The 132,250-nt window shown below is 37.5% G+C and overlaps 7 protein-coding genes and 1 non-coding gene across 27 annotated transcripts; 4 read left to right on the top strand and 4 right to left on the bottom strand.

Moving 5' to 3' along the window:
* The first annotated feature begins 38,454 nt into the window (after window positions 1-38,454).
* Trnas-aga lies at window positions 38,455-38,526 on the top strand. The gene has a single exon. It is a non-coding gene; the product is annotated as a tRNA-Ser (tRNA).
* Window positions 38,527-52,137: 13,611 nt separating this feature from the next.
* Window positions 52,138-56,268, bottom strand: LOC105564574 (putative GTP-binding protein 6). 7 transcript variants are annotated; one of them, XM_012017024.1, is made up of 4 exons: window positions 56,215-56,268; window positions 52,891-53,952; window positions 52,620-52,806; window positions 52,138-52,379 (listed from the first exon to the last, which is right to left on the bottom strand). In XM_012017024.1, the coding sequence occupies exons 1-4, from the start codon at window positions 56,251-56,253 to the stop codon at window positions 52,153-52,155; spliced, it is 1,515 nt and encodes a 504-aa protein (XP_011872414.1). In that variant the 5' UTR covers window positions 56,254-56,268; the 3' UTR covers window positions 52,138-52,152. The 7 variants fall into 7 exon arrangements, with proteins under 7 accessions (XP_011872414.1, XP_011872413.1, XP_011872420.1 ...); XM_012017023.1 differs by lacking the exon at window positions 56,215-56,268 and adding an exon at window positions 55,973-56,208; XM_012017030.1 differs by lacking the exon at window positions 56,215-56,268 and adding an exon at window positions 55,932-56,056.
* Window positions 56,269-58,037: 1,769 nt separating this feature from the next.
* LOC105564575 (dynamin-binding protein-like) lies at window positions 58,038-64,897 on the top strand. The gene is made up of 9 exons (XM_012017031.1): window positions 58,038-58,205; window positions 58,301-58,478; window positions 58,633-58,751; window positions 58,844-60,304; window positions 61,488-61,637; window positions 61,985-62,605; window positions 62,691-62,873; window positions 62,955-63,560; window positions 63,640-64,897. The coding sequence occupies exons 1-9, from the start codon at window positions 58,116-58,118 to the stop codon at window positions 63,832-63,834; spliced, it is 3,603 nt and encodes a 1,200-aa protein (XP_011872421.1). The 5' UTR covers window positions 58,038-58,115; the 3' UTR covers window positions 63,835-64,897.
* A 1,240-nt stretch (window positions 64,898-66,137) lies between these two features.
* LOC105564576 lies at window positions 66,138-78,888 on the bottom strand. Of its 10 annotated transcripts, XM_012017038.1 has the most exons (17): window positions 76,316-78,888; window positions 76,117-76,234; window positions 75,556-75,595; window positions 73,320-73,627; window positions 73,126-73,153; window positions 72,777-72,980; window positions 72,425-72,601; window positions 72,088-72,240; window positions 71,750-71,926; window positions 71,417-71,596; window positions 71,082-71,222; window positions 70,750-70,917; window positions 69,121-69,315; window positions 67,925-68,086; window positions 67,572-67,751; window positions 66,996-67,175; window positions 66,138-66,773 (listed from the first exon to the last, which is right to left on the bottom strand). In XM_012017038.1, exons 6-17 carry the CDS (start codon window positions 72,941-72,943, stop codon window positions 66,743-66,745), a joined length of 1,911 nt encoding a protein of 636 aa, XP_011872428.1. In that variant the 5' UTR covers window positions 72,944-72,980; window positions 73,126-73,153; window positions 73,320-73,627; window positions 75,556-75,595; window positions 76,117-76,234; window positions 76,316-78,888; the 3' UTR covers window positions 66,138-66,742. The 10 variants fall into 10 exon arrangements, with proteins under 10 accessions (XP_011872428.1, XP_011872429.1, XP_011872423.1 ...); XM_012017039.1 differs by lacking the exon at window positions 73,320-73,627; XM_012017033.1 differs by having other exon boundaries at window positions 73,126-73,627.
* Window positions 78,889-79,021: 133 nt separating this feature from the next.
* On the bottom strand, window positions 79,022-98,500 carry LOC105564578. 4 transcript variants are annotated; one of them, XM_012017047.1, is made up of 4 exons: window positions 98,029-98,500; window positions 82,547-83,090; window positions 82,179-82,360; window positions 79,022-81,870 (listed from the first exon to the last, which is right to left on the bottom strand). In XM_012017047.1, the coding sequence occupies exons 2-4, from the start codon at window positions 83,081-83,083 to the stop codon at window positions 81,429-81,431; spliced, it is 1,161 nt and encodes a 386-aa protein (XP_011872437.1). In that variant the 5' UTR covers window positions 83,084-83,090; window positions 98,029-98,500; the 3' UTR covers window positions 79,022-81,428. The 4 variants fall into 4 exon arrangements, with proteins under 4 accessions (XP_011872437.1, XP_011872436.1, XP_011872434.1 ...); XM_012017046.1 differs by lacking the exon at window positions 98,029-98,500 and adding an exon at window positions 94,657-94,765; XM_012017044.1 differs by lacking the exon at window positions 98,029-98,500 and adding an exon at window positions 85,028-85,305.
* Window positions 98,501-99,849: 1,349 nt separating this feature from the next.
* LOC105564579 lies at window positions 99,850-103,041 on the top strand. The gene is made up of 9 exons (XM_012017048.1): window positions 99,850-99,908; window positions 100,053-100,584; window positions 100,772-100,915; window positions 101,117-101,266; window positions 101,412-101,591; window positions 101,740-101,916; window positions 102,085-102,264; window positions 102,437-102,613; window positions 102,848-103,041. Exons 2-9 carry the CDS (start codon window positions 100,139-100,141, stop codon window positions 102,966-102,968), a joined length of 1,575 nt encoding a protein of 524 aa, XP_011872438.1. The 5' UTR covers window positions 99,850-99,908; window positions 100,053-100,138; the 3' UTR covers window positions 102,969-103,041.
* A 238-nt stretch (window positions 103,042-103,279) lies between these two features.
* Window positions 103,280-113,559, top strand: LOC105564581. Of its 2 annotated transcripts, none has more exons than XM_012017051.1 (24): window positions 103,280-103,870; window positions 104,028-104,207; window positions 105,822-106,318; window positions 106,533-106,682; window positions 106,816-106,995; window positions 107,155-107,331; window positions 107,504-107,677; window positions 107,847-108,017; window positions 108,188-108,370; window positions 108,553-108,732; window positions 108,893-109,063; window positions 109,190-109,366; window positions 109,563-109,742; window positions 109,924-110,103; window positions 110,261-110,440; window positions 110,626-110,808; window positions 110,967-111,146; window positions 111,308-111,487; window positions 111,705-111,887; window positions 112,065-112,244; window positions 112,419-112,598; window positions 112,774-112,944; window positions 113,121-113,300; window positions 113,478-113,559. In XM_012017051.1, the coding sequence occupies exons 3-24, from the start codon at window positions 105,870-105,872 to the stop codon at window positions 113,497-113,499; spliced, it is 4,011 nt and encodes a 1,336-aa protein (XP_011872441.1). In that variant the 5' UTR covers window positions 103,280-103,870; window positions 104,028-104,207; window positions 105,822-105,869; the 3' UTR covers window positions 113,500-113,559. The 2 variants fall into 2 exon arrangements, with proteins under 2 accessions (XP_011872441.1, XP_011872440.1); XM_012017050.1 differs by having other exon boundaries at window positions 103,281-103,955.
* A 189-nt stretch (window positions 113,560-113,748) lies between these two features.
* Window positions 113,749-117,685, bottom strand: LOC105564580. Its single transcript, XM_012017049.1, has 3 exons — window positions 117,091-117,685; window positions 116,599-116,951; window positions 113,749-116,442 (listed from the first exon to the last, which is right to left on the bottom strand). Exon 3 carries the CDS (start codon window positions 115,318-115,320, stop codon window positions 113,770-113,772), a length of 1,551 nt encoding a protein of 516 aa, XP_011872439.1. The 5' UTR covers window positions 115,321-116,442; window positions 116,599-116,951; window positions 117,091-117,685; the 3' UTR covers window positions 113,749-113,769.
* Between the last annotated feature and the right edge of the window lie 14,565 nt (window positions 117,686-132,250).

Raw genomic sequence — 132,250 nt, forward strand, 5'->3', positions numbered from 1 at the left:
CCTCCTCTCTTTTCTCCTGGCAAATAGAAATATGAGGATTAATTTTGTCTATCTTGACGTCTGGTTTCCTAAACAGAAATACGGGGATGACTATTTAAAAGCAAGACTGTTTACAATATCTATACCAGAGATTAAAAGAGTAGTAAAAAAACCAGAAAATTTGGGTAAAGCTAGATAAAAACAGAATTTTTTCTCCCCCAAAAATAGGTTCTTTCGCCTGTGTAATTTCCCAGAACGTCCAGTTTCAAAAAGCATATCTACTTTTGATTGAATCTAATCTTATTTATTAACCTTTGCATTTGGAAAGCCAACACTAAATTTACTACAATTAGATATCAGATTCTCCACGTTCTGTGTTCGGTCCACAAAATAACAACAGTCCAACTCTATGCTTGAGAGAGTTTTCTAACTTTATGAAACTTCAAAAATAAAGAGCATTAAAAAATACCACTTATTTAGAAAAATCAAAATAAACCCGTTTTAAAATATTCAGACTCAGCTGATTAAACAAATACAAGGTTTGTAAATTACTTCAGCTACTAAGAATACAACTCGGCCCTCTCACTTTCATCTGACTTAAAATTTTTAGAAGTACTCGCATTTTTGAAAAAGTGTCCTTTTCGCCACAAAATTAATTTAATTTCCATATCGTTGTTTGTTCGAAGAAAACTGTCTTTCAAAATTACAAAAAAAAGAATAGTGTTTTTATTCAAAATACCGGTTATATGCTTAGTCGTTTTAAAGTGTAAAACAATGATATGATATCAATAACACGAAAAATACTGTACAAAAAGACTACTTCGTCAGAGCACTTGGAAAACACGTTTTTCAACAAACATTCCGATTCGATAAACCAGAAACGCGTAAAAAGAGAGCACACGAGAGACCTCAAGTTATCACTTGGAACGGTTGAGTCGTCACTCCGGAAAATTTCTATATTTGTCCGCGGGTCAAAGCCATTATCGCGACGATCAACGAACGGTGACTAATTGCGGCGCGCGGGACGATACGAGTCGATCGTGCGCGAAAGAGAGCAAGAGTCACCGTCACAATGGGCCGAGAGCCGAGCGTTTGTTCGCTCGGTGAGATCGAATTGGAAATAATTATCCATCGCGCACCTCGCCGTCGGAATGCGAGGCGATAACACAATGCTCGATTACAATCTCCGCGCGTGCACGGATCTCGCGGGTACCGAGCGCCAAGTGCATCGGTCGTATCGCGAACTTCCATTATCGGGCTCTCGATCTGCCCTCGACGCACCGACGGGGACGATCCGATCTCTACACCCTGGGAGCACTCTTAGCCTCGCCGCGCGCGCGGCGCTCGATTTCGCCCTCGATAAATTCATTCCCCCCGACTGTAAGCCCGCGCGCTCGGCGAAGTGAAGCAACTCGGGTTCGAGGGGACCTCGAGAGGAGAACCGAGAAGAAACGGAGAGGGCAGCTCGATATCGGGTCCTTTCTCAGCTTCGAAATATTCGAGGTCACGCGCGTGCGTCTTCGTCTCGCGAACGCACGGTTAATTACAGCTTAATGCTCACGCGGGCATCAACGTAAATAGCCTTCGTTCGTGAATTAAGAATTGCGTACCGCGAAACCGCGCCCCGCTCGTTGTCAGAGAATAGATAATAGATTATTCATGCCTGATTCGAAATTCGAGCAGGTGCTTCCACTCTGCGTGAATCAACAATGAAGCGGCGGGAACGTCGTACTCAAAATCGCACGCCGTATATAGGATGCTCTATTAAATTATTACTTGTCAATCGTATCATTTTATGGTAAGCAACAACAATAACGATGATAATCCCTGCCTCCTACAGAAGGTATTCGATTTTGCTCGCATGCGGCAAATGATAACTCGCCATTTTTTAATTCTTTCCTTTCCTTTCCATACCTGTACGACGTCCCCTTAATAATAGTAATGAAGCCGCAGTCGCCGGTTTGTGTCGCCATTGGAGACCCATCCGCAATTTCCTCGGGCAAAAATCAAGAGACGGGCCCTTCCCCGTAACGAGACGAGAGGATTGTTCGCGGAGAGACATTTCTCAACTCTTTCACGTTGCGAGTCGCACATCGAATTTGAAACACGTGGCCCGGATTCGAGTTGAAAAATAATCGTCCGTAAATATCACGACAATGTATCACGTTTAATCCTACGATTTATATTGCCAACGAATATCCCGAGTCGAAATTTTGCTACTATTTTGACATTTTTAAGGATAATTTACATCGACTTAACTGATCTATACACCTACATAGACCTGGACAAAGCAATAACCTACTTTGACGACATTATATTTTTTTTACTCCTCCCTTGAATCTTTAATTCTAAAAATTTACTTTAGCTCCTACTTAAAAGTACCATGTATATGAAGTTTAATTGAACGTGTACACCGAATATTTTCCGTTTCTTGTGTTTCAAGTTAATTTTAATGAAGTTAGTCGTTATCAATATTGTGCATCTTGCTTTCGTTTTCTGAACTCCCGTTAGATTTGCTTAAGGTAGTTGTTTCGCAACAGTAATGCTCAAAAGTTTCCTCCAGACAGGAACCAGCACTCAATTATTACAATGATATATCTTGATGCAATATTGTTCTAAAGAATGCACTTACGATTAATACATAATATAAAATAGATTCGAAAGATTATATTATAGTTTGAGGCGCTGTCGCCACATCTCTTATGCACTGCACTCATGTCTACTACATAATCCTCCCCATTTTTCAGTTTTAACTATTTATATTGTTGAAACGGAACGGTCAATAATTTTTATTCTTTTTCCAGTTCTTCGTTCTATTTTACTTTATAACATATTTGTTTCTCATACGAATCCCACTCATTGTTAAGCTTAAAAATAATAAAATGTGCCATCATTTACGTTTGCAAACGCAAATATTAATATTTTAACACATAATAACATGGGTGAATAATATTTTACGTGTAATAATATTTTTAACATGTTTTACACGTAATATTTCGTATAACGTAGCAAACTTTAATGTTTTTTTAGAACTTTGAGACGGTCAATTTTAATTTAATTTGTCTTATTTTGCACGTATTAATGTAAAGAATAAACTGTAAAAATTTGAAACAACTTTCACATAAGTGATTTTACGAAATAACTACCTTAAAATGATTCATTCCGTTCAACCGAAAACGTATTGAGAATCTAAAGATATTATTACTTAAGTTCCAAGTATTCTTTCATCACAATTACTTCATTCGAAAGTATTTATTAAATAAAATATTTATATATGAAGAATAACATTCACTTGGTTTTAATTTTTAAAAAAAATGACGAATACCTAATACATAAAGATTTCACTCTGACGCGATTTGCTCCTGGAATAACGGAATCGATACCAGGTTATATTTAAATATCTCTCCGACGATTTTATTTCAAATCATTTTAAAAATTTGCAGAAGTCACGGCGAAATCTTTCTCTCTCTCTCTTTCTCTCTCTCTCCTTCCTCCTCTCCTCCCTCTCCGCCCCTCGACACACTTCCAAGAATGCAAAAACGCCGGTTGCGGCACGGATTCGGAAATAGAACTTCGCGTGTCCCTTAAAAACCCATATCGATCCCCCTTGGTGGCTTGGCGCGCGACGCGACCCGGCGATTTCGAGCCCGGCGGGCTCGCGCGTTCGAGACATTCGTCTCGTTCGCTAAATTATTCCACCCACTCGCGCGCGCCATGTGGAAATTCGTGCCCACCTACCTCTTCGCGAGAACACTACCCTCGATTGAAGGAACAATGGGATACGCAGGGGGTGTCCCGCGCAACTCCGCGCGCTCCGCGCCGCATATACCGAGAGAACAAACGGAGAAGCACAGGGCTCGATGAGATGTGAGGCATCGATAGTCTCTAAACGATGGAAAATTGAGGGGTTACGATGATGTATAAATCGCTGGAGAATTAACGGGTGTTACTTGAGCGGAGGTTAGCGGAGAAATGTTGGTTGACGATTTCTCCGTCTTAAAACAAAGTCTGAAGACTGCCTGCGCGAGCTACAACCAAATATCGCATAAATTACTTAATTTAATAATGTAACACTGTGTGTAATAACGCCCATTTATTATTATCGATAGTGCAATGTGGCTAGTCAGCGACAGAGTTGTTGGTATTCGAGGAAACATGAACAGATAGTGAAATTTGCATAATTACAGGTATATCTTATCTAGACTACAAGTATATTTTACAAGTATAGTTATATAAGTATACCCTATTTAGACTAAAGGCTCGTTTATTTTTGCGAAAAATGAGTAAGATCGAAATTATGCAGCCTTGAGATTTATCATTATCACTGATTCATAACGCCGTAAACACTCGTGATTCATAAAAATCACGATGTCCTCAACATTTTAAATCACGCGCGATTATTTTATAATAAAGTATATCATATTTTTCGTAATAATATAATTTTCTAAATAAAATCTACTTATATCTTATCTAGACTACAGGCTAACTTTTCCTATAAAAAAAATGTGTAAATCAAAATTTTAAATTATGCAGCTTTAAGATTCATATTATTTGTAACTTTGTAAACACCCATGATTTATAAAAATCACGATATCCCCAACATTTTAAATCGCGCGATTATTTTATAATAAAGTAGGTATATCATATTTTTCGTAATAATATAATTTTCTAAATAAAATCTACTTATATCTTATCTAGACTACAGGCTAACTTTTCCTATAAAAAAATGTGTAAATCAAAAATTTAAATTATGCAGCTTTAAGATTCATATTATTGATTTGTAACTTTGTAAACACTCGTGATTTATAAAAATCACGATGTCCTCAACAATTTTGAATGGAGCAATTATGTCAATAACGTATAATGCAATATATTCATCACAATAATATGATTTATTATCTAATTGCTGTGAGAGATATCGATTTGAGTCTAAATTGGGCAGCACTTTGTTGTATCTCGGCAATAAAACGGGAGATACGAGAATATATAACTCGATAAGTCAAAGTTCGCTGGCGTGGCATAGGTCGTCCATTGACGACACACGCGTGAATCGACCATCGAGCTTTGACTTTTCCGCTCACAAGTGTACCAGTCACAGCGTAGCGGGTACAACAATAGCATCCTCGCTTACGCTCGTTACTCGATGTCTTTAACCTTTAGTTCTCAGGCGGCGTGACGCGAGCGCGACTCCGCGCCGCATCGATGCCACAATCGTTTCCGCGAGAGTACCGGCGGTAAACGGCCAACTATATCCCCCTCGCAACGTAATTATGCAACACCGAATCGCGCGCGTTTATCGGCGCGGCGTACACTCAATGGACAGGAACGGGAGATAAGAACGGGCCGCGATAAAGCGACGAAGATATCGCGCGAAGGCGAATGCGTTTCCCGCAGATAATTGCATTGTGTCGCGAGACGATTGTATATCTCGTGCCTGCACTTATGCCGACAACCTGCGTTATCTCGCCACCTTAACCGTCGCGAGACACGCGTTTTCCTTTGGGTGAAAATAAAAACCGTGGGATGCGTCAAAACGCACGATATCAACTTTAATCGACAGATTCTCGAAGTCGATTTCCTTCAACGATCTCTCGCGAAATATCGAATAGCACAGATGTGGAATGGCGGAGGACGAAATCTTTGAAAAAGCGTACAGTTAAGTTTCGGTAAATAATAATAAGTCAACTCGACCATTTTCACATGCATATACAATACATAAATAAATTAATAGAAACGCCAGGCTGGATCTTTAGTGCCCAATAAGTTTCAGTAAGCTTTCAATCGAGGGGAAAACCGCTGACCAAAATCTTGTATGTCCACCAATGCCCACTAATGCCCAGAAAATGCCTAGTAATGCTCAGTAACGCCGCAAATCTGTACACGACAATGCCCTCAGCGGTTTCTCCCTCGCTTTCAATAAACAATAAAACTTTGCTGATTTAATTGCATCTCCGAAATCTTGGTCTGCACATAATAAAGCATCGCAACGACACCGTGAACAGCATGAAAAGGCGCGATGGAACGCGCCGCAATTTATCCGCGTTGCAAAACAAAAATTGTGACAAATTGGGCGAAAAACGAGTTATATACCGCGGATTATTCGAATCGCAAGGAGAGCGTAAAACGCGGACGCGCACGCGTTTTCCCTTAAAAGCGGGCCATAAATATCGGTCGGCTGCCATGCATACGAAGTTGCCGGAGCTCAGGGCGAGGGAATTCCTTCTCGCTCCTCGTGGCCGACGTAGCCGCGGCGCGGCAGCCGCGAGACGGTTTTGCATCGCAATAACGTCGGGTCGCGACGTTGCTATTCTTCTTCCGCGATTTTTTTGCATTATTATTTCAATTTCCGCGCACGTCAGTCGCACGCGCTGCGACGTAGTCGCGAGTGCCGGGGCGGCCGGCGATGAAAACGCTAATCAAAACTCGATAACTCGCGCGCGCCGTTTCCGCCAACGTGGTGTCCCCGGCGTGCACTTAATATCGATCGCGCGGAGCGGCACGGAGGCGCTATTGTTTGCCGGGCAAATTATTGCACGCGCGCCGATCGGCCGCACCGCACCGCGCCGCGGGATCCACGGCGGCGGCGCGCCGCGCCGATAGCTTCGACCCATTGTGAAGCCGGTTCTTGCCGGTATCGCGTATATCTTTCCCGCAAGAAAATTATCGCGCGCCCGAGTTCTTGACCTTACTTGAACGCCTGCCAATAGGTACTATCCGCTAAGTCGCACGCTTAAATACCGGTACCGACGTACAAAGGCGGACGAGGTGAAAGGTTCGCTCCGAAAATTAAGAGCGAACAAAGAGATTATAAACTCGGATTTCGTGTAAACTTTTAAATGGAGTTTTCTAAATGTGTTTCGTAGAGCGTTTACCGATGGAAAAATCCCGCAGCATAACGCGAGTCAAAGGGAAATTTCTTTAAATCACGTAACGAGATTATAAAATTGTTCGTCAAAGACAATAACTCTCCAACAAATTCTATACAGTTTAGCCGGGACGAAAGGTAACGCTCACGTGGGAAACTTTAGCTTCGAATTTTGTAAAAAGAGTAAAATCATTTACCGTATACACGCGGCGTATTAATCTTTCTCCGCTATCTCTCGTACGAGAGGGAACCTCTCATCCGACATGTTTCAGCATCCACCTTGGTAGAATATTGATTAACATTGTAGAACATGATAAACACGAATACTTCCGCCGATGCAACGACGAAAGAGAGCAAGCGTACAGCGATAAGAAAATTATCTCCCACAAGCGGGTATAACGCTCGGATCCCCGTGGTCGGTTGCCAACGCTATGCGCAACATAGTAGCCACTCGACCGAAATAACTCCGAATTACTTAGTTTAAAACATACATGCTAAGCGTTCAAAAGGCGGAATAATTCACGGTATCACGTGGTTGCAGCGAGGGACGATATATCGCGGGGAATATCCGCAACACGCCGCGAAATTCGGTTTTTATTCCACGAGTTAATTCTACGAATTCCGATATTATTATAATTTTATCGCTGCCAGTTTTCCACGTGGATTGCTGGGATTTACGAGGCGTATTTGTTGTTTAATTTCAGATTTATACGAATTAAAGGGATATAACGTTCATGTTTTCTAATATTAAATATTTACTTGGTGTACTTGCTAGAGAAAAATTTTTATAAAAACACACGCAGTCTCTCCCTCCCTCCCTCTCTATCTCTCTCTCTCTCTCTCTTCCAACGACAGTAAAAAAATTTATGTTTGTCTTCATAAAAAACATATTTACTTTTATGACGACTCGATGATTTACGAAACCTTACTGATATGAGAAAAGACGCTGGGATCTGATTGAAAATTCCAGTTACTTCTCCGTTCACCTTACGATTTTCATTTGCAAGCAAACGCAAAGAGCAAAATCATAAAGGCTACGTATACAAAGTGAAAGGCAGCAAAATCTCTTTGCGAAATACTTAGAGCGAAGAACTCACAGAAATGCAAACACGAAAAGAAGATGAGCACGAGATATTTTCGATTTTTCGCTATTTTCCGCTTAAGTTGTACATTGTGCGTCAAGTGTCAGAATAAATAACAAAAAAAAGAAATATAAATAATGGTCTCGGAAGACTATATCGAAATTGAACAAATCACAGAATACAATTTGTCACTGCCATATGCTTCTATAAAATTTCTATTTTCAGAACTTGTCTTATTAAATGTAAATTGACCAATTGAAACTAAAAGTTTTTGAACTGTATTTTCGCAAACGGTCCTAAAAATGTAATAGTTTCAGATTAGGTTGAATTAGAGGCATTTTACTTTATTTTTTATTTACTGTACGTTAACAAAAACGATGCATAATATTAATATTGAAATACTGTTATTTATGCCGATCTGATCTGTTAATTTTTCGCGACATGCCAGAAATCACATACAAAGTAAATAATAGTAATTGAAAATAAAATTGGAAACAAAACAGAAATTTCCGATATTTCTGACGAAATATGAAATATTCTGACGAAATGTCCCATTGATTACTCATTGTTTACATGACACGTTCAACATAGTTTACAATGCATACATGTCGATTATTATATTTTATTTTTGTAAACGCCCAACTCTGGTTTTTAATACGAAAAAGATATACTCGACGCAAGATAATAAAGTTGCCGTCGGTGTAGCTGCAACTAATCGAGCGTTTAAAACGGAAAGCAACCCTAGCGTGGCTAACGATATTGTTAATTCGGTAATGAGTCTGTTGTCAGCGTAGGAGAGATGGTGACAACTGATTGATAGCCAAACGCTGCCGCTACACACGTGTACGTGTTTAACAGTTCCTCGCTCGACTCCAATTTGGCTCGTAATTAGCGCAACTTTCTTTTTTTTTTTATTGCTCGCATCGATCGCAGCGATTGCAAGACCGGCAACTGCCGCGTAATTTTCACTTTCTCGAAAAATTTTCACCGCTCGTTTAAAAGTCACTTCTGCAAGACGACCGAAAACGGCTTTGTCGGATATAGTATTAAACGATAGAGGTAAGAGTGCAAAAATTAATTGTCATTACGTAATTTTATGCAAGCAATGTACGACGTACCGAAGATTCCGCTACTTTCACTGAAAATAGTATTTTCACATTCTTCCTACTGTTTATTTGTAATATTTAGACGCAAAATTTATTTTTACCTCGATTTTTACGTAACTGTTATCGCGTCAGCACAGATATTTCCTACATTATAACCGAAGCTGTAAAATTATAAATATATTTTTGTATTCTTTATTGCAATCGAGGGGTAAACTGCTGAGGGCATTGTGGTATACAGATTTGCGGCATTACTGGGCATTACTTGGCATTTTTTGGGCACTATAAAGATAAAATAAGATAAGATAAAGTAATACCCACTGGACATTAGAAGGCATTAGTGTACATGATTTAGACCAGCGGTTTATCCCTCGATTGCAATATTACCACACGGAGAGAATGCTTTCCTAATCCTGAAAATCACGTAATCGTGGAACAACACGGCATTTAAAAAATTTCAAAAAAACTCACAAAGTTCTTCAAAATGCCACGTTGTTCAGTAAATTTCAAGAGAAAATTCCGTACAGCTATCCCTTAAAAATTCTTTCCTTAACATTATATTATAAGCGAGGATTTAACTATTTTCATGAAAAATTCAAATCGCAAACATTCTGATGCAGTGTTCCATTAGAATCAAGGTTTAAGCTCAATAATTCGGTTATAATAAAAACGACGAATTAAATTAGACCACACGAAAAATCGAGCAGTCTACAAGCCGGCATCGATATAAAAGTGCCAGTAAACTCAAATTAATTTCCTGCAACGATACAGGCTTCCGGCATGAAATGCTGTTACGTGCTACATCAGGCCTAACATTGCTTTATTGCTAATCTAATGGATGATTACTCGCTTTCACAGATATCCTAATAAACACGCATCAACGCTGGAAATTTGAAGCATGAATCGCGATGTGCAACCGCAAATCTATCCATCAACTCACATCTGTCCGAGATCTCTCGATTAATTTGAAATCTTCGCCATAACAAGAACATTATTATAAGTGATAAGTTAACCATTAAATTTTCGTTTATTAATAATTGGCAAAATCATCTGTCAAATACTTAAGCAAGTCTTCGCCTTGGATCTTACGTGTTGCGATACTTGAATAGGAGGAGTAAACCGCTGAATAAAATAATGTACACCAATGCCTACTAATGCCCAGTCGGAATTACTTTATCTTATTTCATGTTTATAATACCCCAGCAAGGCCTAATGCCCAAACCGAGGGGGAAACCGCTGGGGGCATTGTGGTGTACACATTTGCGGCATTACTGGGCATTTTTTAGGCATTAGTTTGGGCATTAGGCCTTGCTGGGGCATTATAAAGATAAAATAAGATAAAGTATTGCCCACTGGGCAATAGTGGGCATTGGTGTACATACATACACCAATGTCTACTAATGCCCAGTCGGCATTACTTTGTCTTATTATCTTATTTTATGTTTACAATGCCCCAGCAAGTTTATAATGCCCAAACTAATGCCCCAAAAATGCCTAGTAATGCCCAGTAATGCCGCAAATCTGTACACTACAATGCTCTCAGCGGTTTACCCCTTGATTGAACATAATTAATGTAATGCAACTCGCCTAATCGCACAAAGAGACAGCTTGAATTTCGATTACAGAAAAATCGCCTCCCATTTGATAGATGTGCACGGAAAAGACACACAAAAAAAGCGCACGCTCTAGAACTGCCTGCGCGTCCTCGCGGCTAAGTATTATAAATACAGATATCGCGTGCGGCGGATAACGCGTGTCCGTCGTGCGCTTTATTTTCCTAGAGAGTGTACTAAAAATTCGCTTTCTGCACGCGTACCTGGCACGCAGAAGGAGAGGGGAGAAACGGGGGATGGGGAAGATTTATTGGAGCGGCTCGAAGCCGCGGAGTTGCTAATTGCGCTTGCTACTGTGTGCAGGAAAGTGTATTCTCGTTACGCCGCTCAGGTTTTCAATTACGGACTGACCGACCGGCGCGGCGCGGCGCGGCCGGGCCCGGCGTTTCAGGATGATTATCAGGCTACCATTATTTCCGGTGCACTTCCGCCGAGTCCCACGATATGTTTATGCCAATTACGGCCGCCGGTGGAATCGCGCAGCTAACGGAATAATCTTTCGGGTGACGTTCGGGCAAATGAGCCGCGAACACGCGGCGGCGCTGTTGCGATGGCGCGTCACAATTACTGGGCGATAAATAGATCGATATCACCGTTGGAGAACATTGAACATTTGCTGCGCGTTCGCGTCCTATTTCATAAGCCAGAAAAGCTGATAAGGCGTCGATTGAACGTCACACGCTAAATTAAATATGGAACGTGCACGTTCCGTCGGCTCCGAAAGTCGATCGCATAAAAGTCAATGGGCTCTCTCGCCCGTCATATTTTCTTGTCGAGTTTCATCCAATCGAATCTTGTCGCGTGACCGAACATCCGAAATAGACCGCGCGAACATGACGGATTTTTCGTGCGCGCAGCTGCGCGGCCGTAATGAAGTTTCGCGCCGGGCGCGAATTTGCACATGCATATTACTTGTTGCCGGCGAGTACGTATTCGGGTCCCGCGATCAAGTCGGTTAACTTTGCAACGCGGCGGACCCTTTCGCTCCCGCTGCGAATGATGGCGAGCATCGCGTTTATTGTCAACTGCACACGAGGCACGAGGCGCGAGCACGCCGTCTCTCTCGGTCTCTCCCTGAAAACGTGGCTTAACGCGCAACGGGGGATCGAGCCCTCCCTGCCCGACACACCCCGAAGGGCTTCCAACCCCTTTTCACGAGAGAGGAGATAGTGTGGCTCTCTTCCGTCCCTTTGCTCAGCTCTCTGTTCAACCCCGGGCGAGAGAGCCGCGTGCACCCCCGGCGAACTCCACCTGAATCATCCAATTCAGCAACAGCCCTTCAAGAAGAGATTAACGCGCCACGTCGTGGCACAAAGAAAAACCAGCTTGAGGAAGCTGGCAAATCCAGATATCTCACCGCGTAATTGCTCTATTGAGAATGCGAAATTTTCGAGAGGCGCGGCTCTGTCAGGATCAGAAGGAAAAGTTCAACGTATCCGAAAAGGGACGAGCGTATACTTTACATTAATTCGTGAATAGATGAATTTAACGCGGAAGAATTTATTTATGTGGCGACCAAAAGATCAGTGGAACAAGTGCAACAAAGAGAAACATAATATGTATATATAATATATTTTCCGTAATGTCTGTTTCGCAGGTAAAAGAAGTTGGTGCAGTATTCTAATGTTCTTAGAATTTTGAGGTTTAAAAAATTAATATCAATTAAGATAAATTAAAACTATCAAATTTTTAATATAACCGACAAAGATTTTCTAATTAAATGCCTGAACATTATTTAGAATAACAATTTGTATTCAGTCACGCAAAACGTTTTTCATTTATGATATTTTATTTAAAAAATCTGAAATATTAAAACGTTAAGTAAATAAAGAAATTAAACTCGCACAAATCGGGATTACTGTTGAAAAAACTTTTATGCATGCGACGCGACGGTTGTATTCAATGGCATCACCGGCTAAGCAGCATTAAACGTTAAATGCGAGATACGGTTCAAGACTATATGCAACGGGGACGATACAGAGAAATATAATAATCTTGAAAATAATATGAGCGAGCACTGCACGAGCAGATAGACTTATCTCGACGGAACTCTCGCCGACTTCTAAAACCTCTCTTGTCGGGACTTGATATTCCCTTTTTCCCTCTTTGTCCTCCTCTTTTTTTCACGCGAATGAGCATAATTCGACGCCGAGCTAAGCAGCCACCACATAAAAAGGCAGATGTTGGCACCTATTTAGCTAGATAACTTGATTTTACGGAAGTGATCGTTACATTATGCGGACGCATTATGAATAAAAAGCTTATCAAAAAAACCCCTATCACATGCTCTTAGGGAAAATTACAAGCATCGGCGTGTTTCAAATGAAGCATGTAGAGCAAAAAGTATTTTTGTGTCATACCTTCATATTTTTGCAAAACAAATGGCTTAAGTATTAAATATATATGATATTCGTATATATATATATGATTTTCCTTTAAATATCTCAATAGAGCATTTTAAGCTTTAAATGAATAAATCGAGATTAATTTCCTCATTCGACATTTCGCGCATTAAAAATAAATACGTTATAAAGCGATGACGGAAGCCGCTGATAATATTTATATCGGCAAAGAGATGAGAAAAAGCTGCGTTTGAGGCGTGTCCTACTCGTTTGTTGACCATTTCCAAGCTATTTGTGCTTGGAGCATTCGCGAGTACCGTTTACTGTGTGCGGCAGTAAACCTCGAGAAATCGTGGGATTACAGCCGGTGGCGGTGCCGATTATTTCGCCGCATTCTTGCGTCGTCTTCGTTAATAGCGAGCATCAACAAACAACATCGCTTAACCCTTTGCACTCGCGTGAGCTTCCCTGACTCTTCAACCCATAATACCGAGGACCGCGATCGCTAAATGTCACCATATGATCCTCGAACCCGTTAGGACACAGCACGCTGTCCCCGCATTAGACCAATAAAAATTGAAATCAGAGCTACGTGTACCGTTAAATGTGGGATACTAATGCACTCTTTACCGTTAGACGTAAACAGCGTAAGTATATAACGTATCGAATCTCGAATTCCATATGAAACAGAGTAGACGGGAACAGAGGATTGTCATTACGTGGCAAACATATGTACGTACAACGATCATACACAAGATAGAAGACACGCCAAGGTAGAAACTGTGTTTGAAGAAAAGTTACTTTGAACAATTTGTAGCGAGTGAAGGAGCACGTACGAAATTATTTGCACAAATCTACTTAGAGCCAGTTTCACAAACGTCGATTCACTGCTAACCTCAGCTTAACTGATTTTCTATCTCTTCTTAGATAATAGATAGAAAAAGATAGGGAGCTGACTGAACTCTGGTCAACAGTTAACTGACGTTTGTGAAACTGACCCTTAGAAAATGTGGATATATAATCGATTTCAAGGTACTAATGGAGTACATTGTTTCTATTAAATCACGTGTAAGGCTAACTTATTACATTTGTCGTACGATAAATTCATTAGCTGCAAGATAGCAAAATTCTCGAGTATCTAGAAATTTTCTAGTCAGCAGCCAATCAACACGCTTAAAAAAATTGGTCGTACGTCGAATGTACTATTAGCCTAAGGTCTGTTATTCAATACGTCGTACGTTGCTGCCGGATGTCGGGACGTAGCCGACGGGACAATGAGAAAATTTCTTTTTTGAAAAGAATTCTTTTCCATCGACTAGGTCCCGACATCCGACGTATTGTATAACAGGCCTAAGGCTAGTACTTAAAAAAACCAATTTTTTCCCTTTTATGTAAGATTTGAGAAAGCCAAGGAGGTAACCAACTTAACCACTAGCTAAAATGTTGTCCCACCGATTACGTGATTTCATTAGATTTCATACGATTTCATCTGATTACAAATAATTTCATTTAATTGCAAATAATTTTCTTATATGCACCTTAAAAAATAGGCAACGTTGGGAAGAGCTGTTAGATTTCCTTAAAACATTATATCTTTTTGATTTTACTAATAAGTATTTGCTTGTAGAGATAATTTCAATTAAGATTGTAGGATTCGGTTAGGTAGAAAATGTGTTTCCTCGCTTATGTGCGTGAAGTTAGCACCGCCATTTTGTAAAATTAAAAAAAAAATTGTGCCGTGTTGTGCTAGGTTTGTGCTACATTGTGCCGTAAATATAAATCGCATATTACAAAAAACAAAGCGATAAATAAAAAAAACCATTTTTTTGTCAGCACCGCCATTTTGTTTTATCGACAAAAAAAATTGTGCTGTATACAGCTTTAGCTACTGTACATTGTGCCGTAAACGTTATAACCGTATTCCTTCCCGTTTCAGGAAAAAAAATTAAAATGTAAATTTTTCAAATGCTAAACTTTCAAATTTTACAAAATGGCGGTGCTAACTTCACGCACATTCCTCGCTTCTCACTTTTTCCAGCCGTCTAATCGCGGTCTTAACGAGAGGTAATTTTGTTAACTTGAATCATTGTTTAACAAGTAAAGAAACTTGAAAATGAAGGCAAAACTATTGCATGGAGATTTTACAAGGATTTCATAATGATTTCGGAGACACTGTTCCATGATTACATTAAGTGGTTACCCCCTTGGAGAAAGTAAAGTTCCCTCCACTATTCGCGTCCTTCGAGTCTACAGGCCGATCTTGTACATCAACGTTCACTCTTGCCCCGCTTTCCTACGTCGTCGTTGTTCGCGCGAATTATCATGCCATTGTCGCAGCGAGGTGTCACGCCTTTTTTGCCGCTGCGTGCAAACGCGTGTCGCCGGCGATCAGCCACCGTGAATGAGCGACCGACGACGAAGGGAGGAGCGAGAGGAAGGAAGAGGAGAGAAAGCGCAGCGCCCTGTATGCACACGTGTCATTCGCAAGCGGCAGCCGCCACGTGCTGCCTGAGCGCTTTCCTCGAAAAATAAACAAAACGTAGCGCCACGTCATGGATTGACGCGCGTTTACATCGCCCGAATTGCTGACATTGCTGGACGTTTCTGTCTCTCTCTCTCTCGTTCTCTTTTCCCTCTAGTTGTCATTCCCTTCCACCTTCGCCTTCTCTTCCTGTCTCTCTCTCTTTCTACTAATTCTCTCGTCTTCTCTGTCTCTCTCCAAAAAACTCGGACTAGTCCACGTGTACACACGTGGTGAGATTTGTTGCACGTTCCACTGATAATCCGGAGATCACGGGACGAGAACGAAATATCGCCCTTTTCACAAAAATTGGATGGACTCTTGATAAAAAGAAAAATAAACAAAATAGCGAGATGAAATTTTATATATTATAACAAATTAATTAAAATAAATAATTTCGAAACTCCATTAGCTTTGTATATGTATATAGCATATACAACAAGCTTGTGAATATACGACAAAACCGAGGGGGAAACCGCTGACCAAAAGCTTCTACACCAATGCCCACTAATGCCCAGTGGGTACTTTATCTTATTATCTTATTTTATTTTATTTATCTTGTTTTATCTTATTTTATCTTATTTTATCTTTATAATGCCCAAACTAATGCCTAGTAATGCCTAGTAATGCCCAGTAATGCCGCAAATCTGTACACCACAATGCCCTCAGCGGCTTCCCCCTCGGACAAAACTAGTGACTTGAATTCCTGAATTTGATGCAGCAAATATTTTATTAAGGACTTTGTAAAAGAAAAATGTTTCTCGCTTATTCGTTCTATCAAATTAAAAGTTGCTCTGAATAAAGCAGTCGCACAATCCAAACCCGACTCGATAGCGTTGCGTCATCAGGTGCAGAATTAATATGGATGCGGCGAACGGGCGAGTTTACGACGATGACGCGCGATGTAGAATAAAGAAAGGGAGCGGAATCGTAAGGATAAGAACGCGTGTCGTCACCACGTCGACAAGTCGTAAAGACGAGTCGAGAGATTTTACAACGGATGCGAACGATCGGATCCGCGCGGACGTTTAATGTATGTAACGCTTTCTTTTTACGTAGCCGGCGGGTACGTAGCCGGTCATAATGACACCGGCCGTCGTCTTTTCGCTTTACTGCGTGTCACGGTAGCGGTGTACGCCGCGTGTTACAGCGATATGGCGCGTAGCACGTTTTAAAGCCCCTCCCCTCCCCCGACAAATTGTCGGAAGCATTTACAGAATGAGATTTGCATCGATCTTTCTTCGATTACAAGAGCTTATGATCGAAGAGACGTTCAATCATTTAATCTTTTATGACGTGACGTGACTCCTCGAAGCGAAAAACTCCACGTTGCTTTTGTGTTATACTCTTTAGTTGCCGTAGAGCGCTGCGTGTAATATCTTAGACTCTCTTAGGCTAATATTACGTTTATCACGCGACAAATTTTTCAGGCGAAAGAACTTTTCTATTCTGCAGCCAATCAACACGTTTAAAATGAAAAAAGTAATATTAGCCTGAGAGAATCCAAGATGTTACATGCAGCGATCTACGACAACTGAAGAATAGAGTTCTTGAATTCCTTAGAAAGTTTCTATTCTGCAGCCAATCAACACGCTTTGAAAAATTTGTCGTACGACAAGTGTAATGGTACCCTTAGAATAAATATTTCTTTTTTAGATTCTACGAAATGTCTCTATTTTCTTAACTCTTAAAAAAAATTAGTTTTAATTAGTAAATTAGTAAACAACTTTCTCATACGTGCGAAACAGAAAATAACATAAGAATGTTGAATGATTAAACGTTTATTTAACTTATGAACACACGGGCGAAGGAAACAGGCGGCGATGCGCGTGAAGAACAGAGGTCGGGCACTGTTGTATGTTAATCTCTTTCTCAAAGAAGAGAATTAAGGACGCAATGGGGTCGAGTAGTTTCATACAAGCTCGAAGTGTGCTCGTGAAGGGCTGTTGCTCTTTAGCGAGAAGAGCGAGGGACGTGAAGAGAACGAGAAGGTCGGGAGATCCGTACACCAAAGAGAAGAATGAGAGCGATGTCGTCAGCGCGAAAATGCGTGCAATGATGTTTCCGTAACGTCAGTGGATCAAACTTCTTTCGGCCTTTATAATTTGACTTGAACATTTTGAGGAGCATAACGCGTGTAAAGTATATTTTATATTTCTTGAGATATTTTGTTTTTTATCTGAAATTTTACGGAGCTTTAATATCGCAAACGCACCTTTTGATAGAATAAACAAGCGAGAAACACGTTTCTTTTGTATGTAAAATCTTCGATAAAATAATTACTATTTCAGATAAGATGGAAAGTCACTATTTTCATCGTACATGCTACATTTATTTTAATTTCGTAGGTATATGTTGGTATATAAATCTTTATTATCATATATTTCAATTTATCCGCGGTTCCGGTACATCTGATAAATTTTATTCTACCATTCACACACATTCGACCACTCGAATCGTGCGTCAGCGATGATAGATCCCTGTCGGAACGTCGATCAGACCACGCTCTGGTGAACAGCATCAAATTAATCAGGATGATTTTTTTCTTTTAGTCGAGCGCAGAGTTTCTCGATGGAGAGATAACGCGGTCTCGATATACGCCTTCCTTTCTTTCATCGGGACCTAAGGAGATCGGCGGACCCAAACAAAGGTACGCTTCACAAAAATCATTCCCTCTTCAGGTTCTTTTCTCTAGATCTACTGCTCTTTTCATTTCACTTCTGCCCTTTCGACGTTTGAAATATTTAAGAATAAATTCACGTTCCTGGCATTAATTTCATTATTTTTCTTTCTTTCTCTTTCGGAAATTAAAATTACGGTTGTAATCAAATTTTCATAAACTCATTATTTGTAATTGATCCAAATAAATTGAAAAATAAACTTTCACATAGATCACTAAATACTATTAAACTATCGCAATTCTATCTCGTCCTTCAACAAAATCCTAATTTCTATTTGTAGAATTGTAAATCTCTAGCTATAAATCCATAGCATAGCACCGTTCGACTCTTTAGAAGACACTTAATATTATACTACATTGTACATTGAGAGCAAAGGCAACCACTTGATGCAATCGTGGGACAGTGTCTCCGAAATCATTATGAAATCATATGAAAGCCTTGTAATAATTGCTTACGAAATCCCCGTGTAATCGTTTTGTCTTAATTTTCAAGTATCTTCACTTGTTAGACAATAAACGTTAAATTTGAACATTTTCTCAGTTTATTTTCATTTTCCAAACAAATTTACTTTTAGCAAATATCCAAATATATATCTTACAATTAGTTCACACCTATAAGCGCGTATTCCGAGGGGGAAACCGCTGAGGGCATTGTGGTGTACAGATTTGCGGCATTACTGGGCATTACTAGGCAATTTTTGGGCATTAGTTGGGGCATTAGGCCTTGCTGGGGCATTGTAAAGATAAAATAAGATAAAGTAATGCCCAGCCCCTTGATTGAGAGAGATGCGCACAACTGCCATCTCTTTTAAAACGTTTCTTCACACTTTTCCTCCCCTTCGTATTTTCTAGATCAATGTTCATGATATACTTCTGCTTAGGTCGGACGCTATCTCTCCAACAAATTTGTACCTTATTACTATTCACTTTTGGCATTTTGCTACTATTATATATTATTTCTCATGTCCCGAGAGAATTGAAGTCCCTGGGCATGTAATATACCCTATCTATCTATCATACCTATCTCTTTTACGCGCTTCAAAGGTTCACGTTACAATCCGTGATCCTCGATGACGACGAGCGATGACGCCGATTAAATTCCACCACGGCTCGCTCCATCGACTCCGCCGGCCGCGGGAAGGAAGTCGATGAACTTTCGGCAAGCAATCTTCGGAAAGCCATAAAGCGAAACGCAATCCGCCGGCGTTACCTCCCGCCCCGCAATTATGACGTAATTGACGGTTTCGACCGTCAAGCGGAGTTTAATAGACGAAAGGAGACAAACGCACTGTGAGAGAGTATTACATCCTTTTCCGCGCCACGCCAACCAACCCCTTCGTCGTGCGTCAACGAATTACTTTCCAATTTGCGTGCTCGGCGGCCATGCATATAAAGCCGCCGTAATCTCCAAGAGATATTAATTTCGCCTTCCCAAAATCCACAACCATTGCCGATTCGCGACGGATAAAACGCGAAAATCATGTACGATCGCTTGAGATTTTAATTAAAGTGTCTCGAGATTTCGTCGATGAAGGAAGAACGAATGAGAGAGGACAAGTAAGAAGAGGGAGGGGGGGAGAGCGAGAGGGGAGAGAGGGAGAAATCGATACGACATGCTCGGCGGGGAGAAAATTGCAGCTCATTATTCCTCATTACGATAAATTAGTTCGGGAGTCTGAAGTTAAGTTTGATATATCTCACTGGGCAATGTGTATTCTAAATTTTGTGCACCGCACCGAGATAATTATGTTCGCAAAAAGAAGATAGCAAGTAGGGCGATAAGAGAGATACAAAATGTAATCACGTATGGCGCTCGATTGCGGTCAAAATTGCATAACTCAGACGAAGGAAATTATATTTTAACTGACGTAACAGTTTTCAGGAAATGTCAGGAAATTGTATTTTAACTTGTAGCGACAGAGAACGAAGATCCAAAAGCAGATATCCAAAAGTAAATCATTAGATGGAAATTTCACCATTAACTGCACCGTTCAACAAAAACATTTTTTTTCCCGAGCAAAATGAAAATCGTTTCCCGTAGATTTTGGACAGTGAATATGATCCCGTTTATCAATTTGTTCTATCGTGGTATAAATTTAAAAAATGTGCAGTAAAGTTGCAAAAAAGGCTGTTTCAGTGTACTTAGGCATATTATAATCACAATGTGTGACGTGTTGGAGAACTTTTTTGCTATCAAAATCAAGTATGTCGTTAGGACTTTCAGAATAAGTTGTGTCGATTATGGTTAAAACAATACTGGTGATTAACATAGAGTCTACTGCTTCAAAGTTGCGACTAACATGGACCATTAAGGATCAATAAAATACTTTTTAATTACGTTAATCATGTTATCCAAACTTCAACGTTTGTCAGATCGCTAAATACTAATCAAATTTAATTTTTGTAAATTTGTGTCAGACGTGACATGCGACATCGAAATGGAGAACGAGAACAAATACACACGCAATGGCAATATCGTAACATTTATGAAAAAAATGTAAATTTATTTTAACGAAGACAGATTACAAGTTGAACGAATAATTCTCAACTTAACGAATTTAACGAATACTTGTCAGTTCGATAAATTTAACGAAATGGTATATGCCTATAAAAATATCAAGGTTTCGGTATTTATAAACGCAGAGGTACCGTAAGTATCGTTAAGCGTTAAGTGAAAAAAGGCGCGAACCGCAAGCGCGTGATTTGTTATCGTTAATAATACGCGATGCGAGAACAGCCGCGTCGAGATTACATCGATCCCACGCATTTGAATAAAAACGGAAAGGATTTTCTTTCGGCCGCAGCCACGATGCGATCTGCGGATCGTCGGTGGGGGGGGGGGGGGTGGAAATATTAAAATCGCTCGAGCAGGATGAATCTCGGTCGTGCCGCGAACTTCTGCGATTATGACCGAGATAACGTCGCATCCCCGGGAAACGAAACTTGGGTGCCTAATCGCGAGGAGGTTCGGCGAACGCGAAGACGAAGCGGAGAGAAGCCGGGCGCGTCGACGTGGAACGCCGTGATTTATCGTCCTAACGCGTGTACTGATTTATTATCTCAGGAATTGACCCCGGGACGCGATCCCGGGCTCCTCGCTGCTGATGAGCGATGGCGCGTTTCCGTTAATGTCGGGAGCACACATTGCGCGAATTATTATCAGCTTCGAACGAAATTAAGCCGAATTTACACGAGTTGCGTTTTGACGATTCGGTCGAACGAAACATTTGTGTGGCAAACGGCGATAAGCGAACAGGTGGAAAAACCGAGGTCTCACCGAGTTAACAATGCCTTCACGAAGTTGCGAGATTACTCTGCGATCACTCGGCACATAATAAACGTATTATGTACGAATAAAGTATATGAGGAACAATAACAGTTTTATAACTCAGTGGCATTTCAAATAGTATTCAGGTATGGTGAAAGGATTAAAATGTCGAAAATAAGAGATGTAGATAAACTCTCCTTCCATTTCGAGCTCGTGGTACGGACTGCAACGTCCATTTATACAATAACCGAATCATAATTCACTCAACATCGTCTATATACATCTAACCTCTATAACTACATGCGAAACGAAGCCTTCTAATGCACTTTCACAAATCACTTAAGTCGAAACTCCGTATGTTTCGCTTTGAATGATTCACACCGGAGGCTCTTCCAAAATTGGAGTAGAGGATGCGGCTCAACTTCCCCCGACTTGATGATTATTCTATACAAATATCGTTTCTTAAACAGGTCAACCTATTTTTTCTCATTGTCGGCTTGCGTAAGTGATCTGGTGGAAACGTTAACGATGGGCTACAATTACGAGAACTAACACGCTAATTGCACGAGATAACTATTCGAATAGCACCCTCTAAGTTCTACTAATATTTCGATTTTACAAAATTTCTGGATAATCAACTCTGCGAATTTCGTTAATCTTTACGTACAATGATGGGCAGAATGATTGCCACACTTGTTTTCTTAAATGAGTTTAGGAATGCACAATTTAGTTTCAGGTTTGCGTTCCAAAACATTATCTCCGAGGAAAATTATTTTAATCGAAAAATAGATCGAAATGGCTTCAAAATGTTCATCGAGTAAAATATTCCTCGGAGAAGAATATTTTGAAACGTAACCCTGAATTTAAATGTACGTTCCTAAACTCATTAAAAATGTGTTACAACCATTCCATAGTATAACCATAGTACAATTAGTAAGTCCGCTCTCTGCCAGCCCCTTTGATCTTTGCGGTCCCGATCACGTGGTATTCCGCCATACACCCGGGCAGGATCCAGCGACGTACTATATATGTATATACCGAGGGGGAGACCGCTGAGGCATTGTGGTGTACAGATTTGCGGAATTGCTGGGCATTACTAGGCATTTTTTGGGCATTAGTTTCAGCATTAAGCCTTGCTGGGGCATTATAAAGATAAAATAAGATAAAACAAGATAAAATAAGATAATAAGATAAAGTAATGCCCACTGGGCATTGGTGTACAAGATTTTGGTCAGCGGTTTCCCCCTCGGTGTATACGTACTCATCAAAGCGAAACTACCACACACACAACTTTTTTCTCATTGGTCTCTGCCTTTTGAAACCATTTTGAGCGTTTTCGATCTATTTTTCGAGTAAAATTTTCCTCAGAGAAAATGTTTTGGAACGTAAACCTGAATCTGCTCTCTACCCAAAGCAATGTCTACTATGGCATAACTAGTAGTAGATCCACTCCATCATTTGTTTCGTTTTGCGTCGATCCTTTCTGCGCATCCGACATTGCTCTGGGCAGACCAATGAGAGAAAAGTTGTATGCTTTGATGAGTACGTATCACGGTCTTACGTACAGGTCTGGAAACGACGGTGGTGAGGGTTAACTCTCTTAACATTCTTGTTTTTACTTCGATTCCCAGCCGCAGGGTGCGTTATGGTAAACGAACATCATGTGCGAGACAGAGACAGAAGTAACATTCGTCTTTTTCGTTCAGTTCTGTACCCCGTATTGCGACCATATCCCTCAAATGCAGCGACGCACAGTGACGATAGCGCGAACGAAAGCCCAGCTCGTTAACGGAGACACCTCCGCCATTCGAAATTCGATGTCGTTTCCAGAACTGTATATAAGACCGTGGTACGTATACGCATACACACATCGCTGGATCCTGCCCGAGTGCATGGCGGAATACCACGTGATCGGGACCGCAAAGATCAAAGGGGCCGACAGAGAGTGGACCTACTAGCTATACTATGACCATTCTGTCCGTCACTGTACACTAGGAATCACTGATGCCCTCCTATGACGAATTTAGGCACATGTAGAACACGTATACATTTTCCATGTATGTATATGCAAAATGTATAAATGTGTTGATATGTGCGCAAATTCACGTGGGAAGGCATCAGTGATTCCCAGTGTATGTACGTCCATCTTAATACTTGTCATTACCATAAATATTATTATCGTACCACGCGTGCTCGGTGTGAAATGACTTACGACTCACTTTTCCCTGTTGGAGAATAATAAACGCAAGGCATGAATCGAGGCATGAATCTTCTTCCGTCGCGATATTAATTCGAAAAGATTCGGCGCGAGCCTGGCCGGGCGATATTACCGGCGTTTGTAGACAATATAGAAACTTCTTCGTAAAAAGTAAGCATTACATCTAATTATCCTGAGTTTCGCCGTTGGGGATCTCAAAGGCACTTGCCCGTCGCAAATACGGTAAACAAGTCGGTGGCATATGCCCCGTATAGCTCTGGATGAGTCCGTTGTATTTTGTCTTAATCGAGAAGGCGCGTTTCTCGTGGAAAATTAAGGAGAGGAGTTCGCCATGGCGCCGGCGAGGACGACAATGATGCTAGCGGCGCCGAGAGAAGCGGAGGAAGCGCGCGAGGGAATGAGAGAGAGCCGGAGGGATGCCATGACCCCGGGGATAATAGGCAAAGCGAGGAGGCGAAAAGAATAAAAAAAAAATTTCGCAATACCGTACACAGAGGAGAGAAGAATTGAGAAATGAAGGAGAGAGGGAAGCGGAGGAAAGAAAGAGAGGAGAAGGAACGGGAGGAAAAGAATGGACGGATAAGCGGAGAGGAGGAGAGAAATTAATTGTTGATATTTTAACGCTTTTACGACCTTCTATGTTATGCCAATATGATGTAAAATGTACGGTGTTTGAGGAAGAGCCAGCAATTAAAAGTCAAGTGGAAAAAAAGGAGAAAGGGGGGAAAGAAAAAAGAGAAATATATACATATAATGTTCGGGAGTTTCTTCGGAGCGTTAAACGTTATTTACAAAATAGATGAATATAAACTGACAAGTGAAGGCAAATAATCTTGAAATTATCAAAACCAGTAAAATGATGTACGAAGTACTAAATCGTGGGGGAGAAACGTGCATGGGGGAAACGAAGAGTGGAAAGATACAGTCGATATATTATATAACTCGGAAACGTATAGGTATTTGAAAGATACTTTTCGAGACAAGTATCAAATTACGAAGTATAGCTCGGAGTAACCCATTTTATAAAGTCCGTAAAGTTGTGAGAAAAATAGAACGAAGGACGCAAGAGGAAAGAAAAGCGAGACGAGACCGGTGGAATCAAAGGAATACAAGCGCATACGTCGCGCAATATAAGAAATGCGAAATACTAAAAGGTCTATTTAGAGGAAGAGAGATTGCAAGAAGGAGCAGCGGTAGACACGAGAAGATGGTAAAGTTTGGAAAGCCCGAGGCGACCTGGAAGACGAGAGAAGAAGAGAATTCCTGCGGAAGAGCGTGGAGGAGGCAGAGGTACGAGCGGGAGAGAGAGAGGAGGGGGGGGAGGGAGGGAGGGAGAAGGGGCAGCGCGAGAGAAGTTCCGCGAGAGGGCTACGGGTGGACGGGGTCCTCGGGAGAAAAAAACGGGAGGGAGATAAGAGACAAAGAGACGAGCATTGACAATGAGAAAACGAGCATGGCGAAAAAGGAGGAGCGGGGAGGTGGTCCGGAAGGAGGAGATAAAGAAAGAAGTATAGTGGGCGTTCGTATACCGAATACCGACAGCCATCCGAGAGAAGATATAAGGACACGCCGCTCGGGGCCGAACTCCCGAGATATTCGACGAATTCGCTCGCGAAATCACAATGAAAGCCTCTCGTCCTGCCGTGCGCGAGGAGCCGTAGCCGTCGCCGGTCGCTTCTCCGGGAGAGAGCGAGCCGAGCGACGTCCTTTAAACTCAGCCGCTGCGCCGCGCGGCAACTCCTCCGGAACACGCCAATATTGACTTCCGCTGTATTACGCCGGGATAATCGGAATTCGGATGCGGCGTACATTTTCCGACGGTACCAAAAGCGTCTGGAATTCGGTGTCATTGAATTTCATGTCGCGCACGTGGCCCGACGAACAAAGTTTATTTCTTGCGAATGCAACATGCATTATCTGTTGATGCACGTATTACGTATCATCTAATTGTCCCATTTTTATCAATTATTTACTTGATTCTTCAGAGACACCTCTTCTTAATTTCGAATGCCGTAGGTACTTTAGCTATATTTATACTTTTCATAGAAATCAAAATTTTTTATTTACATTTCGAGCGTTTTAAAATGTATCTCTTTTTCATGGTTTAAAATAAAACTTTGTTTTATTAATATCTTTGTTAGTAAAAAAAAACTATTATAGATGATGTTTTAGTTTGTCTGATCTCGTTTCGGAATTAAACAAGTAACGAATCGTTATTTTTTAAGTAACGGTAACGATAACGAGTTACTTTTGAAAATCAGCAACGGTAACTAGTTACTTTCAAAAAGTAACTTTTCCATCCCTGTTTATGCGTTACATGCCGTAGTTTCATTCAAGTTTCTTTCTCTTCGGCGACGTTAACGATAAAAGCACCCACTTGAAAATTTCTCCGTAGTATCAACCGACAAACGAAGAGAAACAACCGCGGCAAATGTTTCGGTTCGCATCAACCTGAGCCCGTCGAAGATGCTTCCGAGTATCGCGGTGTTATCGAATACGTGACCCTTTCGTCTGACACGAGATAACTCCCGCGGCGGATGATAACGCGTGCACATCAGCAAGCCGATCCAGCCGCATACGAGCGACTACGTGAACGCAATGCGCGATTAAGACGGTACACATCGTTTGGTCGTTACGCATCGACCTAAGGAAAACCCTGAATCCTGACGCACAGCATCCTTCGGATTCGGGATTTATTCCGGACACGAACGAGTCATATATCGAAGAACGATTCGAAACGTTTCGGGGCCGAGAGTGAAGTCCACTGGACTGGCGATTTTTCCGTCTACCTCACTGGCAAATCGAAAATTCATATTTGAAGGCTGAAAGGCGACTCGAGCATGCGACTCTTACCCATGCAAAAGGGGATAACCGCCAGAATTGTAGCGCCGTCTGAAAAGTTTCGATTGCTATGGAATATTTGCGTCGAAAGAACCATACTGTGCAAGAGTGATGTTAATAAATTTTCTAAAAAATTTATGAACGAGACATGCGCGCTTTGAAAACGATGACTGGCGCGTGGAAAAAGAAAAACGAGCAACGAAAGGCCGGATGAGAGAAGAATGACATGAGCTTTCGACTGAACATCGAGAAATGAAGAGAGAGAAAGAGAGAGAGGAGTGAAAACGACGAGTGGAAACAGGATAAGGCCGCATATGATAATTTTTATTGGAATTCGGCTGCGCAGCGCATATTATGATAAATCTCGCTGAAATTTGACAATAGCCAACGCTCTAAAACTTTTTAATATATTATATTAATGTTTAGTGTAGAAACATTTTAACTTTTCTTCTAGTTAAAATGGTTTTTCTTTTATTTACACTGTGTAACCGACAGTTCGACGATCGCAACTGATTTCAATGCTTGTTTGGATATTTTGAGAAAGAGATTCCGGAATTAAACTTCCTTTCTAGACACTATCTCGTATAAAAATAGTATGGTAGTACTTGAAACTGTAAAGAAACAATGTAAGCTCAAGTATTCGCTACAGTATCTACATTAAGTGTACCGCGCATAACGTAAAAATAACACTCGTTATTAATAATCGGACTGAAGTGGTTATTGCAGAAACTCTCGGGGTTTCTTATTTTCCCCGAGAATATAGATAGCACGGTATTAATATAGCTATTCCGTTACTTCGAGTAATGGAAAATTCTAATGGCTGGGAATAAAATCTCTCCCCCTATGTGCACATGTGTGCGCGCAGCTCCGTAGAAAGATACGTACACGTACATACACGTACACGCGCGGTGAAAAAGAGTTATCGGCACTCGAATAGTCTTTCCTAAAATGGTCGACTCAATCGAATTAAGGGGAGATATTCGCGGATCCGCGTCGCACGCGCAATCCACATGCGCGTTTCCGCTGTTCGTGGATGAAACGAGCTGTATGACGAGCGCACACCATAATGATGCAACCGGGCACGGCGCCCTTATGGCAAACGTGGCGCACGAGGAGGAACGAGCGAGGCATGCCTCGTGTACGACGCGCCTCCTCGAGTACGGTCTAAGTATATATAGGGTGTCCCGAGTATTCGACATCCTTCCACTTGATACTACATTCCTCGACATCAAACCGATTCATCTCTCTGTCTCTCTGTCTATTTGCAAATCTATTCCTCGTCGCGATTTACACGTCATCATTTCGGAAATGAAATAACGTTATTCTATAGCCTCGAACAACAAAGGAAATAGAAACTTGCACTCAACTAGTTTATCGAAACGCTGATCGTCCTGTATCGATTGCTCTCGTTGAAATAACCAAGGGGGAAACTTAACTTTTAGCTGTTTATCAAACTGTTTAGTTTATCAAAAATAATGAAAGCTAATTTTTACCATGTAGCCAATTTCTGGTAAAAATTAATCGAAACAGCTGCTAACAAATATAGTATGTAAATATACCAAAAATCACATAACAATTATGAGACATATTACCTTTAACATTTTTATAATGTATTGTTTTATAGCACACGTTGAAAGTTATCGTGTAATATCCAATTAGTGTCAAACAACAAAATTAGTACGTGTAAATACGATTTAATTAGCAATTTATTTCACGCTTTTCTGACTCGAAATCATTCCAGTCGTAAATAACACGCCCTTGTAAGTAATAACATTTCCGAACCTGACGAAATGAGCGTTGGAAAAAACCGGTTATTATCTATTTAAAATTCAAGAAAGCTTGCCACACTCTGAAAAGGGCGAGCGAGTCGAGACACCCTGTATACACGTGTAGACGTGTATACACGTCGAGTCCTAGATTCTTGCTTTCGTATCCGTGAGAGAGGAGAGAAGGAACAAACCCGTGGCTCGCCAGTCCCACGGGGCCTCGGTGTCCTCAGTTATCTCGGCCGGGCGGCGTGATGGGAGGAGGGAGGCAAAGACGAGGGGCCTTACCTCCGCGATCCTCTTCTCGGTCCCCTTTCTCTCTCGTGGCCAGTCCTTTCGAATCCATCCGCCTGCCTCCGTCTGTTCGCCTCATCTCCGTCTTTTTCCACGGAACGCCAACGCCGCCCGAGATCGTTTTCCTCCTCTCCTTCTCTCCATCCTTCTCCCTCGCTCTATTGCTATTTCTTACATTTAATTCCGCCTTGTCTGGTAGTGATCTCTACCTCTTCGTCACGACCGGACCGCGAGAACTCACCTCTGGACTTTCGTAAAATATGTATCCGCGTCTCGCTGATAATGAGAGGAGAACTCGCGAGCGAGGGAGCCGAGCTCTCTCGACTCCGATCTTGCGACTTCTTCGCGTAGCGGAGTGATTTCCTCGTTGCCCCCCTTGATTTACGTTTGCCAATGATTTATGCCGGCGCCGTGTCGATTAATAAGCGTAGCGTGCACGATGTAACGTTTCAAGCCCAGCAGTGGCAAACATTAGCAAACGCCGTAGTGGCGTAGGAGTATTGCAGGAATTTCAAGGAACGATCATTCCCCGACATCGCTCAGATTTGATACACGAGCCTCTTCTTGACGGAAAGAAAAAACCTTTACGCAACTTTCAGCGCGATTTGTCTGAGCGTATTTTACGTCTCAAATGTAATTTATGGAGATGGATATCGCTACCTCCAACCCATTGTTTCCCATATCTGTCTCTCAACGTTTGAAAAGAGACAAATCCTTAAATTGTAAGTTGTACGATCGAGAGTGTCACCAAGCAAATTGCGCATATAAAAATCTGACCTCTATCCGTGAAGAATAAAAGAGCTGTCTACGTGAATGAAAACGCACGAATTTACTACAAAAGGCACGATAATTGAAATAATTCAACATTCTCTGAAATTCCACGATATTCTAGCCTTATTAAAGTTTTCTCCTCTTTCCCCCTTCAGCTCTCGATCTTTAAACGTATACACGCGCGCGTCTTTACCTGTGGGGGAGACAAACACACCCGGGTGCCAATGCGTTCTAAAAACAATTCGCGCAACGACCCCTCTGAACAAATACAAGACATGATCCGGCGACCCTTTCGCGCCTGTTATTTCAGGTACCCTTCTTCCCAACTCCGACTGATCTTACCCAGGTTCTTTCTTTGCACGATCGGATTATGGTAGCTTGTATTTCAAAGGGGGTCCGCTTACCCGTATGGTCGAAACAGGCGTATTTGCCCGACTCAACGTCACGAAGAAGACAAAGCGAATCTTGTCTTTTTTTTCCACCTAGTTGCAACTTAGAACCCCCTGTTAATAACTGTTACGTACAACGTGTATTTTGTTACATTTGCATTGTTGAATTCTGGGAAATTGTAACATTGATGTTAACCAAGGGGTTGGTCATTGAGGTAATCTTTGTACAAGGGCTAGGTAATTCAGCGGCAATCCAAACGAAATCTTGGGTAATCCAATATATTTAGGATAATTTTAAATATTCTAAGCTAATCTTGAGTAATATGAGGTAGTATTAGGCTATCTTGAGTAATCTGAGGTAATTTTTGTACACTATAACCGCCAGTGACCAACCCCTCGATGTTAAGTAATTGTTAGCTGGCGTTTACTGGGACACATCTAGCTACAATGTATTTTTATTATTCTTGTCCTAACTCAAATTATTTTCTGCGTTGTTTTTCATTCAAGTATTCACGTTATGCAACTATGTACTATTATTTACAACAAAATAATGCGGGTCTGTAATGTGTCTGTGAACGTCCATAGCGAAACGAGCTCATTGTCAGACCTGTTTGCCAAAGCCAAATACCTGTGTGAATTATCCCTGCGGGATAGCAGATTCTCAGCAAAAACTCGCGGACAAACACATTTGATCACAACTGTACTTCCTTCGGAACGGGGGAAAGATCGTTATAAATAAATAAGCTACTCGGAGAGAATTTTCTTTTAAAATTTACCCTGAAAATAATGTAATCGTGGGACGACATGGCATTTCGAAAAACTTTATGAGAGTTTTTTGAAACTTTACGAGTAAAATGTATGGTAAAGTTTCAAAAACCTCTCATAAAATTCTTCGAAATGCCACGTTGTCTCGCGATTGCATGATTTTCCGGATAAATGTTAGGAGAAAATTTTCTCCGTGTAGAAAAATTTCCTATGGCATCTCACGTGCATAGCGAAAACGAATAATACGTCAAAAAAATGGAAATGAAAGCAAAACTAACGCCATTATCGTACAATCGGTAAGAAGTACTAATTAAAAGTCGTCTCGAAAGTCGCTAAAGTAATTATGTTAGGAGAGAAGAGACGATCGGGGAATCGTTAATATCGTTATCCGCGTGCCTGATAATGCAGCGAGATCGCTTCTTTTCGAGTCGAGGACCGGAAAAGGTACGGGGAAAAAGAAGGAACGGTCGACCTCGTTCCTCGTTGCCATCCTTCCTCATCATACACCGGAATGAAATTGCCCGCGGAAGGCCGGCGGAAGGCCGACCCGTAGACTTTCTGAGGTTAACCGTGCCGCCTGTTAATGGTCAGAGCCACGAAAGCCGGCCGTATTTTAAAGTCGCCAGTAGTCGGCAACGAACTCTTTTGCGGCGTCGATTAACTCCGGCGAGAGCGCCGAAACGAAGACACGGGAAACGAGGGAAAAAAAGGAGGTAGCTCCGTTTTTACACGTTTCTTAAGGGAACCAGAAGGCTGGATAATTGAGGGATCTCTCTACATTCACACGAATTTATCGTGCTGCTGTGAAGTAGCTCGGGGCAAGAATACAGACGTTTGTAAATCATAGTCCTGCGGACACGACGTGGATTCATAGAAAATCCCAAGGCTGTCCATCGATCTATCGCGCCGTTTTTCCACTTTACTCCGCTCGCCATTCTTCGACTAGTTTAAGGACGTTCATCGGCTGTAATCGTAGCCAAAAGTTTCCGCCCACGTGCGATTTTCTTTCCGTACAGCTCTGCGTCTTCTATGTATACACGTACACTAGCACGCTTTGTGAGAAACGAAGATCGGACAATGTTGCCTTTGCGAATGTATTGGCCGACACGCTTCGAAATGTCGTCAGATGGAGAATTTCGGATTACGATTACGCATAAATGGCTACGTGTCCCTGTCTTGTAATATATTGTTATATCATTCCTAATATCAATGACATGTAGTTTTTCAAAAACGATCTACACTGGCCAATGTTTTTATTTAAAAAGACAGTTCGATCCGACATCTCGTCTAACACACATATCTCGATATTTTTACTCGTGTCGTACAATTAACAATACAACTTCAACTGACTCTGCACTCTTCAACGAAGGAGTGCAATCATTTTTTGACCAATATCTTATTAACATAACGATATTGGCGATACGAACGATATGAGATCAATTGTGTCAAAAGATTACTTGACAAGGGTCCAGATCCGGGACCGAAACGTCGTTTGTTTTTTAAATAAAAACATGGCCAGTGTAGGGCGTTTTTCAAAAACTACATATCATTGGTTTTATATTACTGGCGATATTAAATCTATTTGTAACTTCCTACTTAATATCATTATGCATTATAGATTAGTTTTTTAGCAAAATACATAAACCATTTCTATCGCAATAAATTATAATATCCCTGTAGAATATATTTCGCCTATATACCATACGAGTAACTTTGATATTGAATATCTCGACTTTGGTACGGACACGGTTTTTAAAATTGAGCAGGCATATTTTAAAAACTAAAAAATTTCAAAAACCTCCTAAAATTCTTCGAAATGCCGTGTTATTCCACGATTACATAATTTTCGGGGTAAATTTTAAAAAAAAATTCTCTCCGTGCGGGAGTGAATTTTAGTGGAATCGAAAGCAAAGTCTTTACTATGATAAAGCCCGTATAAAACAATCGGTTTTTCGAGAATTCTATATCCGTTCGCTGCGCGTCCCGCGGATTCCCGCGGCGCGGCAGGAAGTTCATCGAAGAGCGCGGCGATGAAAACGCGCCGATAATGCGATATTTCATCAGCGGACGTGGACGGAGTCGAACGGAGTCGCGGACCTCCCGCGTCGAAAGCGCCGAATGATCCGCCGAGAGCGGCTCCCGGTTATTGAATGTCGAACGTGAAGGAGCGAACGATCGATCGCGTGACGGGGCGAAAAAGAATCGAGCGCTCGCGCTATCTAGATGAAGTTCATTAGAACGCGCGCCCCGAAGTCGGACACGTTAAAGTCATTTGCGTCAACCGACGCCGCGCTGCCGCCGTCGAGCGTGAACGAGACTTAAAAAAAGGCCCGCTCGAGTTTCGAAAAAAATGGATTAATTATCATCGGGCACCGTTCAGTACCTATGATCGTTATCGCCGTTACAGCGAGCCCTACAAAGTAGTGGCCATTAAAAGCTCTCAGTGTTCATTAACGATTTTGCACACAAAAAAATGTATACATCGGTATACCTTCTTTACGGTGGTCTTTAAATGGGACGCGTATTAACATCAAAAATTAAATCGTCTATCGACTTAAGCGTGTGAATTTATTGTCCCAACAAATAACAGGACTATGTTTTAAGACCGACAGACACACAGAATTATCCGAGGGGGAAACCGCTGAGGGCATTGTGGTGTACAGATTTGCGGCATTACCGGGCATTACTAGGGCATTTTTGGGGCATTACGTCTTGCTGAGGCATTATAAAGATAAAATAAGATAAAATAAGATACAATAAGATAAAACAAAATAAATAAGATAAAAGAAGATAATAAGATAAAGTAATGCCCACTGGGCATTAGTGGGCATTGGTGTACAAGATTTTGGTCAGCGGTTTCCCCCTCGGAATTATCATTCAACTGCAAAGACTGTCACCGAAAATTAACATATCCGTATTTGATTACATTCTCATCGGTCCTGTTTCACTTATTCGTTTTTAATTTGATTATATTTATTTAGAAAACGTCTAGTTTAAAAATAAGTGAGAGACGTTATTGCAAAAGTATCACTTTGCGTCTATTGTCCGTTTATTAACAGGACTAAGAGAAAGAAAAGAGAGTTAAATTAAAGATTAAAGAATTCTTTTAAATCACGTTGTTTATCAAATTTCTGTTACGTGGTTTATGACTTTCACGTAATTCCCTTTTACCTTTTTCACGTAATTGACTCCAGTATGTGTGTTATGTCGACATTATATAAATATCAGTTCTTTCCATTACTATCTCGTTGTCATTGTTGTTATTAATTTGGTAACATTATTTATTTTCATTAAAACGAACAATACTGTTAATGCTGTGCCACTAAGTATCGTTTTTCGCTATTAACAATGCACGCATTAAAATCGCCAATCTTCGGCGTATCGCGGCGAAATGGGTAGAACGCACGTCGCACTTTAGAATGCTGTCATGTAATATAAATCCGCAAATACGCGTGACACGCGATATGTAACAAAGTGGGCACGAGTGAATTATAGTAAATCACTCGCCGGGTCGTCTCATTAAACGTAATATCATTATCGAGGCGCTGAATTACGCGGGAAAACATCGCGGCAAAAGTAGACGCTGCGCATTGGGTAATGTTACACTTTTCGTAAATTATACGCGATCTGTCTCCCGACGTTCACGGCTTACGGTACAAACGCGTAATATAATACAATGCTAAACCGCACGGCGGATTGTTACATATCGGAGTGACACACGAGATACAAACGTGTACTTAAGTTTCAATAATATATTATACAATGTAAAGAAGACACGCGTGGTAACACATTCCCTTTTTCTACAGCAATGACCTGTTTTCAGGGTGTCCAGCAAACTCAATGAAAAAAAATTCCCTGACTTTTTCAGGTTTTTCAGGAGCCGGTATTAAATTTTTCCCCGACCGTTTGGTGTAACTTTTTTCAAGATGCATAATTTGCGTACATCTCTATGGTAAATCAAGCGAATGTTAAATGACGAAGTCCTTGAAGTATTTTTCTCGGGAAACCAAAGTCCGGAATTTAAAAAGGTAAAAATTTAAATTAAAGCAATTATACCATCTATGAAAGGAGAGTTTGCTTATTGTCACCAGTAATGATTAAAAATTGAAACGGGAAACTTATAGTCAACCCAACTGGCTAGTTATTTAATCAGTTTATTACACAACGTTTCGACCCTATTCTTTTGGGTACTTTTCGAGTGATACTAACAATCAGTTGAACCCATTGAAATGAAATAACACGACGATGAAAATATAAATTACCGACCACGCTTATAAATTAATTGATGTTTAGCAAAACAGAAAATTAGTGTACTGAGAGCCAAAGAAAAGTTTACTTTCTAAAAACTTTAAATTATTCAGAAAAAAATGTGAAACAAATTAATAAATCGTAAAATTTCCTCACTTGTCACTGACAATTCCCGGTTTTCCAGATTTGCCTGACCACTAGACACCCTGGTTTTGTAATCGCATAACTTTGATACTTAAATTAATTTTTTTATAACTCAAAAGCAACAAATGCCACCACGGATAAAACGAGGAGTAAAGCGTTTGTGAGAATTAACTGTTGTTACTTGAATGATGTTATCAGTTAATGCGATCATTTGCATGTATTGCTTCAATCTCTTGCTTGGCTTGTAATAATTTTTCGTAATATATCGCTCGCTTGCTATAACAATAATGTAATTAAAAAACGCAATTTTCCAGAAAATAAGTTTGTCTTTAATCATTAAAGTTCGTAATATCACTTTCGAACGCGATTTTGACGTACATAATAACTGATTCTAGAGGAACAAAAGCATCTAGCTTCGTGTTAGCTTTCCATTGAATTTTCGCCGTTCTTTCACAGGCGACTAAAAAAATGAGAATTTTTAAGTTGTGTCATTGTTGTAGCAAATGAGCAATTTGAATAGTAGGAGACTTACGCTTGAATATTATACGTGATAAAAATAAACATATCATTGAAACTCTCACGCGTGCTTTAAAATCTAACACTTTAATAATGTATCAGGATGTAGACCGAAAAGAGAAAAGTTGCATAAGAATTGTTTAACAGACATTACGTGAATGTGTGTAAGACGATTCATGGTTTTTCCATCAGATCAATTTCACAACATATACTCTGTAATTATTACCGCAAAAGCTAAAGCGAGAAACACAAATCTGTGGAAATTATGCGCATTTCGAGACACGCACCGCGAGCTGCATCATTTGCTGAACACGGTCTCACGACAAGAAATATAAGTAGGAGAGTATATCTCACTCTATGGGAACACGAAAGGGCTAACCCTCAAGTCTATAAAACACTTTATTTGCGCGAAGACGGGAAAAGGAATCTGACACAGTTTGCATATATTACAATGATGAATTCGCATTCATCATGCCAGCGAAATACTCGACAGTGAGGACTAAAAAGTTCAGCTGGGAGAAGGGGGGGACTGTTCTCGTCACATATTTATATACTTCATGTATTTTATAATACATTTATATATTTTATAAATAGGCATTTAGGAATTGTATATATGGAAATGCTATTCAATGTTCGCGCGTCTTCGGCTTTCGTACCCTAGCGCGAGATTCAGGGCTAACCGAGGAAACAGACCTAATTTTTTACTTGCAGCCCTTTATTACGTCTAGCTCGTATTAACAGAATAATAACCGCGAGCAAAAGCTAAATATAACAACGAGGATGATCCAAAAACAGGATCGGGACGTCAGAGACTGTTAAAATACCGCGTTAAACATTTACCGCTTGATTTCTGAGCCTGGCTCGTACCTTGCCTGTCTCGAATTATTTTCTCAACATGTTTGCCGAAGTTTAGCAACAGTTTGGCATAAGCTTATATCATTCGGGTTTAATACCTTCGCATGCCTCCGTGGTCGAATTGGTGAGACGCCCGCCTAGAGAGTAGGGAAGTCCAGGTTCAAACCCCCAGTATGCCATGAATATGCCATAATTTGTTGCGATTTTGTTGCTCTATGTTAGCATGAATGATTTTTGGAAATATCACTTTATTTAGATTATAGCTCTATCTACCAAGTATTGCAATGTTGGTATTTTCTAAACTACGTTATATTTCCAAAATCTATTGACGCTATCTTATAGCAACAAAATAGCAATAAATTCTGGTGTAGTCGTTTTTTCGATAGGGGCACCCTTAGTCGGTTTTTCAGTATGGGGGGTCCAACTTTATGCTTATAAGCTGATCATTTCCTGCTAAATGGTTGGGGCAACAAAATCCGGACTAAGGCAACAAATTAGCACATAATAGCACTACATTTTGTAAATCTTTTACTGCAATTTGCAATGGTGGGGGGTCCAGCTTTATAGGGATTTCAAACCCTGGCTGAGGTAATATTTTTCGCAATATGGGATGTTCAACGTGCCACGTTGTCCCACCATTACACGATTTTCGGGGTCAATTTTAAGAGAAAGTTCGTCCCATGTATGGATGCTATACAGATCGTTTTACTGGCTACGAAATATTTCAAGAGATATTTCAGACAATTCTCTCAAATACAACAATTGACTGTAAACGAGCCTTAGTGCGCACACAGCGCGCGCTAGTGGAAGCCACCGGATTCGCTATTAATTAACTCGATCGCGTGTCGACGTAAGTAGCGAACACCGAAAACTCCCGCAACGGGCAATATTATTCGCGAGCGTATCGGCTCCGATCCTTAGTCGCAGACCCGGAGCGCGCGCTGCTAAAGAGAAACCGATACTTCCTCGAGCCGGTGGACGAAAAGAGAGAGAAGCAAGTGTCTTTGGGACTTACCCGAACCGCACCGCTGTGAAGTCGACGAGCGATCCTCTCCGCGGCGAGCCTTCGGGGGTGACGATTACAGGCGCAGGGGTGGGGGGGCAAAGTCAGCTCTGCACGCGCCCCCCCCGACGTCACTCGGGAGCCACCGTTCACGACACGTTCCTCGTGTACCGAGCGACGAACACACACACACACGGCCGCCGGACTCGCTATTATATCGTTATTCCGGGTCGCCTCGTGACTCCGATAGCTCTCTCTCTCTCTCTCTTTCTCTCTCTTTCTTTTCCCTCTTCTCCCCTTCGTACAAACGCACTGTATACGTAGCGAAGCACTTGATCACCACGAGGAATCCGACGGTGCCGCGGGGCCCAGCATCACAACTCGGCGCGATCCCCGCCGCTCTTTTTCCTCAAACAACCCTGTCGCTCGTCGCTCGCGCCGGTGTTACGGCGGTCCGACACGCACGCGCGCCGTACGCGTGAGCGCGTGCACATACACAACCCCCGGGTCCGCACCGCTCTATCTCGTCTCACTCGCGCTCACGGGACAGTCGTAAGCCGCGCAGAATCATCGCGAACGTGCGCGCTCGCGCGCGCCCGTTCGATTCCTCTCGGCCGCGTAACACGCGCTCCGCGCTCGTCCCTTCACACGCGCCGCGGGGGGCGGGTTTCCTCGGCGGACGGGCGATCGCTGATCTCCGGGTGATCCGCGGCCAGGTGCGCGCCGGCGGAGGCGACGTTCCGTCGCGGGAACAGATGTCGCCGCGTTGACATCTAGAAAAGCGCTCGAAAGCGCGATCGATTAGAGCGCGTCCGTCTTTCGGCGCGGATCGCGAAGCGGCGTCGCTCGCTCGCTTGCTGGCTGGCTGGCTGACCAGCCAGCATGCGTGCGTGTCGCAAAACCACGGGGAGCCAGTATGGCGCCGGGCTTCATTCGTACTCTCCCTCTTTCTCTCTCTCGCGCGCGCGCGCTCTCTCCCTCTCTCTCCCTCCGAGGGAGCTTTCTCTCCTTTCTCTCGCTCGCTCGCTCGTTCATTGCATTCGCCCATTCACCTCTCTCTCCCTCTCACCCGCTGATTCATTCTGTCTCCTTTCTACCACTTGTTCGCTCGTTCCTTCCCTTTCTCCTATTCTCTCTCTCTCTCTCTCTCTCTCTGTCTGTATTTTCCATCACTAAAGCCTAATCTACAATGCCTCAGTGGTCGAATTGGTGATACGCCCGCCTAGAGTGTGGGAGGTCCAGGTTCAAACCCTGGCTGAGGTGATATTTTTTCGCAATAAATTGTCTCTTAAAAGTGCCAGTTGTGTCAGTTATTAATTTTCCTACACTGCTAATCTACAATGTGCTCTTTGCGTCTAGAAACATTCTATTTTGTGGTCAATAAATACGTTTGCGTGAGTGAATGAATTGTATATTATACACTCGTATACATTGTCGACAGATTTTTTCAGCGTTTCGATATGTTTATATAAAATAGCAGATTGTAGATTAGGTTTCGCGCACGTATATCTGGATATCGCGCTTGCCATCTACTCCTGTTCGCCCGGTTCCTACACTCGTGCTCGACTCCGCGGATTCGAGTCGGCGAGTACGAAAGTCGCGCGCGTTTTTCGCGAAACTGAAATGGTTCCGGAAGTCGCGCTCACGCGGTTGCCGACACCGAACTTGACCGAAGTGCGTGAATATCGCCGCGAACAACGTAACGCGACCGCGGAGAATCCGCGGCGAAACGTTTTCGACTTGGAGCGGCAGACCGAGTGAAGTTGGCGACCGATTGGCCGCGCGAATCGTTCGGAAGAGGGCGCTTTGGAAATCGGCCGCTGACGAGCGGCGATTACTCGAATTACTAGCGCGCAAATTTTGAGATACATTCACTATCGCCGCGTGCGGCACGCAACGGCCTAGAAAGCCTAGCGTTTACCGAGCATGCAACGTCGCGCCAGACCCGAAACGATCCTCGAATGAAATTAGAATGAAATTAAGAATTAACAGGCCGCTCTTCTCGGTCGTGTCTAAAAATATCGCCCGTCGAGAGGAACGTGTCCGTCGCACGGACGGGAATTCGGGATCGTCTCGCTCGCGATACTTTTCGAGAAGAATAAAAATCCCCTCCCGCCCGGTCTCTTCTCTCGCAAGAGGAAAAAGAAGCTAATGAAAAGAAGAATCGCGTGCGTTATCGCGCGACGAACACGCGCGTCGCGCCTCCTTCGGGTTTCGACTTTAGCGCGCGCGTTCTCTGTCCCAGAAGGAGAACGGCGGAGAGGGGCGGGAAGAGGGGGAGGGGGAAGGGTCGCGGGGCACTCGCGCGCGAGTGCTCGAGCTACGGGGCGAGGGCGACACGGGCCGAGCGAGGCGCATCCGTTGCGGCGCGCCGTCGGCACGCACCGGCCTCGGCGTGCGTATCCTACACAGACGTTTCCTCGGCGCTAAAATGGCGATCGAAGTGACAGCTCTCGCTGCCGTCGCCTCTCCTCCTACACCTTCTCCTCCTTCTCCTCCACCTCCGCCGCCGCCGCCGCCGCCGCCGCCTCGCGTCGCCGGCGAAGCTCGGCTCGGCGAGACTTGGCGCGCGCTGCACGACCGGTAGGCGCGTCCTTCTCCCTTTCCCTTCCGATAACAACCGGAGCGGGTGCTGCTTTTTGCTCCACGGAGAACGCTCTATTCTCCCCTTTTCTCGGCTCGCAATCGCATTACGTTCTCTTTATCTCTCCCATTCACACACATTCTCTCTCTCTCTCTCTCTATCTTTCGCTCTGTCCCATTCGTTCTCCATCCACTTCGCTCTCTCACGCGGCGCGAAAGAGGAACGAGGGAGGCTGTTTACTCCTTTCTTCGGGGCTGGGCTTTTACCGAGCGCGCGACGGCGACGCACCGCCTCGACGACGGCAGCACGACGGTGACGACGAACACGGAGATGACGGCAAAGACGGCAACGACGACGACGACGACGACGACCGCGACTACGACTACGATGACGATGACGACGGCGGCGGCAGCGGTATTCAATGGCGGTTCTCTCTCTTTCTCTCTCCTCGGTCCCGGACGACGCCTAACACCACCACCTCCACCACCACCACCACCACCACGATGCCACCTACTCGATAGCAGTGCTTGCCCGGACTCACGGGACTCGACTGGGCTTCGCCAGGCCGCGATACGCCCCTCACCCCCGCCGCTTCCCCGTCGCACTTGCGCCGACCGGCTATCACTCGAGCCTACCTACCCCCGTCTCGCCCTGTCCCCAGATTACTAGCCGTCCCGCGCGCCTCGACCCACCCCCAGCGCAGTTGTACTAACCGTGCGACAAGCCGTGAACCCCCGCGGAGCTCCCACGCCCGCGGGACGACGGCCAATCGCGCGACTCGCCCCCGCCAGGAACGTGCCGCGCCAAGGGCCCAGGGGGCTTGCGCGCGACCCGTTCTCACACGAGCCCCAAGGCCGGCGATAAGCGGGACGGCTGGTACCAATTGCAGAGGACGAGCGATCCGGGAGATAATCCGGGGTGCATATTGCACGCGCTTTTCTTTTACTCGCCGGCACGGTTATTCGTCGATCGTATTCGTTTTCTTCTATGAACGTCAAATTAATGTAATCACTTTTTACGTCTTGTTGAAGAAAGTGTTTCTTTAAACGCTTTTGCCTTGTTTGCATAATATAGTGGAGTTATATAATACAATATTGCGTGAATATACATTTATTATGGAAAATCTCAGGGACGAGCTTTCGTTTTCTTTGATATTCCTCGGTTTCTACGAATGTACGTGCGCAGTGTATCTCACGAGTACAATTGGTGCTCGGTGTTAATTTTTCTTCGACAAAAGTGTCGAGCAGCTTCGTTTCTCGCGACATGCAATCTTTAGCATATTTTTATAACCGAGACAAAATTAAAATTCTATTAACGTAAAGCGCTTGTCTACACGGAGAGGATTTTCTCTTAAAAACAAATAATAATAAAACGTCAATCTGTGCACAAAAGCCACATAATTTGTATATTACACAAATGTTTTCACGAATTGACAGTTCTAGGAGCAAGAGGTATGTAACCAAAAGTGCAGAATTACTCCAGCATTCCCTTACCCCTGGTCCACAATCTTGCTTTAAGTAAGCTGTAAGCTTCAAGCCGTAAGAAATTAACCAATCATAAGTGAGAGCGAGGGAAATAAATGCCTGTGATTGGATAATTTCTTACGGATATTCGACTGCTAATTGCTGACCCCAAAATGGGTTGCCAACTGTCTTTTTTTTCCCAGAGTAGAACGTGGTGGAATTGAATAGTCCGTCTCAATTTATGAGAGTCGAAGATGCAAAATACAAAAATCTAGTCCATGATCTGACGGTATGAAATGAAAATAGGCGAGGAGTATTTAGTCGTGAGTAGTCCGAGTGAGTCAAAAGGTATCTGGTCATTCTAGGCTGCGTTCAGAAACGTCACCCAAGCGCCCCAGCGTGTCACTTTATCCTTGTTGTTCACCGTATGTTAAACAAGGATAAAATAATACACTGAGGCACTCGGGTGACGTTTCTGAACGCAGCCCTACTGTGGAATATTAACATGGAATTAATATAGAATTTTTTTCTCTTAAAATTTATCCTGAAAATCATGTAATTGTGGAACAGCACGGCATCTCGAAGAACTGTATGAAAATTTATTGAAACTTTACCATACGTTTTACTAGTAAAATGTACACTAAGTATAATCTAGTAAAATGTATGTTGAAAATTTGCAAACTCATAAAATTGTTTGAAACGCCGCGTTGTTCCACGATTACACGATTTTCAGGGTAAATTTTAAGAGAAAATTCTCTCTGTGTAGACAAGCATATTACGTTAATAGAATTTTTATTGTCTTAGTTAAAAAGATTCTAAAAATTGCAAGTCGCGAGAAACGAAGCTTCTCGATATTTTTGTTGAAGAAAAATGAACAGTCTGAAATTTAACAATAAGCATTGAAAGTGTGGTGGCACCAATTGCACTTGTATGAGAGTTTTTGAAATCTTACCATACATTTACTAGTAAAATGGTAAAATTTCAAAAACTCGCATAAAATTATTCGAAACGCCGTGTTGTTCCACGATTACACGACTTTCAGGGTAAATTTTAAGAGAAAATTCTCTCCGTGTACTTGCATCAAAGCTTAGCCCGGTGCAAAAAGAGCATCTTCCGAGTTATTTCCCAGCAGCTGTATGAAATTCCGAGGATTCCCGTCCGGAAATCCCCGTTCTCGAATTCATCATTGAACGTCGGTTCGGGAGTAGCGGGACACCCGGTATAAACTCTCGGCGATAAATGACTGCACGCGCGAGACGACACGCGTTAAGTCGCAATGACGAGAACGTGAATGAAGCGGTAGGAGGACGGGGAGGGCGCGTACGCAAATGCAAATGCGCGTATCGCCCGACGTTCGACCTCTCGCGCGAGCGAGGTACGCGAAGGGGGCAGACGGGAAACGGAGGGCAGGAGATAATTCGCGGGAAGGGAATCGCGTTGATCGTTTCGCGAAGGTATTCCCTTACGCGGGGTCGGTCGCGCGCGAATTTTTTCGCGTCCCTTTGAAGTCAGCCGCTCAAACTCGAGAGTTACTAACCGAGCCGCGAATGTCGGCCGCAAAACAGGCTCCACCTTACGTCGACGACTTCGCACCTCGGGCAGGCCGTGCCGCCTTTTGAGCGATTAAACGTGGGAGAGAACTTACATTCGCTAAAGTCAAACACCGTTGAACCTAATTTTCGCGTCTTTCAGATCCCTAGACACTTCCTAGACACGATGACAGTTGGATGTGAAAATACTTATGTGCGCAAGATACATTGAAACGCGCTTCCTGTATTCTTCCGTGGGATACCTTGCGTATAACAGAATAAATCGTTTTTCAAGCTGCAATTAAGAAAGTTTCTTTCGGTGCAATTGATTTTTACACGACGTCAAATTTACACGCAAGTTACAATCTTTCGTGCTTCGAAGAAATCTTTCATGTGTTGCTTATTTTATTTAAATTTATGCCAAGTCGTTCGCTACATCTAACATGTAATACATTTCAATGAAATTGATAAATCTACATATATTCGTCCCCCGATTTACACCAAGTATTCGTCCCACGTGTTTTATTCCCCCCAATTAAGAATCCAACGTGTATTATAGCGATAGTCCCATAAAATTCTTCAAAATGCCATGTCGTCCCACGATTTAATACAATTTAATAAAAAATTCATTGCGTAACAGTTGCGAAAAGAGATTTGTTATTGAATTTGGATTTGAAAACCTGCTATCTCATATTAGAAACCTATCTCATAATCGGCATTTTAATAAATACACGGAGATAATTTTCTTTTAAATTTTACCATAAAAATTATGTAATCGTGGGACGACATGGCGTTTTGAACAATTTTATTTTAGAAAACCTTAAAATTTTACTTTAGAAAAATAAGAAATATGAAAAGTGAATTTGGATACTTTAAACTTTTATTTAAGGTAAACTTAAAACTTACTTTATGAGAAAACTTTAAGTTTAACTTAATTGTGAAAATTATGTGATATAACTTATAATACCGCATGCGGTTTTCTTCTTACGAGAAAGTGGTATACCGCGCGGCCGTCTAGCGGAAACTTCGACAGGCTTCGCTATCTGAAAATTACTTTAAGTATCCAAAATTGCTCTAAAATTTCTAAAGTAAACTTTTAACTTCTTTAAGTAAACTCTTAGATTTGAGAGATTACTTTGAAAAACTTTAATTTCATTTAACGTAAATTTTCCCAAGGGAAAATTTCAAAACACTTTCATAAAGTTCTTACAAAATGCCAAGTTGTTCCACGATTACATAATTTTCAGGATAAATTTTAAGAGAGAACTCTCTCCGTGTACCATAGAACAATATGTTTTCTGATCGCGTAAAACTGAAATCGCGTGTAAAAAGTGTCGGGTAAATAAATGTATTCGAAAAAATGCAAAGCCTAGAACTTGCGCTGGTGACAAACGAGAGCCGGAACGGAGCGACAGGGAGCGAAACGAGCGGGTATGTGACTTGAAAGTTACATCGGACAGTAGAGAGTTAAAAATGATCGGCGCTAACTGATCGGTTAAAGTCAATTAGCGCTAGCCCTTGTTTGATCAGAACTTCATTTAGTAGGCAGCCTCGCAGCTGGCCTATCACCCGCACGGCGCTTAAAACAACGCAAGTATCGGATTATGTTCGTTAGGCGCCGAGCCGATGGCAGTGTCACTTTCGTTATTTATGCGCGCGTAGCGCAGCGTATGCCGGCGTTAGATTTAATTTAATTTCCGCTGTTGATCTCGGAACGTTCGGGCGTGCCACGTCGTGCAAAATACCAGGGCGGCCAGCCCGTAATTGAATCCGTAACGGCGAGCAAATCAGCACAGCGGTCATTACGTTACACGAGTCGCACATTCGGCGAGGCGATCGACATTCGTTAGCCAATCGTTCGCTTAATTGCCGGGGGCAGGCACGATAGGCCCCGGTCAAGCCGCAGCTTTGTGTTTAAAACGTATTTAAATAAACACGGGTCGGGCCCGGACTGCTCGGTGGACGAGCTCATCGACCGTCGTATCAAGCTCCCATTATGAGGAGATAAGAGGGAAAATGACGTTATCAGTTCCTTGTTATTCTTAAATTGATCTGAGAACATGTTCTCACATCCATCGTTTTTGCAGAAATGATGGAGACTTTTTGGATTGCGTCGCGCCCACACGAAGAGAATTTTCTCTTAAAATTTATCCTGACAAACACGGCATTTTGATAAACCTCTCATAAGGTATGGTACTAGTAAAATGTATAATTATTAGTGAAATGTACGGTAACATTTAAAAAGCTCATAAAATTTCTTGAAATGCCGTATTGTCCCACAATTACATAATTTTCAGGATAAATTTTACAAGGAAATTCTCTCCGTGCAGATCGCAAAGATATGCGTTGAAGAGTTGAAGATTTTGAATGAAGAACGCAGCTTTTATGATATATAGAAGTGACAATACGCGCGCTTCGCGCGCGCACTTTGTAGTTGAGCATTGTACATTTTTAAGCATTTGTATACCCACATGCAAATAAGTAATTGTATGCGCAACGTCAATTTAAAATAAAAAGTAATTTATCACTCACTGATACGATTCGCAACAGTAGAGTTGTACATCGTTAACCATGTGTTAAACTGTAAAAATATAAATATGTATATGATTATTATAGAGTAATTATGCAAAAACGAAATTATTGCATTAAATATACTTTATATTTTATATGTTTTTAAATAGGTATTTATTAGAATAATTATATAGAATACTGAAAAAGTCGACCTTTTAAATAGAAACTCACAAAACTTTATACGCATGGTTTTGCCTCTAACACTTATTCGAATTCTCGTTCGAATCATTTGAATAAATAGAATAAAACACAGAATGGATGCTTTATTTTTCACAAGTAGCAAATAACAAAAATGTAATAAGACACTTACCTCACCATTTTTCCGCCGTTGCCCGATGCCTCCTGGGCCTCCTCCTCCTCTTAGATTTCCTTGTTGCACTCACACACACTCACTCGCGAAAATGATCGATCGCGCGAAATTTCGGGCACTCCCGTACGCGATGTGAAATACCGCGAAACGCACGAAATATTATTAACAAGTGACTTTCTGTCGTACAAATTACTCAAACTAACAACTTGCCTTTTTGATTCGGAGGAAGTAGGATAATGGATAAATCATTTTATGTGAGCGAAACCGCCAGCGATAAATAGTTGTTATTAATTGCAATAGTTAATCGAGATTATTTTCGATTACATTTACATAATGTAACGACGCGCGATAAGCGACTTCTCTACTTCCTACCTGTTCGAGTTGCGAAGAACGACAGAGCGAATTATAGCGCGAACGCCAAAGCCGCACAAATTTCTTTCTCTTTTCCCAAAAATGGAACAGATTACACGAAATCGACAGATAATTAAAAGCGCGGTGCATAAATGAGATGTAATCGCGACAAAGTACCATGGTTTACGTTAATATTTTAGATGAGTTAGTCTCGTGAATTCTAGGTTTATAAAAGCCGCCGCTTCAACGTGCAAGTAATTTTTCATTACAAGTTATAGTTGTTAGTCGTTGAACGTTACTTGTTAATAATAAACGTGTACAAATCAAGCGTTTTATCCCCACGTTTATCGCGATCGCGTTTTGGAAATCGATAACGCGAAAGTAATACGACGCACGGAGCGACTCTCGCCACTGCTTGCCGGCTCGACGTTCGGCGAGCGAGTGATAACGCAACGACCTTCGGGGGCTTCGGGTACACGATGGCACGCAAAAACATCGTACGTCACCGCACCGAGTGAAAAACAACAAAAAAACGTTGAGAATTCGTTGGCCCGCTTAATCGTCGTACGATACCGCGACGAGTGAAAAACAACAAAAAAAAACGTTGAGAATTCGTTGGCCTGCCTACGCAATGGAAAATTCCGTACTTAATATTTTATTGTACATTACTTTGTTCCGTGACTGTTGCTACGTTTTGTGTATCATTCTGCGGACTTATTGGTATTGATTCAATTAACGATTAATTCTGTTCAATCGAGAAAATGTTTCGAAACAAAAATCGTTGTTACGCGCACTTCTCGGTCTACATCTCCTTTTTTATAGAGGGCTAGCAATTCTTAATTCATTCCTTACTTTTACTAATTCTTGAAAATGTTCCATTATGAATTATAATAATGCATGCGCATGACAATAATCTACTCATAATATAGTGAGAAGCAAGATGTTGCAACATTTTGTAATATTTTTGCATCTTAATCTTTATTCGCAATGGTATCCTTTTCAATCATATTCTTTCACAATAAATCATCAAATCTTGTATGTTCAATATTCTTCCTCACACTATTACATCTTTTTAAATAAATCTCAAAATCTCTTTTATTCATAATCATTTTCTAATAACTATTGGGAACAATCTAATAAATTATTCTATACATATAGCAGTACATATTTGCTTTTGCTTATGAATCAATTCATCATTTACATAACGTATAAGTTGTACAGCAAATTTCACATTTTTTTGTATATTTTCCCTCCACTATAATTTATAACTTAAATGTAATCCATTTATTATTTTTACACTAATTGTAAGACCATAAATTGAAAGTCTAACGAGAATATTTTGTTGTATTTTTGCTGAAGGTTTAGTAGCAAGATCGATGCATCGTGTGTGATAAGAATACAATTTTTCCAAATTACGGATATTACACATAAATGGTTTTTCCTTTGTAATGGAACAGTACGTGTCAATAATATCCTTGTTACAGTACAAATTTTCAAAAATTCTTTAAGTATATTTTTTCGCAAACTGTCAAAATTTAATCTCCCCTCTTTCCACAAGAAATCTTGGAATTCTTACACAGTAAAAAATGTTGTATTAAATTTAACACATTTTACATGTCCCATATGTAAATACCAGTAATATGTAAAAAAGTAACACTTGGACATCATTTGGAAATAAAGATTATGTCAAATTAACACATTTACGATGTTAAATTTAATTAAAATAAAATGATCGCGCGGCAATCGTGTCCGTGTTTGTTCATACACGGCAATCATTTTCTGGCGACAACCAAAAGACAAAAGAAAGCGATATCTCTTTATGATAAATAACATAAAAGAAATATCGATTTAAAAAAGAGATAGAAACCGTTATAGAGGAAGAAGTAACACAATTTTTCTGTTCTTTTTAACATATAAAATGTACCATAAAAAATTCATGCATTTACATATTAATTGTGTTGTTTTAACTTTTAAAAACATCAAAAATATTAACTCAACTCAGAAAGGTCAAAACAACATAATTATAATATGTTACATTATCATAAAGGTATGTTAAAAATTTAATACGAAAATTTCTACACGAGAAAATTTCAACAAAAATTCAAAATGTTTTCTACTGTGTAGATTTTCACAATTTTAAAATGTCTTGAACATTTTTTATCTGATTTTCTTCTTTAACTGATTTCTTTACCTTAACCGAGATAGCACAGTGAATTCGCAAAGCATTCTTCAGGTTTTCTCCTTTCCTGATTTGTAATTTTTCAAGATTCGTAGAAGATTACGGAGAAGAATGATTAAAGTCAACGGCACATATAAATATACTATTTTTCCTACTGGATCGCTTACGAGAGCCAATAAGGGTTTAGCTCTCAGTCACCTGATCTAAAACTCTGAAACATTTAATTTTATTGGTTCTCGTAAGCAATCCAGTAAGTAAAATAGTATCGTGTGCCGCTGGCTTAAGGAAACGATATAATAAACTTCTGAGGAATACTTGAAGGCAATATTTAAAATTCAGCCAAATTCCAGCCTACGGACCTATATCTTCCCCTTGTAAGGCCTGTTTATAGTCAATTTTTACATTTAACTTTGTCTTAAATACATGTTCAAAGAGTATTTAACTAAAATAAAGATTCGTGTGGATGCTATACAGATTCTTTTACTAGCTAAATATTTCACGAGATATTTAAGACGATCTTTAAATATAAGAAGTGACTGTAAGCAAGCCTTAGTGTGCACTCAATTCGCTATTAGTTTCAAAACAGCTGCTTAAGTTCCCGACTGTGAGTGGTCAATTCGCTTACCGCTTAAATTTTAATGTTTAATTTTTATTTCCATCACCTTTATTTGAAAAGCGGAAGAAATCGTCGGGAGAGACGCTCGAGTGGTCTTTAACCTAAGCTTTGTGTCCACGCTGCCAGAAAGTGGTCCGAGATCTCGATCCAAGAAACTACAGCTTTTCTGTGCAAGTTGATTGGCGGCATATTTTACGAATCGAGATCTCGGACCACTTTCTGGCATCGTGGACACAAAGCTTTGGTTAAAGACCACTCGAGCGTCTCGTTCGACGATCTCTTCCGCTTTTCAGCTTTTACGATATACATCGCTTCGACATACACATTGGGCGGGTGGCGGTGGAGATCTGTCGTTCGGTCGGCCACCGCGACAATTAGGTTTTACTCGGCTCGCTATAATAATCCAAACAGCACGCAAAGTGCATCGCGCGCGTCCTCGCGCGCCGCGAATCCCGGCCGCAGCGGCGGCCGGTAACATCAGCGTCACCGCGGACGCGTGACAAATTTTGCAAGACCCGCCCTCCCCCCTCCCTCCCGGGTCTCTCGCCCCCAAGAATTGTTAACGCGTTTCCTGGAAGCGGGGTTACGGGGCGAGCGAAAATTAGCGAGCTGCAAAGCGGCGGCGCTCCGCGCTACAAGCGGATTCCGATCGAGATAATGAAAATTAACGACGTTAAAGCGCCGTCACGCCTGCAATTAATTATCGCCACGATCCGCGCTGCCGATCGGCCCACGCGGTGCCCACCGCCGGGCCCTCTTCCGCGCTATTGCTACAACATAATCGCGATATCAATCCTTCATTAATTCCCAGCAGCCAAAGGACGACGCGCGGAGAGTCCGGGACTCTTCCTCCGCGAGACGCGATTAATTCTGCCGGGGCACTTTATAAGGCTACACACAGGGTGTCCCGCCGTCACCGGATATTAATGACGCGTTGCTCGGGTTAGCGCGCACTGGAGAGTTTTACGCTCGAGAGTCGCCCGCATAGAACGTGGCTGTCGCGGCTCGTTGGCGATCGCTCCCTCCGATTCGCGCTCGTTTCACGTTCCCTCTAAATTTTACACGACGGCAAAATTGTACGCACTCTGTTGGCGAGGCCGTCGCAGCTTCGGCGATAAGAAAGATAGAGACTGGAGTGGACTCTCTCGAGATTACAAACGACAGATTAAATTTCTCGTCTGGATAGAGGGCTATCGCGAAAAAAAAAACATCTCCGCTACCGCCGTATAAAATTACCGAGACACCCCTTGGACGCGCGGAGCCATCGGGTCCTATGAATTATACATCGCGCCGTGACGGGGCACCCTCGTCGTGAAGTTTCTCTCGCGGTGGATCATCACCGGCATACTCGCGCGGGCGGAGAGATAAAGCAGACAAACGGAACTCTTAATAAAACGACGGCGATCTTTTCCATTCGGGCAACGATCCAGACGCGGATCGATCGCCTGCCAAATTTCAGGCGATGCGCATCTCCGCGTGAAAGCGTAAAGAGCCTTTCCTTTCTCGGAGATCCCTCTTCCTATTTCGGCGCTTCTCGCCAGATACATGCCATCTGCAACGTTGAAATAGCATCGTATTTTCCTTGGTTGAGAGGCGCCAGCCCGTGTTGCGAACGTATCAAACTTTTATTTAAAAAAAAGCTGGGAGTGTTAATGAAAATTTTAAAAATTTACAATTCGTTGAGAATGTTTCAATCTTTTCCATCAGAAGGATGTTATTATTTATATGACGGTACGATTAAAATGAAAAAATTTATGGAAATTTCTCTGACGAAATGTATAACTTATGAAAAAATGTATTTCCTGATATTCGAAAAATATAACATTTGAAAAAATAGAACTCAAACTTAAAAAGAATAGAATTATGATCTTATTTAGATTCCAAAATTTGCAGTATTATATTAAATAATCGTTGGAACATTTTACAACAAAAACATCGTAACTCCCATCTCAAAAACGTTACATTTACTTTCAATATTTAAGGATGATTGTATTTTGACCATTTTCGGCAAGAGCGCAGTTCGTCGAAAACATTATTCCGTTCGCAATGTTCGTTGATATCAATAGGGATATTATGGAGTTGAAAGTGCAAACGATAAGCTGGACTTTAAGTACGAAATCCTATTTACAGAGCAAACTTTACAAATTGTACACTTGCTTCGCCTGTGCCTAAGCACCGTGATAAAGTCTTTAATCTCGTTAATAGCCCTAACGAGTATCTCCGAGTTGAAGTTTTAAGTCGTGTCATCTGCCGATTGCAGAGAAACACGTGCTGAGCACGTGTATATGCCGGGCTGTAAAAAAAATTGCTTCTTGGCAGCATGCCGCGCCCGAGGATATTGCTAAGATTCTCAAGTGCGCTCGCTCGTGCGCGCGTGATTTATTCGAAGAAAAAAAAATAGTAATTTAGATATCTATAGGTAAATTGAGTACGTGCGTTTCTTGCGATAACAATGGCGATATGTGTACGCTATATCTTCCTGTTGCATACGTAATTGCAAGTCACAGCTCGTGAATCATGCAATTTGTTAAAATTCCTTGGTATATCTGACACGAGGAGCTTAAAAGTATCCTTCTTGGAAAAATTTTGTTTATAATATTACGATGATTCAATGCCATTCAAATATGTACAGTGATAATAATCTTTTCTTATCACAAAGTAGATAAGAGATCGAAAGAGAAAGAGTATCTCCGCGTGCCATCGAATCTTATTATTTTAGATTCTCATAGCTTGAGCAGAAAGATTAGCGTAACCGTTTACGATTCCGTCGTAAGACTTTAAGTCGGTGTCGAAAGTCAACGCACGAAGAGCTGTCGTAGACGTATGTCGCATCCCTCGTATCCATTGCATCGCGAGGCGACATACTACAATTCTTTGTGCGTTTACTCTCGACACTAACTTACGTCCTAGGCTGATATTACATTTGTCGTACGACCAAATTTTTAAGTGTGTTGATTGGCTGCAAGATAGTAAAATTCTAGAGTATCTCAAAATTTTCTATTCAGCAGCTAATCAACACGCTTGAAAATTTTGTCGTACCACAAATTTCTCAAGTATGTTGACTGGCTGCAGAATAGAAAATTTCTAGAGACTCGACAATTTTTCTATTCTGCAGCCAATTGATATGCTTGAAAAATGTGTCGTACGACAAATGTAATATTAGCCTTACGAATCATAAACAGTTAAAATCTTTCTGCTCAGGCACCCGCAAAAAAGTGCCTCGAGCTCTCCATTACGTAAGAAGAAAGGAGTATCGCAAACAAGTGAAGCATGGTATAAACTCTTTTTATTGTTTTAGAAAATTTTTGAACTTTTGAACGTCAGTCGAGGTGGCAAGGACTTGCAAAATTAAATACTGAGCATCGTTCGGATCTGCTTCGGCGTTTGTCACTGTCGTCATTTTGTATAACCAACTGGCCGCAGCACTCCCTGCTTTTACCCTTGCGCGTATGCTTAATAGTCCAGTGGCGGCTAAAAGGACCTCCTGTATTTTCAGGCGCAACAAATCGATACCTGTAAACGTTTAAACCGTTTTAAACTCCGAGTATAACTCGTAATATTGGCTGCGTTTGGCGGAAAGAGTTACATTGAAACAGTTGTAAAATTCGTAAATTCGATTGGAGTATGCTCTTAGATTCTGCCATAATTAAAAGCCAACCAGAGTCAAGATTTTTACAACAGTTGGAAAGCAACTTTTTCCGCTGAACGCGGCTACTCGTTTGATCTAATGGTGAGAATGAATTCTGATCGCACCTGTGAGATCCTTAGAGGAGACGGCAATCGCATCCTTGGGTATGCAGTCGCTCTGAATAAGATCGCACTTATTGGCGACGTCGATTACTGAACGTCCGTCCAACATTGGTTTTATCGTCTCCTGGACGTGCTGATATTGCGCCTTCATATCAGGATGACTGACATCATATATATGAATTACGACATCCTAGGAAAAAGAATTCTCAGAAAAATTTCATCAAGAAGGACAAAGACGAGAGAAGAGGAAGGGGACGATGTGAATCCAACGTACAGCAATCATAGCGTCTTCTAGAGTCACGATAAATGGTTCGAGCAGAGCTTCCGGTACATCTTGAATGAACCCAATAGTATCCATGTACAAGATTTTCAACCTGTTGGGCAACATGCCCTCGTGCGCGGTTGTATCGAGGGTTGCGAACAATTTGTCTCTAGGCTGCAGGGAGCTGTCGTCCGTGAGCGCTTTTATCAAGGAGGTCTTCCCTGCGTTTGTGTAACCGACTACAGCAACCGAGGGAAAGCCGTGCTTCTTACGCTTGCTCCTGAGAGTCTGTCGATGCTGCTGCAGCTTCTTCAATTCGTTCTTCAATTTCTTCTCCCTGCCGTCGAGCACCAGTTTGGTCTGATCCGTCACGACTATCGCGCCGCTGCGAGTAAGGCAGGTCTCTAACATTTTCTTTCGGACGTACGGTATCTCCGCCAGGGCTACCTGCAACCTTGCCTCCGCGGTCTTCGCGTGCTCGCGAAATATGTGGATGACTATGGAGTAACGATCGTACACCGGTAGACCGAAGATCTTTTCCAGTTCGGAGATTTGGATGAATTTCAGCAGATTAGTGCTGACGAATACGGCAGTGGGGTTCTGGCATCTGCCTAATTCCTTCTTCAGGTCGTTCATCGCGCCGCTGCCCAGCAAGTGCTTTTTCTGTAACGTGAGTAACGGCGCGTATTTCGTCCCGACTACGCACCAGTTGGGCAAGGTGTTTATCAGCGCAACAGCTTCAGCCATTTGCAGTTCCGGCGAGGTGTTTCTTTTCTTGTCTCTGCCCCATTTTATATACGGTTGCAAAATGAATGCCCTGTGCCCGCCAGTCGCAATGCCCAAGTAACGACCGGTGAGCTCGACGTATGTCTTGTCACTTTCCGCAGAATAAGACGCATATTCCTCAGAATCGTGATTCAAACGACAAATAATATTCTGTATTCCTGGGCACTTGCAGACTGCATCTTTATTGCACATTCGTAGCTTCCGCTGCGCGATATGAAGGATCTTGCGTGCGCAATGCATTTTGCTAGAGATATCATCAGCTTCGACACTCGATGTGACGATCGTCAGCTATATAAATTGGAGAAAACGTTTAATAACATCGTAGTTTTGTTACATAACATCATTTGATTTTCTTGATACGTTTTGATGTCTCTGGTGGAAATATTTAGCTGAGATTCATATAAAACTTTCAGTAAAATATTTCCATCAGGAGTTTCTCTTAATTTTAACGATTCATACAAAAACATATGATAAGTAAACTCCAACTAACATTTATGTATCAATTAATATTATCATTTCTCACTCAACAATATAAATGTAATAATCCAAATAGCCAAATCTGTCAGAACAGATTTCAAATGCCCACTACCAGATTTGAAGGTAGGAAGACTGCAGATTGCATACAGGAACTGATACCCAGATAGCCAAATCTGCCAGAACAGATTTTGTCAAATGCCCACTATAAATTTTGCAAGCAAAAAGACCGCAGATTGCATACAGGAACTGATATATTCGACAAGTTGCAAGCAAAAAGACCGCAGATTGCATACAGGAACTGATATATTCGACAAGTTGCCAGGGTGTCAGCAGAAATACAACAAAACCTGCTTACATAACTAGACCCGTTTCTGCCGACAATCTGTTGACAGCGTACGTTTTACAGACTCTGTTGCCAAAAGCCAAATGCGGACACAGATGAATTTGACACTTCTGATGAATCTGCTGCCAATCTGCTAACATTTTGCTGACTGCGAACACGTGTTGTACCATTGGTAACACAATCTGACAGTTCAGATACGACCCGCAGAAGTGCGCAAGAAACAGCTTAAAATTGCGACAGAAGTGCATAATATCTGGTATTGACAAGTACTTACTTACTATTGCAGCAGCCTGCTGTAAGAAGCTACTGTAAAATTTTATACTATTTGCTAAAAGTAGACATGCAGCAGAAATGTGAAAACAATATTGAAGTATCTGCCTGACAGAAAAATAACAGCAAATCGCGTTAAACTCTTCATGCACATTTGCAGCAGAGTTTTGAGTACAGATCCGACTGGCAGAAACGCGAAAAGAACGCGCAAGCATCTGCCGTAATTCTTGTTGAATTCTGCTATATGTATTACTAGCAGTAGGCGCTGCTACAAATCTAGCGCGATTATATTGCACTGCGATTTGCGCAAGCATTTTCCGCATTTCTTGCACTTTTCTGCTGTAAGGATTATAGATCTTAATAGAACTAGGGCGTAAACTTAGATAAATCAAACTCTTCAATTGTCAGGGAAAATTCATATGAAAATTTAATGTTAACACTGTAACGGTTCAAAGTGAACTTGGTCCGATTGACACATACAAAGGTATCGAGATAAATTGTTCGCTGTCCGCTAATAATATCAGCTCAAGCAAACGCACAAACTAACTTGTTAATTAATAATCAATTTCTCTAACAGTCCCTCGTCAGATACTTATATAATTTCCAGACAGTCCCTCGTCTACTTTTACACAACAGTCTCGAAATTCAACCTTCTATTACACTGGCTTATAACGAACTCCCTGTTTTTCCATGCCTTTTACCCGTCATCACCTCGTACTTTTGTTCTCTGTGAGTCGCGCATGTCCTCGCGTCAATACCAATCCTCTAATATCGCTCTAAGTTTCTATTTTAATATTTTCTTGTCCCTAGATTATTTCTGCGCTATCAGCAGATTGCACTTTGCCTCTTACACTGTTGTACATAAATGCATACACATATCTTCAACAATTCTGTTGCACTACGATGAGTGCAAGTTTCTGCCAACAGAAAGACAGTCAAAGTTGGAAATAGAAAACGCATGATCTGCCCGAAAGTTAATGCATGATTTTTCGTACAGTTTTACAGCACAATTGCAATGGAAATGTTACCAGGGGCATAACAGTAGTTCATACATTGTTGAGTAGGAAATTATAATGTTATGTAATTGCTAGTTGGTATTTACTGGGTTACAAGAGAAACAATCAAGAAATCACACTACCATTCAGCGTTTCATTACTCTTTATTATATTATATGTGCAGGTGGATTCGCTTGCGCGAGGTTAAGTTAGCCGTCCTAACCTCGTCGCCGGCAAAGATACCGTCGATCGACGTTCGATACGACTTTTGTGTTAATATAATCTCGCTTGTAAAAGCCACTCGATGCGTACGACGCTGACACATGTGCACAATGAATATACAATGACGTCTAATTATGCGAAACGATCAGACAACGATTAGCGCGAACAGCACTCTCGCGATCAGCTGATTCTACGAACTGCACTCGACACGCACGACGTGCGACGCGTATGAAAGCTACGTACGGCGTTGCGAAGCTGAGGCGTCGGAATGCTCTTTCGCATTCGAGTGAACGAGAGAGGAGAACGAGAGAGAAAGGAGGAAGAGCACTCCGGCGTCAAAGGCTGGTTTATGCAAGGCCGTAACTGTTAAATTATACCGGAATCGGTGAAAATTGTCCATTCACCGTTAAAAGTGAGGAGAATAGTTAACTGTAATTGATTAATTTTTACCGATTCCGACATAATTCAACAGTTACGGCCTTGCATAAATCAGTCTTTAGACTCGCACTGCCGAATGCAGCTAATATAAACCGTTGAGGAAATATAGGCTTGTTTTCTATTGCTGCACTGGTTCACCAGTGCAGCAAGCTAGAATGAAAAAAATATACTTGTCTTACTCCAGTTTATTGTACATAGTTCACCAGTGCAGCAATAGAAAACAAGTCTTATGTAAACTTATGTAATACGCTTCTAAGATTGCAATCATTTTGAAGTTTGTATCGTTAAACGTAAATTCATCTGAAACTTATAAAATTGGTTCTATCTAATCAATTTGCAAAATATTTTACGTAACTATTAGAGCGCTAAGTACACTTTGCGTCTTTTCTATTTATAGACGTAGTTTAAATGCTAAAAAGTGCCCACCGGGAATAATAAAAAAATCGGCAAACGTAAATTTACCTGAAATTTATAAAATTGATTCTGTCTAATCGATTTGCAAAATATTAAATTTTACGTTACTATTACAACGTTAAATATACACTTTGTATCTTTTCTATTTGTAGGCGTAGTTTAAATGCTAAAAAGTGCCCACCGGGAATGATAAAAAAAATAGTTAAACGTAAATTTACCTAAAATTTATAAAATTGATTCTGTCTAATCGATTTGCAAAATATTAAATTTTACGTAACTATTAGAGCATTAAAATACACTTTGCATCCTTTCTATTTATAAGCGTACCCAGAATTCTTAAACGCAAATTTTTCTTGTCTTATGCACGCGAACTTGTATGAGATTTGCCTAAGTTTTGTTCTTTGCAGGAAAGTAATTGCAAAGTAACGATTCGTAACTTTTTGAGTAACTGTAACTGTAACGCGTTACTTTTCAGAATTGATAACTTGTAACTGTAACTAGTTACATTTTTAGCAAAACAACTGTAACTACCCAAGGCAAAATAAAAAGCCAAGATAACGTCAATGCGAGGTCATATTGACCAAAATATGACATAAATGTGGTTAATACGACATCAAATTGACGTCATCTTGACTTTTCAGTTTACTTGGATAGATACTTTTATAAAATAACTTTCCCAACCCTGAATATTGGGAATACCAGATTTACATTATTTCCCAATATTGCGCCAATATATTGTGCTACCAGGGTAAGATATGTTTAGTCTGCGCTTTTACATGCAAGTGGTTAGCTCATGTATTAATGTATGATTGTGCGCGCAAATATCCAACAACTCATGTACAAAAATGACTCAACAACGCAAGCAACATCCTATCCCAGTGCGTCGTCATGCTAGATGCTTGCGCATAAAATGTTTTTCTGGGTAGTTTAAATGCTAAAAAGTGCCCACAGAGAGTGATCAGCAAAAATCTTTAGTGCCGACAAAAACGCCAATAATCATTTCCACCGATGCAGATTACTTTTTATCTCGATTTAATTTGTTTCTTATCTGATTCTAATAATATTTCGTTCATTTACTCGACACACGTGGGCGAGTTTTCTCTCACAATCAGTAACGCTACATATTTAATTCGACAACTCCGCACAAACCGAGCCACGCACACGAGAGCGCGTGCCACGTGACTGCCACTTATCGGAGCCAGTATCGGCTGTCAGGCGCCTCGCCTCCGCTCGCGTAGTCGCGCTGGCCGCAGTATCGCGGGTTCAACGGATGCGAGTGCGCCGCGGCGGAAATGGAGCCAGGAACGCTGGCGAGGGTGCTGCACGACTTCCTCACCACCGTCGACGGGGAGCTGAGTCTCCCCAGGGGCCATTACTTCCTGGTACACGCGAACGCTCGACGCCTAACCTACCGAGCGGTCAGGTGTAGGTAAACAGCTGAAGAGACCAGTGGACTGGTATGTTACTCCTGTTTCAGGTACACGAGATCGTGGACAAACACTGGTGCTATGGTCAGTCTCGAGACATGGTCGGCAAGTTTCCCCTAAGTCATTTGCATAAAGTGGAAATCCCGCACTTGGGTGAAACGGAAAGACTGTTCGTTTCCATAGCCAACTTCCAGGGGCAAGAAGCTGGAGATCTGTCTTTTGCGGAAGGTAAGATTATACATTTATATTATTGCTGGCACAAACTTCTTGAGGGCTACAAGATTAATTGTTTCAATAAAAATGTGAGGGCGCAACGATGACTTTGTAGTTTCGATATCATAGAAATAGATAATAATCGAAGCGCAAATGTTCTCGCTGTTAGGGGAACTCATAATTGGAACGAGGGACATAGGTTCAGGATGGTGTATGGGCAGAACAAGCTCGAACACTGGAATTTTCCCAATGACACATGCGTGGGAACTGGATACAACATTGATAAAGGTAGAACATTGAGACAGATTATACACACAATGTATTTTACTTATGTATCATGCGAATAAAATTGTTAATTAATAGAAATACGAATCTTGCAGAAACCGACCAAGACCAGGTCAATCAGAAAAAGGGCCAAAGTGAAAACGACACTAAAGGCGCAACTTGACGAAGAATTGGACCTAACTGCGGGAGAGATAGTCGTTGTCACGGAGATTTTAGACGACGGCTGGTGTCGTGGGGTTACGGAAAATGGCAGAGAGGGCATGTTCCCCGAAGGATTTGTATCTTACATCGATGGAGATCGGGATCAAGTTGATCAGAAGGAAGTGACGTGTGCACCTAAGAGCAGTGATTTTCCGTCTCTCTCGACAGTTCACAATGGCACAATTTACAAAGATTTTAACGAAACTTCCGCCAATTCTTATCCAAATTTACCTGATGAGCCCGCTCCAAACTACTTTGACTTGTTTCCAGAGTTGCCAGTAACCAATAATGCAGAAGGCATACAATACAATAATCATGCGAATTCCGTCGATATCAAACCATACGCCATAACGTTATACCCATTCAATGCACAGTTTCCAAACGAGCTAAGCTTTGGAGCAGGCGAGGTGGTGCATCTTACCAGACACATCGATTCCGAGTGGATAGAGGGTACGATCGATACCACTAAGGGCATTTTTCCGTCATCTTACGTCAATATTATAGTCGACTGCGCAGAAGCGAGGGAACAACAAGTCCAATCCGAAATCATTTCTGCAAAGAAGGATGCTCTGGAACCGGGTGCTACTGTAAAAGTGCTGTATACCTTTGACGCACAGATGGCTGGCGATTTGAACGTCCACGAGGGCGAGAGTGTCACCGTGCTGGAAATGGCCAATGAGGATTGGGTGAAAGTGAAAAACAAGAGCGGCCTAGTTGGCTTGTGCCCACGGGAGTATTTGAGTTCGGTGTCCGAACATTCGTTTGACAGTCTGCAGGAATCGAATTTAGAAGACTTTGAAGACTTTGTAATGATTAGGCACAAAGAAGCGAACACTGTTGCAAATGAGGAACAGAATCCGAAGAGATTGTCGCAGCCGCACAGGCCAGCACCACCAGCTCCCGCTCCAGGCAGAGTGCCGTTACAGAAAGAAACTGTTGCAAACGGCGAAGTGTCTGCTCCGACGAGAGAAACGCGCGAAAACGAATGTGCGGGCGACAGTACTGTAGATATGAAGCAAAAGCATGCGGATCAACGACAAAATGTAATAACGGAATTAGTTATGACAGAAAAAGAATATGTTCGTGATCTGAAGTTAACATACGAAACATTTAATTTGCACAATCCGAGTTTCCTCGAGTCGAAGGGGATTGACGTCGCCACGTTATTCGGAAATATTTTGGAAGTTATCCACGTTGCCGAGGAGTTGTTGGACATGATTTTGAGAGCTATGAAAGGCTGCGACGAAAGCTTGCAAACAATTGGACCTTGTTTCGTGAAAATGGCCGAGAAACTGAGAAACGTTTATGTTAAATATTGCGGAAATCACGAGGCTGCGTTAGCTTTGTTAAAAAAGGTATTTTATTGGGTTGATGCATAAGTTCGTCCCGTTTTTAAACCAAAAATGTCACATCCTATTTATATTTTGTCGATATACATTTGATCAGTGATAACGGCAATCTCCCGAGTTGTTTTATGATGACCAGTTTCAATCAAGGCCAAGATTCCGTGACTGCCAAGTTTGGAAGGTCGTCCAAAACGTTTCTCATCCGTGAGATTAAAATTTCCATTACGGAATCGTCGGAACCATTTACGAACGGTGGAATCGTCAATAGCATCTTCTCCGTAGACAGAACACATTTTTTTGTCTGAACAGTAGTCTTGCCTTTTCACAAATAAAAAGGCACAATGTCGAGGCGTGTGTCTCGTGGCTTGTGCCGTCGCGTAAGCGGACGCGTATTTTCTTTTCCTGGCCTGTGTCGTACTTGTGCCACCAATTCTTACCGTGGATGAGGTTGATAAAGGAACGCGTGAATTGTATGAAGACGACCCATCATTGCCTCTCTAAACGTTTCACTCTGGACGCTTTGCTCTGGACGCTTTGCTCTCGATGCTTCGCTCTCGACGCTTCGCTGACAACAAGAGACATGCTAGTACTAAAGAGCGGGGAGGGAGGGGGGGGGGGTAGAAAACAAAAGATACAAACGAGCGCTAGGCGCGGGTCAGGAGCGCACGATACATACTAAGCGCGGGAAAACTAATCGAAACGCGTGTAGCGTGTACACGTAATATACCGAAAGTGATGCTTATTTTTATCATTCCTTATAAATTTACACGACTTATAGCGTTTTCGATTTTCTGACTCGACCCAACGCCGAAAAGTTTGATCAAAAGTCAGATTTGAACCACAATTTCTGCAAAAATCTTACTTTTGATCAAACTTTTCTGACTCGGAGTCGGGTCGAGTCAGCAAATCGAAAACGCTATTACAAGCATCAATCGACGACAACAAATTTGACAGTAAAGTTTCCGTTCAATTGTTACTTTCAAATGTTTAATGTGTCATATAAGTGTGAAGTTGACAGCAGATCGAATTTGTATATAAAGTGCGCAAATGTTTAAAAACGGGACGAACTTATGCATCAATCCAATATATTTACAACGTAACCGAAAATCTTAATTAACAAAACTTATGGCGATGTAATAAGCTTAATTTGTTTTCTAGTTACATAATCGAATCTCATTCATTTGTATTTTAGTATGAAAATAATGAAGATATCATGAAAGTATTTAATAAGGGAATTGAGACATTACGTCGTCAGGTTGCTTGCTTTGACATGAGCTCGATTCTGATCAAGCCGGTGCAAAGAATTTTGAAGTATCCACTAATATTATATGAACTAATAAAGGTAAGCAATTGCATTAATTACATCAAATGTAAAGAATTGTACAAATAATTTATTTTGGAGGCAGTAAAAGTCCACGTTTGCAATATATATTTGGAAGAAGTGTCAATGAATTGATATACAAATTACAGTAAAGGTAAAGGACAATCTCTCAGTTAACTTATGGGATTATTTTTATCAGCTCTACATATCCACGAGAGTTTGCTCACTTTTACCGAAGCATTCTGTAAATCAACTTTAGAACATTTGCGAAATTGAATTATTACTTTCTAGATAAATATTTATATGCATATGTGTACTCCAAGTTATATCGCATTATAATATCGTCCTGCATGGAAAATAATTTGTAGTGTACAGAAGACAATCATCCAGACAAAGCAGCCATACTGGAGGCGTGGGAGGCTATGACTAATGTGGCCAGTTACATCAACGAGTACAAACGGAGACGAGATATTGTATCAAAGTATTTGGACAATGATAATACTTTATTTAGCAAAATGTCAAAATTAAGTATGCACTCTGTGGCGAAAATGTCAACAAGATTAAGCACGAGATTGTCGGCAAGTCTGGGATTGACGAACGTCGCGAGCGATACCGAGTTCGAGGAGCTCGAGAAGCAATTTCGGTCTATAGAGAAATGTACATGGCAATTGGCGAAAGATATTGAGCAATGTATAACATATCTGAGTGATGAAGCTATGTCCGGTGAAGCGATAGCCGAAATGCTGGTTCATTATTATCAAGGAAATTCGACTGTCGAAGTAAAAAAACTGCAGGGCATAAGATCTATAATTGGGTCACAATACATACGGGACTTTAAATCGTATATCGAAAAGAGAGTCAGCGCACCGTTGCATTTCCTGGCGACACTGTTAGAAGGACCGGCGGTGTTGGTAGCGAAGAGACATGATAAGTTGCTGGATTACGACGCCGCTATTTCAAAGAGTGAGAAAAGCAAAGAATCAAAAATTGTAATTGTTACATTACTTTATGTTTTTATGGTAAGCCTATTATAATCTTTTATAATTTTTCCTGATTCATTCTACATTGTCTTAGGTACAAGAAGAATTATTCACTGCTAAGAGCAATTATGAAGCTCTGAATCAACAATTACTGGAGGAATTACCTATATTGCTGGATGCGACGGCAAACATTTTAGTTAATTGCATAAATGCTTTTGCTGGCGCTCGAAAATTATTAAGTGGCAAAATTACCAAGCAATACCTGACTCTTTGCGAGGTATTTCAATAAAATTTTAATAGAGAACTTTCAGTCTCACGTATAGTTCGAGAAGGAATAAACTGCAATTTTCTTTTACAGACATCACCGCATCTGTCGTCACAAGATGTGCTGGAATCATTTTTCGTAAATCATAATTTAATATGGAATCAACTAACGCGTTTCGCGTTTGCTGGCGCGAATACCCGAATAGACAATGGCCAATTTCAATTGTGTAAACAGTCCGAAGAGCAGAAATCCACGCTCAGAGAGAAATATTCTGCGGATAAATTGTATGTGGTGGTTGAGGATGTTGTCAGTACATCTGCGCTAGATGTGAATGCTGCAAGAGGTACGTTGGTCGGAGTCATAAAAAAACAAGATCCAATGGGAGACACGGCGAGATGGTATGTCGACACTGGAATCACTCAAGGATTTTTGCCTTGCCAAAAACTGAGGCCGGTTCGACGGCAGACTCAAATTATAAATCACGATCCAATCCCGTCGGACGTCGCCGCTGCTGGCAGAAAGAGTTCCAGCCCTCCAAATTTAATGTCGTTGGATTCTCCAGAAAAAGAGATCAAGAAGGTACCTTCGTCGCATCTGCAAGATTTGCTTTCATTAGAACAAGAAGCAAAAGTAAATCACAGTTATAGCAACGTTCCCGAGACGCCGAGAGTTCGAGTGTATCAGAATGTACACAATGAAGTTAGTATCCTAGTATTCTGATATTTGAATATTTTGATTGTGCTCTATTATCTATTTATTAATATGATTGAAATTTTAGTTTTACCACGCGATGTATGAGTTTGCTGGTAATATGCAGGGTACTTTGCCCATTAGTAATGGCCAAACCCTGAGACTTCTTAGACCTCACGATGAGAAAGGAAACAACGAATGGTGGCTGGTAGAAAATCGTGACGGTAAACAGGGCTACGTACCACGTGATTATTTAAGCGCGCCTATAAAACCAAAGCCATAATGATGAGACTTAAAATTCGGCACAAGTTTTACACTTATAGCATTGCAGTTTCATGCTGAGATCGTGATAATTAATTTGATTGCAGAATTATTAATCGTTGGATAGAAACTATTGATTAGCAGTGATTTATCAATACTTGAGTTTTCCTATGATTACCTCATAAATATGTATTATTTGGACCTTAAGTATTAAGGAAGAAGACTATATGGAATCTTTTTATTTTGTCCGACTAAACTTAAAGATTTAGAAAAGATGATCATCTCAAAATATTGTTAGAAATCACACAAATACTCGAAAATTTAAGTTTTTAAATTCCTTATTAGTACGTAGGTTTATACATATTTGATTTGTACATTCTTTTAGATTTTTACATACTGAATTATTGTTGCATTATTATATGCATGTATAAATGTATTATAATAAATGTAATATATACATAAGTGTAGCGCTTTATCAGAAACAATATATTTTTTCTGCGACGATTAACTTGTCATTTTTAATAGTACAAGATCAATCATTGATATTAATAATTGATATTGTAGAATAGACAATTGCACGTATTTTCATCTAACAAAATTGTGTTCCAAGAGATTTTTGTAAGAATATGCCATAAGCCTATCAAATATGTATTCATACAGTCTTATTGTTAGACAAAATTATTAGACACCCTCATAATCATTATACTATATTGAATCTAATACAAGAAAGAGTTCTATTGATTAAAAGTTGTTTATTAGGGCGCTTATTGCTTCTGTAGACTACAAAACTTTTGTACGATAAAAATTTTACCCGATATTATAGTCAGTATAACGATTATGTGGGTACCAAATAATTTAGTTTAAAGACCGATTGCTCTAACCATCAGGTAACTTTTTACCCTTTTATTAATATAAATTATCTGTTTGTGAGGGGAATAATTAGAAATAAATAATGTTAAACTTAAAAAGTAAAAAGTTACTCAACATTGGAACAATCGGCCCCCTTAATCATCTTCTAATTACAATCAATTTTTAATGTATATTTGTATATAATGTTAAATGTTTTGGAAAATTGTAAATTATTTCATATATGAATAATTATAAGATATTAATAAAAATATTACGAAAAGAACTCTAATTAAGTCTTAATCTTATTACGACCGATTGTTATTTTAATTTCAGGTAGAAATTTATTACATTGCTTTAATAATTTATTTAAAGTAAATAATACTGATTTTTCCAGAAATAATATATTATCACCATGCCATTTCATTATTGTTGTAGAAAAAATTTAGCAAGTTATTTATTTTAAGTTTTAAAACTACTGGTGCCTGATTACATAGTTTAGCATTACGATGAATATTATATCTTGTTTACTGACCCAAACAGTGCACCGGATGCGATTTGATTTCTGTTCTAATAATCATTATACATGTATTTACAATTCTCAATAATTTAAATAAATACATGTATACAAGATATTCAAAATATTCAATATATTATACATAGATTATAGAGTATAGAAAATAGGACTGAGAAAAAGAAATATATGCATTATTTTCAAAAAGAAAGATAAGACATTTTGCCTGTATTATCATCGTAATACATATAATAATGGGTGCTCTTAGATTCAGACAAGATTAAGAGTATACGCGAATTAGAGTCAAGATTTTTAAAACAGTTGACTTTTACAACAAAGCAACTTTTTCTACTGAACGCACTCACTGCGTTTACTATTACAATGGACAGTAAGTACAATGATGTTGCACGATGTATGTGCCACGGAAGGAATTTAATCCTTACAACCGGGGAATCGGGCTTTGTGCAAACTCGTAGGAAGGAATGAAGGAGAAGAGGTCTATCATATTCATATTAAACTTCTTTCTCTTCTTCTTATACTTAATTTTTACATTTTCCTCTTACAAATAAATTGTTTAATATACGTTATATGAAGAAAAAAGGGGCCGATTTTAGAGATAAGTCATGGAATTAAAATCTGAATTGGTGAAGAATAAATAAAAAAGTGCAATGGATATTGCAAAGAGATAATTTATCTGACCATAATGAGTATAATCGGGTTCACACTAATGTTAATAACATTATTCTTGTACATGGAAATTTTATTAGAAGCAAGAAACACATTATACAATACCATATTCATAAACAGATAAAGGTACATACAATATGTAATTATACATCTAATTACATGAAGATATGTGGGTGAATGAATTATGTGTGCATATGCCCAAATAGCACAAGACACTCCTGCGAGCATTTTGGATATTCTTCAAGAATATTTGTAATATTCCATAGGTCATTCTTATATATTTATCTTATGTTCATTTCATTGGCACTACTATAAATCTTTTCCGTATGTGAATAGAATAATCTATCAAATCTAGTGTGTCGGTTATATGTACAGTATGATCACAGGTTTCGCTGCCTTTTGTATAAGATAAATGTATTACACAATAAACAATGCGCAATACATAAACTTTAAACTAGAATATTCTTAAGGTTGCCAGTAGTAATTAACAATATTGGTGATTTTGTTGACCATATCTGGCGATTAAAATTCTTATTGCGAAAAATATTACCCCAACCGGGATTCGAACCCGGGACCTGCCTACAATCCGTGACGGGCGTCTTAGCCAGCTCGACCACCGGGGCTGTGGTAATATATTATTCGCAATAACATGTATATTACTTAAGATGTTGTTCACGCGTCTATTTCGACTTTTCAGAACTGTGCGTCGATATGCAGGTTGTCGATCGTACACCGAACTGTCGATACGCGATTTTCTGATTACTTACCAACAACGACGAAAGCGATGGTTTAAACCCGATATTGGATAGTTTTTACTTTTAACTTTTATTAATTTTTTATATTGTTTGCACGTCGCTGTGTTGCTTGTTACATCGTACTTATCTCACATCATATACTTTAGTTCCTTCTTTAACCTGTATTTATCGGAGTAATTTATTTTAGATGTTTTATGAAAAAATAAACGCGATAAAATAAAATTGAATCAATTTTTCACAACAATTGCATATTGTTATTGTATAGTCACATTTTTCTTTAGATAATATTTCACTATTACATTTATTTTATACCCAGGTAGTCAGCTGACTGGGTATATTCATCAATGTTTCAAAATATATATTATTCATGTGTGTACTTACTGACAACAACGAAAGTGATGGTTTAAATTAACTGTTGGCAGTTTAGCATTTACTTTTACCGATTTCTTACATTGTTTGCACACTGCTCTGTCACCCGTTACATCGAACTTGGTCCACAGTATTGATTTTCTGCGTATCTTCTCTAACTTATATTTATCCATATCATTATTTTCAGATGACCTTATGAAAGAATAAACGCAATAAAATAAAATTTAATCAAGCTTTTTACAATATTGTTATTATACATTCACACTTTCTTTGGATATTATTTCACCGTGATACGTATTATGTATATGTACGTATAGTATATAGGAAAGTCCTCTAATATGAGATAGCAGGTTTTCAATAGGTACTCAAATTCAATCATAAATCTTTTTCACAACGATTATACAATCTAACAGTGAATTTTCCACTAAACAAGTTTTACACAAAATGCAATAAATTTATGGTGGAATCAACAGATGGTGCCTATTAATTTAACAGAAACTTCGCTATCTTATATTAAGAGTCTATCTCATAATAGGGAACTTTCCTCTACATATTAATATTAAAAATGTTATTCGTCTGTGTACTTACCGACAATATTCTAAGTGTTCGTTTAAATTTGCTGTTGGAGTTTCACTATTTAATTTTATTGTTTCCTTACATCCTTTGCATGTCGCTGTGTCGCCCGTTACATCGTACTTGTCCCATGGTTCTGAGATTTGTCGTGTTACCTCTGGTTTACGTGTATCCAATCGATTATATGCAAATACCCTTATGAAAGAATAAACGAGATAAAATAAAATTTAATAAATTTTTTACAAGCATTGTGTTTTGCTATTATATACATTCACATTCTTTTAAATATAATTTTACCTTTATATTTATTTTCTATTTGTCAATATTTCAACTTATTAACTGTACCTACTTACTATGTACATACTTACGGACAATGCTTCAAGTGACTGGCTATGTTTCTTGTTGGAAATCTACTAGTTACTTTTACTGTTTTATTACATCCTTTGCATGTCGCCTTGTTGCCCGTTACATTGAGCTTATCCCATAATTGTGATCTTCTTCGTATCTTCTTTAATCCATCTTCACTTACACTGATAGAAAAAAATGGTTGCAGTTACCACAATCACACTATAATTTATAGTCTCATTTTAGGAGCTAACCATATTTTTATAATTCTTCCAACTACATAAGTTATGGTTGACCTAACAATGTATAATATTGTAGTTTTCATAGACACGTTATTGATCCATGCAACTTATGATATGGTTGTCATAAACCAAAACGAGCTTTTAATTTGGTAAGGTGTACTATAAATATTGCAACAACAACCACAAGTAAAATTTCGAATAACTATATGTAATAGTAATAATCGTATTTATATTGGAAGTAATATTCCTAGCTTTTTATTATACATATACACATTGCATTCACTATGTTTATTGGTTACATCACTTTGAACTCATAAAGAATGGTACAAGAAAGCATCTTTCAAAGAAAAGATAAGTAATCTTATACGAATGCATAAACTTATCCATATTTATAACACCCTGTGCAGTTTTTTTCTTACGAGAAAGTCTTCTACCGCGCGTACCTCTAGTGAGGATATTCCGAACCACTTCACTTTTGTTTACCATGTGATTAGTAAGGTGGAAGATAGAAATGTAGTTAAATTTACTATTATTGTGATTGTATTTACTATATAAAAATAATTAACTAATTTACTATTTATTACCTACATATTTTAACAGAATAAAAGTTAAAAGCTTATATTTTATAGTAAATTTTTTAAATAGTTGGCATAGCTGTGTCTATATGGTTGCTATTACTAATATTATAGTAATAATTAATATAAAAGTGATATTTCTGACCAAAAATATTTTACTATGCAATATTAGTTTCAAATACTACATATTTTTCTATCAGTGTAGATGCTCAAAATTTGCGCTTATAAAAGAATAATACGATAAAATTTAATTTAATAAATTTTTTGCAATAATTGCATATTGTCATATGCACACTTCTTTCTTTGGATATTATTTCATTATATACATATACATATATGTATTTATATATATTTTATACGCATCAGTATTTGAAATGTTATTCGTCTATTTCGTGTACTTACCGACAAATACGGAAGTGTAGGTTTAAAGCTGATGTTATAGTTTTACTATTCAATTTTCTTTGTTTTAATTTTATTATTTTGTTACAATGTATGCATGTCGCTGTCTTGTATATTATATCGTACTTGTCCCGTAGTTTTAAGATTTTTTGTTTTTTCTTTGATTTACATTTATCCGATTGATCACTTGTAGATGACCTTATGAAAGAAGACATGCGCTAAAGTAAAATTTAAACAATTTTTTTCAACAAGTGCATATTGTCATTAGTGGCGCTGGCACATATTTAGTACAGTACAACCAGTAGGGTCACTCTTTGTCGGCACCTTTGATCTGGGCGTTCTCACTTTTCTGCCATGCTTTTATAAACAGTGTATCAATGGTTAAAAGTGCCTGGACCCTTTCCAGGATTGTATCCAGAAAAGGCGCATATGAACTGGCATACATTATTTACTGTAAATGTAAATGGCCTATGAAAAAAATTGTTTTAATAAAAACAATTAATATAATTACTAGCATAAGTTTTATGAATTGTCCAAATGCTAATCATAACTAAAAGAAGCTATTATAAATTATGAAATTAAAAAGAAAATTGTGAAAAAATAATCCAATTTTTATTTGTCGTTCTAAATTGTATACATATATTTGTCACATATGTATGCTAATATCGATATCTTTTAACAATTTTTTAATTTTCAATGCAATATTTCTAAAGATTAAACAAAGTTCTTTCCAAAGTGTTTAATTAATCGATAGTTTGATTTTATACAATGTTACGGAAATGTGCTCCAACGTATAAATATATTTACGCGTTATTCGTCATTACTGCGAATTTTTCAATGTTACACCGACTTTGCACTAGCACACGTACAAAAATCCTGCGATTGGTCATTATAAAAACATATCGGATGCGCAGTACGGATCGGCGCGAACGTGAAACAAAAGAACGAGTGACCCTACTGGTTATACTGTATATTTGACATGGGAAAAACGGCCCGCGATCCGGTCTCTGGTCACTATACATATATTCATACTTTCCTTGAATATTATTTTACTATTATACAGGGTGTACCTAAACTGGCGAAAAATAATTTAATGACAAGTACTTTGTGACATTTTTAGACGAAAATTCTAATGCGAAAATGTCGAGGATAGAATTTTGCGCGCTCAAGGATGGCAAAGTGGCCAGTAGCAAAGGTGCTTTCTTAAACCACACATCTTTGACAAAAATGAAATTATTGTCAAAATTATATGCAAGAATTTTATTAAAAAAATATTTCTGCTTATGAAATGTAATGTAATGAATTATAAAAATAGCTTAAAATGTTTTTATTTAATTCGACATTGATATGCGTCGGCTGTCATTATCGTATTTATTTGGTTAAGTTGGCAAATCTCTGGTGAAATTTACCACTCTGCCATCCCTGTGCGTACGAAATTCTAGTCTCGTTATTCGAGATCTTCAAGCTCTTCCTATTTGAAAACTGTTACAACCTCGACATTTTCGTATCAGAATTTTTATCTTAAAATGTTACAAAGCACTTGTCATAAAAATTTTTTTTGCCAGTTTAGATACACCTTGTATATATTTTATACACGTCTATATTTGAAATGGTGTTCGTCTGTGTACTTACTGACAGTAACGTAAGTGCTGCTTTAAACTTATTTTTGGACATTTATTGTTTACTTCTACTGTTTTCTTACATTGTTTGCATGTCGCTATGCCTATTATATTGTACTTCTCCCATAGTTTTGAGAGTATTCTTTTTTTCTCTAATTTATTCGGTTCTTTATTTACTAACCTTATGAAAAAAGAAACACAATAAAATAAAATTTAATCATTTTTTTACAATAATTGTATAATATACAATATGTTATTATATACAAACTTTCTTCGGATGTTATTTCATCATTATATTTATTTTATACTCATCCATATTTCAATTTATTTATTGTATGTACTTACGGACAGCTATTAAAGTGTCTGTATACACTGACTCTTGGATATTTACTATTTACTTTTATTGTTTTCTTACATCCTTTGCATGTCGCCTTGTCGCCTGTTACATCGAAATTGTCCCATATGTTTGTTTTTTCTGGTGTCTGCCTATATTTAGACGAACGATTATTTTTAGATGATCTTATGAAAGAAACAATGTGATAAAAAGTTAATTAATTTTTTATGACAATTGCGTATTGTCATTATATGTATATTCACATTTTTCTTGGTAATTGTCATCGTTACATTAATTTTTCGAGATATTAATTAATATTTCACATGTTATTTATGTGCGTACTTACCGACAGTGACGAAGGTGACTGTGTAAACTTGATGTTGTCTTTGCATTAGACATTTTTATTGCTTTTTTACATTGTTTGCATATCATCATGTCTCCGTCTTCATCAAACTTTTCCCATATTTGCGACAGTCTTCGTATCGTTTTCACCTCATCTTTCTTTAGCAAATCAACTTCTACCCGGCTTATGAAAGAGTGAATGAAATTAAATTTAATCAATTTTTTTACAAGAATTGCATATTGTCTTTATATATTCACACTTTTCTTGGATATTATTTCACCGTGATATTTATTTTGTACTCATTAATATTTCAATTTATTTATTGTATGTACTTACGGACAACTGCGAAAGTGTCGGAATAAATTTGATCTTGGAAATTTACTATTTACTTTTACTATTTTCTTACATCCTTTGCATGTCGCCTGGTCGCCCGTTATATCGTATTCGTCCCATAGGTGTGATATTTTTAAACTTTCCTTTATTTCTCTTCCAAACTCATCGAACTTAGGTGGCCTTATGAAAATGTAAACACGATAAAGTTTAATCAATTTTTTACAAGAATTGCACATTGCCTTTATACATATATATAGTATTCACATTTTTCTTTGATATGATTTAACCATTCTATTGTTTCGCTCATCAATAATTACAATGTCATTCGTCTGTGTACTTACCGACAATATTTTAAGTGGTTAGCTAAATTTGGTGCTGGATATTTACCACATACTTTTAATGTTTTCCTACATCCTTTGCATTTCGCCTTGTCGCCCGTTATATCAAATTTGTCCAATATTTGTGTTACTTTTCGTTTCCTCTTCTCAATATTACTTAAGTGATCAGTATTTAAGTGATTTATGAAAGAAAAATGCGATAAGATGGAGATTTAATTTTTTTTACAATAATTGCATATATTACCTACTATTACATATTCACACTGCCCTTGGATATTTTTACCATTATATTTCTTTTGAACTTATCAATATTTGAAGTGTTATTTGGCTGTGTACTCACCCACAAATACGAGCGTGGGTGTGTAAGTTTGAGGTAACTCTATCATCTGCTTTTATTGGTCTCTTACATCTTTTGCATACCGTCATGTCGTCAATTACATCATAATAATTCCATATTTCTTTTATTCTGGATTTCTTCTTTAACTTATGTTTCTCCAAAAGATTATTTGTAGATGCTCTTATAAAAGAAAGAAGGAGAGATAAGATATAAAATTAATTAATTTTTTACAATAACTGCCTGTTGTCATTATGTTTTCACGCGTTCCTTAGATATTATTGCACCATTATATGTTATACATATATAATATTTTATAATCATTGATATCTGAAATGTTATTTATTTGTGTACTTACGGACAACTACGTAAGTGTGCTTTTAAACTTAATGCTGGATATCTACAATAAATTGTTATTGGTTTTTTGCATCGATTGCACGTTGTTGTGAATGTTGTGATGTACTTCTTACGTAAGGACGTTTTCCACTCCGTCCATTGTACGTGCGATCTTGTTTGCACTTCCATTAACTTATGTACGTCCAAATCATCATTTTTGGTCCCTCTTATTATGAAAGAATAAACGTGATAAGATGGAATTTTATTACATTTTTCCACAACTGCATATTATCATTTTAGTTTCACACTTTGGATATTGTTTCACCATTACGTTATGTTTTTGTAATCATCAATATGTTATTTGTACTTACCGACAATGAATTAAGTGTCGGCGTAAACCTGATGTTAAATGTTTACTATTTAATTTTATTGTTTTCTTACATACTTTGCACATTACATTGTCGCCCTTTTCATCGTATCTGTTCCATATATGTGATATTTTTCTCTCTTTTAAATTATATTTGTCTGAGTGCTTAAGTTTTAAATGAATTAATAAAATGCTCACACCAATAATTGCAAGATCAATTCTTTTCATACAATGGTTGCATGTTGCCGTTAGACTTGTTATTTTGTAATTTTGCTGTATATTGTCACGGTCTGGATGTTCGTCTAATTCCGTTATTTCATGTTTATCGTATAAGTGATGTTTTAAGATTTGCAGTCTATTTTGTTTGGAAAAAACTTCTTCGCAATGATTACATATTATTATGTCAAAAGTTTTTTTTGTGTAATGTTTCCACAACCATTCTTCAACTAACGTCATTTTAATTGTTCTATTTTATGCAGTGCTCGATATAAAATACGTTTTTTCCCCTGAAATTATTAGAAAGATTATTTGTGATATTGGACATAGAAGATCGAAAAATAGATATTATTTTCAGTGAAATATAGGGTAATTAGGGACAAGATGCTCTAGTTCAGAGATATTATGGAAATGTGAATGAATTAATGTTCACACAAGTTTTTGCAAAATGATATTTAAGCTTTCATATAGTGTTGAAAATAGCCACTTTAAAATGTCGTCCACAAATGTTTCAAATTGATTATATGTTTATTAGGGATGTGCCAGATAGTGTATTTGTCGAACAACTGAATACCGGATAATTCGACATTACTACCGGATAACCGGATAATACGCAAAGAAACTTTAAAAAGTGAATTTAACTAGGTTTTACAGTAAAAAGACTTATAATTTAAGTTTTATTATGTACATTTTACTATTTTGTACATAATATGATTATTTTATTTAGTTTGTATTGATAAATCATTACAATTTTTGTGACGTGCATGCATGGTAATGCGTACATGGAAACCAAGGCTTAATTAAAACAAATGCAGCAAGAGCTCGCTCGTTTTTTCATTGTATGGTTTGTCTCTGACTAGACTATAGCTCGAGTGCCGATTGGTTTTTAACTTCTAACATTATTCGACCAATGACGCATGTTTGAAATTGGTGAAACGCCCACCTAGAGAGTAGAAAAGTCCAGGTTCAAACCCTGATTGAAGTAATATTTTTCTCTATTAAAACGCAATAAAATTTCTCTATTAAAACACGGGTCGGTTATGGTCGTCTAAAAAAGCTTAATTATTTTTAATAATTCTGTTTAGTATTTTGAGATCTGCAGTGGTTAAAAATATTAAGCACGTAAAAGCAGATAAAGTCGGAAAGAGACCCAGTGAGAAATAATTCGTCGAAATGATGTCGAATTGACATCGACACTGTCAAATTCGACGTCAATTCGACATTAATTTGACGGTGTCGATGTCAATTCGACATCGTTTCGACATCGATTGACGAGTCATTTCTCACTGGGGAGGGTTGGAGAAGGGGGAGTAGGAGGGAGGAGGGGGGAGAGAGGGAGAGGGAGAGAGAGAGTGCACAGTGTGTATGTAAATGTGGCTATGTCAGTGTGTTTATAATATGACATAATGTGGCATAATCATGCTGTTGGCTTAGAAAACGCTGATACCTGGTGTCAAAGATAGGAAAGTTCCGCTGTGATATCACGTAACTGACGATGATGACGATGATACACGTAAATCCAAACCTACATCAAAATTTACCCCCATACATGCATATGATATTCTAATAAATATACCCAATTCAAACGGCAATCTCCATATTGAAGAACGCTGATATCGGCGGCAAACGTCATTTTTCAAAAAAATGTATCGTTGGCTTCAAAATCATGTAACTTACAAAAATAAATCATAGGAAATTTTTTAAGAAAGCATTTTGTAGGAGAAAAGTTGTACTTTATGATATTTCTGTTGTATTTTTCAAGAACAAATCTTTTATCCAGCTGCAGAACGTCAAATACGTAATTTCAAGGGACAAACACTGTTCTTTATTAAAACATAGGATAGTAAAGATGAAAAGGAGTTAGAAAACTGTTGATAGCACATTAAAGTATAAATTTCAAGCCTGAAAATGCTTTCTGAATTATTCATCTATGATTTTTCGCAGAGTTGCAGTGATTTGAATATAGTCTTTTTTAGCGAAGTGTTTCTTGTTTTTTTTTACTAGTGTATAAAGTAGAATCAGATAAGCAAATAACGTCGATACATGCTAACACAATGCATCCGTGTCATTGGTTTACCTGATGCTAAACCAAGCATTGGTATAATAAAATAGGAAATAAAAACATCACATACATTAACACAAAAATAACAAATCTTTTCTCTCTTCTAACTAGAGAATGCAATAACAATTCGAAAAACTAGCATAACAGAAAGCAAACCTTTAAACCTCCAAACTGAACACGTTTTCAAAATAGCAATCTGGATACAGAAAGACGATAATTATCGTGACATACAATGTATCTACAAAGATCTAAAATCTAAATTAAATAAGGTATCTTGAAAGAGTCAGATCTCAATTTAGGTCACTAATAACTTCGATATTTTTATTTTCAAAATTACTTGCTACCTTATATACTGTTCCTTCATATGTACAATGAAGGATAGAACAATTAAAATACTTCTTGTTTTCTGAGATTCAGAAAAGTATCAAAATCGAAGGAACAGAATAAAATATTTTATTTTAAAACATTCCAAAAGTAATAGAAACAAATAGTTTTTTCATCGTTCTGTAAGTGCTCTACTTTTCATCTAATTGTAATAAGCGTAAAAATTCCTGAAGGAACAGACTAAATGTTAAAAGATATAAAAGTATAAAAGACATACCTAATTAATCAGTCATCTATCTTATTTAATTGACAGTTTCCAAAATTAGGATATGACTCTCTTTCGATATTTTCTTATCTTACATAACAATAATCAGATAACAATACAATAATTACAATTACTGGTTCTGAAGAATTTGCAATGCTAGACTTTCCATTGATTATTTGTACAGAACCAACACATTTTCCTTTCCGTCTATCAAATTGCCAACAGGGAATGCCTTTAAAACAGCACCTATATGTATAAAGTAGAGATCAGTGTTTGCATATTTGAAAATAAGAAATATTGTTTGTGGAGCTAAAATTAAAAACTTACAATTGATTGCTTCACGAAATTTCATATGTTCGAATTTGAGCTTTAATAAGCCTTTATAACCTCACACAGGAAAACTCACGGAACATCTGGGATCTGGAGTTGTATAATGGATAGGGGTTTCGTGTGGCAGTTACAGAAAACTACCCCAGCGAACTCTATTGGATATAGAGGGTGTCTCAGTAAAGGCTAGTGATTTCTCGTGAACATATAGTGTAGGTGAAAATAATCTCATAAATTCCTAATATTTTTCTTTATAATGCTTCTTCAGCGAGATATTTGTCTTTAAAATTAAAATTTCTTAAGTATTATTTTTAAATAACTTTTATATCACTCTTCAGATCTCAATAAGTTGCAATAATCAAAGGCTGTTGATTTTTCAAATACACAATCCGCCATATTGATTCTGCCATGTTGAATTAATATTCCTACAATGCTGTGATGTGAAAATCGTAATCAGTGATCCCGAAAATCCCCCTATAAAAATTTGCAATTTGCATATTTAATCGTATAATAAATGCTTGACGCGTTAATACCTGCGAAGAAGTTAAGATTGTAAAAGTGTAGCGTAATCCTGCAATCTATGTACTCGAGGACTATCGCAGAATATCTGTTGCTAAAGCGAGTGCATCACAATATGAACCTTGTGGAGAAAATACTGCACAGAAAAGATAATAATAAAGTTTACGTGAAATCGCTGGGAGTCGATAAATACAACTCTTGAATTTTTTTATGATACTCACCTTATTAATACAAACTGTATTTTCAGAAAGTATAAAAAATATTTATTTTAAACATACAAAAAATAAAAATATGTAAGATATGTGTACACCTATACAAAATCCCTTTCTATAGTGTGTTTATTTTAAATACATATGCCTTGGAAAAAATTTCTTATGTACAGTCTTACAGAATTTAATAAATTATACAGTATTATATGCATTTGTGCAGAAATGTAATTCTACTGTTGCTTCCAGGCATGCGAAGCATATGTATTTGTAATACATGCTATATTGCATATATGTATAATTAAATTTCTATTGTAGATGGGCACTTAAGTTATTAGTTTAAAATTCTGTATCTTGATTGGCTCTCGTAAGCAATTTAGTAGGAGAAATAATATCATGTGCCATTGGCTTAACTGTTACGTGCATGCGCTGAAAATACCCTGAAAGTGGGGATGTCAAAATATTGTGTAGTGGCACTGCCCCTTATCAGTCGGAGCACAAAGCAACGTAATAGCTTACGTCAAAGACGCAAGCGTAAACTTATTGTAAAACGTCGGACAACCTTTCTGACCATGACCGAACAAAGTTACTTGATATTACGAAGTTATTCTCAAACACATTCTCGGAAATGTTTCAAAGCAAGTCAATTTAAGAGTCTACTAGTGCCTCATTACGTGGCCGAGCATTACGTTAATATTATATCTTGTTTATTGATGCAAAACAGTGTGCCAGATATTATTCTATTTCTCTTCTAATAATCGTTTTTATTACTATACATGTATTTACAATCCTTGGTAGTTTGAATAAACATATACAAGAAATTTGAAATATTCGATGTAGCTTATAGGGATTAATTGAAAAAAATTGAAACACGTTATTTAGAAAAAGGAAAATAAGACATTTTGCCGATGTAATATAATAACGCGTTTACTACTACAATCATGTACTACATATTGTTACACAATGTATGTGTCACGGCCCTAAGCTATTGCCTAAATGTACATACAATAAAAAATAACAAAAGAGGGTATTTACTGGTATACCGCTTAAAATAAACAGAACAGTCTTTCTGAGGTACAGCGACTTGCGACTGCTTTACGATTGACGCGAGCATCGTGACGCAAGTGTTTACGCGAAATGGACTTACAATAAATTACACTAAGCAAAAGGTAAATACTGATCTAAACGACGATCAACGAGATATTCCGGACACGAGTGCACACGCTCGATAAAGTATTATCTTAATGTGCCGGTTAATGATAAGATTTGAATTCGTGATGTCCTGTTTTAGCTTCGCGAAATCGTCGGCAGACAAGACGGCAAAGCCCGGTTTGCGTGGAACCACTCGTCCAATACGATCTCTCATTCTTCTTGAAACGCAATTCACGTGCATCTTTACATGCTTTAAATACAATCTCAATATATATCGGATAGGATCTTAACGTACTCTTTACGCGAATATTTGTCCAATACCATAAAGTGGCGTACTATAAACATATTAACGAGACAGACCGAGATGACTTTCTAGACCTCAAGAGGAAGTTTAATTAGAAAAATATTATCAGAAGTAACCAGAGCTAATGCGTTTAAGTTTAACTCATTACTTCATTGTGTTTGATTTGGAAAATATGCTAAGAGACTCAGCATGGTTAAATATGTCTGTATATCGATTAAAATATTTTTGCGGTTATGATTCCTGGAATATTTTACTAATAATACGTAGAATAAAATTTTGCTGGAATATAAAAATCTTTGAAAATCCCTGTCTCAATTGACTCGTTTCATTATCATTTCATCAATATTTTAGTACAAATTTAATGAAAAATTATTTCAAAATTTTTTTTATTAAAAAGTAACGTAGTTTTTAGTTAAATTTAATGTAAATTTATATCTAAAATATTTTATAATTTCTTTTATTACTTTTCAGCAGTATACTTTAAAAGACGTATACATTTATTATATTTCACAGCATTACGTTGACTTTCAGAAGGAAACTCACGATTTATTTTCAGATACATTCAGTAATTTTTCAATAACTTTTATTTCACTTTTTATCAATTTTATAGCACTTTTAGTAAAAAAATTTCCAGGAGGAATATTCTACTTTTCACATCTAACACTTAAACAATCATCCTAGATATGCGTTACGGAGGAATTCGTTTTAATCATTTTTTAATTATACGAAATACAACTTGCGCCCATTTACGAAGCGATAATTCTTTTCAATATTCGCTTGTAAATAAGTAACTTTGCATCTTGTCAATTCTAGCTTTTTGGCTGCGTTATTCACCGAGGTTTATATCGCTTGATTTACCTCGCTATAGCATCTCCACTTTATGACAGGACAGATATTTACTACGCTCTTATTTTAACGGGAAACTTATCCTAGGCGCTCGTATTCTGGCGCATCCGGTCGATTATTATTCCTGAATTGACATTAAATATACATGTTTGATCCTGCGCTGCAATATCCATTGCAGTGTGCTCATAAATATCGGACTTGTTTTGGGTTCCGCAGTGGTATCTTTTGTACTGCGTCAGGAGTATCTTCTGTCCTCTAATTATCGAGGAACAGTTACACACACATTAGTGACTCTATATATTTTAGATAATTACAAGAGACATCAATTTGTGGCCACTATTGTCGAAAGATTTCTCATTAATGATAAAGAATACCGCTTAAAATAAATGTGTGTTCAACATAAACGCAATTCATCTCATCACAAAATTAGTATAAATATATCCAGACCCTAAAATCTTTCTATTCATATCAAATTTGTTGTAGCAAACCAACCTATATTCTCGTTATGTTTATGTACATTAAACACGGCTGTTTAACAGTATCTTACATTTGATGTAATTGAACAAAGTAGTTTGAAATTACATACCGAACATTTGAATACTAGACTTCTTTCCGAACCTTCTGCTCGAACACGTAACAGCGATATCAATGAAATAACATAGAAAAAACCTTTAACATTTTTCTTCATCTGTTTCCAGCAAAAATATTAACTTTAATCCCTTTCGTGCCGTTAGCATTTCTACAAACATCAGCAACTTTAAATAGCCATTATTAGCTGTAATGTGGCTGCAATATAATTAAGTAGGATAGTTAATATTCGATTGAAGCCATTTTGCTGTTTCTAGGTATCAGTGATTTGAAATACCAATTAGCTATTAAAATATTAAAGACCATTTACAGTTAATATGACTATTTTGCAGTTGCCGACATTCATTAATTTTTAGTGAAAGTATCAATACACATCGATGGAAGTCGAGATTATCTTATTATCGTACGCGTTTTGATAGCGCTAAAGCTTCACGCGTATCGAAGGGTCGCGCAATTGTATATTGCTTTTATCTCCGCGTGTTCTCCATTCAAAAGTTCCATTCTCAATTACAAAAGCAGCATACCATTAACTGTTCATAATTTTTTTAGTATGTTCAGCATAAGTATGCTTAAATCTTAACGTTATCTTGGACTTTATTTTGTGCCAAGACAATAACAAATATTAGACATCCATTAAAAGGAAGTAGAGAGCGTCGCTTCTTCGACGATAACGCACCGTCGGCGTGGCGACTTTATGTCATTTTTGTCGTGTTATCTAAAGTTGTTATCTTGCTTCTCAATTTATCTCACCGTATGGTTGTCTATTTGCGAGATTTAATTGCTCGTTGTCTTTTTAAAAGACTCAAAGTGATGTATCCATCAAATGATAAGCGAAAACTTTGCCCTGTTTCGTCAGCAAATTGTCAAAAGAAAATTTTTTGCAGGAAAGATTTTGTTTATTGTACGATGAGAATTTTCCTTCAAAGATGACACGTTTCTCAACCTTGAAAAGAGCGGTTAATCAATGAAATACTAGAAATCAAGTTAAATTGCGTTCGCGCGGTATTTCGTGTTGCTGGTTTTACAAGATTTTGTTGAGTTAATGATTCATGTCCGTCTACATGTTCCAGCTAATCGGAACCCGTTCCGTCGTTCCGTTCTTCTGTCAATATTCTTGTCATTCGTAATAATGCGTATATCGACCAGTTTTATGGGTTTTGTCAGATCTCCGGTGGGTCAAATCTTTCTCCGAGTTAAAGTGTCACTTTACTCCACGAAAACCATCTTTACGTTCGTCAAACGTCCCTTCACATGCAAGCTATCTTTTCGCCCTATAGGACGTACGCACGTCAATGCCTTATATAAACTCCGGCCCTCAGTATGGATTAACAACTACTTCGGCATTCGATAGTCTTTCTGAGTTTCGCAATTTCGAAACGCACACCCTTAGTAACGTACAATTCTCATCGCCCGGGCCGGGTCCTGACTTTTTCGGTTGTTGTCGTCGAATCTGTCGCCTGATCCGCGATCGCGGAGAATTCTGTCAGTGGGAAGGCCTCTAGTCCGCAGGGTAGAAGCGAAGAATTGCGCGGCCTTGTATTTCTGAGTGGCAGAGCTTCTGGACGACGTCCATAGCCTCCTCAGCGGGATACACGGTGTGTGGAGGCGGCTCGATGTCGCCGGAGGCAACCAGCTGCACCAGCTCCCGTAGTTGCTCCAGCGTGCCCGGTTCTACCGGTCTGATGGATTGCTGCCGTTCTTCCGCTCGTCGGCTGAACTTTGGCAGCAGCCGGTCAGCAACCTCTTTTATTACGAACACTACGCCGCTCTTGTTTAGGCACTGCATACTGCGATGGAGGTTGCGCGAGGTCGTGCCGAAGTCGATTACCACGTCCACCTGCCCACCGCATGCATCCATTGTGCGTTCAATCAGCTGTTTCTCGTAAAGGTCTTCGTTCCACTGCACCACATTCACCCTGTAACGGACGTGCCGACTGTTGCTGAATAAACCGAATGAAATGACGAAGCGGGCATTCAGGGGCACCGAGAGAAGAAGGGAGAAACGAGAGAGTCAATAATTTTTACGTAAGCACTTTACATGGCCCCGATATAGGTAATACAAAAATTTGCTCGTACTTTTCGCGAGCCTACTAAAAGACACTTATGACTGTGATATGTCGAATAATCATGTTACTAATTAACTAATAAATATTCGTTAATTAATAGTCAATCATTACTAATTAAATAATAGTAAATATATTATTTTATTATATGAGAGAGTCTGATTGATAAATTGAATAAAATTTACCGTTGGTATTCCTGAGCTATGAGAAGACCGTCGTCCTTAAGCGTGGCTATGGTAGTAGTGACTTTGTCCCTCATGTTACTGAAGTGATATGACGCAATTCTGAGGGCCCACAAAGCGAGGCCACCAGTGCCAACGACCAGAATCTTGCATACGCTATCTTCGCCTCTCTCCTTCAATAAAGCCTGCAATATACGTTGAAGAAAGCTTTAAAGAACGTCATCGTCACTCGTCCCTAGAACATTACTCTCGTTACATTTATTAAGAGTATTTTCTATAGTGGAGTTAATTTAGTCAATATATAAATAAATAAATTTAGCCAAACCGAGACGTAATATAAAAGACGCACTAATTGTCCATTAATTGTGTACCTGCACGTGCTCGTGCGCAGCAAAGACGGTGTTCATGGCGAGAAGTGCGCCGGCTGGTAGCATAGCCCCCACGCTGAGTGACATACTGTCCGGGAGCTTGATCAGGTACTTGAGATCGTGCACCACCAGGTATTCGACGTAGCCGTTGGGAATGCCGTCGTAAGGATAAAGAATAACGCGGTCGCCCACGGCGAGCTCGCGGTCCTCGGGCACCTCGGTGCCGAACGACTCGATCACGCCAGCCACTTCATAGCCGGGGAACAGAGCGGCGTCGCGCACCCCATGATGCGGCAGGGACACCGGGTATTCGCTCTCCACGGACATGTCGGCGGCCAGGCTACTGCTGCCGCTCGAGACCGAGGTCAAGCTAGTCAGACTCGGCGACCGTCGGGGATGATAACAAGCACCGGCGCACATTACCCTGATGCGGGCACCGTGCGCCGGCACATCCGGCACGGGTACATCGAAGCTGAAGACGCAATCCCGGCCGGTCACACTTGGACTCTCGATTGAGAGTTGACGGCACAATTTATTCATCTTCTCCCTGTAATGCAAAATTGGCAACGTCAAGCTTCTATGATGGGGAGACCTATTTTCTTGTTACATCTCTTTATTATTTTCTAAGCTATACTTAATTACATCTTTTGCATTAGTTGCTGTTATTCGGTATTATGTACGTTTCATTCAAAAGTGGTCTCTATACATTTGACTTAAACAAAAGATAAAGAAAATTGTCGTAACAACATTTTTAAATAATAATAAAAGTTGATGAGGTAATCTCTCTTGTATTAAATGTGATTAATTTGGAGTATCGGGTCATTAGAATGTTTTATCAGTTCTTTAGTGCATTTTTTACAGTTGTATCTCAAGTTAATGTTTGAATAAAATCTCTTTCTTAGTGAGTACAACGTTGGGTTGTAAGATTGCAATATTATTTTATATAACACATAATATGTAGCGGTAGACAATATATTAATCAATTTATTAAGTGCAGAGATTATAAGATATTTATTGTTGCAAATAAGTGGTAAAATAAATTCTTCTTGAAGTGCAAAGATAGTGTTATCGTTCAATTATAATTCAGAGAAATAAAAAGTGTATTTATGTTTTAAATGGGAGTAACATAGATTATACATGTATGTAAAGCTTAAAGATTTGGGTCAAACTGTTTTCATATATTTTAGATTTAATTTATTTACAGCTATTATATACTTCCCCTGATAGCATGCATGTCTAAAAGACATCTTTAAGATGGCATTAGGTTGTCTTTTAGACATACATTGCTATCTGGGTCATATATGAAACTTTTATAGGCTGCTCTAATAAATAGTAATAAATTTATTATATATATATAATTTTTTAGAAAAAGAGGAAGTAAATTGTGAACTGGTTGTAAGTTATTATATTACTGCTAAATGTATTGTCATTTAAATAAATATCATTAATACGTGTACTATCGAATGTTTCGATCTGTAATGAAGTCATCTTCAATGGAACAAAAATCTGTTTTTTACGTATAACTTCAATAAATATTTTAAATGTAAAACATTGGATAATAGAAAGCTGCTCTAGCTACATTGAACTCTAACAGACAGCTTAACAAGAAGGAAATACGTGCGGAAGGCGCTAATAATATGACATTTTCCGGTTGAAATGATTTCTTCATTAGCAAGATAAAGAGAATTGTTATAAATGACTATCAGCAAGAGGGTATAATTAGCATTCAATTAATTCACAATAACATATTTTCTCTCTTTCTGAAATCAGAAGCCGTTTGATGCTGATACTAAAACTGGTGGAAGTGTGTCATTAATGTCAACGTGCCTGGTACGAGGAAACCTGTCGGACTCGCGGATCAGCTGTTTGAATCTTTTTCGAACAAGTATTTGGAGACACGTATTAGTACTTAATGTTGTGTAACAAGTAGGAAACGGATGACATACAATCGTGCGGTAGTTTTATTAATTAAAAACCAATTGAATTTAAATAAGCTTGGGAAACGCATCATATGCTGAAAATATAAAAAGTAACGTAAAAATAACACAAAGAACTTTCGACGTTAATCCACTGATATATCGCCTGACCAAACGTGTATGCCGCACGTTCGACAAATTTTAAGCTAGATTGAAACAAATATTAAAGCTAAATATAAATTCAATGTATTTGAGAAATCTGTTGTGCTTTTAATTTGTAAATAATTTTACTCATTGTGATATATTAAATGCATTTGTTATTTTATTACATTTTGTAGTAATAAAAGGGTCACAGAAATGCTTGAAGAGTTTAAAAATATCTTCTTAATTACTATAAAATTAATTTAAACTAATTAATTAAAAAATAATTTTAACTCTTCTGCAATTAAACAATTCGATTTTACAAAGCGTACTGCTTATTCCGGAAAGACCAACGCAAAATGTACTATCCTTTGTGCACTAAAAAGGAAAGATATGTAAAGCGAATAAAAGTCTTATAGTTGCCTACCCATTGTGGGAGATGGTTTTGTGAGCGATAGGTGCCATCGATTCCAATTCCACCGGCATAACCAATTTAATTGGGCTTATTTTTTCAAATCACTCACAAAAATGGAGTTTTTTTTCACTCAAAGATTTTGACACTCCGTCGATTTACAATCGTTTCATGAATCACTGTTTCTAACGATTAATGGTATCGCAAAAGAACTTGTAACGTTGGAGAACAGGATGAACGAATCCCCGATACGTTCTCACGCGCGTGAGAGGCACTAACCCGTTCTGATGCCGCGCGTTCGCTTTTATACCCGTATGCAGGCCAACGCATTTGTGACAGGATGGTAGGAAAAGTGAACGCGGGGAAGGGTGGAAGACACGCGGTCACTCGCCAACCACGTGCAACGTCTGTTTTTCCCGTCTACGTTCTTCGGAGTAGGTACGCAAAGCACGGGCTGCGTTGCTGCGAATTGCGTGTGCGACGCAAAGCGTTTTGTTATTCGATAATGATGAGCCGATCAGATGGGCCTTTATATTGGAAATGTGATTACGCATAACAAGATGAATTTGAAGTCAAGTCCCTCCGCAAATATTTTATTGACTGCCACATTTTTGCATTTTATATTTGATTCAAACATTGTGTGTTTCTACAATTAAACGTTATATTTAAATTATATTTAAAAATAAAGTGTAATGGATATTATTGAGAGTCTAATTTATATTAAAAAGTCAAATTTGTTAGAATAAAGAATAATATTTGTTCCATTAACATATTCACTTTCTATTAGCAACTCTTCTTAATTAAAAAGAAGAAAGCCTCGCCAAATCTGTATTCAGCGAAATTCTTTTCTAAGTAATTATAAAAATATGTAATGGTTTAAAATTAGCGGTTATTTAGTGATTAAAACATTGACATTTCGTGAAAATATCACTTAGAAAAGGTTGAGTTTTAATTTACCATATAACTTGTGACTAGAATAAACATGGCGAGTTCTATAACCATAATTTATGAAATTGTTTGCTATCTTTTGTCGTTCTTTAGATTTTTATAAGTATTCTTAAAAAAATTATTTTTCAAAGTTAGAAATTTAAGTGTTTCACAACCGAATAACTTTGTTTGTTGAATGAATTTTTTTGAATATCTACGTCGTGCAAATGAGCGTGAATCATGCGTATGTTTGTTGTCTGAAATATACTAATAGTATGTAGACTATCCCTTTATAAATTTGTAAACTGTCTGAATCATCAGATGCCAACTATGTACATAATTTAAGCATGACTGTTTGGTTTGGATGTAATCGCATAATTTTGTGACACAAGCACATACACAGTAGTTAAGCACATTGGTTGGTTAAAATAATCTATTATAATTCGTAAGGGACAATGACTCACATTGAGTACGTTATTATTCATGTCAATGTCCAGAGTACAAGTAAATCATCCATTTATAAATATGTCATTGAACAAAGTTGTGAGACACGTTTAATTGCTTCTTGTAACAACATCACTTAGTTTCCATTTGTCATATGTTGCCATCATTTTTGAAATGTAATAACACAAGTTTTAACTATCTCATGCGGAAGTAGCAATAATAAAACTGCGTGGTCAGGTAATTATGATAATCTTAATTAAAATGCAAGGACTTGTATTGAAACATTTTTTATAAGAATTTTTATTTTTAAGTCTCTTTTCACTTTAAATATTTGATATCATTTAGATGATTGAAATATGAACTAAAAAGTTCTCTCATTTTTTCAAAACAATATTAATTCAAATTTTAATAAGAACATAGAAATGAAAGAAAATTATTCTATTAAAATTTATGAAGATTATATAATTTTAATTGCCAGCTTCATAGTTGACTACGTACACCATAAAAATTAATCTTGATATATTTATTACGTTTAAATAAATTAGTTCAATTATTTGATCTCCGTTTTATTGATTTATGTCATTTGATTATCTTAAGTAATCTTTATTTTGTGAAAACTAATAATGTTTTGGAGAATTGTTTATTTGTCGAGAAGTGTAAAAATACTTCATCACAATTTTATTGAAATAAAATCTTTCTTTTCAACCAGTGTTTTTATTTTCGTAATAACTAGAAAAACTATTTTAGCTAAAAAGAATTGAGCAAAGCAAACAAACCAGTTGTTTCTCGTCCAGTATAAAAATAAGTGAAATATTTCTTTCGCTGCTTTAATATGGTATTAGTTGGATGATGGGTGTATCTATGTGTATCTATATGTATAGTTTTTATGCGAAAGTGATAATTTGTTCATTTATCTATAGCTTATCTATCATTTTTTTAAATTCATGCACTGCATAGCAAGATAACATTTATTTTCCCTGCTGTCAAGGATGTCAATTGCAATCAGCAAATTTTTATCTTTGTTGGATATTTAAGCTTCGGAAGAAGCACGATGTGCTATTTTCGACATATCGGTTATTCGCATGATTTACGCGGATGTTGACTTCGTTCTTATCCAATTTTTACGTCGATTATACAGTTGAGTTGTCATCGTTTTACATGCAATACAATGTTAGATTTGTCTCTCATATATTCCGGAAGTGCATGGTTCAACACGTTATTCAAATAAAATCATCATATCTGAATCGAGGCTGGCACGTTTACGATTACGCCGCAGTTATGCGATAACGAGCGAAACATGTTTTAGAATGCTCAAATAAATGGAACTGCGAGTATTATTTTAAAGAATAACATTATAGACAAGATTATGTTATAATAATAGCTACAATTGGAGATACAAAATTTTCCATTTCTCGAGGAAATATTAATTGTCATTTCTGAAAAATTAAATATATATCGTGTTACTCATTGCATAAGTTTGGTGCGATAATCGAATCATTTGATTTGCTTGACCTCAATAGAAATTAAACAGGGAACGTATTTATCATAATCAACTCTCTAGTGGGAGCGTGTCTGCACACTCAATATTATCACGTGCTGAAATTTGTGGTATAAATATAAACTGCAAATTAGCGAACGCTTCACAGGTATTATATGGTGATAAAAATGTTCGATAACGATCGATATATAAATATATCACAGAAGCCAAAACAGTCGTCGAGTTTCTTTGTAAAATGGAGCAATAAAAAAGTGACGCCTTGAGATATATCTCTCCAATATCGAAAATATTGATTCAGGCATCTTATCAATTTAATTGAAGATAAACGATTAAAACTCTAGTAGAAGTGTTTTTACGTATGGTGCAGATTAGTGGCAAAAACATATTATTAAGCACGGTTACACTTTGTAGAATGTAGAATTAATATTGTTTGAGGGAAACAAAATTGCTTTTTCCGTTTCTTATGATTGCACACTAAGCATCGATTTTTTTACGCGAAAATTCCATTTCTGACGTAAGCACTATGAAGGTGTACTATAGGCATTTTTTCCACTTTTGGTGCTAGAACGAGGCAAGTCCAAGTTAAAAGTGTCAAAATTTCATGCATTTTGAAAGTTTGTTATTATTTGAATAAGTATGCGCTAATGGGTAGCTAAGAAGAATATAATGTAAAATAAATAAACTTTCTGAAACAAAATTTGAAAACGGGGGAAAGTTTTTTCGTTTATCTCGGAAACATAAAACGTGGACTTACCTCGTTCTTGCAGCAAGGTCTTCAATTAATGTTATCAAATGCAATTAAAAAGATATGCAAGTTCATTAACTGTCATGGTCACTGAAAGGTCTCGGCAGCTTTTTCTGATAAACCCAAGTTCAATACTTTTAACAAAATGCACTCTGAGAATACATCTAAGTTGATAATTTAATTTGAAATATTTTTATTAATTTTTTAGCGAGTTTCTAAATAATATAAAGATTTCACGGATTTGATTAAAGTAGCAATTTTATTAGTTAAAATTAATTTACTCATTTAGCTAGTAAGGAAAATATATTCTTACTTTGGATTTCTGTATCGTTTTAAATGGAAGCTAATCTGCATTAATTACCAGTGTTTACCAGTTTGATCTCTGGAATCATTTATACAGCCCGTAATCACGTGATCTATCTGTAAACAAGTGGTGATACTGGAATAGATATATGTGTACGTTACTCATAAGATGGGCTTGGACTCTGCTTCTCGATGATAATCACTCTGTTGACTTTTCTAAGCTCGCGTCATCATATTTTCTCACAGCGAAGTGAAATGATTTATCACAAAAATGATATTGTTGGAACTATCATGATGTAGATAAACGCACAGAATATCACGCTCGAACTTGTAAGCTAAGAGTTTTTTAATTATAAAACCTCGTATTAAAATTCTTAGAATTCTTATGATAATTAATTAATTCTTACCCAATTTCTTTATTTGCGTAGTAATATTTAATCTTATGCTTCAAAATTATTCATTCGCTACGGAAATATAAAAATATTTGTGTCATAATTTTAATCGATGATTATTGGTTATTCATTTCACTTCAATTTTGTTTCGTGAAAAATGAGAGATTTGTATGAAATTTCGTCATAAAATTACAGGAAGCATATTATGTATTACGTTATGCAACCGTTGTGATAATTATGGCGAAGGTGCAAGGTATCAGCATATTTGCTGATGCATGAAGAACAGCCGACCTAATCCGAGCGAAAATATCATACAATCGGGTCTAATATATTTCATAAACTCGTTGCAATGTTATCGATAATGCGTTGTTTTATTGGCAATCAATTTATACTTAATGACAATCTGACTACACGTTATTTCTTTTTGCAATTGGTATAATGGTAACTGATATAACAGTCTTAATTAATATCCCATTAAAATTATGAGTTATGAATATAAATTTACTTGAAATTAACCGAAGAATATGATTTTGTTATATTCTAGTACTGCTACAACTTTAGGACAATACTCTTCATTTTTTATGAATTATAATTATAAGACTATTTTGTTTTGATATTTTTATCAAGGAAGAGTCAATAACGATAAATATTATTACAGTAACAATGTCGTATATATTGAAATACTTTACATAATGATTAAAATACGTAATTAATTATTTTTTATCACCGTATGATACATTTAGGTACGTCACAGCATTTAGTATTAATGATTTCGAGGATTTTTGAGTATATATGTAAATCATAATAATGTTTTATCGACTAAATACGATTAGCATCACAAAAACAATATCTAACGACGGTAACTATTTAACTATTTCCGCTAAGAACGTTCAAACACAAAATTGTGAGTTAAATGAATGATTGGGAATTTCCACAATAAAATGCATTATTGTTTCCAGCTACTTATTTACAAGAATGTATCAGATTTCCTCGGAAATTGATACATTTCGTGACATTGAGCAAGAATTACAGGCTGCATTTCTTCCTCATCAGCTTTGAAACACTTTCTATTAGCAGTGCATAGGTGGATATAGCTTTGAGAGTTCTTATATTACTTGACCTATTTTAAGGAAAGATATCTATGATAAAGTAAGCTCTTTGATAAAGAATTTACGCGCTTAGAAAGCCTGTAGGGAATTTAAACTCAAGGTGAAGATAATAAACTCTAAAACTGTTCGATTTGTTTGCATGTAAATTAAGAACAGTATAGAATTATAGAATTATAATACGCAAACTATAAAATGTTCGTGAAGTTTATTAAGTTTCAAAGATTACAAGAGTATATGCTGCAAAAATCTGAAATGGAATTTTGAAAAGCGATGATGTAGAAAGTTTTCAATATTATTGTGCAGAAAATATTTCGTAGTTCTCTTTTAACTGTCAGTTTCTTGATCATTTTTACTTGAGATATTTTGATTGAATAGAATTATGCTGTTATTTAATATCAGAATAGTTTTTAATTAACATTCTATGAAATAAACTTAATAGTAAATACATTCCTCAAATTTATTATATATTAACGAAGTAAATATAACTGTTAAAACATAATTCATAGAAATTTCTAGTTTTCGTAGTTCAATTAAATTATTCATTCGCACGAATAAGAAACTGAGATCGCCACTGCACTGACAGGGTAGCAGTAAACAAAGGATGCATGCAGTAATATACATAGCGGTGTTGAACACAAAGAAGGCTGTTTGCCACGAGCAGCTTGCGTGAAACGCACGCTCAATTTTCAAAAATAGATCTCTTTATTCCGTCGAGACTTACAAATCAGGAATATGACTCATATTGATAGGCGGATGCAGCCTCAATCCGAAAGATATTGCACTATTGTAACACATTATCTATGTTTGCTTATTTTATTTTTATGCCACAGATAGAAATTTGCTTGTTATATGATAAACGTTCTATATATTTGTAATTAATTCAATATCCTAACACCAAAAGTGCACACCGTTATTTGCATTAAACGTTGTTAGATAAATCTTTTGTTTCGTGTATGATACAAAAGATTTTCAAAATAACAAGTTTAAAGTTCTTTTTTAAATTAAAGATATTATGATATATAGCTCATGAAAACTCGCCGCATTTTTTTCACATCAATTCATTGTTCAGAAACAGGTCGAGTCACCCACTGTAACGATGCCAGTCTTTGTCCGCTCGTTCGTAATGCATCGTAGCAAGATCAGCTGACGTGCAGCGCAACGTCTTACGGCGAACACTCAAGAGGAGAAAATGTTCGATACGGTTGAAAATTCCTTCCCTGCGGACTTTCTCATTTAATGGCTGCATTATTTATTACTCGGCGTTGCTAGTGCCTCATTCTTTCAGAGATACAATTAAAATAGCTTAATTATTAAGTAATCGCCTGTCATGTATATCTCAAATGTTAACATGAATGAAAAAGAAGATGCGTGTCGAGTTTCATAAAGAAGTGATGAAGAAACAATTTTCATAGCAATTAAACGTACAAAATAATTTTATTTACTACGCTCCTGTCCATTATTACGCAATATTGCAGGTAGAGGCACAAGTACAGTTTTGCTGACTTCGTGTTTTTACACGTGCAAAAGCCGACTCATATTCTCTCGAGGACACACGACCCCTTTTTATGCCGCACACACGTCATGGATATTCCGAAGCGATCGCTATCCTCAGTTGCGGACGCTTTTAGAGTTGATATTCTTAAAGTTTTGTGATAAACACGTATAAGTCAATCGAAGGAGAGTGAGAGAGGTAATATATCTTTTGACGTCGGTGCACCTTTCTTAATAATTATTATGTTTAATGTTTAATGAACGTTGAAGACTGATCAATACCTTGAAAATTAACAGTCACGATTGTTTCAGTGGAGGAAACATAATTATACTACCATGTCGATACGATTCGTATCGTACGAAATATACGTGTGTGAACAGTACGTGCACCCAGTATCTATCATCTTACATCTTAATTCGAAATAAATCTGGATAAGTGTCTGCACGTTTAGAACCTGCATCTTTAAGAGATTCGGGAAGGTGAAAAATCGTCAATTCCAATAATAATTCAATGTCTCCCATTCAATTCAACTTCAGAGAGCTAATCCTTCGCAAGAGTCCAAGTTGCGAGTCTCGTATCACATTTGCTCTAAGAATAATATTATGGTATTCTCTGTCTTTCTCAAGGATATTCGAAGATGGGCTCATCCTTATCGAAACAATCATGGCTCTTCGAATAGCGTCGAGTCTGGATAACGTTCGCACAATTTAGGGGCCCGTTCTGTAAACGTTATCATTACCTGCTTCGCGCAGTACACGTTATATCTGCGCAAAGCAGGTAACGATGGTGCTAACGTTTCAAAATCTTGGCAAATTCTGCCCGCTATGCCCCATACACATTTCGGGCATCTCCCAGGGTTAAATCCGTCGGACGGTGTAAGCCCTGCTCACCGTCGCAGGTGCCGGAGAAACCGGAGGATGTGTGCGTCGGCATGGCTGTATCAGTGTACCCCGAGGAGGGGGAAGTCGGTCGATGCCGCGGAACCGTGGCACGCCGGAATCACGTGCACATCAGCAGGCATCCGCGTGTTCAGCCGTACCGATTCGCTTGGAACACCGCGCTCTCGGCCTCTCGAGTATAATGCCCGCGGTGTGTTCCAGGGCATTTTAAATCCCCTCGCTCTGCGCCGCCGCGCGCATCCTCGATCAGACAACGAACGAAGAACAGAACATGTGTCTGCATCACTCATCCAACACATCGATAAAAATCTACGTGACGACAATATTTCTCTCCTCATTCACGATACACGAATATATGTAGCTCTGGGTCAGGCTGTCGTGCCTTCGTCGCAGTTCGATGCAGTTATTCCGAGTTCTTCTTCCAGTCACACAGCGCCATTTATGATATTTAAATGGCGCGATCAACGTAAAGAAGAAATAAATTACGTATAGCATTGGTTTCGAGATACAATGAATTCTTTCATTTTCTTAAAATTCTCTTCTCTTTCCTACTTTAACGAAGACACGTCGAATATATATGCCGGAAGTGGTGGACGTTTCCCAGCTCGAACAGATAACACTGATATGATTAAATGTCTGCGTCTGATAAAGTGGGATAATTAACAAGTAGATTTGTCGTAGTTATATGTTACGGCAGATTAACTGCGAGAACATTGACACGTTGTAAAGCCACACGAGTGCCACGTATTTTCTTAAAAGGAAGCACTCGTTTCCTCGCACGTTTTATCGCTCTACGCATCATTTTGCATCGCTTCCGCGTACATACATGGCGGCTCTTGCCAAGCTGATTATAGCTTCAATATCTAGTCACTTCGCTGTTAAAGATGCACGCTCTTTTATGACAAAATATAGCTTGATAAACAATTTTTACTTCCACCGCATCTTTATTTTGTACGCTGGTCGCCTGTGAATCGCGTGATTTCTGTGATAGCGATATTAATTGCTGACAGCGTCCGAGTATTTGCTGAATTGGAAACATGAGGTCGTAAGTTCTATTTTTATAGAAGATAAATAGGAACGGATAATGATAATGCAATGACAGCGTTGCATATGTAAAGAGCTGAAGCAAAAGTCTCGGAGTGGCATCATAAATTAATTATTGGCACCAAAATTGATACTTTTTTCGTGATTTACATGATCGAGTTGTACGATAGACTCCATTTTAATTCCTCGCGAATAAATTTCCGTCATTTGGTATTTTGTTTTGACGATAGAATAAATATAAATTAATAAAATTCGTATGGCTCAAATGTGATAAACACAAAACTTGAAGGAATAAAGGACTAAGAGCCGTGACAGGATGTTAGTGTCTAAATATTTTTTTCTAAATTTATTGCGAAAAAATATCACCTCAGCCAGGGTTTGAACCTAGACCTTCCTCTCACTAGGCGTTTCTTCGTAATAAATTTAGAATTAAATATTTAGACACTAACACCCTGTCACGGCTCTTAGTTCTCTATTCCTTCAAATTTGAGAATAAATATATTTCAACAGTAATAATTTGAGTCAATTAGTACACATTTAATGATAAGATATGATAAATACGTTCACATAAAATAATTCTTGAGCCACTCGAATCACATCCACTTACATGTGGCTTTTAGGGAGTTTTTCCAAAGCCAAAAGTCATGCGACAGAAATCACGAGAATGATACAATTCCGATCATGAAACTAGTATACAACTTTGTAGATGACTTCACCCAGACCAACGACCTATTCTCAGAGATCAAGACAAGTATCCCGCGTCCATAGAGAACACGACGAACGCTACTTACATCATTGATGCGCACTGATCGGTCATTTTAACGAGGTCAGCTGTATTCGAAGGTGTTAGACAGCAAGGCGAGCGGAACGATGAAGTTACAACGATCGAATAATTTCACTGAAGTTGCCGTCGTTCGTTCCGATAATAAGAATGATATTCTTTATTACGCAAACCGAACAATCGCCTTTAGATATGATAATCGATTATCAATTGCTCATGATCCGTCAATCTGTCTTCCATTAAGTGTCTTCCACCAATCTGATTAATTAATCTTTAATATTTTCTCAGAAGAAACTTTGTGCGTACGTAAATAGTTGTTTTGCTCTTCCAGATAGCTTTTAGCAAGCGTGATTCTCTCATTGCCGCATCCAAGATATGTGTATTGGTGTACATCATTTATCTTATTCGTCACAATAGTGACGGTTCTAGGAACGGCATTGTTTATATATTTTATCGTTATATCGTTTTCCAACAAAAAGGATTTACTTTAATACACAACTCTATGCTATTCTGCACACTAGCTATTGCATTTTCACACAAAAGGCGCTTTCCAGTTCTACAAATTTCTTTCCCCACATACGTCTTATTAAATACCGCATGATATGCCCCTATACATATATGCGGTACTATAACAGTGTTAAACTTCGGATCATGTCGGAATAACTTCCCTGTAAGAAGGCAATTATACGCTTCACCTTCACTCCAGCTGTCTAGAGGTTGATGACCTACTGCTACGCGAGAAAGTCTTACACTTACTTTAGAAATTATACCGTACTTTCTTTGATTGTTTTGGCTCGAAAAAATTTTATTTCATTTAAATATAGGTTAATGACACCTACTGCAACGCGAGAAAGTCTTACACTTACTTTAGAAATTATACCGTATTTTCTTTAATTGTTTTGGTTCGACAAAATTTAATTTTATTTAAATATTCCTCGATAACTTTATTTTGCAAAATTATGTGTTTTGTACCCTAGTATTTTTATATAAAAATGCCGTATGTTAACGTCGTTTTTGTAACATAAAATAATACAAAATCCTGTACATATTTTAATAAACAATAATGAATTTATTCAAATAACAATCGCTATCATATCAATAATGTGTTATATGAACATTGTATTGATACATCGATGAGAATACACACACGCACGCGCGCGCGCGTATGTGTATGTATAAAAATATAGCAATGACACAAGTGACAGAAATGTTTCATATCTAAAACAATATTACAAAACGCCACATCACATTGTGTATTTACTGCCACACGTGCTGTTGAGTTAAATCGAAGCCAATCAGAATATTTTCAAGGATGAGCTTAATGAGTGTTCATAATGATGTCAAAGCAGCGTAATATTTTTTTAATTAAAAATTAATTTTTGTTATTGTCGCATTAAATACACTCAAGTATATAACGAAATTTTATTCTTTCTGATAAAAGATATTTATTAGTGACAATTTTACTTAATTAAGATGACGAAACGAGATAATTATTATTTCATATTGATTTTGTGTGTATCAATATCGAGATTAAAGATATTTATCGCTGTGTTTATTACGGAATAACAGGTTGATAACAGGTTATGCATGATTAAAACTCTGCTTTTCATATTGATCATGTTACGGTTATTTTTTGGGGGATTTCTATCAATAACGATCGAGGAAACGATTAATCGGTTGATTTACAACGCAATTACGATTCCGCGAATGTTTCGTGTCTTGAAACAACAGTTCTGTTAAGAGACAGTGAGCAATTAAGTGACGTAACGAGCGAGTTTAACTGTAATAAGTGATTTCAAGCTTGTTAAACGATTTCCTGTGAACCTTGTACCAGTTACGTTCAATTGGAGAACTAATGTTAGTCCCACGCAATGCGCTTCGTTGATATACATATTGCACGTTATTTTGTAAGTAATTAATTTCGCATTGACATTAATTACTTCGAAAAATTCGATTCGATATAGGAATGAGTAATATACAAGGCATTGTAAGTAAAGATGCCTTTTAATTAAATAGTAACAATAAATATTATAGATTTATGTTTCCACAGAAAGAAAATTATTTATATTAGTTAAAACGTCATTAATTCAAGGACACGTGTGGAAAAATTGAGGATTATACGTCAATCAGACCATTCCCTTGACGAGTGAATCGAAATTCAATGCGCATGTCACAAACTTGGTCTTTGTTTGCACTCACACATGCGCGGATGATTGCCCTAAATAATAAAACTGTTGCTTCAAAGAAAAATTATTTTTTTGAGAATCGCAAAGTAGCGATTTCGCTTTCCGTTGTATTTTCGTTTTCGAGTGAATAAGATAGGCCAGGCCAGTATGCATAGTATTGATTGCTAAGTGACGCGTAACGTACCGCACACATCGCACACACAGTGTGACAATCAGCTGTATGCGAAGTAACAGACAGGTGTTCGAAATCATTGCATGATACTGTTGGTGTTGCGTATAAAATCCGAGCAATATATCTCTTCATATTAGCAATAGCAATCGTTCTAATTGTTATAACGTATAAATTATTCCGGTTCATTTTTGCGTATATTTATTTAACGCATTCCGTATTATCGACGATAAAAATCTCTTGAATTAGCTATAAGAAGGAAGTTGTTAACTAAAAAGATAATAAATACGACAATTGTGTTGTTAAGAAATCGAGTATCGATGATAATATTCAGAACGAAAAATAAAAATAAAACCAATGGTTTTCAATTACGAGAAATAATGTAAACAATATAACACATTGTTAATATTACAACTAGAATGAAGAAATTAGTATGGTTGATACTGCATGAGTGCTTTAATATTTTGCATATAAATAATACATATTTTTGTTTCTAAAGTGTCAATCATGAGTTTAAAATGGACCGAGAAGACAGAGAGGAAAGAAAATTTTGATCTAACTATTAAGATAAGTTAGAAAAAATTTTATAGGCAGTAGATAAAGAAACTATTTTTGTTATAGTATTATGTCGTAAAATCGCTGTCAATGTACGCGATTAATACTGCGAATTAAATATCTATATTCTGGATTTGTAAGAAATATTTAAAACGCCTTACTTCTTTCTTAGAGAAACACTATGAGAAACACTAACACACCTATGTCTTTTTTCTATCAAGTATTGATTTATATTCTGTAAGCACACGACGTATAAGTTGAACAATTTATTCACGCACAAACAATTTGCAGACAAGTTTATTTTAATTGATATAAAGCACTCAAGAATACTGCAAAGACTTGGTGATATTCTATTAACAGATGCTATGCCGACGTTTACCGATGCCGCATTTTCACAAAATATCATCGATTCTTGGAAGATTAAACACTGCAAGTGAAATTGGAAATGGGCGAATCAAGGTCAAACTCTCACCTTGATGATCGATCGCGTTGAAGGTACCGGTGACCAGCGACCGCCGCGGCGAATTGTTAAGAGATGCACGTCAAACTGATGAACCGAGCTCGCACCTCCCCGCGAAAATTACTGACCGACGTGACGAGTTGCTGGAACGAAGCTTCGCGAGATTCTGATGGTGCTTGATGAAGGAGGGCCCACCCGACGAGGGCGCTTCAAGGGGATCACGCCATCGCGCCGACTCCGAAAAGTCTGCAAAGCTGATGTTGGGTCGCGGATGCCTCATGGAAGGGATGTAGCATCGATCGTTCGTACTAGGTGAGGTCTACGGCCTTTAAATGCCAGATTCTCCTCTCTAGCAACAACTTGTACTTTCAACGGCAAATATATGTGACAAGAGATGCAAACATCATTTCCTTGTTATTTCCATCAATCAACATTCCTGTTATCCATGTTTCCTTTGACCAATTTGGAGTTGATCTTTCCCTAATAAAAGCGTAGGAGTGCGCGAATAGCTTTTAGAATTGGAAGCCATGGCGTGTATAGGGATTTTTACGAATTAAGAGTTTCCAAAGCAATAAAAATAGATTATAACCTTTTTATTTTTTATTCCGTCTCAATATTATATTAAGTTTAGAATTTGAATTTGTGCATTAATTATAAAAATATACTGATTAATTAGACACTATACATACTAATGGTAATGTCCTTGCTACAGTTCGTGCTGCTTAAATTGTATTCTATCTTCAAAAAAGTTTAAAATAGTATCAACTTTTTATTATTATGCAGTTTTCTGGAAAATAAAGGTTCTTGGTGCACTATGTTTGAAAAAATATAATTTTCTTACAAATTACATGTAAGTAAGAGAAAAATTAATAGTAACTTGGTTTTTTTTATAATAGAACAATATGCGGAACAACAATAATGCCTTTGTTACTGTTTGTACTCTCTTTGGTTATTCTTTCAAATTATTTATTCTTTGAAAAAATTTAGAACCGTTTAGAATTTTTATCACGATGCATTTTTGCGATAAATGAAGATTTTTGGTGCATTGGTGCGTTTGAGATAAAAGTACAAATGTCTTACAAATTAAGGATATTAGAAATATTAGAAATAAATGATTTTTTCATGATAGATCTTGCCACAACTATCTACTAGAAATTTTGTTAATAGAAATAGAGATTTTTATGTCCTCTCTGATGTAATGATATTGTCAATAAAAGTATAACGAAGCTTACTAACAAATTTAGACAATAGATTGGTAACACAAAATTAAGCACATTCTGTCTACTTTTTAACTGCGGAATTGGCGGCAGAAACTGAGTTAATTCCCAGAGAACATGCACGTCTAAAAGACATATTTAAGACGTCAGTGGGTTTATGTGGGTTTATGCTGACAACTGCGGACAGGAAGATTGGCAGCAGAAATGGAATATACTCTGTTATTTGGTCGCTATATATATGTAATGTTATAATTACTTTATTTACCATTTAAAAATGTATTCTACACAAATACAAAAGTGACTTGGGGATGACAGAAATAAAGAAGTCATAGATTTCAAGCCGGTTAGATATTTACATTGGTTTTAAAAAAATTTATGTCTATATTCTATACTGTTAGATTACATGTGAGCTATAGAATGAACTAATAATTGTGGTATGTAGAAAAGTAAATCTCATTATGATTAATTTTCGAAATTTCAAATGCAAAGTCCACATATGTCCAACAGAGTTCGCTGGGATCGTTTTCTGTAACTGCCGTACACTTGTAATCTCCATTCATTATATAACCCCAGACCTCGGACATTTCATTCCGTTTATCTGGGTACAGTATAAAAGGTTAGTCAAGTTCAAATTAAAAAATAAGAAACTTTATAAAGCAATTAATTGTCTGATCGGTATATTCAAGATTCAATATTCATGGTATATTCAAGATCGTCTTGAATATACCATGTGATTATGAATACCGGGCTATGTTATTTCTACAAATAGTATTTCTTATTTTCATGTGAGTAACACATTGATCTGTATTGTGTACATAGGTGCTGTTATACGGGCATTCCCAGAGAGCAATTTGACAGGCGGAAAAGAAACTGTGTTGGTTCCAAACAAACAATCAGCGAAAACAATGGAACTCGCAGAATGGATATGGAAATATTACACACAAGAAGGTCCTAATACAGTGACGTGTAACCGTTGTCTTGAAATTTTACCTAATCATAACAGACTGCAAATCTTAAAATACCACTTATATGATAAACATGGAATAACAGAATTAGATGGGCATCCAGAACGTGACATCATACAGGAAAATTTTAAAATAACATGTCTAACAGCAACGTGTAATCATTGTAAAGGAAAAAGTAACCTTGCCATTTATGGTGTACATATTTTAATAATTCATTTAAGAACTATTCATTCGGATAAATATAATTTAAACAAGAGAAGGTCAGGTATATGGGCAAAGTACGATATAACAGACAACAAGGCAATATGCAAACAATGCAAAAGAATAATAAAAATAAATAGTAAAAAACCTCAAAGAAATTTATATCTTCACCTACATCGTTGTCGGCAAGTATAAGAAAATAAATAGTAATTAGTATACAGTGAGCATAAGGATAAAAATACATGTGAGAAATGTGTGTATACACAATACAAAGAGAGAGACGCTATTGTAAATTAAATAATTTTACATCTTATATATTTTGCATCGTGTTTTTTACAAGACCGTTAAACATTGTCACTCGGATTAATGTAGGTTCAAGAAGATAAAAATATCACACATATGGGACAAGTTTAACGTAAAAGAAAGCAAGGTTACGTGCAAAGAATGTAAAGGAACAATAAAAGTAAATAGTAAAATACCTACGAAAAATTTAAATGTTCATCTACGTCATTGTCGGTAAGTACACGTATGAGAAAATAAAATATTAATGAGTATACAGTAAGCATAAGGATAAAATTATATGTAAATCTGTGTGAATATATAATAACAATACCGAGAGAAAGAAGTTATTGTGAGCAAAATAACTTTATATCTTATTTACTTTACATCGTGCTGTTTTTACAAGACCGTTAAAAATGATTACTCCGATTAATATAGGCTAAAGATGAGACGAAAAATATCACACCTATGGGACAAGTTCAATGTGATAGAAAACAAGGCTACATGCAAAGAATGTAAAAGAACAATATTAATAAATCGTGAATATATGAGAGTAGAATTAACACAACATTTAATACTTTATTGTCAGTAAGTATGAGAAACATTTGAAATATTGGTAACTGCAGAATATATATAATCGTGAAATAATGCAGCTGTGCAAAGTGTACATATGTCATAGCAATATGAGTTACAGTAACAAAATTATTTTTCTCTTTGTCTGCCCACTCTTAAGTTACTTTAATAATTACTACCTGGACAAATGTAAGTTAAAAGAGATGCAAAGGAGATTACGCATATGGGACAAGTACGAGGTAACTAACACCAAAGCAACATGCAGGAAATGTAAAGAAGCAATAACAATAAACCGTGACACTCCTGCAACAAATTTAAGCGAACACTTACTTCAATGTCGGTAAGCACACATCTCAGAAACATTTACAATAATGATATTAAAAATAAATATGTTATTATAACATTTAAAGAAAGTGTGAATATATAATAGTTACTGTAAATTATGCAATTATTAAAAGGAAATTTGACTGCATTAATTTTTTTATAAGCTACTCAAATATTGACGACCTAAGTATAGGCTCATTAACGAACTTTCGAAAACCACACGCTTGGGAAAAGTTTGTTTATTATGGAGACAGAGCGATATGCAAGCGATGTTATAAAAACCTGGAACTAAGTGGTACACGACCAATAGCACGTTTACGGAGTCACTTAAAATATTGTCGGTAAGTACACATACAAGAAACAGTTTTAATATTAATGCATGTAATAACGTTCTCATCATTATATGAGAAAGTAATGTTAAACGAAAGTTGGTGAATATATAATGTCAATATACAACTGTTGTTAAAATTAACTAATGGTACATTTCACTGCATTTATTCTTCCGTAAGCCGCTTAAGTCTTGGTGAACTGAATAAAGATGCGTTAAAGAAGTTATGTAAAAGATCAGAAATATGGAAGAAGTTTGATGTAGATGGAAACAAGGCGATATGCCAGAAATGTAAAAAGGCACTGTCAATAAGTGGTAGAAAACCATTAGAAAATTTACGGGCTCACGTAACATCTTGTCGGTAAGTACTCATACAAGAAACATTTAGAATATTGATGAGTATGTGACAATATATTCATCATCACATAATAAAATTATAATTAAAGAAAGTTTGTGAATATGTATATGTCAATATACAACTATTATTGATGATAAGAAAGGTTTACATTTTATTGCAATTATTGTTCCATAAGCGGTTTCAATATTAATGATTTAAGTAAAGATGAGTTGAAAGAATTACGAAAACAATCACAGGTATCGAAGCAGTTTGATGAAGTTGGAAACAGAGCGACATGCAAGTGTAATAAAATTCTGTCACTAAATGGTATGCAGCCATCAGCAAATTTCCGGAATCACTTAACATGGTGTCGGTAAATATACATACAAGAAATATGTAGAATATTTATGAGTATGTGACAATATAGAAATCAAATGAATTAAATGAAAAAATTATATTTCAAAAAGTTTATGAATATGTAATATGTGTCAATATACAACTATTATTGAAAATAAGTAAATACTCCATAATAAACAAATAAATAAATGTGTAAATTTACGTTTTACTACATTTATTCTTCCATAACCGGCTTAAATCTTATTGTTAGTGGACTGAATAAAGATGAGCTAAAGAAGTTACGAAGAAACTCAGTAATATGGCAGAAGTTTGATGTAGAGGAAAACAAGGCGATATGCAAGGATCCGCCACCAAAAACAGGACAAATTTAAATTTGAATTTCCCGCCCCACGGGACGTTTCTTTTGTAATTTCGTTTTGACGAATAAAATTTTGTTGCAACAAATTGCCTATTGTGCCTGGATTTTGGTGGCGATATCATACCCTGTATGATATCGTCAGAATACCAATACAAGTATAAAAAAGCTTTCTAACAAATTTAAACAAGAGTTTGTCGGCAAAACATTCTGCAAAACAATATGCTGCGTCCTTTGATAGCAAATTGGATGCAGAAATGGAATTGATGTTTGCAGACAACTGCGGGTAGATTGGCAGCAGAAATGAAAAAACTCTGTTATTTGGTTGTGATGCATGTAATGTCATAATGACTTTTATCACCAATGAATTTTATCACTAAAAATTATCTCTACAACAATGATACAAAGTAACTTGGAGATGACAGAAAAGAAATCAGGTATTCAAGCCCATTAAATATTCATATTGGTTTCCGAAAAATTTATGTCTACTGTTAGCATAGTACCTGTATACAAGGTGTTAAGTAATCCCCTCCCCCAATCATACCCGCTCGCACGCATGCACGTATTGTACGTACGCACGCATGCGCGGGCTCTCCGCCTGGTTTCACACAAAGACATGGTGGAATACCATGCACGAGATCGAGACTGAAATGACCAAAGGGCCGACAGAGAGTGAACATACTAATTATACTATGCTGTTACTGCTGTTAGAGTACATACATGTGAAAAATAGAATGAGAAAACAGTTGTGATATGTAGAAAAGATAATCTTATTACAATTGATTCTTAAAATTTCAAATGCAAAGTCCATGTATAACCAACAGAGTTCGCTCGGGTCGTTTTCTGTAACTGCCCCATATTTGTAACTTCCATTCGTTATACACTCTAGTCCTCAGACGTTTCATTCCGTTTACCAGGGTAAGGTTATAAAAGATTAGTAAAGCTTAAATTCGAAAATACGAAATTTTATGAAGCAATCAATTGTATGTTAACTCCGCAAACAGTACGTCTTATTTTTATGTGTAATATAGGTATGTGTAGCATAAATATATATTGATCTGTGCTGTGTACTTAGGTGCTGTTATACTGGCATTCCTAGAGAGCAATTTGACAGGCGGAAAAGAAACTGTGTTGGTTCCAAACAAACAATCAGCGAAAAATCTAGCCATCCATATTCAAAACTAATAATTATATTTAACATAAAGTACTGAAAGAGGGTTATATCCCAATTATGGAAATTTAAATTCTAAGAGAGGTAACTGAATAATTAGACATATTTTTAAATACATTTAGTTAATTTTATTTGGAATTTCTACTTTTGGACACTTGTATAACGGCAGACAGAACAATGTAAAAACAATATGTATATTCGGATAACCACTAAAATTTCGAAATTCTCCAAATGAAACATTCTAACGAAAGAACAATGTCATTTATAGTTGCCAGTGATAATTAAGAATTAAACAAGGTAAGCTGGTTGTCAGCCCAACTGGCAAATTTTATTAAATTAGTTACAACGTGACCTTACTTCAGGTCCATTTCAAGTAACAATACAAAAGAAGTTTTTGTAGACAAGTGAGTGCAGTTCTGCAGTTCAAATTAAAACTCAAGAATGTTCGGATGTGTTTTTATTCTTTGCCTCTATATTACTATGAGGATGACTCGGTAGTCTACGAAAACAATTTAGTTTGTATTGCTACTTGAAAAGAATCTGAAGTAAGTTTGAAACGTTGAAACATTCTATTCTCTTCTTTCGATTTTGATACTTTCCTGAAATCAAGGAGTGAGAAGTATTTTAACTGTTCTGTCTGCGAGTGTACATGTGAAGTTACAATATATAAGAAGGCATGTATTTTGTAATTACAGATATCGAATATTTTAGTTATTGGAATTGTGATCTAACTTATTCAAGATGCTTTAGTCTTATACGATCAAGCTGTTGTGTGTTACAATATTTATTATCGTTCAGACTTGGAATATATATTTTGAAAACTTTTTGTTCAATGTAGAGGTTTAAAAGTTTGGCTCTTTGTTATGCTTGTTTGTTGAATTGTTTTGCATCCTGCAGATAAGAGAGAATAAAAACCAGAATTTGTTAACTTTTATATTATTGTTATTATACACCTTTATTATTCCATACTCCTTATAATAGAGCTTGGTATGGCAGGTAAACAGGATTGTATCGATTCTATCAGCATTTATTGCTATTATTTGTTTATCTGATGCTACTTTACACAAATCTTAACTGTGCGCCGATTATTTGTCTTTTTGAAATACAGCTTATTGGTTGGAGTAATCTATCCTTGAATTAATAAATAAATTTAACATTTGATGCTTCTAAGCATTTATTAAATTTATATTTAAATACGTCAAAAATACTTTTTATTGGGAAATATATTCTTACCATTTTTTTTTCAATAAAAAAGAAATTGTCTTCAAGCAACATCGTACAGTCAGTGATTCTCGAAACCTCCAATCATGAATAACGCGGAAATAATACAATACTCGCGATACATAACTCTATAATGCATGCACTTCGTGGAATAAATTACTTTTTTTTATCATGGATGCATAAAATAATGGAATGGAATGGATGGAATAGATGGAATGGATGGAAAGGTATGAAATAGTTGAAACGGATAGAATGAGATAGAATGGAAAGCTATTTTCTGCATTACTATGTCTTTAAAAGCTTAAGTATTTTTTATTTTAAAACATTTCGAAGCATGTTGACTATTAGTTTATTCGCATTTCCATAGTATTTCTTAATTTGGTTTTCTTTTCGACGTATCCTACATTTCAATTAGGAATCATACCTTTTTCGTCATTCCGCGTCCAATTTCACAAATGCTTTTTCAACTTATTGCAGCAGTTGTCACGCTTAGTATCGAACACGTTATAACATAAAACGTTTAAAATGGAAGTTGAAGAATGGCTACGGAAACATTACACACAAGAATGTCCTAATACAGTAAAGTGTAACCGTTGTGATGAAATTTTTTCTAATCAGAACAGACTGCAAATCTTAAAATATCACTTATATGAAGATCATGAAATAACAGAATTAGATGGGCATCCAGAACGTGAAATCATACAGCAAAATTATAAAATAACATGTCTAACAGCAACATGTAATCATTGTAGACGAAAAAGTAACCTTGCCATTTATGGTGTACATATTTTAATAATTCATTTAAGAACTATTCATTCGGATAAATATAATTTAATGAAGAGAAGAAGATCACGTATATGGGAAAAATACGATAAAACAGACGACAAGGCAATATGCAAACAATGTAAAACAGCAATAAAAATAAATAGTAAAATACCTACGAAAAATTTAAATGTTCACCTACGTCATTGTCGGTAAGTATATACATATATGAGAAAATAAAAAATATCAATGAGTTTACAATAAGCATAACGATGAAATTATATGTATGGTACGAAATGTGTGAATATACAATCACAGTGTACAAAGAGAGAGAAGTTATTGTGAATAAAATACTTTTACATTTTATTTATTTTACATTGTGTTTTTTTACAAGACCGTTAAAAATTATCACTCGGATTAATGTAGGTTAAACAAGGTACGAAAAATATCACACCTATGGGACAAGTTCAATGTGATGGAAAACAAGGCTACATGCAAGGAATGTAAGAGAACAATATCAATAAATAGTCAATATCCTAGAATAGAATTAACACAACATTTAATACTTTATTGTCGGTGAGTATGAGAAATATTTGAAATATTGGTAACTGCAAAATATATAATCGTGAAATAAGCATTTACGCAAAGTGTCTTAGCAATATGAGTTACCTTAAAAATTTTTTTTACATTTTGTCTATCCTCTCATAAGTTATTTTAAAAATTACCACCTGGACAAATGTAAGTTAAAAGAGATGCAAAGAAGATCACGCATATGGAACAAATACGAGGTGACTGACAACAAAGCAACATGCAGAAAATGTAAAGGAACAATAACAATAAACAGTGACACTGCTACAACAGATTTAAGTGAACACTTACTTCAATGTCGGTATGTATAAATCGTAGAAACATTTATAATATTGATATAACAAAGTAAATATAATATTATAATAATTAAGGGAAGTGTAAATATACATATAACAGTTACTGTTACTTATGGACTTATTGTAAAAAATAACAATTTTTATTCCATTTATTCTTTCATAAGCTACTCATATATTGACAACCTAAGTATAGGTAAATTAAAGAATTTACGAAGATCACACATATGGGAAAAGTTTGATTGTAATGGAGACGGTGCGACATGCAAGCAATGTAAAAGAAACCTGGTAATAAGTGGTACACGACCAATATCATATTTACGAAGTCACTTAAAATATTGTCGGTAAGTATAAACATACAAGAAACATTTGGAATATTGATGAGTATGTGACAATATACTCATTATTACATAATAAAATGATATTGAATAAAGAAAGTTTGTGAATACATAATGTCATTATACAACTATTAGTGAAAATATCTAAGTTTACATTTTACTGCATTTATTCTTTCAGAAGCGGCTTAAATACAACTGAAGATGAGTTGAAAAAGTTGCGAAGAAGATCATTAATATGGGAAAAGTTTGACGAAGAGGGAAACATGGCAATATGCAAGCAATGTAAAAGAACAGTGTCCATAAACAAAACACATCCAACTATATATTTACGAATGCACTTAAAAAATTGTCGGTAAGTACACATACAACAACATTTGTAATTTAGATGAGTATATGATAATATACTTACCGTTACACAATAAATTAATATTTAAATAAAGTTTGTGAATACATAATATCAGTATAGAATTAGTATTGAAAATAACTGAGTGTACATTTTACTGCATTAATTTTTCCATAAGCGGTTTAAATATAACCAAAGATGAGATGAAGAAGTTACGAAGAAGATCAGTAATATGGGAGAAGTTTGATGAAGAAGGAAACAAGACGATATGCAAGCAATGTAAAAGAACAGTGTCCATAAATGAAACACAACCAACTACATATTTACGGAGGCACTTAAACTATTGTCGGTAAGCACACATACAAAAATATTTGTTGTTTTGATGAGTATGTAATAATATACTTATCATTATATGACAAATTAATATTTAAATAAAAGTTTGTGAATATTTACACAAGGTGAATATACATCCATTTTAGAAAATAAGTAAATTTACATTTACTGCATTTATTCTTTCAGAAGCGGCTTCAATCTTGATGCACCAAAGGTAGATACGTTCAAGAAATCACAAAGAAGATCACTAATATGGGAGAAGTTCGATGAAGAGGAAAACAGGGCTACATGCAAACAATGTAAAAAAACACTGTCAATAAGTGGTAAACAAGCAATACTAAATTTGCGGAGACACTTAAAATGTTGTAGGTAAGTACACATTCTAGAAGTATTTGTAATATTGATGGGTATGTGATAATATACTCATCATTACATGATAAATTAATATTTAAAGAAAGTTTGTGAATATACAACGTATGAATAAGAGGTGAATAACAGCTGTTGTAGAAAATACCTAATTGTACACTTTACTGTATTTATTCTTACATAAGCGGTGTAAATCTCAATGAGCTAAGTGAAGATGAGTTGAAGAAGCTACAAAGAAGATCAGTAGTATGGGAGAAGTTTGATGAAGAGGGAGACACGGCTATATGCAAACAATGTAAAAAATCACTGACAATAAATGATAAACAGCCATTAGTAAGTTTACGGCAACACTTAAAATTTTGTCGGTAAGTACACATACAAGAAATATTTGTAATATTGATGTATGTGTAATAATATTCTCATCATTACGTGATAAATTAATATTTAAAGAAAGTTTACGAATATATAACGTCAATATACAGTTGTAGTAGAAAATAACTAATTGTACATTTATTCTTTCATAAGCGGCTTATACCTAGATGAGGATGAGTTGAAGAAGTTACGAAGAAAATCACAAATATGGGAAAAGTTTCATGTATATGGAGACAGGGCAACATGCAAGCAATGTAAAAGAACAGTGTTAGTAAGTGATACACGACCAGCAGCATATTTACGGAGGCATTTACAATATTGTCGGTAAGTACACGTACAAGACACATTTGTAATCTTGATGAGTATGTGATAATATACTCATCATAACATGGTAAAATAATATTTTAAAAAGTTTATGAACTTTACATTTTACCACATTTATTCTTTTAGAAGCGGTTTAAATCTAGATGAACAAAATAAAGTTGGGATGAAAAAATTACGAAAAGGAGAAATATGGGAGAAGTTTGATAAAGAAGATAACATGGCAATATGCAAGCAATGTAAAAAACCTATAAAATTGGGTTCTAATTATTCAAGCAAGTTACGTCAACATTTGTCTTGTTGCCGGTGAGTACACAAACAGATAAAAGTGGAAATACTGATGAGTGTTACGGCCAGTCAGGCGCACGCTTGCCGAAGGGCAGCCCACAGTGCCTTAAATGATATTAAAGGAAAGGGCGTATACATATATGTGTACAATTGGAAAAATGAAGTAATTGTATAAATATAATTTGACATTTCATTACTTATATTCTTTCATAAGGGGCTTAAATCTTAATGACCTAAGTGAAGATGAGTTAAAGAAGTTACGAAGGAAATCACAAATATGGGAAAAGTTCGATGAAAACGGAGACCGCGCAACATGCAAACAATGTACAAAAACAATTAAAATGCAGCCTAAGAATAAAGCAGCAAGTTTACATCTTCATTTACATTATTGTCGGTAAGTACGTATATGAATAATATATAAAATTATAATATTTGAAATATTGATAAGTATAAAATAAATACATACATATAATCAAATAATATTTAAGGAGAAGATAACCATAGACATTAGAAATATGTAGTTATTGTAAAAGAATTAATAAATATATATTTTATTTCATTAATTGTTTCCTAAGCGGCTCAAATCTTAATGATGCAAGCAAAGATGAGTTGAAGAAGTCACGAAGAACATCGAAGATATGGGAAAAGTTTTATGATAATGGAGACATTGCTACATGCAAACAATGTACAAAAACAATTAAATTGAAGCCAAATCAAGAAATATCATATTTATATTATCATTTTCATGCTTGTCGGTAAGTATACATACGAATAACATCTGAAATATTGATGAGTATGTCAAATAAATATAAAAAATAATATTTAAAGAATGAGTGAACATTATGCTCTGCAAATATGTAGTTCTGTATGAAGTAATAAATTATGTATTTTAATGCATTTATTTTTCGTAAGCGGCGTAAATCTTAATGATCTAAGTAAAGATGAGTTGAAGAAATTACGAAGAAGATCACAAGTGTGGGGAAAGTTTGATATTAATGGAGACAGTGCTACATGCAAACAATGTACAAAAACAATTAAAGTAAAGCCAAATCGAGAATTAATGAGTTTCCATTATCATTTACGTAATTGTCGGTAAGTACATATACGAATAACATTTGAAGTATTGATGCAAATATGCAATAATATCAGAAAATAATATTTAAACAATAATATTTAAATAATATTAAAGGAAAGAATAAATATTATAAACTGGAAGTATGTAGTTTCTGTATAAAAATAATTAATTGTGTATTTTATTGCATTTATTCTTACATAAGTGGCTCCAATTTTTATGAACTGAGTAAATATAAGTTGAAGAAATTACCAAGGAGAAAATCACAAACGTGGGAAAAATTCGAAGATAATGGAGACACTGCGACATGCAAACAATGTACAAAAACAATTAAACTGCAGCCTAAAAAACAAGTAGCAAGTTTACATCATCATTTAAATTATTGTCGGTAAGTACATATATGAATAATATTTGAAATATTGACGTGTATAAAATAAGTGCAATAATATAATATTCAAGAAATTGATAACCATATACATTGGAAATATGTAGTTAAAGTAAAAAATAACTAATTATATAGTTTATTGCTTTTATTTTTTTCTTAAGCGGCGTAAATCTTAAAGGCGTAACAAAAGATGAGCTGAGAAAGTTAAGAAGAAGATCAAAAATATGGGAAAAGTTCGATGATAATGGAAACAGTGCTACATGTAAACAATGTACAAAAACAATTAAACTGAAGCCAGGTCATGAAGTATCAAGTTTACATTTCCATATACGTTATTGTCGGTAAGTACTTATACGAATAACATTTTAAATATTGATTAGAATATAAAATAAATATAAGAAAATAATATTTAAAGATAAAGTGAACATTATACATTGGAAATATGTATTTCTTGTACAAAAATAATTAATTCAGAATTTTATTGCATTTATTCTTTCATAAGCGGCTTAGATCTTAGTGAACTAAATGAAGATGAGTTGAAGAAGTTACGAAGAAGATCAGTAGTATGGGAGAAGTTTGATGAAGAGGGAGACAAGGCTATATGCAAGCTATGTAAAAAAACACTTTCACTAAGTTGTAAAGAACCAGTAACAAATTTACGGATCCACTTACAATATTGTCGGTAAGTATATGTATATCCAAAAACGTTTGTAATATTGATGATACATTTGTGATATATGATAATATACTCATCACTACATGATAAAATAATATGTGTAAAGAAACTTTGCGAATATACATATAATGTCGACGTATAATGTATATTCTACAATAATACGTATACAACTATTGTAGAAAATAAGTACGTTTACATTTTACTGCTTTGATTCTTTTCTAAGCGGCTTAAATCTTGGTGAACTAAATAACGATGAGTTAAAGAAATTACGAAGAAGGTCAGTAATATGGGAGAAGTTTGATGAAGATGGAGACAATGCTGTATGCAAACAATGTCAAAAAACACTGTTAATAAGTGATAAAAAACAACCCGTAACAAATTTGCGGAGCCACTTAAAATATTGTCGGTAAGTACACATACAAGAAAAATTTGTACTTAATAATTATGCAATAATATATTCGACATTACATGATAAAATAAATATTTAAAGAAAATTGGTGATTATATGTATGTGTAACGTCAATTAACAACTATTGTAGAGAATAACTAATTGTACATTTCATTTCGTTTATTCTTTCTTAAGCGGTTACAGTATTGGTAAAGTAAATGAAGATAAGTTAAAAAAGTTAGGAAGGAGATCACATATATGGTTGAAGTTTGTTGAAGAGGGAAACAGGGCGATATGCAAGCAATGTAAAAAAAAAGTGTTAATAAGTGGTGCACGACCAGCATCAAATTTATGGAGCCACTTACAACATTGTCGGTAAGTATACATACAAGAAATGTTTGTAATGTTGATGAATATGTGACATATACTCATTACTACATGATAAATTAATATTTAAAGAAAGTTTGTGAGTAGATAATGTCAATATACAACTATTGTAGAAAATATTGTAACTAATTGTACATTTTAATACATTTATTCTTTCATAAGGAGCTCAAATATTACTGAACTAAATAAAGATAAGGTGAAGAAGTCACGGAAAAAACCACAAATATGGGAAAAGTTTCATGTAGATGGAAACAGGGCAACATGCAAGCAATGTAAAGGAACAGTGTTAATAAGTGATACACAACCAGCAGTAGATTTACGGAAGCACTTACGATTATGTCAGTAAGTACACATACAAGGAACATTTGTAATATTGATGCGTATGTAATAATAGTCTCAGTATTACAGGTACATGATAAAATAATAATGAAATAAAATTTGTGAATATATAATGTTAATATACTACTATTGTTAAAAAAACTAATTGTACATTTTACTTTATTTATTCTTTTATAAGCTGCTTAAATCTAAATGAAGATGAATTGAAGAAGTCACGAAGAAGATCACAAATATGGGAAAAGTTTTATGTAGATGGAAACAGGGCAATATGCAAGCAATGTAAAAGAACAGTGTTAGTAAGTGATATACAACCAGCAATATATTTACGGGTGCACTTACGACATTGTCGGTAAGTACACATACAAGAAACATTTGTAATATTGATGCGTATGTAATAATAGTCTCAGTATTACAGGTACATGATAAAATAATAATGAAATAAAGTTTGTGAATATATAATGTTAATATACAAATATTGTACAAAATAACTAATTGTACATTTTATTTCCTTTAATCTTTCATAAGCGGCTTAAATCTTCATGGTCAAAGTAAAGATGAGTTGAAGAAAGTACCAATAAGACTAGAAATATGGGAGAAATTTGATAAAGATGGAAACAGGGCAATATGCAAGCTATGTAGAAAATCTCTATCAATAAGTGGAAGAGATCCAAAATCAAATTTACGGAGTCACTTAGCATGTTGTCGGTAAGTATACATACAAGACATATTTAAAATATTGATGAGTATATAAAAATATATTCATCATCACATGATAAAGTTATATTTAAAGAAAATTTACGAATATACATGTCAGTTTTTTCAATATACAACTATTATTGAAAATAAGTAAGTTACATTTTACTGCATTTATTCTTCCATAAGCGGCAAATCTTGCGATAAATGAAACAAAGATGAGTTGAAGAAGTTATGAAGAAGATCACAAGTATGGGAAAAATGCTATAAGAATGGAGATAGTGCGATACATTTGCAATGTATATGCAATGTACATGCAAACAATGTACGGGATCAATACAACTGCAGGATAATAATAAAACATGAAATTTATGCTATCATTTACGTTATTATCAGTAAGCAGATTTACCAATAACATGTAAAATATTGATGAGTGTAAAATGAACGTAATGAAATATTATTCAACGGAAGAAGAAAATCTCTAAGTATTAAAATACCGAATTTGTGCCACCGACTCGGACGCGAAAGAAGCCTCTGAGCCCTGATCCAATAACGCGCGGACTCTAATCACCTCCTTACTCGAATTCAAAGCTCCGACCTGAGCAGTTGCTAACAACACAGTCTCCGTGAGGGGAGAGGCTCTGGCAGAGTGAGCGCCAACAATTACTGGCTTCGTTTCGACGTCGACCCGCCCCGACTTCTCAGTCGGGGGAGCGCGACCCTCAGCAGCCTGCACGGCAGCCGCTTTCGGGTGCAAAAGGGTGTGGTGCTTCCGCTGACAACCGGGGGCACCGCAACGTTTATTCGATTGGCAATCGCGAACTCTATGCCTCCCTAAGCAGTTGTAGCAAGCGCCCGAACGTTGCACACAGTCACGTCGGTCACTCGCAGACTTCGCTTTAAAACTAATACATTTTATCAGGGGATGAGTCCCCGAACAAGCAACACATTTCGCTTTATCCGACGTCGAGGAGGAAGTGCTAGCGTGAAAGACCTTCCGTGTTTTATTAACAGGCTTACTATCGTGAGCTGTTCTCTTCTCCCCCTTATTACTCGTTAGAGATTCCGAACTCAACATGTTGAGCGTCTGTGCTCGCCTTTCCAGGAAATCTATTATGTCTGCAAAGGTAGGCAGGTATTTCAACAGATCAAAGTCTGCCGATCCCATACTCAAAGCAGCCTTCCGGTCTTTCGCGCTGAGCTCAGCCTCCCAGAGTCTCCGAGACTCCGGATCTAATTTCTCCGCGAGAATGTGGACAAGCCACTGATCCCAATGCATTACCGGCAACCTCATATTCGTGAGCGCGCGAACAATACGCGTCGCTTCGTCGGTAAACGCACGCAAGCCTACCGCCGATTCCTTCTTTAAGTGTTGGAGTTGTAACAAAGACGTAAGATATTTCGCAAGAATGAGACGTGGGTTATGATATCTCGCCTTTAGCGTTGACCATGTACTAACATAGTTCGCGTTTGTCGTTTTGACATCCCTGATTAACTCGGCAGCCGGACCCTTCAAGCACGATTTCAGAAATTGCAACTTAGTCACGTCCGCGAACTTGGGCACCTCGTGTACCAGAGCGGTAAAGAGGTCGCAAAAGCTCTCCCAGTCCTCGTATTTCCCCGAGAACGTGGGTAACGGTATTCGCGGTAGACGCACCACGGACGCATCCGCCTCCGGCTCGGATGGCTCCGTGTCCACCCGTCGAACACTTGAAACCGATTCCTCCCGGGCCTCGAACGGCACACGCGAAGTCACCAATAAATCGCGCACATCCTCGTAAGTGGCATGCAACGTAGCGTACACATCGTCCACCATATACGGATCCGTTTCCGCCCCCTTTTTGGCTGAAATTTCCAAATGTGTCTTGCGCGCATTATCCCAGATCTCATTCAAGCTCTCCAACCGCGATTGAATAACAGTTTTGTTCAAAGTAGCGCTATCTTTACTGCGAAAGCGTTCCTGTATTAAACGCATCTCCTTTAGACGCACGTTCTGTAACGCGACCCATTTCCTCAACGTAGGAGGCGCCATGGTAAGCAACTCGATATCGCCAATTAAATTCACCGAACAAGATCAGCGTATATTTCACAACACGACAATACCCTTTCACGGTAGTGCAGACGGCACCCGGACAAGTGTCCGTCACGCAACCCGAATCGCTTAGGTCCGCGACGTAGGTACAAAACGGGGTTTGTACCTACTTATGGTTGTCGACGAGCCTCGAATGGCAATTGGTCCAGAAACTCGTACCGCCACACAGTTCCGAGCAGTATTCCAAATGCGTTATGCTCACACCGCATACACTCTCTGGGACGACCAACACTGTCTCCCTCGCAATCGCTCTCCTTCACACCGCCTCAGGTTTCACAATAAGTGCGTAAACGCGCTGAAAACGGTACAGAGAAACAGTACTATGTCATGAACGAGAAGACATGCATCCCACACCTTCCTCACCCGGGGCACCAGAAATTTGTGTTTGTATCGCTTCATCTATCTCGATGAAGCCCTAGCCGAAGTTTGAATCATCGGAACGCCTCGGACATTCGGTACGCGCATAAGTCTCATAAATATTAAAGCCGTGGGTTCGTAGATAAGGAAGCGGGATGCAATCTTTGAAAGGAACACATAATTACAACATGCCATTTTCCGCGATACACACCCACTTGCTTAGGCATAAAAACCCTTGCGAGTCAAGGGAAAAGCCCGAGCAAGCGCTCACTTTATTGATTCTCAAATACCTGGCCCGCCGCATTAGCGGGCGCAGGCAGCAACCCGTCATATACATGCCCATTCACATCAATCACATCACATAGTCGCAAGTACATCCGGTAACCGGCTCAACGCGCGGTAACTGTCTCTCCGCGAGACCGTAATGGCCACGAAAGCCCGAAATGGCGGCGCGTCGTCACAGATCGATACCGCCCCCTTTCCCGAAGAAACATCCGTCGTCCCGCTGTCCCGTCGGAAGGTACGTCGAACCGCGTATTTATCCGCGGCCGACGCTGTGGGAGGGTGATGCGGCTGGCCCCTCCGCACCCCCACACGCCAGAGATGAGGCTCGCGTCCACCCCGGGAACACGGCCCGCAAAGTGACGAGGCGACGCACTCGGCCACCCCGTCCCCCCAAACCAAGATCCAAAGCCGCAACGCGGGCTAGAGAGAGAGAGATAGAGCGATGAGACGGCGTACCACGCACGTCCCGCACTCCCCACCCGCCACGACAGCGAGACGGCGCGCACGCGAGGTACAATGGTGGAAGGCCCGAATGGCCGTCGTCACCCCTACCCCCCGCGGACGCCCCATAATTACCTTTGTCCTTCCCGATATTCGCCGCGCCGGTCGGATCCGCCGTCGAACGAGCCGCAGGGCGCTCGCCTTCTCCCGGTGGCTGAATCCGTTGTATCTCCCGGGCAGAAGCCTGGCAAAGGCGAGCGAGATCGCCTGGGCAGGGTCCCCCCGTCCCACCGTCGTTGTGTAGTGGACGATGGTCGCTCAGCCTCCCGCGCTCGTAGGCTGGATAGCGCAGGATCTGCGGGCACTCTCCACCGTCCTCTCGACCGCCCTCTCGCAACGGCCGGCTAGCTGTCGCAGGGTCCACCGGGTCCACGGGCCTTCCCGATGATCTTCGTCCATCCACCCGTGCCTTGACCGTTACGCCCGGTCTACAATGAGTCGTTAGTCGTTAGTCAGAAGTCGGAACTATATGTCGGTCCTTTTTCTTCCACCCAGAAAGGAAAAGAATCAACATATAGTTGCGACTTCTGACTAACGACTATCGACTCATTGTAGACCGGGCCTTACTCTCTTGACTGCGAACGGTTCTCTCCTCCGTTTCGCACTCTCCTCTCTCCCGAATCGCACTGCCGCACTGTCGCTAGCCGGAAGGAAAGTTGGCGAAGGAGGCGACTCGCACCGCGCACGCCGCACTCGCTTCCGCTCGCACACTTGCGCGCCGCGCACGCGCGGCCGGCGCCGTCGAACACTTTCGCCGCGCGGCGGCAACGCCGTTCCGCCGGTAACCCGGCTAATACAAACGACCGCTCATTCGCCGCGAACAAAATGAATAAATATATTCAAAACTATACGAAAAATATTTTAGAAGGACCGGAACTCCGACTTTCCGATCAGCAGAGCACACTTATCTGCTTAGAAATGGATTTTTCGGGGATTATGAATTTTTAAAAAGTAACAGAGACTTGCCACTGCCTAGAACTCTTCGGAAAATGAATATACATATATATTTAGAGCTCTAAGAGAAATATTTTAGAAGGACCGGAACCCCGACTTTCCGAGCAGCAGAGCACACTTATCTGCTTAGAAAGGTGTTCTTCGGGGATTATGAATTATTAAAAAGTAACAGAGACTTGCCACTGCCTAAAATTCTTTGAAAAATGAATAAATGTGTTCAGAACTACACGAGAAATAGTTTAGAACCCGTAGAACTATCGAAAATCCGTCAGCGTCTTAGTCTTATGATAAATACATCATTTTTTCTATCGGCTGTTTTTGTATAAAATCGCCGGAACTATTATTAAAAAGTATCAGGAACTATGGAACTCGACTGCATGCGACAAGAACTCCCTTTAATTTTGGATCTGCTAGAAAGTGATCTGCTACGGGAAGTTAGCAGATCATTTTTTCGATCGACTGTTTTTTGGTTTTAATCAACCGAACTATTATTAAAAAGTATCAAGAACTACAGAACTCGACTGCATGCGATAAGAACTCCATTTTATTTTTGATCTGCTGGGAAATGATATGCCAACTTCACAGGCATTCCGACATTTCTGATGATGTCTGTGAAGTTGGCATATCATTTCCCAGCAGATCAAGAATAAAATGGAGTTCTTATCGCATGCAGTCGAGTTCTGTAGTTCTTGATACTTTTTAATAGTAGTTCTGTTGATTTTATACAAAAACAGCCGATAGAAAAGAAAGATGTATTTATCATAACACTAAGACGCTGACGGATTTTCGATAGTTCTACGAGTTCTAAACTATTTCTCGTGTAGTTCTGAACACATTTATTCATTTTCCAAAGAATTTTAGGCAGTGGCAAGTCTCTGTTACTTTTTAATTACTTTATTAGAAGCTGTTATATTCTTAATATCTATTTTATAATTTATATGTATACAATTTTAATATTCTCCCCAATAGCTTTAGCGACGATAGAAAGTTAAGAAAACCTATTTTTATCCGAGTTTTCACTTGGCACACTAGGGATTCACTAGTACTGGCTCATGGTAGTGATTATCCAACATTTAACTATTATCAGAAAAAACTTGAGAGCGGCCACCGGAAGTCTACTAGCTCAGAAACAGACGCACCCCCTGGCAAAGTGGATGTCAACTACGTCCGTTAATTCGGTAACGGTATGTACACAAGCTATAGTTCATGTCCAAACTTTTCAGATGGTTATGAGAGTCAGATGAGATAAACAAGTGAATCAATCAATTGGTCTGACTTTGTATTATTTAGAACAACAGATTGATTCACTTATTTATCTCCTCTGACTCTCATATCCATCTGAGAAGTGTGGACATGAACCGTAGTTTGTGTACCGTTACCGAGTGAACGGACGTAGTTGACGTCCACTTTGTCAGGGAGCGCATCTGTTTCTGGTAGACTTCCGGTGGCCGCTCTCAGGTTTCTCTCTGCCATTATACATATGTATTGTACATATGTATACGTATTTAATAAGGAAAATGTAATTTCAAAAATTATAATATTTTAATTAGCATGCGTATATCTTTAAATTACTAAAACATGTTTTAATGGTATGCATTACTCAACAAGTAAAATGTCAGTAATACCCAGCAAGCAAAATGTTAGCAGTCTGCCAGCGGAGGATCCCCACATTTTTTATGGAAATTGGCTTTCGGTTAAATTTGTTGAAATTGAAGTATGTTGCTTTGCCTACTTTACTGATAAAAAGTATCAATAAGCACAATCTTCTAAAACAATAGGTTGGACGTCACGGAATTTCAAAGAAAGCTGAAACTATTAGGATTTGAAGGTAAAGAAGATTTGAAGTTTAGAAGAACTTATTTTGGTTTAACAATAAGGTAATTTGTAATGTTTCATGTGGATTCGCTTGCCAGTGTCAAGATCGCGGAAGATAGCACTAATTTGTTCTTACTATCAGTCATTTATTATATCTATGATTTACTGACAATGACATGATAAGAGCGATTTTGATTCGCAATTATTTCCTACAATTTTTTATTTAAAAAAATGTTAATGGTAAGATTGTTTTATATGGGCCTTAGTTTGCCTACCAAAGGTAAAAAAACGTTTTATGGTAATCTGTATTGATTAATGGCTCAAATAAAAGATCTCGTCAAGTAGATTTAGAATATATCTCTATATTTTTGTATTATTGTATACGCCTGTGGTTTATGAAACAAAGGACGCCATAATTTATATTTTGAAAAAATTATTTTAAAAAATAATTTTCATTTTAAAAGAATTATTTTATATCTAAATTTTACGAGCGAATCCGCATGAAAAAAAATTACAAATCACTTATTGTTAAACAAAAATAAATTTCTAAACTCTATATCCGTTTACCTACAAATTCTAATATTTTCAGCTGTAAAGTTTCGTGGCACCCAAACTATTGCTTTTATGTGGTTGTGCCCATTGACGCTTTTTATCAGTAAGGCAAGAAGAGTAACGTATATCAATTTCAACACATTTAATCGAAAGCCAATTTCCATAAGAAATGTGCGGGGTCCTTTGATCAGTATGTATTGCAGGGAGTTGACATTAACTGCACATTAAACTTGTGTTTCTACCTGCAGAGCTTTGAAGCATTATATGCGTGACAACATGTAGAATAATATTATTATGCCTGCGGAATTACAGAGCTATTGTTAATATTTTATTACGAAAGATGATAGCTTGATATATGGTAAAAATAAAAGAAAAAGCTGAAAGCTTTTCAGCACAATTCAAAGGATGATTTTTATGAAGTGTGATCCAATTCGTGCATTTTCCATTTGTAAGGTCTTCTTTTATAAATTTGTAATTTCTCTTGCAATAAAATGGTAGGAACGGATTGCAATAAACGAGCTTAACGGGAAGTTAACTTCAATAAAAATGCTCGGTTCAATGTTAAGGTTCCATCGTCCTTTGAATATTTGCTGCAATAAATGCGGCACAATACTGTAAACTTTCTGTCGACGGAATGAAGATCTTTATTGTTCACAAATCTCATTTTCCACGCCATTGAGGTCAATCGGCACAAAAACATTCTTTTCCATGAAAACATCCGTGAATATACAACAGCTAGAATACGTTTATTGTTTCCAATCGTTTCTTGATAAGATTTTATTTATGAAACCAATGTATTTCTGTCAATATTTCTTTGAATATATTGTCCGTGTGAGTATGTGGTAAAAAATATAAATATTTAATATAAACATCTTTAAGTAGCTACATGCTTAAAATATAAATATGTTACATTTTTATGTAGCACTCTTATAAGAATGTCGACTTGATATTGATATATAGTTTCGACTTTCGCCAATATATTTACAATTACGCTTTATTTACTACTAACCAATCCCATTTTTATCAACAGACTGGTTCAAACTCGGTGGAAACATACGCCTGTTTCATGATGCATCGTGCAATCGAAAGAATGCATCAACGAGCGATGCGCTCGTACTCGGTTCTGCACGTATCCAATGGCATACGGTATTCCGCGGGTTTTATGGCAAAACTGCGATGGTATAAAAAAGATTAGACTGCATAATTTTTCTCGACGATTCCAGGCGGGAATGCGCGTATCCGTAACCAATGTGCTGCGCCCGTAAACTGGAGTCGCCGTAAAATTCAAACGTTTCTCGTATGCAGAAAGGAGTGCGTGACGAGCCACCATAAATTTCCGAAATTTCATTACCGGGTAATTACTGAATTTTATGACATTGAACTCTCATTGTCAGTGAATTCATACAATTCCTTTTTACTCTAGATCTATCTATTTCACGATCTTTTTCGGGCATTGCAAGATTTTTAATTCCGAATTAGTCTCTCTAGAACTCGAAAAAAGGTGCATGAAAAGGTTATTAAAGAAAGTATCGGGAATATTTTCTCCGTGTAAAGTAATGAAAGAAACAATTTAATAATTTGTTCAAAATATATTAAAGAAATATATTTGGGTAAGAAAATGTACGAAATTTGCAACTTCTTCAATTCACGTTTAAAAATGTATTGCAACTATTTGGATTTCTGATCTTCTTTAACCTATGTTAAGGAAAATGTTTTAAATAAGCTATTTGATTGTTATAAGATATTGTAAATGCGTTATATAAATGATATTACTATAATTAATTTTATAAATAGAGGACTAATTATTATAGTGTGCTTAGTAGAATTAAATATTACAGCTTGTTGTTAATAAAATTGATAAAAATCTACTATTACGTGCGTTTAAGATAATATTAACTAATAAACCAATTACATCCTGTTTTAATAAATATACACAATTTAAAATTAACTTACAAATGTGTGTTTTCTTTGGTAAAAAATATTTCTTTGTCTTTGAAAGAACAAGATTTCCAGTCAGATATGCCAAGTTTCGTCGACATTTGACTGAATTTTGCAGTAATTTGCCCGTCTCTTCTGTCTTTCAAGAAGAATCGACAACATCATTATCTACCGAATACAATGGAATGCATTGTTGCGGTTTAAATATACACAGCTTGAAAAAGAAAATATATTGGGGTACATTTTCCTACGAGAAAGAAGGAAATAATGATGACTTTCACTATAATATCAAACATATCCGCAAAATAATAAGCTTACTTTCTCCGTAAAGAACGCTACAAATTATAAATTTGTAGTGTACAAAATATATTTTATATTTATTGATGAAAATATAATTATTTATAATAATTCTAATATTAATATTAGTTAACATTATTATAAAAAGTTTCATTCGATAATATTCAATCGATTACTTATCGCACTTTTACATTTATCTGTGAGAAATTCTCTCTTAAACAACTATCAAAAATTTGCATAATATACTTACACCGTTGACTTTTGTGTTAGAAAAAAACAGTTAATAGTATACAAAAATCTACTTATTACTAAATTTTATTACATATATATATTATATATTCTCCTGACTTCGTTTGTACGATACATTGCGGTATCGATTATCAGGTCCACAATTGGTGATGGAATTACGTTACTAATTTGGCGAATATAATGTATCAATTATCGGTGCTATTGTTGACATAATTATGTCAATGTTTCCAGTATACTGTATCCCTTGAGAGATAATGTATTGATTCTCTCTCGAGACCAATTGTCGTGATTCCGTCAAGTTGCAACAGAATACGTTGTCGTAAGTAATAATAATAAAAAGAAGATTTGAAAACGCATTGAATCTTAACAAGAAAAGATACTTGACGATATTTTTGAGGGTAGCAAAGAATAGGTAGAACGTCGTCGCGGTAATCGGCGATCGTTCTTTGTTCCATAGAGACGGCTGTGAATTTTTCTCACATAGGCCTTTACTACTTTCGAAATCCTACTAGAATGACTATTCTTCTTTCGTGCGACATTTAAAAGAATAATCATACGAAAAGATAAAGTACGTTTGCAATTCTTCTAAATTAATTAATTTTAATGTATTTTTATCAAAATTATTTTATGTCTTAAATTATTTTATTATTGATTATTAATTTAGATAATCATAAATTTTTGTATACGTTTTTGCATAGAATTGAATAAAAGTATCAAACCGATTTAATATCCACATCTACTTGCGTTCTTTCCCCTCTTGTAAAACTTTACTTCCGCCGTGGCTTCCCTGCGGAGTGGAGAAGAAAGACAGAGGCAGAGCGAATTCGCTGTCGCTGAAAATCGCGAGCGAACGGGGACAAGTGTGATTTGTGAGACGTTTATTCCGCGCGATTGCCGCATTTATTTCTACGTGCCCGGCTCGCGCAACTTCGTCCAATGATGTGGAGAAAGAGCATGCGAAAAAAAAAGAAAAGAAACGAAGAAACGCAGCACGAACGAACGAGCTATACTGGAGCGCCAATTATTCGACGTATTCTGGATTATCTCTTCATTTCGCCGCGTTTCGCTCGCACACGACGGCATTCTACGTGTTCGCAAAATCTCGTTTCCTTCGCAGACGAGAGGAGAAGCAAAAAAATATTTCTGTATTGAAGAAGCAGAAGAATGTAGGTTCACCGACTATCTTTTTAGTAAAAGCTTGCAAGGAGATCTACGCAAAGGTGCACGCCTTTCAAGATAGATTAAATAAACACGGATAGACATTTTTAGTTAAATACAGATTTCTGTATTCTGTAAAATAACAAAGTTACATAAAATAACAAACTTATAAATATACTTATTTAAGTTCACTTAAATAAATATTATTTTTCTTTAGCCTCATATAGTATATAAGGCTACAGTTACTTTTTACTGTAACTTGATCTTGTAGCACAATGTATGTTTTTAAATAACCGTATATTTAAACTTGGACTTACTTTATTCTGTACATACAAAGTTTGCTTCTCCCATTAATGTGTATAGCGACATAAATATATTTTACATGTTTGCGTTTATCTCTTCCGTTTCTCAAATCAAGAGACACGGTAGTGTCTCGCGCCAAGTACAATATAAGCGCAGCGAGAACCGAGCGCGTAAGACCGACCGTGTATTTGCGCTAGTACAAGAGTTGATACAGATTCGCAGGATAAAAGCAAGAAAAGATGGCTAAATACAGAACTAGAAACTTTTCGGGGAAGCAAAGGAGGAATAAAGATATTCCGACATTTTCAATTAGAGATACCACCAATTAAAAGTTTTATGTAACGTGAAAGATACCTTCTTCTCGACTCTTTATTCACAGTTTAAACACAACATGTTTCTTTCTCACGCACGTTCGCTGTTTCATGTCGTTTTATACCAAAAGGGAGTTCGCGGTATACTTTTATAAACTGGAATAAAAAATGTGTTTTGAAAGTGCGTCATTGCCACCGGTCAGTTATTTCGCGCGTGGGGACCGGCAGATGAACAGATGAATGAAATACGCTTAATAAAATGAGATCTGCGAATACGTATGGCGTTCTTTATTTTTTATCAAATTTAAGCAACACTGGTGAATTCGCACAGGTTGCCATGAAAATCGGCTCGGTCGTCGATCAGCACGTCGCGCTACGACGGTAGTATTCGCGGATCAACGCCGCAATCGTCGGACTATTGTTTATCAATAAATTTCCCCGAGAGGATAACCAACAAGAATAATGGTGCATTGATTGCAACGAATGCGTAGCATTTTTCTAGTTTTCGTAACATTGTCAAAAGCAAACGCGAAGTACATATAGTTTCAAGTAAATTACGTCTATGTGTATGCTTAAATATTGCAATTCATATCATAAAATGAAAAAATCGTTTTTGTTTGAAAAATATCGCTAAAATAATATTATTACTCAACGTGTAATTGGTAACAAGCAAGTAATGCCATATCGAAAATAAAAATGATTTTTTTATCTCCTTGCAAGATAGTGTTTTTTTACTTGTTACGTAAAATTTGTCCAAAGGACAGTTTAATAATAAAAATACACCAAACAAATTTTTGCTAAGGAAAAAGAAATTATCCAAAATTTTGATAGGAAATGTAGCCATTTGGCTATTATTATTATACAATTCTAGTATACCCAAAGCATACCAAAATTTTCTATATACTAAGAAATATAATAATGTACATACATACTCTTACAATCTAATATATACTCGAGTTTAAAAGTATCATCGTATAATATAATTTTATAATCAAGCCAGGATATCTCAAACACCCAGAAAGAAACAAAACACACAAGTAGAAATTAATCGTTAATCGATTATATTCGTTGCGTCTCGCATTCTTCACTTTTATCGAGATACAAATCAGATAATTCCTCGCTCTTGCGTTTTGATTTTTTCACGATTAAGTTAGAAAATTGAAAAAGCGTAGATAAACTGTGAGAAAGTACAATCATCGTTATTTTGCATGGTAAATTGCCTCTCTTTCGGCTTCAACGCACGCACCGCGCGGTTACTTACATTTACATCTCACGGACCGAGTAAGATTGATAATACCGCCGAAGACGAATTATGGTACGACGTTCTTCCCTTTCCATTTAATTCGTCTGTTACTTAATAATTCAGTGCCCGCGGAGAATTTCCAACCAGCTATTTAATTCCTCAACCCCGTGCCCCCGTCACATCTATCAGTCGTATTCTTCTTTCTTTTACTGCACTACTTTACCAGAATATATGAAATTTTAATATACTATCATGTTTGGAAGATATTATGGCCAAGAATCTGTAGCTATTATATCATATTTCGTAGCTTCTACATAGAACAAGTTTCAAAGGAGGACATTGTCCCCGAGGAAACAGAAGACTGACTCTTTAATAGAAAATGTTCCTTTTGAAATAGGTAGTCTATCGTCTTATAGAATGTATATGATAATTAACAGCAAACAAGTTTAGGGAAAGAGTTGGAACCTTCAGAAAAAATATGTTAAACTGTGAATGTAATTTTTAAATAATGAAAATTTTATACGTATGTACATAAGCACGCCCACACGTTGACATAGTATTTATTTATACGTAAAATTTGTTATTTTGTATAATTTTTATATGAATGGCCCCAAACAATATTTTGATTGTATTTTCTCAAAGGTTCAGGGTGTTTTTAATTTATATTAAGTTAATTAGAATAAGAATTTAATTATTTAATTTATCAAACAAAATTTCTTTATCGTTCAAGTGTCAGCAGTTGCCGATGCAAAGTTGAACGTGGTTTATTTCAAAAAGCGGACAATGCAGTGAATGCACATTTCACTCGCATACGTCTCTCTGTTTGCAACAATCGTTTGATTGACGTAAAACGCCGCGCGTTACATGACTTTCATCAGCAGAATGTGGTAGATCAAAAGAAGTGAATAAGAGCAGTGGAGCAGTCGATCATTTGATGGGATTAGTTTGCCATTTCTTTCTTCTATCTTTCATTTTATTCGATTCGCATTATCCACTGTCTTTTTCTGCGTAGCGCCGTATTTGCACGCTGATTTGATATTTGTGAAAATTCAAAGATTTAATGAATGATAGAATTATAATAAATATTGAAATCGGTTTATTCGATTTACTGCGATTTATTAAATGTATTCTACACTTCTGACTATACTACTTTTTATTTTCTTTCAACAATCACACGACACAACAATACGAGTACATATGTACATAATCACTAATATCTCAACAATAAGCATATTGAACTATTTTACAGATATAAAAACGTTAATAAGCAAAATGTGTGTATGTGTATATGTGTGTGTCATAAATTTCTGTACACTTAACTAACAATAAGTGGCAAATAAAAGTAAAGAGCAAAAAAGGCACACATTTTCGCCATCTTAACCAAATTGCGATAGTATTAAATTCATATTCACGTTTGATGTACATTCTGAAGTGTACACATTTCTCGTCTACCGTCGTACGAAAGATCCTCACAAAAGAGTTCGTATATCCTCAGTGCATCTTTGGAAGCACGCGTAGCTCTCGTTAAAGGGAACGAGAGTTGTGCGAGAAAGCGGAAAGGGAAATGCAGTCAATAATACCGAAGCAAGAATCGTGGGGTTTCAATATTACTTCGGGCAAGAAGTTGCAGTGTTTATGTATGCGCATGTATGATGCTTCTTTTGATCGTACACTGTGTTCATATTGCAATTACATTTGCTCAATGAATAGAAACACAAACTGAAAGTTTGACGTTAAAAGAACACCGATAATTTAATTATGAATTGCATTTCTCCCATGACGAGGAGAAACGACAAATTTAATAATGTATTAAAAATTATGCAGTATTTACAAATATTTTATCTTAAGTTTTAAGCGAGGATATTGACGCAGATAACGTAACGTGATTTCTTGTTGCCGCAATGATTATTATAAAAAAAGAAGACGTTCACAAATATAAAATGCCGATAGATTACTGGAACGTTGAGTCAGCAATCAAAACTTTATATTGCAATTGTCAGGTTAGAATGATGCGTTTAATATTAGAAAATTATATTGTGCAATCGAAACCGCGTTAAATTAATTTCTGCTTTATCCGTTTAATTTATCTGTCGGTTCTGTCGACACGAACAAATTGACAGAAGCCACGACCGGCTTTGCGGCGAATCTAGCTTAACACTGCGCAGCGAACGATTATTACGTTATCAATGTGATGGTTCATAATTTTCGCACGATCCACCAGTAATCAATTATGCGTTATTCGATGATTACCGGCCGACGATGCTGTAACCACAATGTTGTTTTATTTAGTAATGCTTTAATATTCTGATCCTAGAGTAGTACAATTTTAATAAGACATTTAATAAGACACGATTCGATACAATTCAGTGAATAATTATTGCAAAATAGTTTGTTGTTTAATGTTAATTTCCGAGGAATAAATTTCTAATTTCAATATTATATACAAATATAGATAAGTAATATACAAATTTTCTACAGACTAAACTTTAAAAATATAAAGAATGAGTTGTAGAACGAATAACAAAAGATTTTCAAAATCCTGGGAATCAGATAAACAAGTTAAATTGCGCTATCTTATTTATTGCATTGTCGCATCTTATCATTTAGACATATAGTCTAATTTAAAATTAATCAGATCTTCAAACAATTTATTGTAGTAATATAAAGTTCGCGACATTATCCATTTATGTCGCATTTATGTAAATCATACTTTAGAATATTTTTCAATAAACTAATAACATAACGTGAATGATCTAAATGAATGAAGTGTTTAATATTTGGCTTCTAAGGCGTAATCATCGTCGCTGAATTTTGTCATGTGTGATCGATATCAAAGGATGCGAGTACGGCTGCCGAAAGTGTGCTTTCATTCGTTCTCACTGCGAAATGGTGCATTCAAGCGGGAATTCTTGCATCCAGGAACAGCGTATATTGGCATTGTGGATGCACTCTTTGAAAGCACTGGCAGTCGCGCGTTCCTAAAATTTCGGGAGGTAATCTTGTGGAAAATACTTCCGCCGCGCAATGCAATGACGCGCGATTATCCCGAAGAAATTTTATTTGCCGATATTGGTGATTGGATCGATTGGTCGATTAGCAAATCCTCTCACGAGATCTTTGACAATTTTTTAGAAACGTCAGAACTACTCACAAATATACACAGATATTTTTGGAGATCCTATCGTATTGCTATCTTCTTGAATATGTATTAACGCCGTTTTGTAAATTATACAAAACTGCTTTACTGTTTATCAAAAGTAAACAAGTCAAACTATATTTCGTAGCACTTGTCTTATTGTCTTGAGACGTTTCGTTTTGAATAGAGAGTAATATTGTTTTGACCGAGGTTTTAATGGTTCAGATTTTCGTAATAATGTTTTCATACATATAAAATTTCTTACGTATATCATCAAAAATAATGTTATAATAATAATAATGAAAACGAACAATTTGAAACCTGTTTATTGTAAAATATTAAAAAATATCCGATGAATATACCGCTACATACATTATAATAAAGTTTCAAAATAGAGACACTTATATTCACAACAGAGTGTATATATCGAGGATTTAATGATACAATATAATAATGAAATATACGGCTTTTGGTGCCGAGTGTTTCCGAGAATTCGGAATAATTTTACGAGAGAGTTACATTTTCTGCTTTACGGAGATAAATCGTTTTTGCTTTGACCGACGTTACGAAGTTGGTTCGAAAACCACATATAGCCTGCAGAGTTTCGCTGTGGGTTCGTAGAACCGAAGTCGATGCGTTAACAAAATTTAATCTGTAAACGTAATACTTGATTCCCGCGTTCTCCAAATGGCATACAGAAGTTAAAGCTGGACTTACGATCGTAAGCGAGGATTAAGATAAGCTTATAACGGGGGCGGGGCGCTATAATTACCTAAATTTTCTGCTTTCTCGCAGACCGAGTCATTACAAAGACTACCAAGAGTTTCTCAGTTAATTTCCCGAAGCCGAATAAATTGCACGGCGGACAGAAATTATGAGTCTCACGAAAGGATAGATTTTCATCTTAAACTTTAACATGTTTATAAGCGGATCCAGTCTTCTGATTTCAAGATTTTCTAAATAGTAAACGGCTTCCGCGTAGTATATTAATTATATTGTATATTTATATAGCAAACTTTCTGTTTGCGGGTCTACTTCCACGTAGACACGGTTGAAATATCTTCCGTCGACCGTAAACTTTACATTTAATTTGTTAGTCAAATACCTCAAGCATAGTCGCTTTTATTTGGACACGTCCTCGCGTCTGAATAACATTAAAAAACAATTGATGCTAAAAAATTGTTACATCTGTCTTCTCTGCTAGACGATAGAACGCAGTGCAGATCAACCGAAATGCTAAACGGGGCCAGCTGAAACCGCCCGCGGTGTTATTCATTGCGCTTTTCAAGAGGCGCGCTATATTTCTCGTCCAGTCAAGACCCGGATTACTCGGAATGAACAGTCGAAAGCGCGACCTGTAGTACGGGGGGGCTTACTCGTCGTTACGACAAAACATGAAATACGCGTTAAGCCTTCGCGAAAATGACTTTGCGTAGAATACACGTCACGGTGTGTGCCTCTCCCCCCCCCCTCCCTCGTAAATAAGGAAGCGAAACGTTTTCGATATAATGCACCGGGATCGTCAGCGAGCGCAATATCGCAAGCGACAAATGCATCTCCGCGTCGGACTTCGAGGCTGTTTGAAAATGCGCGATAAAAAAAAGTTTATGGAAAGGCTATTTTCTCGCGCTTACTACTTAAATGGTCGCTCTGTTATTTACAGGCAAATCGTGAAATAAAATATAATTGAAACGCGGACAAAGTTTATTTTGCATACACGTATAAAAATGTATATCTGCTAGTTTTTATATCTGCACTTGTATTCAATGACATTTTTCACAGTATCACCGTGTGATTTCATGTTTATTTTATGTATTATTAATCTGAAAAACATATTCTAAATGTGAGCTAAGAGCAATGCTTAATAAATTGCTAATACAACTCAAAATGAATGAAGAGAAGCTGGAAGAAATGGAACAGATGGCATCGTCAATTTTTTTTATATTCGTTAATATCTTATTAACATCATATTTATTAATATCATCTATATTTATTATTGCGGAATATTAAATACAAATAATACCTAAATATTCATTTTTATCTTTTTATTAATGTTTATTTAATGCAATGCAATAAATATGAATATGAATGAGAGTCGAACAGAACATTTAATGTGTACCTATTTAAATATTTACGCTTAATGTGTATTAAAAATTCTCCAAGTTTGTTCACTACAAAATAATTATTCTGATGTATGTACCGTGTCGTATATTTTTGCGTGAAAATCACCAGTTTTCCGATTAGATACTCTTATTAGCTACTCTACGGTATGCCGCTGATAGTAGAGCTCAAGTGAGAATAACTTCCACAGGCGGAAATCCTTTCTTGACAATTGAGAGGATTTGCAGTATTGACCGGGGTTCGCAGGCTATACGCCGAGTTCGGCAGGCTGTAACGCCGAGTTCTGTCGATGCTCGTTGTGGTATCTTTTTGACGAATAATCTTGACGTCTAAACCTCGAGATATCAAGATCTAATCTTTTATCATTATCGATCAGGATTAATCCATTAATAAGCTCTAGTTTTTATTATTTATCGCAGGAATTCTTACTTATGGGTACAACTAGGGCCTCCTTCTAGTTCCCTTCCGGGCAGTTGGCGGAGCTACCTAAGTGTGCTTGCAAGCACTCGCGCGAAAGGTCTCGCCTCGATGCGTGCGAGAAAGTATTATCCGGGTTTGCCGTTCGGCACTCAAGAGAAAATGCTGGCTGAGTGGTTGTGTTTTCAAGCGCTAATATAGCCGTCACAGTTACAATTTAAAATATTAACTTTATTATTTGGAATAATATCAATTGTAACACAGTAGAACGATAATACATAGAGGGTCCGAATTTTCTTCGGGAAAGATGATCAGATGATTACAACGCACACTAAAGAATACAAATTGACGATTGTGGTTGCAATATAATAGTTGACAAATATCTCAACTTGCATTAATTCAATCAGCTAGAAGTAGATGCTATAGCAGCGATTAGCAAAATATTTTGAGGTTTAATTTAACAAGGAGATGTGAAAAATGATATCTCCACACTCCGAAGTACGCTCACTGGTAAAATTGATAAACTGTTCATTAAATGTTTAGAAGATACATGCTCTATTATATGTATTAATTAACTATTATAATTACGGAGCCTATTTACAAGTTAATATTCAGCATACTGTACGTTCATTATAATTAATTGTTGATATAGACTTCATACATAAGCGCTAATAAAATTATAAATGACAATATAATGTGTTTATAAAACGTATTATTAATTAAACAGATGTATTCTGTTCTATCTTCTAACATTGTCCGAGAACACATATATATGGTAGAATGCGTAGATTCGTGTAATGGTGTACAACGTTGCATTAATTAAGTTACAGCTATCCGTTATTGGTATCGTTAATGTGATGCAGAAGTCATTACCGATCGCGATTCTGTCGCGGAAAATTATCGATATTCACATGCATACCGTACAAGAACGGTACATAAATGTTACGCACTTTAAAAGGAATAATACGTGTCAGCTTTGCATGGGTACGGTATCTTCGGCAATTCTACAGGGTGAGTCTTTCCATATCCGACAAAATTTTTGAGAAGGTAGAACGGATCGAGATGAACGGAAAAGTCCTGTATCATTTTGCAATTTTCGTAATAGTTAACGATTAATTAATTATTAAAAATCGTTGTCTTAGGCCGGCCTACCGCCCAATTCGGCGAGATGTGCGCATAGCATTATCGATCGCCAGGCGGTCACATCTTGCCACGCGCTCGAATTGGGCGGTA

Source organism: Vollenhovia emeryi, unplaced genomic scaffold, assembly GCF_000949405.1.
Source record: "Vollenhovia emeryi isolate VEMERY1.0 unplaced genomic scaffold, V.emery_V1.0 DF939162.1, whole genome shotgun sequence".
Lineage (NCBI taxonomy): Eukaryota > Metazoa > Arthropoda > Insecta > Hymenoptera > Formicidae > Vollenhovia > Vollenhovia emeryi.

Excerpts from the sequence above, each read along its gene's own strand:
- LOC105564574 (XM_012017023.1), bottom strand. The coding sequence starts at position 56,074 with ATGTGTCAGCGTCGTACGCATCGAGTGGCTTTTACAAGCGAGATTATA. Across the intron at positions 53,953-55,972 it reads GTATCTTTGCCGGCGACGAG|CTGACGATCGTCACATCGAG; the intron begins GTTAGGACGGCT and ends CAATTTATATAG. Across the intron at positions 52,380-52,619 it reads CTCCTCTAAGGATCTCACAG|GTATCGATTTGTTGCGCCTG; the intron begins GTGCGATCAGAA and ends AAACGTTTACAG.
- LOC105564575 (XM_012017031.1), top strand. The coding sequence starts at position 58,116 with ATGGAGCCAGGAACGCTGGCGAGGGTGCTGCACGACTTCCTCACCACC. Across the intron at positions 61,638-61,984 it reads TATTATATGAACTAATAAAG|TGTACAGAAGACAATCATCC; the intron begins GTAAGCAATTGC and ends AATAATTTGTAG. Across the intron at positions 62,606-62,690 it reads AAAGCAAAGAATCAAAAATT|GTACAAGAAGAATTATTCAC; the intron begins GTAATTGTTACA and ends ACATTGTCTTAG.
- LOC105564576 (XM_012017037.1), bottom strand. The coding sequence starts at position 73,577 with ATGACGTTAGTTGAAGAATGGTTGTGGAAACATTACACAAAAAAAACT. Across the intron at positions 72,981-73,125 it reads CGACACTTAATTCATTGTCG|AGGGACCAAAAATGATGATT; the intron begins GTAAGTACAAAT and ends TTTCATAATAAG. Across the intron at positions 67,176-67,571 it reads GAACACTTAGAATATTGTCG|GTCATCTGAAAATAATGATA; the intron begins GTAAGTACACAG and ends TTCTTTCATAAG.
- LOC105564578 (XM_012017044.1), bottom strand. The coding sequence starts at position 85,086 with ATGCCGGTGGAATTGGAATCGATGGCACCTATCGCTCACAAAACCATC. Across the intron at positions 83,091-85,027 it reads AAAACCATCTCCCACAATGG|GGAGAAGATGAATAAATTGT; the intron begins GTAGGCAACTAT and ends TTTGCATTACAG. Across the intron at positions 81,871-82,178 it reads ATAGCTCAGGAATACCAACG|CAACAGTCGGCACGTCCGTT; the intron begins GTAAATTTTATT and ends CGGTTTATTCAG.
- LOC105564579 (XM_012017048.1), top strand. The coding sequence starts at position 100,139 with ATGGAACTCGCAGAATGGATATGGAAATATTACACACAAGAAGGTCCT. Across the intron at positions 100,916-101,116 it reads GTTCATCTACGTCATTGTCG|GCTAAAGATGAGACGAAAAA; the intron begins GTAAGTACACGT and ends CGATTAATATAG. Across the intron at positions 101,267-101,411 it reads CATTTAATACTTTATTGTCA|TTACTTTAATAATTACTACC; the intron begins GTAAGTATGAGA and ends CCCACTCTTAAG.
- LOC105564581 (XM_012017051.1), top strand. The coding sequence starts at position 105,870 with ATGGAAGTTGAAGAATGGCTACGGAAACATTACACACAAGAATGTCCT. Across the intron at positions 110,809-110,966 it reads CATCATTTAAATTATTGTCG|CGGCGTAAATCTTAAAGGCG; the intron begins GTAAGTACATAT and ends TTTTTTCTTAAG. Across the intron at positions 111,888-112,064 it reads AGCCACTTAAAATATTGTCG|CGGTTACAGTATTGGTAAAG; the intron begins GTAAGTACACAT and ends TTCTTTCTTAAG.
- LOC105564580 (XM_012017049.1), bottom strand. The coding sequence starts at position 115,320 with ATGGCGCCTCCTACGTTGAGGAAATGGGTCGCGTTACAGAACGTGCGT.